Source organism: Kickxella alabastrina, assembly GCF_025024165.1.
Source record: "Kickxella alabastrina strain RSA 675 chromosome Unknown BX661scaffold_30, whole genome shotgun sequence".
Classification (NCBI taxonomy): domain Eukaryota; kingdom Fungi; phylum Kickxellomycota; class Kickxellomycetes; order Kickxellales; family Kickxellaceae; genus Kickxella; species Kickxella alabastrina.
This window is the reverse complement of record NW_026251501.1, coordinates 1,689-129,982: the sequence shown is the minus strand read 5'-3', so window position 1 is coordinate 129,982 and position 128,294 is coordinate 1,689. Positions and strand designations below refer to the sequence as shown.

General features: G+C 49.2%; 48 protein-coding genes across 48 annotated transcripts; 25 read left to right on the top strand and 23 right to left on the bottom strand.

Moving 5' to 3' along the window:
* Positions 1-1,220: 1,220 nt before the first annotated feature.
* Positions 1,221-2,480, top strand: BX661DRAFT_146364 (P-loop containing nucleoside triphosphate hydrolase protein; the record flags this gene model as incomplete). Its single annotated transcript, XM_051533161.1, has 3 exons — positions 1,221-1,520; positions 1,710-1,790; positions 1,896-2,480. Coding segments are annotated over 3 exons (966 nt in total), but the record flags the coding sequence as incomplete, so codon positions are not given.
* A 4,612-nt stretch (positions 2,481-7,092) lies between these two features.
* Positions 7,093-7,852, top strand: BX661DRAFT_67681 (uncharacterized protein; the record flags this gene model as incomplete). The annotated part of the gene is made up of 1 exon (XM_051539405.1): positions 7,093-7,852. A coding segment is annotated over one exon (633 nt), but the record flags the coding sequence as incomplete, so codon positions are not given.
* Positions 7,853-9,943: 2,091 nt separating this feature from the next.
* On the top strand, positions 9,944-10,798 carry BX661DRAFT_146386 (NRDE protein-domain-containing protein; the record flags this gene model as incomplete). Its single annotated transcript, XM_051533163.1, has 1 exon — positions 9,944-10,798. The coding sequence occupies one exon, from the start codon at positions 9,944-9,946 to the stop codon at positions 10,796-10,798; it is 855 nt and encodes a 284-aa protein (XP_051389019.1).
* A 44-nt stretch (positions 10,799-10,842) lies between these two features.
* Positions 10,843-13,041, bottom strand: BX661DRAFT_194627 (carbamoyl-phosphate synthase L chain, ATP binding domain-containing protein; the record flags this gene model as incomplete). The annotated part of the gene is given in 7 exon segments (XM_051537894.1): positions 10,843-12,258; positions 12,274-12,387; positions 12,400-12,529; positions 12,542-12,645; positions 12,657-12,719; positions 12,770-12,919; positions 13,000-13,041. The coding sequence occupies 7 exon segments, from the start codon at positions 13,039-13,041 to the stop codon at positions 10,843-10,845; spliced, it is 2,019 nt and encodes a 672-aa protein (XP_051389018.1).
* A 397-nt stretch (positions 13,042-13,438) lies between these two features.
* Positions 13,439-15,532, bottom strand: BX661DRAFT_173350 (uncharacterized protein; the record flags this gene model as incomplete). The annotated part of the gene is made up of 7 exons (XM_051533861.1): positions 13,439-13,825; positions 13,856-13,978; positions 14,044-14,169; positions 14,236-14,331; positions 14,427-14,552; positions 14,619-14,684; positions 14,714-15,532. 7 exons carry the CDS (start codon positions 15,530-15,532, stop codon positions 13,439-13,441), a joined length of 1,743 nt encoding a protein of 580 aa, XP_051389017.1.
* Positions 15,533-16,751: 1,219 nt separating this feature from the next.
* On the top strand, positions 16,752-17,816 carry BX661DRAFT_194626 (uncharacterized protein; the record flags this gene model as incomplete). Its single annotated transcript, XM_051537893.1, is given in 6 exon segments — positions 16,752-16,859; positions 16,870-17,043; positions 17,061-17,099; positions 17,135-17,313; positions 17,331-17,457; positions 17,469-17,816. The coding sequence occupies 6 exon segments, from the start codon at positions 16,752-16,754 to the stop codon at positions 17,814-17,816; spliced, it is 975 nt and encodes a 324-aa protein (XP_051389016.1).
* Positions 17,817-18,313: 497 nt separating this feature from the next.
* BX661DRAFT_173348 (uncharacterized protein) lies at positions 18,314-18,769 on the top strand (the record flags this gene model as incomplete). Its single annotated transcript, XM_051533860.1, has 1 exon — positions 18,314-18,769. One exon carries the CDS (start codon positions 18,314-18,316, stop codon positions 18,767-18,769), a length of 456 nt encoding a protein of 151 aa, XP_051389015.1.
* Positions 18,770-19,928: 1,159 nt separating this feature from the next.
* BX661DRAFT_67525 (uncharacterized protein) lies at positions 19,929-20,681 on the top strand. The gene has a single exon (XM_051539404.1). It carries the CDS (start codon positions 20,173-20,175, stop codon positions 20,617-20,619), a length of 447 nt encoding a protein of 148 aa, XP_051389014.1. The 5' UTR covers positions 19,929-20,172; the 3' UTR covers positions 20,620-20,681.
* Positions 20,682-21,129: 448 nt separating this feature from the next.
* Positions 21,130-23,245, top strand: BX661DRAFT_188362 (uncharacterized protein). The gene is given in 5 exon segments (XM_051537407.1): positions 21,130-21,437; positions 21,449-21,576; positions 21,614-21,889; positions 21,997-22,474; positions 22,498-23,245. 5 exon segments carry the CDS (start codon positions 21,351-21,353, stop codon positions 23,137-23,139), a joined length of 1,611 nt encoding a protein of 536 aa, XP_051389013.1. The 5' UTR covers positions 21,130-21,350; the 3' UTR covers positions 23,140-23,245.
* A 1,134-nt stretch (positions 23,246-24,379) lies between these two features.
* On the bottom strand, positions 24,380-26,220 carry BX661DRAFT_200700 (uncharacterized protein; the record flags this gene model as incomplete). Its single annotated transcript, XM_051538441.1, has 5 exons — positions 24,380-24,697; positions 24,748-24,806; positions 25,621-25,712; positions 25,990-26,134; positions 26,184-26,220. The coding sequence occupies 5 exons, from the start codon at positions 26,218-26,220 to the stop codon at positions 24,380-24,382; spliced, it is 651 nt and encodes a 216-aa protein (XP_051389012.1).
* Positions 26,221-30,562: 4,342 nt separating this feature from the next.
* Positions 30,563-32,774, top strand: BX661DRAFT_194625 (uncharacterized protein; the record flags this gene model as incomplete). The annotated part of the gene is given in 5 exon segments (XM_051537892.1): positions 30,563-30,631; positions 30,784-30,882; positions 31,494-31,920; positions 31,971-32,570; positions 32,587-32,774. 5 exon segments carry the CDS (start codon positions 30,563-30,565, stop codon positions 32,772-32,774), a joined length of 1,383 nt encoding a protein of 460 aa, XP_051389011.1.
* Positions 32,775-33,190: 416 nt separating this feature from the next.
* On the top strand, positions 33,191-33,886 carry BX661DRAFT_217619 (uncharacterized protein; the record flags this gene model as incomplete). Its single annotated transcript, XM_051538786.1, has 3 exons — positions 33,191-33,344; positions 33,458-33,602; positions 33,623-33,886. The coding sequence occupies exons 1-3, from the start codon at positions 33,295-33,297 to the stop codon at positions 33,884-33,886; spliced, it is 459 nt and encodes a 152-aa protein (XP_051389010.1). The 5' UTR covers positions 33,191-33,294.
* Positions 33,887-35,139: 1,253 nt separating this feature from the next.
* On the bottom strand, positions 35,140-38,445 carry BX661DRAFT_146354 (chitin synthase-domain-containing protein; the record flags this gene model as incomplete). The annotated part of the gene is made up of 2 exons (XM_051533160.1): positions 35,140-37,009; positions 37,076-38,445. Coding segments are annotated over 2 exons (3,240 nt in total), but the record flags the coding sequence as incomplete, so codon positions are not given.
* Positions 38,446-40,864: 2,419 nt separating this feature from the next.
* On the bottom strand, positions 40,865-42,461 carry BX661DRAFT_188349 (beta-lactamase superfamily domain-containing protein). Its single transcript, XM_051537406.1, has 4 exons — positions 41,702-42,461; positions 41,527-41,589; positions 41,464-41,506; positions 40,865-41,368 (listed from the first exon to the last, which is right to left on the bottom strand). Exons 1-4 carry the CDS (start codon positions 42,296-42,298, stop codon positions 40,935-40,937), a joined length of 1,137 nt encoding a protein of 378 aa, XP_051389008.1. The 5' UTR covers positions 42,299-42,461; the 3' UTR covers positions 40,865-40,934.
* Positions 42,462-50,160: 7,699 nt separating this feature from the next.
* BX661DRAFT_188345 (uncharacterized protein) lies at positions 50,161-50,796 on the top strand (the record flags this gene model as incomplete). The annotated part of the gene is made up of 1 exon (XM_051537405.1): positions 50,161-50,796. A coding segment is annotated over one exon (226 nt), but the record flags the coding sequence as incomplete, so codon positions are not given.
* Positions 50,797-51,013: 217 nt separating this feature from the next.
* BX661DRAFT_217597 (uncharacterized protein) lies at positions 51,014-51,563 on the bottom strand (the record flags this gene model as incomplete). Its single annotated transcript, XM_051538785.1, has 1 exon — positions 51,014-51,563. A coding segment is annotated over one exon (375 nt), but the record flags the coding sequence as incomplete, so codon positions are not given.
* Position 51,564: 1 nt separating this feature from the next.
* Positions 51,565-52,466, top strand: BX661DRAFT_67405 (uncharacterized protein). Its single transcript, XM_051539403.1, has one exon. The coding sequence runs from the start codon at positions 51,659-51,661 to the stop codon at positions 52,289-52,291; it is 633 nt and encodes a 210-aa protein (XP_051389005.1). The 5' UTR covers positions 51,565-51,658; the 3' UTR covers positions 52,292-52,466.
* Positions 52,467-53,777, bottom strand: BX661DRAFT_67404 (uncharacterized protein). The gene has a single exon (XM_051539402.1). The coding sequence runs from the start codon at positions 53,306-53,308 to the stop codon at positions 52,643-52,645; it is 666 nt and encodes a 221-aa protein (XP_051389004.1). The 5' UTR covers positions 53,309-53,777; the 3' UTR covers positions 52,467-52,642.
* BX661DRAFT_67403 (uncharacterized protein) lies at positions 53,778-55,030 on the bottom strand. Its single transcript, XM_051539401.1, has one exon. The coding sequence runs from the start codon at positions 54,904-54,906 to the stop codon at positions 54,247-54,249; it is 660 nt and encodes a 219-aa protein (XP_051389003.1). The 5' UTR covers positions 54,907-55,030; the 3' UTR covers positions 53,778-54,246.
* Positions 55,031-56,106: 1,076 nt separating this feature from the next.
* On the top strand, positions 56,107-58,352 carry BX661DRAFT_200692 (uncharacterized protein; the record flags this gene model as incomplete). The annotated part of the gene is made up of 6 exons (XM_051538440.1): positions 56,107-56,220; positions 56,331-56,647; positions 56,682-56,844; positions 57,002-58,071; positions 58,104-58,245; positions 58,272-58,352. 6 exons carry the CDS (start codon positions 56,107-56,109, stop codon positions 58,350-58,352), a joined length of 1,887 nt encoding a protein of 628 aa, XP_051389002.1.
* Positions 58,353-58,398: 46 nt separating this feature from the next.
* On the bottom strand, positions 58,399-59,082 carry BX661DRAFT_67395 (uncharacterized protein). The gene has a single exon (XM_051539400.1). It carries the CDS (start codon positions 58,897-58,899, stop codon positions 58,525-58,527), a length of 375 nt encoding a protein of 124 aa, XP_051389001.1. The 5' UTR covers positions 58,900-59,082; the 3' UTR covers positions 58,399-58,524.
* A 100-nt stretch (positions 59,083-59,182) lies between these two features.
* Positions 59,183-59,951, top strand: BX661DRAFT_188341 (Fcf1-domain-containing protein). The gene is given in 2 exon segments (XM_051537404.1): positions 59,183-59,728; positions 59,746-59,951. The coding sequence occupies 2 exon segments, from the start codon at positions 59,267-59,269 to the stop codon at positions 59,869-59,871; spliced, it is 588 nt and encodes a 195-aa protein (XP_051389000.1). The 5' UTR covers positions 59,183-59,266; the 3' UTR covers positions 59,872-59,951.
* A 1,220-nt stretch (positions 59,952-61,171) lies between these two features.
* Positions 61,172-61,336, bottom strand: BX661DRAFT_127094 (uncharacterized protein; the record flags this gene model as incomplete). The annotated part of the gene is made up of 1 exon (XM_051532483.1): positions 61,172-61,336. A coding segment is annotated over one exon (165 nt), but the record flags the coding sequence as incomplete, so codon positions are not given.
* Positions 61,337-65,274: 3,938 nt separating this feature from the next.
* Positions 65,275-66,400, top strand: BX661DRAFT_194621 (nucleotide-diphospho-sugar transferase; the record flags this gene model as incomplete). Its single annotated transcript, XM_051537891.1, is given in 3 exon segments — positions 65,275-65,566; positions 65,605-65,734; positions 65,752-66,400. 3 exon segments carry the CDS (start codon positions 65,275-65,277, stop codon positions 66,398-66,400), a joined length of 1,071 nt encoding a protein of 356 aa, XP_051388998.1.
* Positions 66,401-66,833: 433 nt separating this feature from the next.
* BX661DRAFT_210764 (ribosomal protein L18e/L15P) lies at positions 66,834-67,829 on the top strand (the record flags this gene model as incomplete). The annotated part of the gene is made up of 2 exons (XM_051538722.1): positions 66,834-67,520; positions 67,554-67,829. 2 exons carry the CDS (start codon positions 66,834-66,836, stop codon positions 67,626-67,628), a joined length of 762 nt encoding a protein of 253 aa, XP_051388997.1. The 3' UTR covers positions 67,629-67,829.
* Positions 67,830-68,135: 306 nt separating this feature from the next.
* On the top strand, positions 68,136-73,483 carry BX661DRAFT_188332 (uncharacterized protein). The gene is given in 11 exon segments (XM_051537403.1): positions 68,136-68,605; positions 69,151-69,225; positions 70,542-70,722; positions 70,746-70,818; positions 70,857-71,550; positions 71,568-71,985; positions 72,039-72,342; positions 72,360-72,566; positions 72,593-72,719; positions 72,800-72,901; positions 72,925-73,483. The coding sequence occupies 11 exon segments, from the start codon at positions 68,234-68,236 to the stop codon at positions 73,396-73,398; spliced, it is 3,027 nt and encodes a 1,008-aa protein (XP_051388996.1). The 5' UTR covers positions 68,136-68,233; the 3' UTR covers positions 73,399-73,483.
* A 1-nt stretch (position 73,484) lies between these two features.
* Positions 73,485-77,334, bottom strand: BX661DRAFT_188330 (uncharacterized protein). Its single transcript, XM_051537402.1, is given in 9 exon segments — positions 73,485-74,597; positions 74,617-74,763; positions 74,784-74,870; positions 74,936-75,115; positions 75,145-75,657; positions 75,678-75,899; positions 75,914-76,606; positions 76,810-77,046; positions 77,059-77,334. 9 exon segments carry the CDS (start codon positions 77,268-77,270, stop codon positions 73,520-73,522), a joined length of 3,369 nt encoding a protein of 1,122 aa, XP_051388995.1. The 5' UTR covers positions 77,271-77,334; the 3' UTR covers positions 73,485-73,519.
* A 956-nt stretch (positions 77,335-78,290) lies between these two features.
* Positions 78,291-80,812, bottom strand: BX661DRAFT_188326 (pre-mRNA-splicing factor CLF1). Its single transcript, XM_051537401.1, has 2 exons — positions 80,655-80,812; positions 78,291-80,550 (listed from the first exon to the last, which is right to left on the bottom strand). Exons 1-2 carry the CDS (start codon positions 80,706-80,708, stop codon positions 78,457-78,459), a joined length of 2,148 nt encoding a protein of 715 aa, XP_051388994.1. The 5' UTR covers positions 80,709-80,812; the 3' UTR covers positions 78,291-78,456.
* Positions 80,813-81,371: 559 nt separating this feature from the next.
* BX661DRAFT_67304 (uncharacterized protein) lies at positions 81,372-82,524 on the bottom strand. Its single transcript, XM_051539399.1, has one exon. The coding sequence runs from the start codon at positions 82,325-82,327 to the stop codon at positions 81,500-81,502; it is 828 nt and encodes a 275-aa protein (XP_051388993.1). The 5' UTR covers positions 82,328-82,524; the 3' UTR covers positions 81,372-81,499.
* A 452-nt stretch (positions 82,525-82,976) lies between these two features.
* BX661DRAFT_188324 (uncharacterized protein) lies at positions 82,977-84,522 on the bottom strand. Its single transcript, XM_051537400.1, has one exon. It carries the CDS (start codon positions 84,422-84,424, stop codon positions 83,300-83,302), a length of 1,125 nt encoding a protein of 374 aa, XP_051388992.1. The 5' UTR covers positions 84,425-84,522; the 3' UTR covers positions 82,977-83,299.
* Positions 84,523-85,220: 698 nt separating this feature from the next.
* BX661DRAFT_67279 (uncharacterized protein) lies at positions 85,221-86,685 on the top strand. Its single transcript, XM_051539398.1, has one exon. It carries the CDS (start codon positions 85,458-85,460, stop codon positions 86,589-86,591), a length of 1,134 nt encoding a protein of 377 aa, XP_051388991.1. The 5' UTR covers positions 85,221-85,457; the 3' UTR covers positions 86,592-86,685.
* Positions 86,686-89,973: 3,288 nt separating this feature from the next.
* On the top strand, positions 89,974-90,627 carry BX661DRAFT_188321 (uncharacterized protein; the record flags this gene model as incomplete). The annotated part of the gene is made up of 1 exon (XM_051537399.1): positions 89,974-90,627. A coding segment is annotated over exon 1 (476 nt), but the record flags the coding sequence as incomplete, so codon positions are not given.
* BX661DRAFT_188320 (uncharacterized protein) lies at positions 90,621-92,291 on the bottom strand. Its single transcript, XM_051537398.1, has 3 exons — positions 91,938-92,291; positions 91,604-91,872; positions 90,621-91,547 (listed from the first exon to the last, which is right to left on the bottom strand). The coding sequence occupies exons 1-3, from the start codon at positions 92,132-92,134 to the stop codon at positions 90,874-90,876; spliced, it is 1,140 nt and encodes a 379-aa protein (XP_051388989.1). The 5' UTR covers positions 92,135-92,291; the 3' UTR covers positions 90,621-90,873.
* A 430-nt stretch (positions 92,292-92,721) lies between these two features.
* BX661DRAFT_200679 (uncharacterized protein) lies at positions 92,722-93,789 on the top strand (the record flags this gene model as incomplete). Its single annotated transcript, XM_051538439.1, has 4 exons — positions 92,722-92,736; positions 93,127-93,342; positions 93,454-93,650; positions 93,681-93,789. 4 exons carry the CDS (start codon positions 92,722-92,724, stop codon positions 93,787-93,789), a joined length of 537 nt encoding a protein of 178 aa, XP_051388988.1.
* BX661DRAFT_67244 (Alpha/Beta hydrolase protein) lies at positions 93,781-95,055 on the bottom strand. The gene has a single exon (XM_051539397.1). The coding sequence runs from the start codon at positions 94,841-94,843 to the stop codon at positions 93,884-93,886; it is 960 nt and encodes a 319-aa protein (XP_051388987.1). The 5' UTR covers positions 94,844-95,055; the 3' UTR covers positions 93,781-93,883.
* A 114-nt stretch (positions 95,056-95,169) lies between these two features.
* Positions 95,170-96,256, bottom strand: BX661DRAFT_173320 (uncharacterized protein; the record flags this gene model as incomplete). The annotated part of the gene is made up of 2 exons (XM_051533859.1): positions 95,170-95,901; positions 96,068-96,256. The coding sequence occupies 2 exons, from the start codon at positions 96,254-96,256 to the stop codon at positions 95,170-95,172; spliced, it is 921 nt and encodes a 306-aa protein (XP_051388986.1).
* Positions 96,257-97,406: 1,150 nt separating this feature from the next.
* On the top strand, positions 97,407-100,035 carry BX661DRAFT_200676 (Alpha/Beta hydrolase protein; the record flags this gene model as incomplete). Its single annotated transcript, XM_051538438.1, has 4 exons — positions 97,407-97,731; positions 97,760-98,066; positions 98,860-99,303; positions 99,330-100,035. 4 exons carry the CDS (start codon positions 97,407-97,409, stop codon positions 100,033-100,035), a joined length of 1,782 nt encoding a protein of 593 aa, XP_051388985.1.
* A 103-nt stretch (positions 100,036-100,138) lies between these two features.
* On the bottom strand, positions 100,139-101,637 carry BX661DRAFT_67218 (NAD-dependent epimerase/dehydratase). Its single transcript, XM_051539396.1, has one exon. It carries the CDS (start codon positions 101,410-101,412, stop codon positions 100,243-100,245), a length of 1,170 nt encoding a protein of 389 aa, XP_051388984.1. The 5' UTR covers positions 101,413-101,637; the 3' UTR covers positions 100,139-100,242.
* Positions 101,638-106,805: 5,168 nt separating this feature from the next.
* Positions 106,806-108,083, top strand: BX661DRAFT_188298 (uncharacterized protein). The gene is made up of 4 exons (XM_051537397.1): positions 106,806-107,530; positions 107,563-107,655; positions 107,703-107,724; positions 107,748-108,083. The coding sequence occupies exons 1-4, from the start codon at positions 107,183-107,185 to the stop codon at positions 107,924-107,926; spliced, it is 642 nt and encodes a 213-aa protein (XP_051388983.1). The 5' UTR covers positions 106,806-107,182; the 3' UTR covers positions 107,927-108,083.
* A 35-nt stretch (positions 108,084-108,118) lies between these two features.
* BX661DRAFT_217551 (NAD binding domain of 6-phosphogluconate dehydrogenase-domain-containing protein) lies at positions 108,119-109,265 on the bottom strand (the record flags this gene model as incomplete). Its single annotated transcript, XM_051538784.1, has 1 exon — positions 108,119-109,265. The coding sequence occupies exon 1, from the start codon at positions 109,103-109,105 to the stop codon at positions 108,119-108,121; it is 987 nt and encodes a 328-aa protein (XP_051388982.1). The 5' UTR covers positions 109,106-109,265.
* BX661DRAFT_156550 (uncharacterized protein) lies at positions 109,133-110,566 on the bottom strand. Its single transcript, XM_051533276.1, has one exon. It carries the CDS (start codon positions 110,471-110,473, stop codon positions 109,427-109,429), a length of 1,047 nt encoding a protein of 348 aa, XP_051388981.1. The 5' UTR covers positions 110,474-110,566; the 3' UTR covers positions 109,133-109,426.
* Positions 110,567-111,118: 552 nt separating this feature from the next.
* Positions 111,119-111,618, top strand: BX661DRAFT_217550 (uncharacterized protein; the record flags this gene model as incomplete). Its single annotated transcript, XM_051538783.1, has 2 exons — positions 111,119-111,550; positions 111,610-111,618. The coding sequence occupies 2 exons, from the start codon at positions 111,119-111,121 to the stop codon at positions 111,616-111,618; spliced, it is 441 nt and encodes a 146-aa protein (XP_051388980.1).
* A 366-nt stretch (positions 111,619-111,984) lies between these two features.
* On the bottom strand, positions 111,985-112,615 carry BX661DRAFT_188295 (uncharacterized protein). Its single transcript, XM_051537396.1, has one exon. The coding sequence runs from the start codon at positions 112,586-112,588 to the stop codon at positions 112,100-112,102; it is 489 nt and encodes a 162-aa protein (XP_051388979.1). The 5' UTR covers positions 112,589-112,615; the 3' UTR covers positions 111,985-112,099.
* A 142-nt stretch (positions 112,616-112,757) lies between these two features.
* Positions 112,758-117,096, top strand: BX661DRAFT_173311 (uncharacterized protein; the record flags this gene model as incomplete). The annotated part of the gene is given in 9 exon segments (XM_051533858.1): positions 112,758-112,979; positions 113,912-114,071; positions 114,083-114,334; positions 114,464-114,631; positions 114,659-114,830; positions 115,014-115,712; positions 115,846-116,219; positions 116,243-116,402; positions 117,081-117,096. 9 exon segments carry the CDS (start codon positions 112,758-112,760, stop codon positions 117,094-117,096), a joined length of 2,223 nt encoding a protein of 740 aa, XP_051388978.1.
* A 430-nt stretch (positions 117,097-117,526) lies between these two features.
* Positions 117,527-118,304, top strand: BX661DRAFT_207544 (uncharacterized protein; the record flags this gene model as incomplete). Its single annotated transcript, XM_051538664.1, has 2 exons — positions 117,527-117,594; positions 117,686-118,304. 2 exons carry the CDS (start codon positions 117,527-117,529, stop codon positions 118,080-118,082), a joined length of 465 nt encoding a protein of 154 aa, XP_051388977.1. The 3' UTR covers positions 118,083-118,304.
* An 898-nt stretch (positions 118,305-119,202) lies between these two features.
* Positions 119,203-119,919, bottom strand: BX661DRAFT_188290 (uncharacterized protein). Its single transcript, XM_051537395.1, has 2 exons — positions 119,620-119,919; positions 119,203-119,538 (listed from the first exon to the last, which is right to left on the bottom strand). The coding sequence occupies exons 1-2, from the start codon at positions 119,697-119,699 to the stop codon at positions 119,337-119,339; spliced, it is 282 nt and encodes a 93-aa protein (XP_051388976.1). The 5' UTR covers positions 119,700-119,919; the 3' UTR covers positions 119,203-119,336.
* BX661DRAFT_188289 (IKI3 family-domain-containing protein) lies at positions 119,920-124,452 on the top strand. Its single transcript, XM_051537394.1, is given in 6 exon segments — positions 119,920-120,509; positions 120,539-120,802; positions 120,838-121,513; positions 121,620-121,879; positions 121,899-122,206; positions 122,230-124,452. 6 exon segments carry the CDS (start codon positions 120,342-120,344, stop codon positions 124,385-124,387), a joined length of 3,834 nt encoding a protein of 1,277 aa, XP_051388975.1. The 5' UTR covers positions 119,920-120,341; the 3' UTR covers positions 124,388-124,452.
* Positions 124,453-127,079: 2,627 nt separating this feature from the next.
* On the bottom strand, positions 127,080-127,480 carry BX661DRAFT_188271 (uncharacterized protein; the record flags this gene model as incomplete). Its single annotated transcript, XM_051537393.1, has 2 exons — positions 127,319-127,480; positions 127,080-127,293 (listed from the first exon to the last, which is right to left on the bottom strand). Coding segments are annotated over exons 1-2 (320 nt in total), but the record flags the coding sequence as incomplete, so codon positions are not given.
* Positions 127,481-128,294: the final 814 nt, after the last annotated feature.

The following is a 128,294-nucleotide window of genomic DNA, read 5'->3' as shown; positions in this document are numbered from 1 at the left end:
TGAGTGGATTTGGGCGAGGATAATATTGTTTTTTGTTTGTTTGTAGTTGTACTTATAGAAAAAAGTGAATTTTTGAAAAGAAAAAGTGCATTCGGACGTATTATTTATATAGGTTAATGCTATAAGGTATGGCAGCTTCGGAGGTTGTTTTTTCTATTTGTAGATGTAGTTGAAACGGTGGCGTGTGAGTTTATTTGTTTAGCTACATGTATTATGTATAATTTTTATTTAGCTGTTATTGCTGGTGTTGGGTGGCGGCGCCAGAAAATTGGTTTTGTATAGGCACGTGTTATTTTAATTATTCTGGCAAATAATAAAACAGATATGTATATTTGGCATACCAGCATAAAACTATACATAAAACATTGACAAGCCGATAGTATATATGGCATTCTGTAGTTGCAATCTATAGTAGCTAGAAAATAAAGCATTTTGGACAATAAGGAAATTGAATAGGGAGGGAAGGGATATGGCAAAATTTCAAAAAGCACAGCACACGTGACAGATGCATTGATTTGATAATTTTGCAAAATGAACAAACAAACAAAAATGGGGGCAATCAAGGATTAGTTTTTTTTTGGTGCGTAACAAAAGGTAAACAAAAGACCACCGCGCATCAAGCATTGTTTTTTATTATATGCGTCTATTTTTTTCTTCATAAAAGTACTTTCAACCTTTCATTGTCTTTATTTGTTTTTCTGTATTATTTTCTCTATACTATCTAAAAAAGTGACCTTGGCATTCCGCAACACATTAATCTTCTTAGCATTTACTCTTCCTCTTTCTTATTTTTAATTTAAATTATGCCGCCTCGCAAAGCACCAGTCGGATGCAGCAAAGCCAAAGTCAAAGCTGCCAGCAGCAAGAGCAAATCAAATGACCATGACACCAGCGACACCAACAGCAACGACGAAAACATGTCTGTGGACGACGGTCCCTCGGGGACAGCAGTTCCAGCAGCAGTCCCGATGACGCCCCGAGCAGCGGCGGGTGGGCGCACAAACACGCGCGCGGTGTTTACGCCGATAGCAGGAGCGCGCAAGTACGCGCGCGGCACAGCAGATCCGGTGGCGGCAACACCTCAGCAGCGCGCAGCCCTGGATGTGATGCGGGTGGCGGTGGCGCGGACGCCGTACACGGCGCGGCGCGGAATCGCTGAGTACGAGGCAGAGCGCGACCCGATCCGCACATTTCTGCGGCTCAAGCCGGCCGGCAAAGACATGTGCACGGATGGAAACAGGCCCCAGTGCCTGGTGCAGCTGGCAAGCGAAAAAGAGGTCGAGGTGGTGCGGCCTGGCAGCAGCAGCGGTGTGCGCGAGCGCTACTTGTTCGCTGGCGTGCTGCCGTCGCTGGCCAGGCAGCCGCGGGTATTCGAAGCATGCGCATTGCCCGTGGTGCGCGACTTGTTCCAGGGCTTCAACACGCTTCTGTTCTCATACGGCGTCAGTAACTCCGGCAAGACACACACGGTGCAGGGCAGCGGCGACAGCCCTGGGATGCTGCCGCGCAGCGTTCTCGCTGTGCTCGGCGTGCTGGACGCGTGCAAGGCGCAGGGCGACTTTGCAGTGAGGCCGCGGTATGCCACGCAGGTCGAGTACTGCTCGGACGCGAGGGTGACACGGCCGGTGTTTCGCGTGGCGCCCGGCGAGGACGCGTGGATGGCGGGGCTGAGCCGCGAGGATCCGGCGCTGGACCCGCGCGTGGCGGAGATTGCGCAGGAGGTGGCAGGCGGCACTGGCGAGTGGGCGTACCAGCTGTACGTGTCGTACTTCGAGGTGTACAACGAGATGGTCTACGACCTGCTGGATCTGACGACGCTGACCACTGTGCGCGTCGGCGACGCCCCTCAGCCACAGCCAAGGGCTCGCGGGAAGCGCATGACGAGGCGCAAGCAGGAGGACGCGCCGGATCTCGTCAATATGTCGGCGGCGCAGATTGCCGCGCTGCCAAGGGCTGCGCTGCTGCTGCGGTCCGAAGGCGGGCGCGGCAACGAGGCGTTCGTCGAGGGTGCGACTGAGGTGCGCGTACGCGGGGCGCGCGACCTCGTGCGCGTGCTGGTGCACGGCCAACTGCGGCGCGCGGTGCACGCGACAGGCCTGAACGCGGGGTCATCGCGGTCGCACGCGGTGTTCCAGGCCAAGCTGGTCAAGATCCGGCGCGCGGCCACGGTTGATCCGCTTGATGGAGTGTCTGCCAGCGCGCGCGCGTCGGTGCGCACGATGACTGTAGTGGATCTGGCCGGCAGCGAGCGCGCCAAGCGCACACACACGCAGGGCGAGCGGCTGGCTGAGGCCGGCAAGATCAACGTCGGCCTGATGACGCTTAAAAAGTGCCTGGACGTCAAGCGTTTCAACGCCGGCCTGCCTGACGGCGACCCCGGCGTGCAGCTGGTGCCGTACAACGAGAGCAAAGTCACGCGTCTGTTCCAGCCGGCGCTGGAGGGCGGCGCCCGCACGTGCATGGTGGTCTGCGTCGATCCCTACGAGCACGTTGGCGCAGAGCCGGGCGCCGCGTATGCAGAGATCAAGGGCGTGCTGGAGTTTGCGCGTGTGGCGAGCGAGCTGGTCACGCAGGTGCGCCGCGTCGAGGATCCGGCGGAGGTCCTGAGCGAGTCGCCGACTGGGGTGCGCGCCGGTGCTGCTGGCGCTGATAGCGACGACGACGAGGAGGTTTTCTTTGATTCCAAGGGCTTGCGCGCGTCTGCGCTGCCGATGCTGCCGCCGCCGCTGGTGCTGAAGAGGTCGAATGCAGTGGCCAACGCCCGAGCGGCGGCTGAGGCCGAGGTCGACCCTGCGAAGCGCCAGCGCAGGGACATGGCCGGGTCCTGGCAGCCGCCGCCATCGCCGTCGCCGGCAATGGCGCGCGCAATGCTGCAGACAGGGGAGAAGCGGGGTCCGGTGGCGACGCCACAGCGCAGCCGCCCGACGCCGGCAGCTCTGGAGCCTGGCTCAGCCAATCCCATGCCTGTGCCGGCCAGTGTCTGGGAGTCGATCACGCGCAACTCGCCGTTCAGCTTCGACCTGCCTCCGTCGCGCGTGCACCGCGAGGCTCCGCTGCTTCTGTCGCAGACCTTTGCGATGCACAGCGAGCAGAAGCGCGAGATCGCGTATTTGCGCGAGGCCCTGGCCCGGGCGCAAACCCAGATTTCGGCCGGGCAGACGCATGCCGAGGTGGATGAGCTCGTGGCCTACGCGGATGCGCTGGAGCGCACGCTCGGCCAGGTGCGCCTGCGTTATGGGGCGCTGCAGGAGCGCGCTGTGTGTGTGGAGGAGGAGACCAGGGCCGAGGTTTCGCGCTTTTTCTTGGCGAAGGTCGCTGAGCTGAAGCAGGCCGCTGGGGAGCGGCTGCGCGATGAGGTGGCACGGTGCGAGGTGAAGGCGGCGCACAAGATTGATATTCTGTCGCGGCTGCGGTCGGCGCGTGGGTCGCAGTCGGACTCTGACTCTGACGACGGCCAGGGCGCAGGGGTCGATGCTGCGCAGGTGCCGACGGTGTCCCCGCGGTCGGCCGTGCGGCGGGCGGTCAGCCGCGCGGCCAGCAAGAAGGCGAACAAGCTGGCGTCGGTGTCTGCGGGCGAAAACGCCGAGCTGCATAACCTGCGCTCCACTGTCGAGTCTCTCGAATCGCGGATGTCCGCTTTGTCGACTGAGCTGGAGTTGGCCGACCAGAAGCGTGATGCCGAGCGGGAGATCCGCGCCACCCTGGAGGCGGCTGTGGCGGAGGCTAATGCGGAGGTCGCGGCACTGGCGGCCCAGAACAAGGCCATTTTAGCGCAGCCGCAGCATTCGGGGAACGCGCAGATGGCGATCACCCTGGTGCATGAGCGGGAGCGTGCGGAGCTTTTGGCCCAGATCACGATGCTGAAGACGCAGCTGAAGGAGGCGGACACCCAGGCCAAGTATGCGAGGCGGTTGTGGGAGGTTCAGGAGATGCTGCCGATGCAGGAGCGGCTGCGGGTGGTCAAGGAGACCAGGGGGCGCGGCGGTACCGGTGCTGATGATAGCGCTGGGATTGCCGATGCGTCTTCTGTGGCGCGCCTGCAAGTGGAGCTCGACCAGGTGTGGGAGTGGTTTACGCAGGAGCAGCAGAAGAACACGGAGCTGAGCGCGCGCTTCGATGTTCTTGTGCGGAAGACCAGGAAGAACCTGGCCGAGAGACAGATCCTTCAGCAACAGCAGAGGGAGGAGGAAGGGGAGGATGGGGAAGGCCAGGCGGGCAGCGACGGCCAGATGGACAGCGACGATGGCTCGTTCCATATGGTGTCGCTGACGTCCGCAGAGGCCATTTCGGCGATCAATGGCGGCAACCCACTGGGTGTTTCGACGCTGCCGGTGGCGGTGCCTGGGGCAGCTGGGACGACATCGCAGGCGAGTTTTGCTACAAATTCGACGCAGGCGTTGTCCCGGGTGATGTCCAAGACCCGCGTGCTGCATCATCGCGGCCAGAGCAAGTCCCAGCAGCAGATCATGACCCGTGATTCGTCGGATTCGTTCACACAGCATACTGCCGCTGGTACCTTGTCAACCGCTGCTTTGGCACAGGCGGGTGGCCGTCAGCATGCGAAACTGGAGGGTGCGAAGCGCGTGGTAAGCCGGGTGTTTAATCATTTCACGCCTGAGGCAAAACGGCGAGGCGGCGGCGGTGATGGCTCAGTGTTGCCATATATGGCTGGCAGGTATGCGCATACCGATACAGCGGTGGGGAGTTATTCTGCCGAGGTTGTTTCGTTTGAGCAGGGCGGTGCTGGGCTAGGGCTGCGCCCGAGGGGCGATACCATGGGTGCAGAGGCGCGGCAGGATAAGGTCCGGTCCATTGTGTATTCTGGTCCCATTGTTGCGCATCCTACAGGTGGTGTCAGCGTTACTTTTACGTCGGAGGAAGTCCATGATCTGCCGTTTGTCGCGGAGGCAGATGATGAGGATTATGAGGACGAGGATGAGGATATGGAGATCATGGATATCACTAGTGCTAATGGCGATGAGGATACGGGGTCGGCACAGGGGACTAAGCGGTCGAGGTCGATGATGCGCAGGCCGCCGACATTATTGCCGTCGGTGGATATTGAGTATGAGGAGCAGCCAGTGGTGGATCATGGTGATGCGGCTGCGAGGAGCTACAACTCGGAGAACGCGCGGCAGAATCACCAGTCAGTGTCGTCCAGCCACCCGCCGTTCACGGAAGTGCCCTTGCGCGGATATCAGTCACCCACAGGCTCTATTGTCACGACGGCCGATGTATCATCCTCGCCTGTGACCCAGGCACCAGCACCAGCAACAACAACAGCAGCGGCAACGGCGGCGGCGGTGAAGAAGAAGAAGCGCAGGTTACATGCGGGCCGCACTGTCATGAATGTGGTATCGCCGGATAGTGACGACAACGTCAGTATGCATATGTCTCTTTCATCAACGTCTTTGATGGGGACGCCGTCGAAGTTGGCTGGAGCGTGGCCACCGCAGCATTCCCCGTTGCTTGGTGGAGGTCATGATTTGAAGAGTGGCTCGACAACGGCGGCCGTGGCAGTGGTTAGTAGGCAGCCGGTGTTGTTTACGCCTGTGAGGAGTGCGAGGTCAAGGGATAGTGTGATGGAGGCCGGTGGATCGTCTTCTGGAATAGATGCAGAGGAGAAAGGCGGGGAGCAGAGGTCGGATAATATATTTATGACGCCGATCAAGATGCTCAGCAGACTGCGCAATCGCAAAAAGTAATATAACTTTTTTTTAATGAATTTATTTATCTTTATAATTGTGTATATACAAATAGAGGACGATAAATACGTTTAACGAGCTAATAAAAATTTACAAAAAAGTAACGATAGCATTTGGCCATGGCAACGATTGACACGCAGCAAGATGCAGACAGAAAAATAGCAAAAAATTAAAGGACTCAGAGTGCACATTTAATCCCATGAGTGGGTACGTCTCACTGACTTTGCGCAGCAATTGAAACTTGTGTCACATATGTTCCTCACCGTCCAATAATCTTTAACAGAGAAAGCAATGAATTATACATTTCTTGCAACAGCCGGCGCGTCGATCTTGAAACTAGTTCGAGACCAAGCAAGCGGCCGTCCTATGTGGCCATCAGAAAGAACCGAATAAACGGACTAACTGCTGCTTCCTAACCTTCTTCAATTAATGTGCTAGTTAATCAGAGACTGCCCCAACAGCAGAACGATTGGCCAATGAGACGCGACTTGTTGAGCTGTTTTTTCTTTATTTGGGGATGCTCCTTTTTTTATTGCTTGCGCTTGTGGCTGTGCTATACCTATCTATATACCCTCATTTTTATTTCATTCGCCTACTTTTTTCCAACTTGGCAACCGATATTTCCTTTGCCGTCATCCTCGAACCGTCTATTTTTTAACTGCAAAATTTTAAAACCAAAGCGTTCTTGTTGACTCTCAATTTCATTCAACCATTTTTAATCATCATCTGTAATATACTCGCACAATGTTTCAGAGTTTGAGCAGGTTACCATGCAAAAATGTACAATTTATCTTTTGCATTAGGAAGTAAAAATATTAAAGTTGGAGATGAGCAAAATTGTAGTTTGGCTAGTTGATCAATACTAGACACGCTGTAAAAGATGGCGGTGGTATATACAACCGACCAAATGCTGATAATACCAGGGCAAAAAAATGCTGATAATACCAGGGCAAAAAAATGCTGATAATACCAGAGCAAAATAATACCACTGAGCTCTTCATTGCATGGCTCAACCTAAAATTTAATTGTGGCTGTTTGCTTGTTTATTTTCACCGGTCCCCATTGGCGCCGGGGCTCTAACATAAAGTTTACTTGCACCAATTCGTGACATACTAAAATATATCTTTACAATAAACACTACCGTTAAATATCAAATTTATATATGTACGTTTATAGAATTGCTATTATAACGTTTGTTTTATACAGCCATTACAATCTTTAAATAATAAAAGATATCGCTGCAAGTGCTCTAGTAAAAAAGACGTCTTTTCACAGTTGGTGGCGCTAGATACATCTTTTATTTCTACCAAAAATGATGCGTAAAATATTCGAATCATCCCAAAAATAGAAATGTGTGCTTGCGTTGTACAATCAAAAGGGTATAAAAGAAGCACAACGCCCTGCCCAAATTAAGCAATGTATTCAGCACGAGCACTCGCCTGCCTTTTTCTACCTAGCAACATTTTACGTATTTCCAACCATGCAGATTAACATTGCCTTTGCCGCTTGCATTGTCGCCGCCGCTGCCACTACTGTTGCCGCCCAAGACACCTTGACCTCGACCACCTCGACCACCACTCCCGCCGGAGTTAACTATACTCCTGGCGGTATTGACACTGGCAGCATGGCTCCCCCGTCTTTCTCGCCGCTGGCCAACGTCAACAGCCACTTGGCGCGCATGGTCTCGTTCCTCGACATGTCCCGCATATCCAATGTCGAGACCACGTCCCCGGTGATGCTCACCACTGTGTTTGACCCGGCAATCAACAAGTTCACGCACCTGACGCTCAACGTCATGCAGACGAGCAACGGCGCTTACTACCTGCCCGTGTGCGCTGTGGACTCGATTACCGCTGCTGGCCCCGACCAGGTTGCGTCGACCGACAGCTGCCAGTTTGGCATCCAGATGTCCTCTGTTCCAGCCAATGTTGTGCGCACAAAGCTCGGCGCGGTGCAAAGCCTGTTCCGCGCAATCAGAAGCGCTGCAAGCCACCCGGTGTTCAATATCGGTGGATTTTAATCACCAGCACGACCAGCCCCCAGTCTGGTGCTAGCGCTGGCATGCAGGCCATGTAACACTGGCATATGTGTAGTATAATTTTTCTGTTTGCTTGCTTTTTTCAATATGAACAAAACAGAAAATGTTGCCAACAATTGTTTTGCAGAAATCCAATTTCAGCTTTTAGTTTTTGAGATTGCCAGCTCACTGCGTGCAATACAATCAACCAGACAAGTAATTATCTGCCAGCTTCAATATTAAAATAAATCAATAAGAAGTAATGTAATTGGCATTGATATTTGCGTGTAAAAATATTTAGACACACACAAAAAGGCAATGCTAGTACTGTTTGTCAATGCTACAATGGAATGTGTGAATGTTAATATCACCCAACCAGCCGACTAAATGGCCTGAATTGTTGCTGTTTGTATGCTGGAGCTGAGTGCAGCCAGAAACAACAAAACTAACGTGTTTACCTTTCTGATAGCAATGTTATGTATTTGACTGGGTGGTCTGCGGAAATGAAAGAACCCAAGGTGTAACAACACGAGTTGGTTTACATGTTATTAATAAACCATTTTAAATTACACTTTTACAAAAAAAGCTACTTTTAAAACATTGAACTAATACTAATGCTAATGCTAATACTAATATTCAATATCGCCGCCAAGCAATCCTTGTACATCAATTACCCTAAACTTGCAAGGCACCTTCTGCTTTCTAATTGGGTGTTTGTTGACTTTGCTGTATTCCTTTGCTCTTGTTATGTGCAACGCTTCTGAACGCTCTGTCATTCGCTGTTTAACCATCCATCCACTCGTACCATCATTGGCATCATTGACCTGCTTTTTGGTCATAAAGCTATAGATTTCAAGTGGGTGATCATGAAGCCTATCTTGATTGTTGCAAATGTGCCATTTGTTCCCATCATTGTAGCACAAAAGATAATCTCTGTTGCCCCTTTTATACGCCAAAAATCTTTTTTTAAGTTGAGGCAGTTGCGGTCCTTGACATAATAAAACCTGCATGCGTAGCGAGTACCTGCCTTAACGCCAACATAACTGAATATTTTATTGTTGATTCTGTTTGAGTAAGTTTTAACAGAACACAGGTGGTAAAGCCCAGGCTTATTCTCAACGTCGCCACACCCATACACGTCCATTATGTAATGCTTTTAAAGCTCCATCGTTTATAATACTATATAATTTAAAGTATTTAAAATAATAGTTATAAAATGTAATTACTATGCGTTGGAAGAAACATATACATTTATATATGCGAAATTAATATTTTATTGTACATTGACCGCAGTATTATTAAAAAAGCAGTTAAGCATTTTTTATTTAAATTCAAATTTGATTATTTCGTTTTATATTTAAAAAGCCAAAAGGAGTACAAGCAGCTGCTACCCACCACCCCCTTTTGCAAAGCTTAAGCAGACAATAATAATATTTATTTTTAGAAAATGTATAATATTTGAGTGCGGTCGACGCAACATTTGCCGTAGGTTGTGTAGCATTAAAATACCAAAATTACACATTTAACTTTTTACTTTTTTTCCGTCTAAACTTAATTAAATTTAATCACAACTGTTGCATTATGATATACGCAAATACAAAACAAGCTAAATTAGTAGAATTTTTATTGTATTTGTATTTCTCTTCATATTTTTTTGATTAAGATGAGGGAGATGTCTATTGAAAGAACCATTTCTCAAATTTTGTGGATCCTCAGTTTTATGTTTGGTATTGTGTAAAGCAACTAATTTTAATCGGCTACCACATGTCTGTCTACACATTTTTATTATTATATCCTTTTTTGTGCATAGCACTCATAGTGTACACTTTAATAAACATTATTACTATCACTGCACATGTTGGTTGAAGGGTTGAAAATAATAATTGTACAAGATGGGATAAACAGTCCATTTACATTAAAGAAATGCCAATGTCAGTGAAATATTTTTTATGGCGAATGAAAATATTTAAATCCTTGTCGCAATCACACTGATATGACATATTGGCTGCAAATGATGTGTACTGTGTATGCCGTGAGAATGTCAGAATTTCAGGTGATCACGCATAAGTGTTCAAACAGTGCAAAATTCGAATTGACACTCAGTTTGCTAAAAGCAAAAAGAAAAAAGCAATGGGTTTTTTATTTCTCTTTTATTTTCTGCCCTTTTATATTCCCAATTTTATTTATCCCTTTACATCCCTTTACCGATTTTTTATCATTCATGTGTATTGCGTTCTGGACGGCAAATACAGCGGGCTACGATCTAGCCCTGAGCTTCAACCGCGATGAATATTACAGCCGGCCGACTGTTGGATTCCATCACTGGCCGAGCAATCCATCCATCTTTGCGCCGCAGGATCTCCAGCCAGACAACCCAGACCAGCGCGGCTCCTGGATAGGCACAAGTAAAGGCCGCCTGGCACTACTCACAAACTTCCGCGAACCGATATTCCACCACGACAATAGGATATCTCGTGGCGCGCTTATCCGCAATTACCTCCTCGATCCACCCATAACTCCCGGCGGCCAGCCGCTCATTAATCCCACCGGTCGGGTTGCACAGGAGTATGCACAGCTTATTTATGAGGAAAGGGCAAAGTATGACGGATTCAACTTGGTCTTGTTTGATTTTGCCGAGCGACCAGTGAGGGCCGTGTATGTCAGCAATCGCAGCGACCAGGCGGTCAAGGACTTGGAGCCCGGTGTTGTTTATGGGCTGTCCAATTCGCTTTTGGATAATCCGTGGCCCAAAGTTACCAGGGGCCAGCAGATGTTTGCCGAGGCCCTTCGGGTGGGCGGAAGCGACGATGACGTCATCGCGAGGCTGATGAGCGTCATGCGCGATGAAGGTGGCCTGCAAGAGGGGAGTCTGCCGCATAAAATCGAAGACTTGAAGGACCGGATTTTTGTTCCCAAGGTTGACGACGGCCTCTGTGGCAGCATGGCGTCTGGCGACTACGGCACTAGGACTACCGACGTTCTCCTCCTCCGCGGAGACGTGCTCACAGTGGCCGAGCGCAACTACGGCGTCGACAGCAGTGGCGGAAAAGTTCAAATAAGCCGTGTTGAAGTGTGATTGTGTAAGATCACATTAATATATTTTTAAGAAAAGCAGCTTGTCTATTCAGTAGTGGTGGCGGCCTCGAACGCCACCAGGCTCTTGCCCTCGTCCACCAGCTCGCCGACCTTGTAGTAAACATCGGTGACGGTTCCGGCCGAGGGTGCCCGAATGACATGCTCCATCTTCATGGCCTCAAGGAGCACAAGCGGCGCGCCCTTTTCAACAACAGCGCCCTTTTCAACAAGCACCTGGACAATCTTGCACGACATCGGCGCGGCTACAGACCCTGCCGGCCCCGCGCCCTCATCCTCGACATACTGCGGCTGCGGCACATGAAAGGTAGTGGCGGTGCCCTGGTCAAACACCGACACTGAATGGTCCTTTTGGCCAAACACAACCGATGCACTGCACAGCCGGCCGCCCAGCAGCACCCGCAGCGTGCCACCGTTTTCCCGCGGCGTCCACTCAGGCAGCACATCTTCAAACGTGCTCACAGCGCCATCGGCCTTGGCCACGCTGACAGTGTTGCCGGAAATAGTGACCTTGTATGTGTGGTCGCTGCTGGTGATTTCCGCCGATTGCGAGCCAGCGGTGTTGATGCAGAAGGAGTCAGTGGCTGCCCATGGCGACAGCGAGTCAACTCGGACCGCCTGCTGCGCAGCTGTGTTGGCCAGTAAGGCCAGTCCAGCCAGCGCTACGGTGTCAGCGGGAACCGCCTGCTTGGTTGGGAACAGCTCCGGGTGCTTTTCAATAAACCCAGTCTCAACGTCCCCAGCAGCAAAGTCGGGGCTGGCGGCCAGACGGCGCAGGAAACCCAAGTTGGTATGGACGCCGACAACCTCATACTCAGCCAGCGCCTTGCGCAGCACTCGCAGGGCCTCGCGGCGGTCAGAGCCGCGCACGACAAGCTTGGCAATCATTGGATCGTAGTGCACCGAGATTGTGTCGCCAGCCCTCACGCCGGTCTCAACGCGCACATCAGGCGACTCTGCCGGTGCCCTCAGGTGCACCAGGCGGCCGGTGTCGGGCAAAAACCCAGTGTCGGTGTTCTCAGCATAGATGCGCGCCTCAAAGGCGTGGCCAGTGCACTGGATCTCGTCTTGCAGCTGCGGCAGGCGGTTGCCGGCGGCGACCTCGAGCTGCCAGCCGACCAGGTCCGTGCCCGTGACCATCTCGGTGACTGGATGCTCAACTTGAAGACGCGTGTTCATCTCCATAAAGAAGAACTCTTGCGTGTTGCAGTCCATGATAAACTCGACAGTGCCGGCGCCGACATATCCAACAGCTTTGGCGGCCTGCACGGCCTTTTCACCAAGCATGCGTCTGATCTCGGGCAGCAGGCCGGGTGCCGGCGCCTCCTCGATAATCTTCTGGTGGCGGCGCTGCACCGAGCAGTCGCGCTCAAACAAGTGCACGGCGTTGCCCAGGCTGTCTGCAAATATCTGCACTTCGACGTGGCGCGGGGTCTCCAGGTACTTTTCAATCAGCACCTTCTGGTCTCCAAATGATTTCATCGCTTCTCGTCTCGACGCCTCGAGCATCATGTCGAACTCGTCGGCGCCCCTGACAATCCGCATGCCCTTGCCACCGCCGCCGAGCACTGCCTTGATCAGCACCGGGTACCCAATCTCTGCCGCCTTTTCTTTGAGAAACCCAGCGTCTTGCTGCTCGCCATGGTACCCAGGAACCACGGGCACGCCGGCTTCTATCATAATCCGCTTGCTCTCGGACTTGCTCCCCATCTTCCTCATTGCCGACCCAGGTGGCCCAATAAAAGTCACGCCGGCATCGGCCAGTTCGTCAGCAAACGTTGCGTTCTCCGACAAAAATCCATATCCGGGGTGAACGGCCTGCGCTCCAGACTCTTCATCACCTCGATAATCTTGCCTGACTGCAGGTAGCTTTCGGACACTGCCGCTTTGCCGATCAGGTAGGCCTCGTCGGCGAGATTCACGTGCAGTGCTCTTGGTCTGCTTCGCTGAAAACGGCCACGGTCTTGATGCCCAGTTTGCGTGCTGTGTGCATGATGCGGCAGGCAATCTCGCCACGGTTGGCTATGAGGATCTTGTCAAACAGAGGCTTGCGCTCTTCTGCAGATGAGATTGCTGTGGCCGCGGCCGCAGAACTGTAGCGCCGCTGAAGAGAAAGGTGCTGCTGCTGCAGCAGCTGGTGGTTGTTGTTGTTGTTGGGAGCAGGCCCCGAGTAGCCATTCTGACCTTGCCTGGTGCCAGTCGCGAGTATCCACGCAGTATAGACATGAGGAAGTGATTTGTATAATGTAGGGTGTGCGGCTTTGTGGTTATGAGAGTTGTAAAATAAAATAAAATAATGAATAATACAAAAAAATGTTAAAAAAAAAACAAAAACAAAAAAGAGAGACGAATGAATTTGATGATGTATCCTCGTCTGCTCGCTTGTTTTTCATATTCACAAACCGCGAGGGACAATGGCTTTCACAATGCTGATATTCAAATACGTGTATTCTCATAAAAATAACAATGAAACCGATAGCAGGTCGTGGGAAAAGTCGAAAGCAGAGATCAACAATAGTCACATGGTGCCTAAAATCCTACTTTCCCACGCACAGCTTTAAATAAAAATGAATAAAAAGTGTAAAAATCGAAAGATGGAATAAAAACGGAAAAGATACCAGTCTCAGAACAACAGCATGAAGCCAGCCACCGCGGCAACAATAGTCATTGCAGCCGGACCATACGACTTGAAAGCGCTCTGTGCGTCGCTGGAGTTTCCAATTGCTCTCCGAGTGGTCGCATAAGTGGTGTAAATCTCGCCACTCACAAGGATAGTGTAGCTGTACACTTCCTCGACATAACCATCACTGTCATTCTCAGCCATCATTGCTTGGAGATCTGGAGGTATAGGTGCACTAATTATAGGCTCTGAAATATCCCCAGATCCAAAAGTTAAGCTAGAGGAGCTTAATTTAGTGGCAACATCATTTTCATCAATGACTGGAGGGGGTGGGATGCTCACGCCATCATACGGGTCAAAGGTGCTCGAGGTCGAAGAGTCAGTGTTTGACTGAGCACCATTATCTGATGAAGTGCTTACCTGCTGGGTTTCATCATTAGAAGTGACACTTTGGTTGTCATCAACAGGAGTATTGCTGCTTGACTGAGCACCATCATCCGATGAAACGCTCACCTGCGGGGTATTTTCGTAAGAAGAGACACCCTGGTTGTTGTCGTCAACAGGAGTATTGCTGCTTGGCTGAGCACCACATCTGATGAAACGCTCACCTGCGGGGTATTTTCGTAAGAAGAGACACCCTGGTTGTTGTCGTCAACAGGAGTATTGCTGCTTGGCTGAGCACCACTATCTGATGAAACGCTCACCTGCGGGGTATTTTCGTAAGAAGAGACACCCTGGTTGTTGTCGTCAACAGGAGTATTGCTGCTTGACTGAGCACCATCATCCGATGAAACACTCACCTGCGGGGTATTTTCGTAAGAAGAGACACCCTGGTTGTTGTCGTCAACAGGAGTATTGCTGCTTGGCTGAGCACCACTATCTGATGAAACACTCACCTGCGGGGTATTTTCGTAAGAAGAGACACCTGGTTGTTGTCGTCAACAGGAGTATTGCTGCTTGACTGAGCACCATTATCCGATGAAACACTCACCTGCGGGGTATTGTAGTAATGCGAGCCATCCTGGGTTTCGTTGCCAACAGGAGTATTGCTGCTTGACTGAGCACCACTATCTGATGAAACACTCACCTGCGGGGTATTTTCGTAAGAAGAGACACTCTGGTTGTTGTCGTCAACAGGAGTATTGCTGCTTGACTGAGCACCATTATCCGATGAAACACTCACCTGCGGGGTATTGTAGTAATGCGAGCCATCCTGGGTTTCGTTGCCAACAGGAGTATTGCTGCTTGACTGAGCACCATATCTGATGAAACGCTCACCTGCGGGGTATTTTCGTAAGAAGAGACACTCTGGTTGTTGTCGTCAACAGGAATAGTGCTGCTTAACTGGGCTTCATCAGATGACAAAGCAGAGCTTGCCTGACCTTCTCCTGTCGGCGCATTGGTGCTTTGAAAGATATCAGAATAAGCCGGATTATCAATTGGCAGAGTAGAGTAAATCTGATTCAACGGAGAGCTGGAAGAAGCAGAATTTACCGCAGTACTCCCAGTTGGAATCTGGGGAGCTTTGTAAACAGACGACAAGTCCAAAGAAATTTCAGAGCTAGAATCACCCTGGATCACAGAGTTCTGAGAGGAGATGGTTGGAGGGGGGGGAATTATCGTACGGCCAGCTGAATGACGAACTATTACTTCCACTGTAATTAGAATCACTTGCCCGATGGTATTGTCAATAAAGCTGGTATCGTCTCCATTTTCTACGTACTTTTCGTCATAGTCGCCGTTTTCATTGTAGCCTTGATCATTGTAACCGTCGGCATTGTAACCTTTGGAGTTGTATCCCTTGGAGTTGTAGCCATCAGAGTTGTAGCCATCAGAGTTGTAGCCATCAGAGTTGTAGCCATCCGAATTATAGCCATCGGCGTTATAACCATCTGTATTATACCCATCCGTATTATAACCATTGGAATTATATCCACCAGTGTTGTAGCCATCGGAGTTGTATCCGTGCATGTTGTAGCCATCCGAATTATAGCCAGAAACATTATAGCCATCCTCGTCATATCCGCTGTCGTTATACTTCTTGGCTGCGGCAAGGGCGGCAAAGGCTGCCAAGTACACAAGGGATGTTACCTTCATTTATAAAATAAAGAAAGAATGGTTAAAACAAATAAAAAAGAAAAAACGCTGCTAGTATTTGCTAATTATTTTATAGGTTAGAGGCAAGTTGGTTTATAATTTTTTTAATTTTAGTAGAGAAGAGTAGAGCAGAAAAAAAGAAGGTGGGATAATATATAAGGAGGGCCTGCTCAGTAATATATATAACAAATATAGCTGACAGAAGTAAAGTGATGCGAAATAAATTTAAAAATAAATTGGTATAAAGAGAAATGTGGCAGTCATCCTTCCCACCTATTTAACGGAGGAAACTGGTCGAATTGGCAAAAAAAGTGTGCGTACAAGCTGAGAAAACTATTTTCTTTTAAATCCATCATTTTACCTTAATAATATCACGCTTCAACAGTGAGAAAGGAGGATGGAGGGAGGGTGTAAGGTGATGTTTGCTTTATTAAAAGACAAAACGAACAGATTGTCTTTCTTTTTATATTTAATTGTAAAAGAAAAATAAAGCGTGGAATTGTAATTGTGGACTTTGTATTTTTTCCGCTCTTTTTAAAAGGACGATTATTTTATTGAAATTGTAAAAAGAGGATGGTGCCAACAAATGACGCCAATAAGGGAGTACTCATAAATTGTTTTGTTGTTTAGCATTGGGTATTTATAAAAAAATTGGCCCGGTGAACTGTAAAGTCTAGTCAAAAATTTAAAAATAGTCGCTCTCCAGTCAACGGAAAATGAGGCGAGCTATTTTATTGTAATAGGCACGGATATACACAGAAAAACAATTAAAAATACGGGCAGACAAAACAGAATCCGTAAAATAAATTAAGTGAGCCTGTATTTGCGGAACCAGCGTTTGCATATGAGCAGCGAATGGTGTTATAGAAAATGTGCAGTTTCAAATATATACTGAACGATATTTTGGATACAAACATGTTTTTATATTAGGGTGCTGCCCTTAATCTTGCGATCAAGAGATGATCAGCCCGAGATAGCGATGTCACCCACTCGCTCACCTGCATCCATATGCACCCCCAATCAACCTGCAGCGTTGCCAACTAAAAAAAGAAAGAGCCCTGTCGCCGCCAGATAAAAAAAGGAGAGCGTTATCGATGTCGACACAACCAAAACACCCTCATCTCTCGTCTTTCATCTATCTCTGTCTCTATTTGCTTTCAATTGTTTATCTCTTCACTCTATTTCTACATTAGTCTTTTTAACACAAAACCACCAGACCATGTCAGGAGAAAATTCAAGCACGCCGACATCGATCACGCTGCCCTGGGCCAGCGACTTCCACTGCCACCTGAGACAGGGTGCCATGATGGAGACTGTCACGCCGATGGTCGAGCAAGGGGCGTCCACACGGTCCTGCCATGCCCAACCTCACGCCGCCATTGACCACCACGCAGATGGCCGTGGACTACGGCAAGAAGCTGCAAAAGCTCGCTCCCAACGTGCACTTTATCCTCACGCTGTACCTCAACCCAGCACTGACCCCTGCGGAGATTCCAAGGCTGCAGCAGCCGGTATCACGGCCGTCAAGGTGTACCCCAGCGGCGTAACGACAAACAGCGACTGGGGCGTGCTGGACTTTAAATTTACTATCCGACGTTCCAGGCCATGCAGGAGGCCAACATGGTTCTGTGCCTGCACGGCGAGTGCCCGTCAGACGCGGCCAAGGGTATTTGCATTTTGAATGCTGAGGAGAGGTTTTTGGCGACACTGCGCGAGCTGCACCAGGCCTTCCCCAAGCTGCGCATTGTCCTAGAGCATGCCACGACGCAGGCCGCTGTGGAGTGCGTCAAGTCGCTAGGCACACCGTCGGGTGCACAATCACCGCCCACCACTTGTTCATCATTATCGATGACTGGGCGGGCCACCCGCACCACTTCTGCAAGCCTGTTGCAAAATTCCCGCATGATCGCGATGCCCTGCGGGAGGTCGTGAAGAGCGGCCATCCGCGCTTTTTCCTTGGCTCGACTCTGCGCCGCACCCGCGCAGCGCCAAGCAAGGAGAGAAGCCGGCAGCCGGTGTCTTTACCACGCCGATTCTCATCCCACTGATGGCTACGTTGTTTGACAAGATGGAGTGCTTGGATAAGCTTGAGGGCTTTATTTCGACTTACGGTCGCCAGTTCTACGGCTTGCCTGAGCCCATTGACGGGACCATCACTTTGGTGCGCTTGCCGCTTGCCGTCCCGGCTGCCTACGCTGTTTCCGGCAGCGCGTCTGATGGCGAGACTGTGGTTCCATTCATGGCCTCGACGGAGATTGGGTGGTCGATTGCCAAGACCGAGTGAGTTGCCCAAGGAGCACGCCTGCTGTACGTGTGCCACGTGTATACTTTACTCGTCATTGCGACAAAAGGCTCATTAATAAAAGGATATGACGGTGCTGTTATTTGTTTTGTAAGTGGATCGCATGCACATAAAAAGAGGGAGTGCGTTGGAAATAATACTTTTTCATATACCTTATAATTTTTTTGTTGGCTACTTACTTTTTGCACATGTTAAGTAGTCGATTTTCCATGCGGCTTTTCCTCTGGTGCGCTACAGTTTCACTGTAAAAGGTTTCTGGGCGTTTATAAAAGAAAGTAAAAGATGCAAGCTAATTAAAACTGGCAAGGATTTAGTTTTAACAATTTTATCCAACATTATAGAGTATCATTCTTCACTCCACTCCATATTTTATTTATTATTTTTTACAAATTATTTACTGCTCGTGCCGGACACTTCAGCAAGAACAAGACAACCACCATTGCAACACCAATACACTACTACACCCAAGTAAGCTCAAGATGAGGTTTTTTATCTCCACTATTGCCGCGGCGGCCGCCCTCCTCGTATCCAGCGCTCTCGGTTCTCCCGTCTCCAGCACTACCAAACCCTCTGCTCAACCTAACAGCACTACCAGCATGGCAGAACTTATGAGCGCCAAGTATAATGGACCCATGAACGCCCTCGACGACAACATCGCCGGGTGCGGCGTCAAAAACAGGTACGGCGCCTACTATGCTGCCATTTCCGAGGAGCTCTACGGAAAGATGGACGCGAACGGAAACTCGCCAATGTGTAACAAGTGCATTTTAATCCATGGTGTGAAGGATGTTATTGTCGAGGTTATTGGTTTGTGCGAGGGCTGTGATGATAATACTCTGGAGATCTCGGATAAGGCCATGGAGGATGTGGTCAATGGCCAGAGCACCATGTCGGATGATCTGGACTGGCAGTTTGTCAATTGTCCTGGATTCTAAATATAATTTACTTTTTTTTGCTCGTTCATTACACAATTTTATATTTATTGAAATTCTATACATCCGAAACAATGCAGCGCTGCGGGATTAAATAAAACATACGTGCCAATTCAAATCATATAGTTGCTTTGTATAAAAAACTATAAAGACTAGAGTGTGCGTCACGCATGAGCTCTCATTTTACTTTTGAAGCACGAGTTTTCATTGTAATAAGACAAATGGTTGAGCCAGTCTTCCCCCTTTATAATTCCTTTCAAATTGGTACAGCGTGGAACGTGCAACTGTTACACGTTGTCTCTAATAGAGAAAACGGCAGCAAAAAAAGACGTCACATTTTAGTGAGTTTATCGCCATTATTGTTTTAAGGATTCGGGTCTATTCATTTTGAATATCAAATCCGCGCGCTTCAATTTGGTTAGCAAGTGAAAATATATTTACAATCTAAACCATACTAGCAGTATTTAAAACAGTATTTATTTACTTGTCTTCAACATGTGGACAAAACATATACAGACTATCATGTCCAAAATTTGCTTACTTGGCGCCTACATGGAATAGAAACAAAACATGTTTGCAGTGGTAGGTTTTGTGTTTTGTAGACTGCTCTGTTTGGTTTCATTGGCAGGGCACATGCTCCGTCTTTTTTATAAATAATCGAAAAAGCAAATGATAAACCCCATTTTCTATAAAACTGCACTATATGGCAGTATAGTCGCATACACGTGTGCTCTTTATATGTATAAGATTCCTTTATATTATATTTTGTCGAAAAAATTGCGACATCACATTTCCATTTTTTCCATGTCTGCTTCTTTCCCCCCGTTTCCCCTTACAAGGTATGTATTGACAATGTATTTTAAAAAGACATTTCAAAAGAGCAATTTTCACGACTATCATGTGTGCACAATTTGTTAGGCGGCCATTTGTTGATACGTACATGTGCACATGCGTTCTTTATCCAAACAAAATAAAGCAGTCACATTGGCAACGCTTTGCTTATTATTATTATTATTATTATTTTCTTTTATAGATGCCCGCATAACAACACGAGCTAAAATGAAAGTAAATAATACCTGGACAAACTAAAAAAAGTAAGTAGCAACGGTAGGTGAGGAATAAACAAATAAGTGAAAAATAAATGCAGATTAAAAAGTATATAAAAGATTTAAATCCTTCTCCCTACATTTTCAAAATTCTTCTCCATTCACCCTCTACATCTTAATATAGTTTTCTCTACACAACAAGCAATCTTCAAGTAGTTTTATTTAAACTACACCTTTATTTACTCCAGCATCTAGTTCATTTCTGTTGCGCCGGACACTTCAGAAATACTTACAAACAAGCGTCTCAAACAGCACTCTTCAGCTTCAAGGCTCTCCAATCAGCTAGTACTACATCTAAAAATGAAAATTTTCATTGCCACTATTGCCACCACTGCCCTTCTTCTCTCTAGTGCTCTTGCCTCACCAGCAGCCAGCACAACCAGCATCAATAAATCCGGCACAGTTAAGGTCGGGCAGCTCAAGGATGGTGCACCAGCGTGCAATGACGGTGAAGTCAACATGTACGGCATGAGATACGCTCAATACGGCCAATCTGCCCTCGGAAAAGGTGATGCCTCGAGCCTGAAATGCAGTAATAATTGCATCAAACTCACTAACCACGTTGGTGATGACGTCAAAACCACTGTTCTCAAGATTATTGGGGCGTGCACGGAATGTACCAGTGATGAGCTGCAGATTTCAAGCATCTCCTTGAAAGATATTACGTTCGGCAAATTGTCTCCTACTATTAACAACATCAAGTACGAAATCATTGACTGCAAGGTGGCCGGGTACAAGGGCAAATAGTATTTTCATGCCAGGGCAAAGCATTGCACATTCCTTATTTTAAATCGACGTCAGCGCTGGCTTGGTATATTTGAATGTAGTATTATTAACTCGGCTATTCACCTTGCTGGTTCATATAATAGTTTCATAGTTTCATTCCCTTTTTGTAATAAAAAAGATATAGACTTGAAATATTAAATAAGGATGGGAGAATACATCTATTTTTTATAATAAAACAAATTTTGTTGCTACGTGCTGGTTTTGAAGCACCATTGCGACAAGACGTGTGGCCTTTGAGATGACCGGCTCGGTCGCTTTTAGCTTTTTTATTTATTTATTTTCTTCTCCCCCTCAAATCAGGGTCCAATGTGCAGCTGAGCCGAGCTGCACCGGTCCACATCAAGCATGGATAAAAAATAACGTAAACAGCTTGCTCAAAGCAACCAAAACCCGAGACAAATTTTTTTACCGTGCCATTTGTCACTCCCTCCCCACACACGGGCGCTTTCACGCCCCATTCCTTTTTCAAAGCCTTGTTCCACCTTTTCACTTTGGCACTCTAATTTTTCATTTACTTTTAATGCTTGTTTGGTTTTATAACTGCTCTATTGTAAATTCAGACATTTTATGAAAGAAAATTCAAGGGCAGAACACACATATACAAAAATGGGTTCATTCAAAAAAAGAGCGCAGCGCAAGTCCCAGTTCAAAAAGCAACTCCTCCAACGTGGTTTAACCTTATATTCCACTACATGACGCAAAAGGAAGTCGAACGGGACCCGCGTATGAGGAGGCAGTCTCTTATCGACCGCCTCTACCAGCTCCAGCCACTGGCCGCCGTGTGTCAAAGCTGGCGCCACGCCGTGTTGCCTATTTCTACCAAGCGATTGTTTGCAATATCAAATCAATACCGGACGGCAAGGGCTTTATCAGGCGGGACAACCTCAGCTTGATCATTGCTGGCACCCGCAGCAGCACGTACATCGGCTGGTCATTGACCTTGTTGGCGACGTAGCCCCGATCTGCCCACAGCGATGCTTGCTGACTTGGGTTTCAACTACGGAACCTGGTACGATATTGAGAGGCTCGATCTGAACCACTGGCATGGTCACATACTTAGTAAACCCGTGTATACCGCGGACTCTCTAGCACGACTCAACGCGTACCTGCTGCACAAACTACCGAAACTAATTTCGATAAACTACAACTCGATGGACGACCGCCGGTACTACACCGAGTTTCCGCTCGACGGCCTGATGGCATCGCGGCTCAGTCAACTCCAGGAGATCGAGTGTCTTCGGGAATGATTCCGTGCATGGCATCGTCGGCGTTTCTTCCGGCACTGACGTCGCTGAAATTGGAGTGCCCGATTTTGTCGCAGGCCGCGCACTTGCCCAGAGTATTCTCCGAGACCCTGGAACGCTTGCACTTGAGGTTTTCCTCAGCAGAGTCGATTTGGAGTCGCTTTTATGCCGGTGGTGACTCGCAGTCGATTGAGTTTAAACGGTTGACGTCGCTGGTGCTTGAATACGCGGAGCCGCGGGACAGCAGCCGCGGGAATAATCAGGCCGTGCGGGCCGGCAGCTTGTTCAGGGACTGCGAGTGCGTATCTGATAAAAGTGGTGACAACAGCGATAGCGATGATAGCGATGATGACGACGATATTGAGAGGAAAATGACTGATAGCTTGCTTGTTAGGAGGCAGTGCGTGTTCCCCAAGCTGCAGCACCTGAGTGTTTCCAAATATCCGCATGCGATCACCCGAGTCCTGCAGAACTTTGACATTGACCAAATCCCACACATCAATATTCGCGATATTGCCTGTGGTTGGTCTGGTTTGCGAGCAGCCTCGGTTGCAAACATTTCAACTTTACGCGTACATTTTCGAGGCTTAATGAGCAACGGTCGGAGCAGCGCTACCAGAAATGGGTGAATCGGCTGTTCTCGGTGTCCTCGCCCATGACGAGCCTTCATCTGGATGCGCCGACCTCTCTTCCGGTTGCACTGCCTGACATCATTGGTTTGACCAACCTGGCGACACTCTCGTTCAGCATGGAAATGGACCTGGGTGCCATCCCCAACTTGCTCAGCCGGCTGCCGCGGCTGCGCCAAATGGTAACGCACATTCACCCGGCAAGCTCGTGGTCTTCGCGTAACTGGGGCGTGCTAGAGATTAATAACGGTGATATGCTTGCTGACCTGCCACCGCTCAGCAATAGCCTGCAGTGCTTGGTTGCGTATATTGGAGCTGAGCCCAATACTGTTCGGCAAAATAAGCGTCGGCTGGCTGAAATGAGTGACACAACGAGCTCGACTGAAAACTGCAAGCAGGGTTTTGTGTGTGGGGAAATGGAGCCGCTGGATATTGAGCGGGAATTGACGTGGGTCATTGCTCGCGTTCCATCGCTTACTACGTTTAAATCGCAGTGGTGGACGACTCGCGCTGTGACCCGTTGCATTGACGATTTGATGACACATAGCAAACTGGCGTCTCGGTTCAAGCACCTGCCCCATGTGCATCTGTCAACATGGAAGTACTAAAAAAACATATTTTAAACAAAATGCGGTTTAATTATCTCGTTATTGGTTGTTAGCGGCAAGAGTGGGTGGAGTTTTAAATTATTTTATTGACCATAAACTTAATGCTAAGAAATGGAAAACCAAAATTGATTGCACTAAAGGCTGGTTATGTTTTAGCGGTTCATTACAAAATTCTAACTAAAAATTTGTGTGTTTTATTTCTTTTTCCATTAAATAACAATGTTTCTCCGTGAATTGTATTGCCGTAAAGTTTAGTAAATACTAGAAGCTTGGATTCTTTAATATCCAATGCTTTTGCTAAAGCCGTCTTGAAATTTTCAACATTTTCAATACCCTCCACCATTACCGAATCTAATTTGTTACTTGTGAAAGTTTCAAAGAGAACTTTAGTCATGCACTTTGAGTTATTGGCTGACATGCTAATTAACAAAATTAAAAAGTATTTATATAGTATGTAAAGGTTATAAGCAATAATATAAATATATTAGTTGTTTGAAGGGTGAAGAGAGGTGAAGAGAGCAATTCAAAAATTGTAAGCGCATTGGCTTTTACTTTTAAGGCTTAGAGTTGGCCTAGTTGAACTCGTAAAAATTAGGTTTGCAAATGCAAGAAAGCACATAGCAACATGCTGCAAAACAATTGGATGCCAACAGATAAAACACAGGACAGCCATTTCATGTGTGCATGACACTTTGTGGAGTAAATGGAAAATCCATATAAATTTATTTCACACTTGGCCAGCCGCCATTTTTGTCTATTAGAGCTTTATATAGAGGCAGTCAACATCAGCATTTGTCAACTAATTCATTGCTCGACGTCAGTAAAATGGCAGTTCAAATAGCTGTACTTTTTTACAATGACTGCAGCAACTTCAAACGTCACTTGTTTGTATTCTATTGTTATGACAAAATAATAACAAGTTTTAACTCTGGATATTATTTGTATTATCCACTGGTATAGCTTTTTTGTCAATTACCAATTAAAACATGTCTTGTTTTTGAGGGTTGTTAAAACTGAGCGTCAAATTGAAAATTTTAATAATAAACTTTAAATTTTAATTTTGTATTGTCAAGCTGCGGGAGCATACTAAATGCGGATTTATGGAAATCCCGCTCCTCCATAAAGTAAGTGGTGTTTTTGTACAAATACGCGCAAATGTGTTTAAAGATGCACGAGCAGGCAACCACAACAAACCTGAGCACTGCACACAGGGGCTGGTGGCACGGAAGCATAAAATTATTTACTGCCTCGCCTGGTATTCTGAAAAAATCAACTTGGCAGTCTGACCATTGTGCACGTGGTTAAAGAACAGCTCGCACTTCGCAGTATAATAACGATCATGCAACCCCAAAGGCCCATATTTGCGGCAGCAGCCCAAGCTGACGTGCAAATATGCCAAAACCCACAAGGGTTCTAAACTGGCCGGTGGCCCATGGCTCATTGGAACGCATGCGCCAGAGTATAGTAGCAGCTTGGGGTACTCTGGGATGTTTTGATTGAAGTTGGCAGCAAGCACATCGCTGGTCTCGGGGTAATCAGACGTACCTTCAACAATCTCCTTGTGGTGAGCAGCGCAATCCTGCTTGTACTAGTCGTTAGCAGCAATACCCAATCGGAGTTGCCAATACAGCCAAATGCACTGAAGGAGGTCTCTGACTGAACAATCACTCGCCAAAGAAGAGCATGGTTCTAGAATTTTTTTGTAGGTCAGTATGTCCATCTTCCAAAACTGGTTCTCTTCTAATTTATCGTGTGGCGATTCAACGACCAGCCTGTATGCGGCATTTCGACCAGCCAGCAGGATCTGCTGTTCAGAAAGCTTGGTGACCATTTATGTGCGTCAACTGGCGTCCTTGAAGCAAACGCCATAATCGTAATTTGCAGTGCAAAGGCTCGACATGGGCAGAGGTCCAATATGGATAATAACATTGATAATGTGCAGAATGTAATGGATGCTGGGCAGCTGAAACACCTTCCAGCCTGTCCTATCTTTCAAAAACAGTGTACTCACAGGTATGTAGTTTGCAAGCTAAACAAATAATGTACATCCCCTGATGCACTTTGCCAACAGCTATTTATTATACATTGGGGTCATCCGTAATGTTTAAATGACCGCCATTTAAGCCAGATCCAGCAGACCAAACTGTGTGCAAAAGCTTTTGAGCGAGTATATGTCAAAATCTTTGACAGCAACAATTAGGATGACATGCACAGGACACCTAATTTTGTCTGTGGCCGTGCACTCCTTACCATCATCAATGAAGAGAAATCTAAACTCGTAAACAAAAGTAGCTTGCAAGTAACCGCAAGCTGTCAGGGTGCCAGTGTTGATTTTGGGCACATGCCTTGTCACCCAAATAAAAGGCATAATCCAAATCCATAATACTGGTTGCCAAAGTGCGTGCCCATCCTCGGATGAGATGCATTACAACCAAGCCAAAAAACGAGCCATCAGTGAAAAAACAAAGTGCGTAAACGGACAGCGGTAGTCGATGCTGTTGTCAGAAACAAAATGGCCGGGTCTAAAGTCGCGCGTCATAGGTGTATCCTTGCCCTCCTTGTGGTATGGAATGCTAGGGTGGCCATCTCGCCAGTTATTCCTGGCTACCTCGCACAAACTGTATGGGCGGATGCTTGAATAACCTCTGTGACCAACTATCTCCGTGACTCCTGGAATGTTGCCAGTAACCAGCAAAAAATGCGCGTAAAGGTGATTATGCTTGCCACTGACACTGGACTTAAGCTTGTGTTTTTTCCAGCCGAGCGGGCTCTGCGGGCATCATAATAGAATAACTGAAGATGACATTGGACTTAGTAAGCCCAGAAATAACCAAGGACTGAAACCTGTACTCGAACTTAAGCTGGATTGAGTTGTCTAGGTTGTGCACGACCAAGTGGACGATAGTGATAGCACGACATCTCGAGTACGTTGCCAGCTGAAACCTGTTGATGTGTAGGCTGGTGTAGATCGAGCTGTGCTCGTTGATGGCAACAACTTTGCCAAGCTGCGCACAAAGTTTCCAGGCTGATATCTCGCGCAATACCGTTGCTGCTAACCATGTTGGCCGCGTTTATGCACATCTTGCTTGCAATATTGTCATTCATAAACAGCGATGCGAGGAATAATGCAATCAACAGGTATGTATATTTGTACGACCACGTATTTACTGACGTTTTGTCGACCAATAGACACTGTCTGGGCAGTTTGCTCATGCCGGCAAAGAAATATAGGGCACTGGCTCCAGATCATGCGTGCATGGTTTGCAGGCCAAGCTACCACCATAAAACCCGCGGCATCCGTCTTTGTACTTTTAATGGTTGATTGCTATGTCTGCAAATACCCGCGGCACAACTTTTCTAGTGTGCTTTCAGAGGGGAATATCTAGCTATCATTGAACTAGCTCATATTTTAGGCTAATTAACTTGTACCGTTACTCTCTTCCCATCCCCACCTCCATATCCCCAAAAAACTTTTTCTGCTGTTTTTTTCAATATCTATCGAATCCAAACCCATCCAATCACTATCACAATGTCACCCGAGTAAAAAAACTACTTTCAAAGCCCGAACATGTTGGGCTTAAGACATTATCATTGCTCAATCTAATAAGTAGGTTCTTGGTCAGCTAGTCGTACAGTCGACACGCTGGCGAAGGACGCGCATAAGGTAAAAACTGAGTGGCGCCAGATTATGGTCAGCATTGAAGCAATTTCCAAAAAGCTTAATATGATAAAAAAAAGTAGATGCACAGACAAGGTTTTTATGACAATATGTGTAAAGTATAATAACTTTATCAGAAACAGCAATATTGTTGATAGTATTGCCATTGGCTCCGTTGTGTTCCGCTGTTGTCTTAATTCAGCTGTGGGTATGTCAAAAGAAATATATTTTCGTGATGTTTTTATAAAAAAAATAAAGTTGAGCTTTATTCAAACGATTAATGTAAACTAATTAATATAAACGGCCTGTCTATTGTTTTATTATTTATAGTGCTGTGAACGTGGCCAAAAGGGAGACCAATAATACTCAACTGAGCAGACACAGAGAAGTCCGCTAAAAAGGGAAACAAAGGTATATTATAAAACTGAATATATTCCGTCTTCATGACGGGAACGCCTCAGTATATATAAGAAAAACAAACTATGACAAGTGCGCGGCATCTCTAGCGCCGCTCACATGTAAACAACTAGCAAAGAAATACTATTTTGAAGCACCTCGGAATTTCATTATTATCTGCTGTTGTTATTTTCTGGCAAAATCAGGTTTAATCGTAAACACCACGCGGCTTCGCGATTGATGTGATATGCTCAGGTCATCGGCTGACGTCCCACATCTATCTGGTGCATATATGCGTGCTAACGGGTCTCAGCTCTGGTCACTGGTCCAAGTCACAAGCTCCCTGTGAGATTTTCAACACTAGCAAATTATAACAATATTATATTTAATAACTTGAAATAGTAAAACGCGGCTACATCGTTATAACTAACATTATATAGAAAGTTATAAAAATCAGTCATTTTTATCCATCTGCTGCTCTCTGCAGCAGAAAATTGTTTTAATATATTTATATTAACAATATTTTCCTAGTAAATTTATGCAAGCAGTTAAATGTCTTTAATTTTTGTTATGCCTGAATGTGGGTGTACGGAATATATTTAGCTAGCTAAGAGTCTAAAAAGTCTGACGTAAACCTAAAAGAAAAACCGTGTGGGCGGCGCTGTAAAGGTCTTGTTGACATATAATGTAAGCCAACAATGTCAGGCATGGCTATTGCGGAAATAGTAACAATATTGGCCGTGATGACCCTTGAAGATGGGAAGAGAAAATCCGGCATGTGGGTTGGGTACCACATTCTGTCTATATCAGCCTATTTACTCATTTTTACTCTATAGAATTTGCATATAAATTGGTATTCACTTTTCAGGTCGTTTATTTCAAAATTTTTAGCAAACCTATGCCCAAATATTTTTTGTTTATCAAGTCAAACTCTTTAGGTTTACTTACTTTTAGTAGTTGCATTAGTATCAACCTTATATCATATTGCCATATAAGTTTTTTATTGCTTACATTTCCAGAATTTTGAAGTACTTACTCATCTTGTAATTTGTTTTAATTGCTACACTATATAAAGGCTTAGTTTCATAAAATATAGTAAATGATATCCTTTATTTTGTTTAAGAAATTTAAGCGCTTCTTTGTCTAAATTGTCCCTTTGTTTATTGTCTTATTGGCTGCTTGTATCCAATAACCCGTCAAACATCGATTGCAATATGTATCGCATGTTTTAATTGTCTCTTCTGCCTCAGTCGCGTTTGCCTTGGCCAATTTTTCCTTAATCGTGTTTACAATAGCCACCTGTGCACTGAATTTATTGACATCCTTTATACACTTATCCTCATTGCATCGCGTCCCACGGTTTTAGTTGTTATGAAGCTGAAAATGTAAAATATGTCAATGGTTAGATAATTGAGTGAGTGTATGATGATAATAATAAAAAATATTATAAACGGAAGAAAATTGGGCTGCTTATATAGTGTTCAACAACTGTTATTTAATGCGTAGGTTTTCAATACATAGGAGATTCTATATAATAGGTAAAATGAAAAAAAACATTTTTGTATTACAAATTGTTAATTGTAGGCATCCCTTTTTATTGGTTATGTAATATAAAAATAAAAATAAAAGGTTAAGCTTTACCTTTTGTATTTATTTACCTACTAGTAATTCCTCAATCATTGGCGCGCGGTAAATTCTGTAGTGCCCAACACACATTTAAGCCACTATCTTCTCTTTTCAAGAATCAAGCTTGCCCTCATGGCCGCTATACACATTTCTGCTATCGCTGGCTAACATCAAGGAACACCATGTTATTTACAGCGCTGCCCACACAGCGCTGCCCCTTTTTCAGTTCCCTAAAGTAATTTTTGAGACTTGAATATATTAATTTAGACCCACATTTTTATAGAGCACGACAGTAATCTTCATTATTTTAAAATAGACAAACTTTTGATACCACAGTTATCGGGTGGGAGAGAGGCATTGTCAATTTTATTAAGCAGAATCTTTTGTATTATTTTTATATTTCACTGAGATGACTAAATGCATATGAAATGTGTTACAAAAAAATCATGTTTTGTATATGGGCACAAATTTTGCAATTTCAACAATACTAAACATGATATATTTTAATTCAGCGTGAATCAAAGATTTAGTTAATTTTTTTAGGTGATGCTCAGTAGGACCAAGCTTTCTTTTGCAATGAAGCATTACAAAGCAGCAACGCAATAAATATAATGCAGACTGGAGACACGAGCATGTATATATTCCTAGTCGAAGACATTTTTGGGCTTATTCGCCAACACTATTAGGAAAGCAAGCAAAATTAGTGAATGCCAACAACATGAATCAATTATTTTTTACTTTTTTATTTTAGAGAGAGAGGGAGGATGTGGTGTACGTTTCAGCAAGTTATTTATTGTATTTCAATGTCGCTGGAGAGTAAATATATATATTCCTAGTGAGATAGCAAACAAGTAAAATGACAAAAGCTAGAGTTAATGATTAAGACTGATCGTCCACTATGTCGCCTTGCCATCATGGGCTCTATTGTAGACCTAGCTATATGCCCCCTATAACGAAAATCATTCTAGGGGCAGCGTGGTTGCGATTTCTCCAGACTTGGGTCCAATTTACCGGCGGTGGAAGTGTCCGCCATAGGGTGTCAATAAAGTTAAACCCGAGCACTCGATTTTCCAGTTAGAGGGTTAATTGTGCCTGATAGGTAGTGTGCATATCTGCTGTCCTCACTGCTGTCGTCTACAGCCATTTCGGCAAGCCATCATCTTTATCTTGCCACGGATTTGGTAGTCGGGGTGTTTGTTGATATTTCAAACGTCACCACGCTGATTTGACAGTAACGGCCCCATAAGCGGGGGGTCATTAGATAGATAAGCAATGTTATCTCCGACAGATTTTTTTCTCCACAAAAAATACACTCAATACTCAATACTCCAATATACTTTAACAATTTTTTTACTTTATAGAAAGATGGCCACACCAGAAGCGCCACTGCGCGAAATACTTAAATCAATTTCATTCACGCAATTTCCACTTTACCATCAGGCATCCTTCTTCACACCTACGGCGATTACGCGGGCCCAACTGCACATCTGCCGACACACTAGCAGCAGCACCAATACCACTAATAGCGGGTCTCCAACCCTGGATATCCAAAGCCTGCGTACACTTGCGCTTCTCCGGTTTGCCAACTACCCTGTAGATCTTCACTGCACGAGCGACCCAGAGTCATCGCCCGACCGGCATCTGCCCTTCCTCCTGCTGCCAGACGGCTCCGCAATCGGGGCAAGTAAAGTGGCGGAGCATTTGGGCGTACAGTGTGTGGGCGAGGATCTAGCATACCTACTGATGGTTGAGCGCAATCTGGTTCCGGCCATTGAGTACTTGCTCTGGGTGGATCCCTCCGGGTACGAGACAGTATCGCGCGAGGGGTTTTTAGGCAGATACCCGGGATTGATTGGGTATCTCTTGGGATGGCAGAGAAGTGCTGCGGTGGCGCGTGAGCTGGGAGTGGCGCAGGGGTTTGGAGCTGGAGTGGATGGAGAGGCGGTTTATGAGGGTGCGTTTAGGGCTTTGGACTCGATTCTTGGAAGACTTGGATCGAAAGAGTATTTGGCCCAGAAGAACGGGGAGGAGGAAGTGGTGCCCGGTGCTTTGGATGCTTTGGTGTTTGCTTGCTTGAATGTATTTTTAGAGGCTCCGTTGGCTTCGCCGGTGCGCTCGGCGATGACCAGACAGGGATCGCAGTATCGCCCATTGGTGGATTACACAATGAGATTTTGGAGAGACACTTTGCATGAGCCGAACCGGGGTGCATTTTTGAGTCGAGCCGGGGTTTGATTATCTTTGTTTTTTATCTGTTTTTTGTTGAGATTGATTGCGAAAAAACAATCGTTGAACGCAGGGACTTTTATTTCAAAGACTTGCTCTGAATTTATATGCTTTTATATTTTATTTTTCCTCTCAATTTCCAAAATCCTGTTGTCTTTTATTTTTCATCGTTAAAGGGTACGAAATCACACACAGCACAATCAGGAGAAAAGCCATTAAAGCCATCGAAATTAGGCTTCAGCTACTCAAAAAACAACAACAAACTGCCCTTATATACACATGCATTTTTGTTCGTAATCTTAGGAGATAAATTAGAATCATGTCGGCTTTTCGCAACCTGCTGAGTGCGGCTCGGCCAGCACAAAAGGTGTTTTCCAATCCGATTCTCCGGCGTTTCGCTAGCAGCAGCAGCAGCACGGCCTCGGCAGCGGTGAACTCTGCACGGGAGACGTTCCACTACGAGGAGAGCACACGCACTGTGCCTCCCGGTTGGGCAACGCCAATGTCAGTGAGCCCCGATAAATGGCCCGGGCCACAGACCGAGTCCTCGCTTGAGGCCAAGACCGAGCTGAAGCCGTATACGATCAACTTTGGCCCCCAGCATCCGGCAGCGCACGGTGTCCTGCGGCTGATTCTGGAGCTCGATGGCGAAGCCATTGTGCATGCGGACCCGCATATTGGGCTTTTGCACCGTGGCACAGAGAAGCTTATGGAGTACCGCACGTACCTGCAGGCGCTGCCGTACATGGACCGCCTGGACTACTGCTCGATGATGACCAACGAGGAGGTGTACTCGATGGCCGTCGAGAAAATGCTCAACATTGAGGTACCCATCAGGGCGCAGTATATCCGCGTGCTGTTTGCTGAAATCACCCGTATTATCAACCACTGCATGGCGTGGGCACTCACGTGATGGATGTCGGAGGCCTGACGCCGTTCCTGTACTTGTTCGAGGAGCGTGAGCGCTGCATGGAGTTCTATGAGCGCGTATGCGGTGCCCGCATGCACTCGGCGTATGTGCGGCCGGGCGGTGTTGCGCAGGACATTCCACGTGGGCTGCTGCAGGACATTTACGAGTGGGCGGACCAGTATCCGGATAGGCTGGATGAGGTCGAGGAGATGGTGACGTCGAACCGGGTTTGGCTTGCGCGCACGGTGGATGTTGGCAAGATCACGGCCAAGGAGGCGCTGGACTGGGGCATCACTGGGCCGATGCTGCGGTCGACGGGGATCCGGTACGACATCCGCAAGTCGGCGCCGTACGAAGTGTACGACCAGCTGGAGTTCGACGTGCCAATTGGCACCAAGGGCGATGTGTTTGATCGCTACTTGATCCGCATGGAGGAGATGCGGCAGAGTATCCGGATCATCAAGCAGTGCCTGGACCAGATGCCCGAGGGCCCGCATAAGGTGGATGACTGGAAGGTTTCGCCGCCGCCGAGAGATGCGATGAAGCAGAATATGGAGGCATTGATCCACCACTTTAAGCTGTTCTCGAGGGCTACAATGTGCCGGCCGGCGAGACGTACACGGCAATCGAGGCGCCCAAGGGCGAGATGGGCATGTATATGGTGTCGATGGGTCGACCCGCCCGTATAAGGCGCATGTGCGTGCACCTGGGTACTACCATTTGGGCGCCATCAACATCTTTATGAAGAACGCGCTGTTGGCTGATGTCGTTGCCGTTATCGGAACGATGGACCTGGTTTTCGGCGAGGTTGATCGTTAGGCGATGTTGAGCTTCTCTAGTTTTCTTTTATTGTTTTCACCAAAAAAATATAGCATTTTAGATAGGACAAGCCGAGCGCCTGTCCATTCGTTCATTCGTTCATTCTCTCGTTTATATATTATATGACGTGGTGATTTGATCGTTTCGATCCTGTGATTTTTAGTGTTTAACTCTTGACTTTTTGACTTTTCTCTGGCGGATGACGTTTTGGATGTGGGAAAAGGCCCAGAACCAATTTGACAAAGGCAAAAAGAAAGAAAGAAAGAAGGAAAAAAATTGGCAAAAGGAGTATATATAAAGCCAGCATAAGGCTACGTTTTACTAATTTTCTTCCTTTTTCCTTTTATTGTTCATTATTTTATTTTACTTTATTATATTTACTTTATTGTTCCTTGCTACCATACCACAACACAACAACCACAACCACAACCACAACACAACCACATTGCGACATTCCATTTGCCGCTTTACACTTTATATTTGACAAATTCCCAACAACAACAGCAACAGAAAAAACATCATGTCGGACAAGGCCACACTTATTGAATTCGGCTTCACTGAGCTGCGCGCGTAAGTAAACTTTTAGAATAGCTAGAAGAATATGTATAAAAAATTGCTTAAAATTTAAAATTTAAAAAAAGCCCATTATTAATTTTTCACCTTTATTATTCTTGTTTTTATAGCGAAAAGGCACTGAGAGCTACCAGTAACAGTGGGCTCCAACAGGCACTCGATTGGCTGGAGGCGCACAGCAACGATGCAGACATCGACGACCCCATCAGCGAATCCTCCGCTCCTCCTCCGCCCCTCTTTCAGCAGCAACAGAGGGTGCAGCGGAGTCTCTTCAGTGCACCGACTGTGGCAAGCAATTTGCCACCCCAGAGCTTGCCCAATACCACGCGACGAAATCGGGACACGCCAATTTCGCCGAAAGCACCGAAGCTGTCAAACCCCTGAGCGAAGCAGAGAAACAGGAGAAACTCCAAGAGGTGCAGCGCAAGATTGCAGCTAAAAGGGCGCAGCGCGAAGAAGAGGCAAGGGCGGAGCAGAAGCAGGGAGAGCTGATTCGGAGAAAGGCCGGCCAGGATATGACTGAGGCGTGGAGCGCATGAAGGAGGAAGAGGTACGGCGGGAGCTGGCTAAGCAGAAGCGCGAGAAAGAGGATGATAAAAGGGCGGAGGCGAGAATCAAACAGATGATCTTGCAGGATAAGAAAGATAGAGCGGCGAGAGTTGCCAAGGAAAAGGCTGAGCGAGATGGCACGTCTGCTCATGAGGAGGCTGGAAAGGGCCCCGCTGGTGCTGGTGCTGGTGCTGGTGCTGGTGCTGGTGCTGGTGCTGGCTGCCGTTAGTCTGCTGGATGCCGGCGTGCCAACGGTGAGTGTCGCTAAGGGAAGCAGCGCTAGATTGCATATCCGCCCGATGCTGCAGTCGGATAAGGACGTGCGTCCGTTGACAAAGACCTTTGCCGCTGAGCAGACCCTCGGTGAGGTCGTCGATGCTGTGCGCAAGGAGATGGAGGGCGTGCCGAAGCACTTTAAGCTGAGCATGGCCTTTCCGCGCAAGGACTTTTCATCACACGACGAGAAGAAAACACTGCGGGAGCTAGGACTTGCGCCAAGCGCGGCACTGATATTGACGGAGTGAGCGAGTGGATTTAGACTTTTTTTATATTTTTTTTGGATAATGCTTATTTTTTTTGTCGAATAAGGGTTAATTAAAAAAATGATAATGAAAAGATCGGAGAAAATGGCTGATATAAAATAAAAAAGGGCTTTCAGCTGCTGCTGTCGTCGCTTGGACTTTCCTGTGCCCGGCGCCTGCTGCGAGCGCGGAGACAGCCCGGTGTACTGCTCCGGGATAGGCGGCACGACAGGCACGGGCCCGGGGTCGATGGATCCAGACGAGAACTGCATATTGAACGACGACGAGTTGGGCGACACCTGCGCGGCGCTCGACGCGTAGTATGACTGCGGATATCCGCCGGGGCTGTTCATGCCCAAGTAGCTTGCGCCGGCCACGGACATTCTGGCCAAGCCCTGCGACGCCAGCACCGGAATAATATTGGGCGTCAAGTAGCCGAGCCTCTCGATCGACCCGGCAGCCGCATGGGCGTCGACATCGTCGGCATCGTCGGCGGCCATCTGCAGCACAGCGGCCGGGCCAACGGTGGACACAAGATGGTCCGATGACGCCCCCGCCGCCGCCGCCGCGTACCCGGCCACAGACGCCTGGTGCGAGGACGCCGAGTGCGCAATGGAGATCGGCCTTGATGCCACCATCCGCGACATCCGCGAGCCCTTCGGCGATACTTCGCGGCTGCTCAGCGCCAGCGCCGCCAGGCTCGGCACCGACCCGAGAATCAGCTGCGTCTTGCGGCGCTTTTCGGCCTCGAAGTCGCACCATCTCTTCATGACGATCTGCGACGAGTCAAACTCGCCATTGCCCTCGCCGTGGCCCTTGTCCTTGCCCTCGCCCTGCACCATGCGGGTCTGGCCCCAGGAGAAGTCGTCGAAATGCCAGTACGCATATGTCGGCAGGACGAAGTTCCACACAGGCAGGGAGCAGAGGTAGATGAGCATCCAGCCGATGTACACGAGCTTGCGCGATGTCAGGCCGATCAGCACCGCGGGCAGCCCGAGGATGACGCCGAGCAGCGCCAGCGGCAGCCACGGCACGGGCCGCGTAAACGTCGAAATGATGATGACGTAGAACGTGAAGATGATCGCCGCGGGAAGCGCCAGCGTGCCAATCAGATCCATGAAAATCATAAACTGCATCGACAGGCAGAACGTCCCGCACAGGTCATTGACCAGCACGAGCTCAGACAGGTTGTGCACCGTCGAGTTGATCCACCGGCGCCTCTGCGACAGCAGCACCTTGAATTCGTCCGGAACTATGGTCTTGCACACCGACGACGGGATGAACATCATCTTGCGCTTCGGGAACGTCCGCAGCATCAGCGTCGACAGGTACCGATCCTCGCCGAGCAGAAGCAGGTTCTTCTTGTGCAGCGTGTCGACGACGTTCTCGGAGTAGTTCTCGACGATGTCCGGGTTCGCCAGGATCGGCACCCAGTAGCCGTGCTGGCCCTTGGGCGCCTTGATGCGGTACATGCAGAAGCAGCCTGGGAGGCACGTGACGCCGCCAAACACCGACTCAAAGGCCTTGGCCTGGTGGTGCGCAATGTAGTACTCGAACACCTGGATCATCGTCACCCACGAGTCGGTCTTGTTGGCGATCTTGGTCTCGCCGCACTGGCCCATGATCGACGGGTCGTCGACCATGGCCTTGACCATGCACGTGACGCTGTCCACATACACCTTTGTGTCGGCGTCGACCATCAGCACAATCTCAAAGTTGTCCGGCGTGACGCCCGTGACGTTCCACATGGCGTTGAACAGCTCGTACTCGAGCTCCGTCATGCGCTCGTCGAACATGACGCGCTGCAGGAAGCTCATCAGGATGATCTGCGAATCCCGCTTGCCGCGATTGCCCGGCTTGGGCTCGTTGGCCTCCTCGGGCGTGCCGCACTTGACGACAAGCACCATCGGCACGCGGTTGGCGCGCGCGTGCTCGGGCGACGCGTCGCTGGGCGCGTAGAAGCCGGCGTAGAGCTTGGCCATGTTGTGGCGCTTGGCGCCCTGTGCGATGGACACGTACGAGTAGGGCTGGACGCGGTCCGGCGGAATGACAAAGTCGGTCATCATTGAGAGGCAGACGTCCGGCGTGTACAGGTCCTCGCCGGCGCCGCGGATCAGGCCGTCGCAGATGATAAACAGGCACTTGTGCGACGCCGGGTAGTCGGTGCCGCACAGCGAGTCCAGCGTTGTGCGGATGCCGTGTGCGCCCTCGGAGTAGCACGTTACAAGCAAAAGCGTGTACGCAAGCTCAAAGTTGAACGGCGACGCCGTGGCCGGCGGCCGGCTGGGCGGCAGCTGCAGTGCGTGTACGTCCACGGGCTTCGCTAAGGGCATCGTGTCGGCCGGCGTGTCGGGCATCGGCGTGTCGGACATTGCCGCGTAGTGGCTGGCGCGGTGGTCCGAGAAAAACGCCGAGTGCCGAGGCATGCCCGAGTGTGCACGCGCGCCGCCGCCGCCGCCGCCGCCGCCGCCGCCGCCGCCGCTGCTGGCCGCGACCCTAGGCTTGTCGCGCGCACCTGGCTCGTCGCCAGGCATGAAGTGCGAGTAGCGCGAGGTGGTCGGGAAGAACCTTGACATGCGGTTGTTGGCGCGGCTCTGGGTGTCAGCGCCATAGCCGGGCGTGGCGTTGCCGCCGCCATTGGGTCCCATAACGGTGTACTTGCGCTCGAGCTTTTCTTTGCCCACATGGTTATTGACGTCCGCCCAGGCCTCGATCTCGGCCTGGCGCGCGCGGCGGTCCTCGGGCGTTGACGTCGTGGCCACTTGCCCGAGCCGCGGGCCCATGAACCAGCCAAAGTAAATGGCCATGACGAACTTTGCAAAGACGCCGCCGAGGATGACTATCAGAGACACGTACAGGACAATGTTGGCTGCGATGCAGCCGAGCGACGACCCGTCGATCGACCCAACGCGGAACAGATCAACCATGCACTGGCCCAGGCGCTTGCGGTCGCCGCTGGGCAGCTGCAGCGAGATGTCCTTGCCGCGCGCCGATCCGCGGATCATCTCCGCCAAGGCATCCGGCACCTGGACGCCAGACAGCAGGAACTGGCCACGAAGCAGGTCCAGCACAGCGCCATTGAAAACCACAAGGTTGGATTGCGCGCGCACGTCTTCCCACGAGTACTGCACCGGCACGCTGCTGAGCTGCTGCAAGGCGCGCCGCCCTGCTGCTGTGTTGTGGCAGCCCTGGTTGTTGGGGATCTGATCGGCGTTGAGCTGCTTGGTGTTGTTGTAGTAGACGCAAGGGAAGGCGCTGATGACGTTGCCGCTGCTGTCCGTTATGCTGTCGGCGTAGTTGAGCACGCGCTTGCAGGCGCCGTTCGGGTTCTGGAACAGAAAGCTCAAGTCCTTGCCGCCCGCGTTGGCCGGCGCGCCCATCAGATTGGCACCGGCTGGGCCCGTCCACGGCGACGACTTTGGGTGTCCAAAGTCGGCAATGTCGTAGGCGCGGCCGTTGACAACAACAGTGCTGCTGCTGACCTCTGACCACTTGACGCGCGTCTGCTTGCCCGACAGCCCGCACAGCACCTGCTGCAAGCCAAACGTAATAAACGCAATGACGCCCATAAGCATCAGGATGAGACTGACAAGGCCGATTTTCTCGCGCCACGCCATTTGCACAGCCGCGTCCGGCATACCGAAGCACTTTAGGACACGTCCTGGCGCCCAAAAGGTCACTGCCCGGCAGTATGTTTGCCATGGGTTTGCGCAGCACCGCCTGCCGCGCACCCCAGTGGAGCCTGGCTGCTTGCGTCGGTGACGAGCTGCTGCTGCTGAGCCCTTGTGTGTGGCTCCGCCGCGCCCCTGCTGCTGTCCGCCGGCCGTTGCGCGCTCGGGCCGTACCAGTGAGCGCGTGCGGCCGGGTGCCTGGTACGTGTCATATACGGCAGCGTCGCTCTCATCCTCGGCGGCTCTTTGCTTGGCGAGCCGCCGCCGCTGGATACGCCGGCCCTCGTCCGCCACGTGCGGCAGCGGCTGCGGCTCAGCAATCTCGCCAACGCCCTGGAGCAGCGGCTGGTTGGACATAAGCTGCTGCTGTGGTTGGTGCTGCCCGAGGACACCGTGCGAGGACACGTCCGAGTGCGTCTGATGGTCGAACCGATCATTCGGGTGTTCACCGCGCGTGTGTGAGCTGTGGTTCGACAAAAGCTCTAGCTCAACGCCTGATGTTGTGTTGTGGCCTGGGTTGAAGTATCCGTTGTTGTTTTGGCTGTGTGCGTGGTGCTGTCGCCGTACGTTTGTGTGCTGTAGACACCGTCGAATCCGTCGTTTTCTGTGGTCCCGTCAAACCCATTCTGCTGCTGCTTCCGTTTGCCGCTTGCCATTTTTGTTTATCGTGTGGAAGAAAGCTATGCGAGATTGGAATTCCTGTGAATTGTTTTTAACGTGTTCTAACAAAAAAAGCTAAAAAATAAGCCAAAGCGTACAGAAACAAAATGGTTAAAAGCTTTTTATTTTTTAGTAGAAGCGTGCTTTTCTGTCAATGCTATTTGTTATTATTATTATTGTTAATGCTGTGGCGTAATTTTTGGGAGAAAAAAGATCATCTCTCTGAATATCTTTCTTCTTTGAAACCGCTTTTTTGTAATTAAAACAAGCCTTTCTATATTCATATTAAAAATGAGAGACCTTTGAAGCGAATAGTGCACAAACAACACAACAATAGAAATGGAAATGGATATGTACCCTTACCGCTCACCCACGTCTTCTCTCCTTTTTTGTGTTAAGCTTTAAATAATAACAACAAATAATAAATGGAGAAAAAATGGTTGACCCACTTGTCAATATCTGTATCTGGTGTTAATGGGTATAGAAATAATAGCTAGAGGATAAAATATAAAAAGGGTTAATTGAGCGGGATAAATTGTGGAGTTTGATGAGGAGAAAGGAAGTGAAGGGAATAATATTGACAAATGCGGGATATGAGCAAAAAGGTAAGAAAAAACAACAGGAGAAAAGAAGAGTATGACAACAACAAAACTGATATCCAGTGAATCTCAAAATAAAGTTGGTGGGGAAAATAGTGGAAAATAAAAAATTTTCTTTAGAGAAAAATCAAGAAGTGGGGAGACCATGAAGGGAGAGGACTGAGTGTGAGCGAGCAAAAAGAAAAAAGGGATTATCGCATTCCTTTTTGGGTTACTTTTTTTATGGTGGACAAAAGCAACAAAAAGTAAATCCCTCTGACAATTACAACATTCTGTTCTGTTTATAGATTTTTTCTTCGATTGATAAAAAAAATCAATAATTTTTATTTTTAATGGACATGCTTTTTCAAGCTGGCAAAAAAACTGGACAAGGAATATCATGTCCATATTATCCTAACCTCTGTTTCAGAATAAAACATTCAAGTTGTATATATGTGGCTCGTATAGGTGTTATATTGTGCGGGGAAGAAATAATAACAAAAAAACATGCTAATCGGCATTTTCTTGTGGCCAACGGTTTAAAGCAACAGTAAATAAAAAACACTAGTATGTAAGCACAGAGGGAATGCATGCAGCTACGGAATAAAAATAATTTGTTACTTTTAAGTTTGGACTGGTAAACCGTCTGCCGATTTCAGTATGACTAAAAAAAGTAACAAAAAAGGGACCCAAATGTGTTTTTTTTGTTTTTTTTTTTTTTGTATACTGCTTTCTTGCATACGCGCTGTTAAAATAACGCACTAGAAAATAAAAAAACACAAACAAACGGGAATTGGATCATTTTCTAAAGTGGATGAAAAAATTACATACTTTACTTTCTTTTATAACGTCAAATAATTTAACAAAAAATAATAATAAAATAAAAATAATAATAAAAAGCACTGTTTTTTATTTGGTGGCACAAATGTGGGCCTGTCCTTTTCCTTTATACTCTGCCAAAAAAATTAATATTTTATTTTTCGATCTTGGCTGTCAGTATATGTATATGAAAATGTTGGACAATCTGTCTGAGATTAAATAAAAAAGATACATAGGCGAGCAGGCAAGTAAAAATTCACACAATACTTTAAAAACAGATTAGAATAGATACATGTTGTCACATGCGTATCAAACAAATAGTCACAGGCAGATCAGGAAAAAAAAGAGAACAATTGAATACAAATAGGTTCCAGCGATTATGACCTCTTTGCTGTCCCTATTTTAGTAAAATCCAATGCCTTGGTCTAAACACGTATATTTAATCCAATTGGGAGTCACATATAAAAAACAAAGAGTATAATAGTGTGCGAAAAATATTAAATAGTCGTGGCTGGGAAAAAAAATGGCGCTATGAAAGGCTTTAAGCGTCAAATGTCTAACATTTTAATAAATAAAGGGCTTTCTATTGCTATTAAGCATCTCTGTGAGAACAACCTTGTTTATAAATTGACAATAAGAGCGCGTGCCTCCTTGTTTATGTTACTCTCATTTGCTCGCACACTTTGCCACTTACATCATAGCCAATCCAAGAAATACAATACCTTTATGCACATATACCATATATTGATCCATATTGAAAATATAATATAATATATTAAATTAGTCAATTCACTTGTGCTGGATGGTTTCGCCGATGCTCAGCACCGTAAACTCGTCGGCGGGATATCCGCAGGCCTCCATCTCCAGCGCCAGCCTCTTCGGCGGCTCGTCCACTTCCTCAGCCGTCAGCACAAAGGTGCCCCAATGTATGCCGATAGACTTCTTTGACCCAATGTCCTCGTGGATACGCACGGCCTGCTCGGGAGTAACATGCATGGTGGAAAACAGGATTTCTGGGCTGTAGGCGCCAATCGCAATGGCTGCCAGGCTAAACGGCCCGTAAACCTGTCCGATTTGCTTGAATGCCGGGCACTCGGCCTTGGACTCGTTCTCGTATGTTGACGAGTAAGCCGTGTCGCCCGAAAAGAAAAACCTGTGGCCTGAGGGACCTTGCACCACCCAGCTGCTCCACAGCGTGGCCATGCGGTCGAATACCCCGCGCGCTACACAAATTTATTTAAACAATACCTCGTTAGCTTTTATTTCAATTTGGGGTGTTTTCCCGCTTTAGCTACATTCAGCTGTTCCATCGGCTTACCTGTCATATGCTGCGCCGGCGTGCACGCAAACTTGAACTCGCCCTCGACTCCACCACGCTAACCTTGAACTCGTCCCACCAGTCGCCAATACTCACGTCCTTGAACCCCAAGGACTCGAGAATCCCCTATTTCCCAAAGTGGAGAACACGCGAATCTCCGGATACTTCATCGCCACGAGCCTCAGTGTATTCGGTCCAAATGGTCATAATGATTATGCGAGATGATCAAAAAATCCACCGGCGGCAATTCATCAACCTGGCATGGTGCCCGAGTGTACCTCTTCGGACCCATCCATTGCACAGGCGAGCATCGCTCGGAGAAAACCGGATCGCAAAGAACGGTGGCTCCGTTGATTTGCAGCAGAAGCGATGCGTGGCCGAGCCAGGTTAATTGGAGATCGCTTGGCTCGGATATCTTTGCGTCATTAAGCGCGAGCACTTTGGGCGCGCGGCCTTCGGCTATTGATCGGCTAGAGGGGTTTCTGTCGGTGGTAAGGAGGCTGGTGAAAAACTTGGTGTTTGGCTGCAGAGAGAAAGACGGCCAAGGGTTGGTGAACCGACCGTTACTCTGGTGATGTGACTTGTCCGCGAGGAACTGCTGCCGGAGCTGCTCCCTGACGTTGGAAGAGCCGGCTTGGTCGGATGGTGGGGCGCTCATAATGGGGGTGTTGCTTGGTTGGTAATTAGTGTTGTCTACTGATGATACAGGTGTTGCTTGTACGGCTACTGATGAAAATAAACAAAGCTTTTGGAATCTCTTGCCCGGATCCCCTGGTAATATATGGCGGAATGCGGCGGCGTTTAGATGGCTGGCAAAAAGTCTTGGCAAAATCATAAACAAATAAAAAATAAAGTTGTAAATAAAACAAGATGCTAACGAAATATACTAATACTTTTGAAATCCAAAGAAAAAAAAAAACGGAAAGGCCAGGGGGCCAAGCGCAACCTCACTTCATGTGGGTTTTTTTTGCCAAGACTTGGAAATCAGTGCAATTTTCTTTTTTAGTTTTTATTACAATTAATTGACTATAGAAACTTTGTAATGTTTGGTTTGAAAAAAATGTCACCCTTTGCGGAATTTTTTTTGACAACCAAGTAAATAAATACATGTTTACTTGCATATGTCAAAGGTGCAGACGAAAAATGACAAGTGCCAATATTTTGCACTCCGTTAATTGTTACACATTATTGTGTGACATTAACAAGATCATTGCACTCATGCAGGGTCACGCTTTTCAGCCATACGTTGCATTGTTTGTACATTGCTGTTAAACACTCTGTAAAAATTTTTGGGCAAAAAAAGTATTTTGAGACGAGTTGGTAGACTTAATAAACTGCATTAAACACCGCATAATATAGACAACCTAAAAAGCAATAAAAAATTTACAGATCAATGGACATTCGCACACTTTTATCTGCGGTCACGCAGTGCCTGCAAGCCGGCTCTACCACACGCAAATCGCTCGGTCACTGGCTCGAGCAACTGCTGAATGCCACAAAACACCTAAAGGCCATTAACGTCGAAGCCGCATCCCTGCTCAGCCATATGACTCTCGCAGCGACCAGGCTGCTGACCCCAGACGCACACCTGTCGGACCGCGAGCGCGAGCTAACCCTGGAATGCCTACTGGAGGCGCTAACCCTCGACAGCCGCAAGCCATTCAAACATATGACACAGGTACACGCTATTATCATCGACCACCTTGGCCGCATCTTAGTACAGCTTATTACGCTTGATGGATCGGTTGGCACGAACAGATCGCCATTTCCGGAACCGACACGCCTGTTGGCGGTAAAGTGCTGGCGCCAGTTAGTCGTCGGGATTTCAACCGTGCATGTGCCGCAGACTCACCCGCATCTCAGGAACTCTCAGAACGCAGGCAGTGGGGCAATGGACTCTGTGCCGCGCACGATGGTTTTTCGTGACTACGTGCAGGGGTACCTGCCTGTGGATTATCTCCCGCTGGCTGTGTGCGGCCTTCTGGATAACGCTGAGATCGCCGATGACCAGCAGCTGCGGGCTTTAGCGCTGGACACGCTGGCCGACTCTATGGACAAATCCGGCGTGTTGGGCGATGCCAAACTGCTGGCGCCCGTATTTCCCGGAGTCGCCTCGGCGTTGGCGCGAGTGGCTCTGGCACAAGCGCCCAAAGAACTGCTGGCTGCGAGAAAAAATGATTTTCAGGGCGAATTGGATAAAGAAATGGCAAATATGAGGGTGGCAGGTTCCAAGTCGACAGCGAGCAGCCACAGAAAGCCCGCAGCGCCGGTGAGAGCCAGTGCGCTCAACGCAATGAGAAGGGCGGTTCTTGTCATGTACGCCAACCAACAAGACACCAAAGCCACTGCCGACACAGTCCCTGAACTAGTGGAGAACTGGGCACATCGCGCAAAAGCCGAATTGAGAGCATCATACACCAGGGCGCGCAGGACAGCAGCGATAAGGAAGAGGAAGAGGAAGGCCACATTAAGCCCAAAGCTGGCCCGGTTGAGCCAGAAAAGCGAATGCTGCAGATTCTCTGGCGTATTGCAGGGCTGCGTCACACAGAGTACTCGCAGATATCCAACGCTCTGCTTGCACTGTTTTCCGACATCTCGCTCGGCTGCGCTGCATTGCAGGACACGCTGTGTTTGGCAGTGAGCATTGAGACCAGTCTGATCCTTTCCATGCGGCACGCCTCGGAGTTGGCAGCGCAGACTACCTCCGTCGCTTGACGGACAGGTGCGCGGAGGGTGCGGTTGGGATAATTCGCGGCCGGCTTGTGGATATGCTCGAGTCAGCGCTGCCGCTGTTTGAAAAGTACATTGGCGATGGCACCGAGCAGCAGCGGCTAGACATACTGTGCCTGGTATCGGGTTACTTGCGGGTTCTCGGCCGCACCGAGGCACGGTCACTTCTTGCACCCTGGTGGGATGCACGTGGACTGAGGGCCCTTTTGAGTGCGCTCACGGTTTCGCTTCCTGGCACGTCACTGCTGATTACTGAGGTGGCAGAGGGGTCTTTGGAAAAGGAGACCTCGGGCGTGTCCTACATCCTCGATAATTTCCGCAGTACCGAGCTATCCGCTGCGCTAAACGGGTTTATCGAAAGGATTGCAGCAGTGTTTACGCCAGTCAGCCTCTGCTCGCAGCTTTTGGAGCTGCTTATTAGTGGTACAAACAGTGCAACGGCACATGCCTCAGCTGCCCTATGGGTGCTGGCTCGCGTGGCACCCACGGCTGACAATAGCAGTGGCAAAAACTCGGAGCTGGCCAGCATCAGCCAGCCGATATTCCAATACACCATGGAGCACTTTAGCGCATCGCGAGTCGATGCAACGATGATGGACTGGATTCTAATTTTAAGACCGGAGGCGCAGTTGCCGTTGTAGACGCAACTGAGCGCACTTTGCATTCTTGCATGGTGCTTCATGCCATTTCAGTAATAGTGTCATCGGTCGGGCCTGCTATAGCCTACTACATGGACATGCTGCTCTTCCCCATGCTGCAGATATCGATGGCTGGCTCGCCGCTACTGCAACAACAGGCAAAGCGCTCCCTGAACATTATCGCACAGACGTCAGGCTCATCCACAGTCTCCCAGATGCTCAGCGACAACATCGACTATATTGTTGAAGGGTGTTCGCAGCAGATCCGCTCGGTTGACCTGCACCCGCATGTCTTTAGCATTCTGACTAGCGCCGTGCAGCTGGTCGGCGCGGGCATATTGGTGTACATGGACGACGTGGTCGAGGACACGCTGGATGTGTGCGAGAATTTGGCTATGGCAGCGGAGGACGACAAGGATGATGTTTCGGTGAGCGCGCTGCGGTTTTTGGAAACTGTCACTCGAACTATTGCCGACGCTAATGCCTCTGGCATGCTGGAGCACCAGTGCGCTGAGGCAAGCGAGAGAATGGTGGGCGCTGCTAATGCCGACCCGTTGGCACCGTGATTGCCGAACTGGACGAACTGGCGGCTCAGGAGCAGATGTCTGAGCTGTTTGATCTTGACGACGCTGGTGATGATATTGGCGTTGGCAGCGACCAGCCGCCTGCGACTCGCTCCGCACAGGACCCCGCCGACTCTTCCTTGGAGCGGGCTGGAAGCCCACTGGCCATTAAAATCGCGCTGGTGGTCCAAAACCTGCTGTCCTCAGATTCCAGCGCTCAGCAGCTGCTGGCGCTGAAGATTGTGCAGAACACAGCGCGCGCATTGGCCAACACCAAGGATCTCCTCCCGCTGGTGAACCACGTGTGGCCGCCTCTGGTGCACCGCCTGGCCAAAGACCACGACCAGTTCTATGTCACATTGGCGGCCTGCGACGTTATCGAGGCAGCGTGCGCATTGGGCGAGAGCTGGATGCGGCGCAGGGTCAAGGACGACCTGTGGCTGCACTTTAGGCGCATTTTGGGCGAATTGGGCGGCGCCCAGCGGTCTTCTGAGCGCACCCTGGTGTCTAGGGTTTTGCGCACCATGGGGACGGTGTCGATAAGGTGCCGTTGGAAGAGCCGGTAGCTTGGGAGCTGTGCTGTTTGACTATGCGCTTTTTGGGGCACAGCGCACTACACGATGATGCGCTGCTGCTGCTGAAACGAATGGTGCCGCTGTATGGTGACAAAATATGGCTGGTTTTGGCGAAGCTTGGCAAGGCTGGCATCAATCCTGCTGACATTCCTGCGCTTCCCGGAATCCCCAAGGAACTTGCCGTGCCTGCGGACATTTGCCACGTGCTCGGTCTTTGACAAGTTAAACTGGCTGTGCTCAAGCTTTTTAGGGATGGGTCTCTTTGTATTCACGTGCGCCTGTTGATTTAAATTAAGTGGGTTTTTTGTAATTAATTACTGCCAAAAGCACGTAGAAACGCGCGTCAGGGTTTGAGGGTGGGGGATGGCAAAAATAAGAAAAAAACGCGAAACGAAAAAGATGCCAAAGAAATCATATTAAATCAGAGCAAAACAATGGAGTTTCCCGCAGCAAGCAATGATTGAATATTGTTTTTTGGTTCACACGGCGAAAAGAATGGAATAAAAGCCAGGGTTGAAAGTGGTGAAGGGTGCTCGTAATTTTTTTGTAATTTTATCTGTCGCATAAAAAGAAAAAAATTATATTCTTATTGTTTTTTGTTTTTCTCTCGCAATCTATCTTTTTTTAAGAAATTAGGAACTCACGTTTTCCAATCATGTCCTACCAATTGTCAACTGGCGAAATCGCCAGACTCAACAGCGACGAGGCAAACACGCCCATCACCGAGCCAATTGTGCTCCAAGTAGTCAGCAACATCCAGCCATTCGGGAACCAGTCGCCCAAGCGGTACCGGTGCATGCTATCCGACGGAGAGATGTCGGCCATCGGTGTTCTGTCAAACAACCTAACGGCACTAGTCGACGAAAACATCATTACAAGATTCTCCGTGCTCAGGGTCAAAAAGGGCAATGTGAGCAGGAAGGACCGTCCTAATGAGCCGCCAATGGTGTTCCTCATTATTATGGATGCCGAGTTGATCGAGACGCGCGAGGAGAAGATTGTTGTGCAGCAGGGCGCCTCTGCGCCAGCGCAATGTCTGCGCAATTGCAGCAGACCTCGTTCCAGGGTCAGCAGCAGCAGCAGCCCCAGGCCCAGAATTCATTCCAGTACCAGCAGCAGCAGCAGAAACAGCCTGTTCACCAGCAGCAGCAGGGCTCATCCTTTATGAGCCACGTCGACGACAACAAGTCTTCGTTTGGCAGCGGCTCCGTTGCGCCCATGCACAAGGGCCCGGCCCCGGTTCTGCACCCGATTGGCGACCTGAACCCGTACCACAGCAAGTGGACGATCCGCGCGCGCGTCACACAAAAGTCACCGATTAAAACCTGGAACAAGCCGACCAGTCAAGGCCGGCTATTCAGCGTCAACCTTTTGGACGAATCCGGTGAGATCCGCGCGACGACCTTTACGCAGCAAGTCGACAAGCTCTTCCCCTAATCGAAGTAGGCAAGGTGTACTACATCAGCAACGCGCAGGTGAAGATGGCCAGGCAGCAGTTCTCCAACGTCAACAACCAGTACGAGCTGACATTTGACGACAACACCGTAGTGGAGCTGTGTCCGGAGCAGAGCAGCGTGCCGCAGGAGCACTTTGACTTTGTCTCCCTGGCAAACTGGACAAGTTCCAGAAAGACCACGTTATGGATGTTATCGGTGTTGTGCGCAGTGTTGGCGAGATTGCGCAGATCACTATGCGCAACTCTGACCGCAAGGTGTCGAAGCGCGACCTGACTCTTGTCGATAGGTCCGGGTACCAGGTCAAGGCAACTCTGTGGGGCAGCGAGGCGAGTCATTCAACGCCCAGGGCGAGCCCGTTATTGCCTTCAAGGGCATTCGCTTGGGCGATTTTGGCGGCCGCTCGCTGTCGCTGCCCTCAGTTGGCTCATTTGTCGTCAACCCGGACATCCCCGAGGCGCACGCGCTGCGTGGGTGGTACGACGCCGAGGGCCGCAACAGCAGCTTCCAGGCATACGGCAATATGGGCGGCGCCGGCGGCGCTTCTAGCGACAGCAACGAGCGTTTCGAGGCGCAGCTCAAGACCGTGGCGCAGGTGGGCAACGAGAACCTGGGCGGCGGTGAGGCCACCGACTACTTCTACGTCAAGGGACCATTGTCTATATCCGCTCAATGAACATGGCGTACCCGGCATGCCCCGGCGAAGGGTGCAATAAGAAGATCACCGAGGACCAGTCGTCCGGCCAGTGGCGCTGCGAGAAGTGCCAGCGCTCGTACCCGGCGCCCGAGTACCGGTACATTTTCTCGGTCAATGTCAGTGATGAGACCGGGCAGACCTGGCTGCAGTGCTTCAGCGATATTGGCGAGCAGATCCTTGGGTGCACGGCCAACGCCTTATCGAGCTGCAGAACAGCAATGAGGCTGAGTTCAAGAAGAAGATTGCTGAGGCGACGTTCAAGGAGTACAAGTTCAGGTGCCGCGCAAAGACGGAGGTGTTCAACGATACGTCCAGGGTGAGACTCAGCGCAATTTCGCTGTACCCAATTAACTTTGCTGTGGAGACCGTGCGCCTTAACAGGCTGGTCGAGTCGTATGGGCAGTAGTTTTATTTTTATTCTTTCTATTTCTCTCTTTTTATCACACATATCAACTACTTCTATACCATGCGAGATGAGCAAAATATGCGGTAGCCTCATTTTTCTGCCTTTGTTTTTGTCGCTGCTCACGTAAACCCGGATAAACAACCACAATAATATTTATGCGCAGCCACGGCAAAAAAGCTGAAAAATAATAAGGGCAGCGCAGAATGATACGAAAGGGGTTGATGCTGCTCTTTTTGAGCGACCCCAGAAAAAATCCAGAACAAGCATATCACAGCTCTTCATTGCGGGGGTTTTTTTACAGTTGCAACTTTGCTGGTGACATGTCGCTTGACCCAATTTCCCTTTCTGTTCTCCTCATCCCCGAAAACGCAATTGTATATGCGGTTGTCCTGTGACTTGGTATATATACTTGAACACGCGATAAAGCTTGCTCAAGAATTTGTCACTTGCAAATGATTTATATTGTACAATTCTAACGAAAACAAAATGAATCATTCAACCTTTTAGGCTTTTTTTCTTGAGCATTTGCGACCGCATATTTGAGTACGGGCATGTGGCACTTTTATCTTCCTTTTGCAATCAACTGTAACTGCATCTGCATCTGCATCTGCTATCGGATCGATGAACAATGAGAATATATAGCACCGGACCTCGTCTATTTTTATCCAGGCAGTGCACTGAAGAAAAAATGACTACACTTGTAATTGCAGCAAATATGCAATTCGGGTACAATACAAACCAGGCACAATAAAGAGGTGGGAGGCAGATGATGTGGATGAATCCAAGACAAAGGGGCACATGAGAGCTGACAGGATTCATAAAACGCCGACTAAACCAATTTATTGTTATTCAATTGCATTGCAAAGAGGATGATGGGGTGAACAATGTGCAGTGTGCAATGACAGAAAGCCACATTGCCTCAAAAACCTATTTTAATACATAGTAAAAAACAACGACTCGCTGTTTTTTTGTCAAACATTATTAGCAACTAGAAAGGAAGAATGGGGGTATGGTGGCTTTGCTGGAATTATGTTTGCTTTGAAAACAGCAATAAAATAAAAATTAAATAAAAATTAAAGCAGTACGTTTTTCATGCATTTCCTGATAGCCTGCGGTGGCCGCAACACTTCATCTGCATCGAGCTGGATGCCGATGATGAAAGCGTGCTTGACCGCATCATTCTGGCCTTCGTCCCCCCCCCCACTGATTTTCTTCTCGCTTCCTTTTCGAAGCTGCTTGATGGAATGCACGATTTACAGCTTGTCAATTAAACCGGTGGTGGTTTGAGCGGTGTTTTTGGACGCTGAGAAAATGGAAAAAATGGAACAATGCACCGTGACATGGTGATCATTAATTGTTCCAAAAATAATTTTTGAAAGAGTATGTTTATAAATATATCTAAAATTTTTATTACTACCGCAGTCATTTCCACATTACCCTCATCTTGGCAAAGGAAAAAAAAGTGATGCAAATTGCTCACATAGATAATTCTATACTCAGTCACCTCATATTTTAATTTTTCTCCCCTGATAATAAAATATTGACTGCGGAAGAAAACCAACACCATTTCATTTTTTTCCATAAAAGGCGACACATCTCCACAGTTTCAAACCACCTTTTCTTGTTTCTTATCAATTTACACATTCAATTATTACACAACTTTTCTTTTTAATCCTTTTATATACATATTGCATATATACTACTTTTTTAGTTATATCTCCGACAATGTGCGACAACAATTGCAACACCAGGCACAAATTCGCCGCTGTCCTGTCGAGCACCTTCAGGCTGTTTACCTCCTACTCCTGTAACATGTGCGGCAGAGTCTTTTCCGACATATACGAGGCTAATGATCACCTTAAGGAGAACCACTTTTTCCCGCCGCTAGAGTGAAGAAGAATGTAGCATTTCGTATCTGTTGGACCTTCAACCACAGTGACAAATCTGCCCACTAGAATTCGTGATATCTGCACTATCGCATCTGCGCCAAGCACGGCCTACCATACACCATTACACTTTTATATCATCTCACTTTCAACTTTGCTGGCTGTCCACCAGCCTACCCTATATCCATTATATCCCGTCGCCTCTCTCTCTCTCTCTTATCTGTCTATCTGTCTGTCTGTATTTACTTATTTATCAATCTCTTCTTTTTCTATAATTCTCCAGCAAGCTGTACATTTATATAGTATTGTCACAATTTTTCTTTAAACTTACACGTTGTTTATTTTTCCTTCGTTACCATGTATCAATACAAATGAACTTTAACACTATAAACTTGCCAGCAAAAAAATGAAAAATGAAAAATGAAAAACATGCATAGCCATTGTGCCTTGTCGGTCACTCATAAAGTCCATGGCTCTGCTTCTCATGCTGAAGTTCCAGCTGCTTACGCTGCTCCTGAATCTCATTTCTGAGCTGTACAAACCGCTCCTTTGTCTTTGCCTTCTTAATCTCGATCTTGTACCGCTTAGGGGCCAGCTCCTTCTCCCACAAATCCTTGACCTTGCGGTACAGCAGCATCGTGGTCTTGGCATCAGTACCGACGAGTGCTCGCCCTCCTGAATGTTGATGTTAAGCACAGAGGCTGCCAGCTTACGCAGGCCTGGCGCAGACCCATTGTTGAGCTTGCGGAACCCTGCATACCTCGATGTGTCGCGGATCAACAGCGACGGGTGAGTGAGCAGCAGTGCACCAAGATCATTGCCAATGGCATGGCCGACGAGAACGCGGTCCTTGACGAGTTCAGCGACCTGCTCCTGGACCTCCTTGAATGGCGGCCCTTGGCCAAGTCCGATTTGCGCACGCCAGACACCCACGTGCGGTAATCAGTCACGGCCTCGGTCGGCTTAACAAATGTGTCGAGAACCACATGGCCGTAGTAGTTGACAATGGACACGCGCGCGAGCATCGACCTCGAGCCTTTAAATCCAGCGCCAACCATTTCGCAGTCAATAGCCAGGAACTTGCCCACGCTTCGCGCTTTTCTTTCGGAATGCTGGCAGCTGTGCGCACGGCTCTCTGGGCGGTAGTCGTGGTTTCGGACCCGCTTGCACGTACCAGGTCTGTGGGCATATCGTCGTCGCTGTCATCTTCAGCCTTGCGCTTGGTGCTGGGTACCGAGGTCCGCAAATGCTGCTCCTCATCGAGCTTGGCGAACCACTCGCTTTCGTTGCGCGGCATGTCGCTGTTGCCCCGCTTCTCGCTCTCGTCAGCCACGGCCATGGCCAGCCGCAGCACTCTTTGGCGCTCCGCCAGTCTCGCGGCTGCGTCCTCTGCGTCCTCTTCAACGCTGTTATCGCCGCTTTTGGGGATAGCCGCCGATTTGGGTGCTGCGGCCAGTGCTGCGGCCAGGGGCTTTGCTGCTGTGGCCGCACGCTTCTTACTGATAACCTGACCCTCGTTTTCGGAATCCCAGGCGTACAGATCAGCAACGTCGTCGTCGTTAAATTCAATTTCTTCGTCGTTTTCTTCTTGCCCTTGGCCAAGGCCAGGGCCTTCTCTTTGCGTGCCTTTTTCGCTGCCTTGATGCTCTTCTTTAAACTCTTTTTGTCATCGTCGCCGCCGAGGAGTGCGTCGACAATGTTTTCAACGTCATTGTCCGGTCCCGCTTTGATCGCTTCTTGGTCTTTTTTGCCAGGCTGGTCACTGAAACCACTGTGTCCTGCGGACCGTCGTCTTCAGCAACCTTCTTCGCCTTTGTTCTTTTATGGTCATTTCAACGCCTGTGTGTGGGGGGTGTTTGAATTTCGTGTGGTTTTATAGCAAAATGAAATATGGAAAGATGAAAGTTAATGTAGAAGCAAAGAGGGCGCGTGCTTTCTATGTGTCGCGAGCGAGTGCAGTTGCTAAATGCAACTAAATAAAAAACTTTATAAAAAAATACAAAGCAATGAAAATTTTCCCGCGCCAACGATGACTTTTATTCTTACACACTGATCAAGCTTGATTTTGATTAATACAGAAAAGAGAGCATAAGAAATAAAGCTGACCATGCCGCAAATTCCATCATCGGGATTGTAACTGCTCTCGGCAGTCTCAACTGCATCTTCAATGTCCATTTTGCGGAGCAAGTCTATGAGTGCATCGATGTTCCAGGTTACCTCGAGGTCTTTATTAGAGCCATTGCATTACAAGATCCTGATTGCACCTGTCCAGCTCCCCATCGCGCGGTACCTCCTTGCCGTCTTCAATCCGGTGAATCTGGCGCAGCATAACGGAAAGACTGAAGAACATGCTGATCGACAAGATCACGTCGACGAATTCCATCGGAATATCGGCGTTGTTGCGCAGGCAAGTCGGTATTTCATGGGCGCACTCAAGGCAGAGTTGCCACGAGGACGGCACAATGTCTTCGACAAGCAAACCCAAGCACCAGTTCGGCCCAAATGCCCGGAGAAGAGACTCTTGCAAGTCAGGTTTGCCCTCCTTGGAATCATTAGTGCTTGAAAATTTTACTTTGTGCTCGGTCTCGGCCTCGAAGAAGAATGACGGGCGGTTTGAGAGTGCAGAAGTATTACCATGGCTGAGCCATACATATCCAGGCAAAAGTACCGCACGCGAAGATGTACTGGCGGTGCTGCAGGTTCCAAAAAATGTAACGCTCCGGGGATCCAGCTGCGGATCCTTGAGGGTCTCCGCCGACACGATGCTGCTATTCCATGACTCCAGATCGCTGGCGCATCTCTTGAACTCGTCCATGTCTCCCAGAAGCGTTACAAATTGCTGTTGGTGCTCTGTGCTAAGGATTGCCCACCACCGCTGGCGCGCTGCCGGAGCCATTTTGCTTTTGCATTGCGGTGCAGCATGCCGATTTGTGCTAGGTAGCTGGTAAAGTTTGCGACAAGTGTAAATGTATGAGAGATCGCCCTCTGCATGTAGGCGATAGCCTCCAAAGTCTGATTATCTGAAACGGGGTCGCCAAGATTTTTTGTGTGGTTAACCCTGAGCACTTCCATGCTGAGCTCGTCCCACTCGCAGTCATTGCATGAGGCGCGCACATACACGGTGCTCTTATCTATAACCGGCGGACAACTGGCGATACAAGCATGGTGGCTGTCAAGGGCGTAATTTAACCAAAAAACACGCCGCTTGATTTCCCTCTCAACCCAAGAGTCCCAAGTCAAAGCAGAATCCGGCTCTAGCTCCGCGTACTTGTCTATCTCGTGCCAGCCTAGCTGCAAGATCATGTTGGACACTGTGCCCTTCAAGTTGTCAAAGCTCACAAAGCCGCGCTTGGACGAGAGGCCAATAGAGGCCATTTGAAGCGCGCAAATCCTGTCTACCGTCGGCCTATTGTGGTGCATGATCGTGGCTTGAACAATGCGGTTGAGGATAGTATCGAGTCAATGACACATGAGAGGCGCCGCTCTACGTGGGCGGCTGTGGCTGCGCACAGGGAGTCGCGAAGAATCGGATCAATCGTGCCGTCGAGGACCTTGCGCAGCAGCGTTGACGGGTGGAGAATGGGGCAGTACGAGTAAAAAAATGTGTAATACACAATGATTGCCTCACGCAGCTCCGCGTCTACTTTATCCGAAAAGAAGTCATGGATCAGATTGCCCACTGGGGGCGGAACCAGTGATCTGGGTCGCATTAAAGTTGCATTTGGCACTGGCCCTGCAAACAGTGAAGATGAAATGGTCAATGAACTGTCGCCAAATTCCTGTTGGCCGATTGCCGGGTCGTTTACAGGCGCCTCGGGGTTATCATTGAGGAGATTATGAATGGACAATACAGATGCTGCTGGTGACTCTGGGATAACGGCTGCTGTTGCGGCTGTGGTGACGACAGTGTCTGAGACATTGGGCTGGACGAGTTTGCAATCGCAATGTTTTTGCGCTTGGGCCCGCGGCGCTTGGACTCGCGCCAAGTGCAACTGATTTTGTTTTGGATGCAGCTTTCGCACTGCGAGGAGCCGTCTGGCATAGTGCTCGGAGTGCAACGGGCCTTACGCCGGTGGCAGTTGGTGCACGCCCTTGTGCCACGGATCCTGCGCGGCAGATGATGCTGTTGGATTTGCTGGTTCTGCTGCTGGTGTAGAAGGCCGTACTGCTGGTATTGGTTCTGCCTGGAGATGTCCATGTTTGTGGCATGACTGGCACCGATATCCGGATTGTAGTATTGCGGAAACAAAGGCACAGGTGCAGGCACAGGAGGGGGTGACGGCGGGTGGTGCATTGGCTGCTGGAAAGGGATAGATTGCGACGGCGGCGGTTGCCGAGCCGGTATGGGCTGCGTATAAATATATTGTTGGCGGGCAATGGCTGAGCCTGGGGTAGCTGCAGAGTGGGCAATGCTGTTCGGACTTGCGGTCGGAAATGGTGCTCTGATGGAAAAGGGTGGTTGTCAGAGGACGGTGGCATCTCATTCCGTCTCATTTTTGATTGATACTTGCCCTTATGCTGTCAGTATTGTAATATCTAATGTAATCTTTTAACTATAAAACCTAATAGAGTAGAAAATCAATAAAGAGAAAAATTATAAAAACACAGGCCAGAATGCAAGGAACAGAGGGGAGGAAAAATGTTGAAACAATGGGCGGGGTTGGCAAATATATGAAGAAAAACAACAAAAAACTTGTCTTTGGCTACCCTGATATCCTCCATGCATTATTTTCATTATTTTTTCGTGGGCGCCAGACGCACGGTGAACATCTCGGAATAGATTTTTGTGACTAAATATTTGGCAACATGCATACTCTTCTTTCCAGCAGATAAAGAAAATAATTGAAAATGCCATGCAATTAATTACAGCGCGTTCTCATATCTTCCTTTTAGCCTTCTCCATTGGTAATTTGTAAATTTTGCCTTTTGTATTTGATAAAAAGACACCCGTTCACTACACCCAATTCTTCCGCCAACAACAAGATTAGTAGGGGGGGGCAGGAGAGATAGATAATAGGGAGTAGTCTCATTGCTCCTCCCAATGAGTGTTGTTTTCTTATTTGCCGTAGGATATTTTAGCCAAATTGGCCGGTTCATCCCATGCAATCTCCTGTGATAAATCCATTTTATTTTTTGTTATGTATTCGCCGGCATCTAATTGCAAACATCTCAGCACTTGCAGCGGCCTAATTATTTTTCTGTTTGTGGGGGGGGGGATGGCAGGACGATCGCCTAAATTACAGAAAAAATAATGCATTTCTCGCTATTCCGTATCTGTTGGCAAAGTGGCGAGGGGCGGACTACAAATTAATAACTGTCATATTCTGTGTCGAGGAAGAAAAATGCCACAGAATTTGAATTGGGGATTTGGCAGGTTTTACATCGAGTCCCCAAAAAGGAAAATTAAGATGGACCAAGCGGTCTGAATTTACCTAAGCCTCTTTGAATAGGGTAGCAAAATAAAATTAATGGGCAGAGATTTGATTTGAAATAGCCGAGTCGAATCGAGCCAAGTGAATAAATAGTCTGTTTACGCTTTCAAAAAATTCTGTAATTTCCTTGCGCAGCAAAACCTGGTCTTTGTGTTGTTTGGAGAGGAGATAGGCATGCTCATGTATTTTTTTCCTACTCCCTGCTGCAAATTCAAAATATTGTTATACTTGTTCTTCTACCAAAACTAACACAAACGCAACGATGAGCGACAACGTCAAAACCGATATCATATCACTCTCCAGCGACGACGACGACGGGATACATGTACACCCCGAGCCCATCAGTGACGACAGAGACTGCATTCACATCACACCAGTCCATCGTTTTATAGGGTTTGGTGCAAGCCAAACATCAGGCTCTCTGATCCTGTCACCAGGCACACCTGACTTACCCTCGCCATCAACACTTTTGGGGGCGCCGCGTAGATTGAGCTCTCGCAGGCCGAGTTCTCAACACGTGTTGAGTCCTCAATATTATCGCAAACACCCACTCGCAGGGAATCTCTGAATATAGGCAACATAATTTTCACGCGTGAGGAAGCGCTGGAGCTGCCTTCGTCGCCGCCTCTGGCCGCAGCCGACGACGAAATAGACGGCATGAACAAATGGCGACTACCCAATGCATTCAACTCGTCTCCCCCGCTGCCGCGATTTTCAGACGACTTTGCGGATAATTTCGACGACAATGATTGTCAGATTCTAGACGACTTTATTGATGCACAGGCGCATGTCGATGGTGCAGCGTTGAGTGAAGCAAGTAGGATGCGCATGTACCAGGCTGAACATGGCCACTTCGATTTTGGGGCTTCCGTTAATTACATCGAATTATAGCGACTCTTCGGTGGCCACCGACATTCTTAGCTCGTCAGAGAACGAGGAAAATCAAGTACTATATGGCCAGCGGCGGTTCTCGCGGCGCGCAATGTCAATGGACGACGAGGTACATTCAATATCCACAGATCCGTCTCTTCCGCCCAACAATGTGCGCGCGCATAGGCTTATACATTCGGACGGACCTGATTATATTAATTCCCGGATAACAACTACAACAATAGCAGTAGTTTGAATATTCCTTGGTTGTGGGCGAGCCGCCCCAGGCTCGAATTACACAGTCAATGTCGTTGGCCACGGACATTGGCCGCCAATCGAGCAGGGTTGAAAAAGAGGCTGGGCGATGTGCACTGGCTGAAAAGCGGATTGCAGAGAGGGCCGAGAAACGCCAGCGCAAGGAGAGAGAAAGGGAGTTTCAGCGCGGGTTGTCGAGCGTCAACAAGAAAAAGGTTGACTTTAAGGATTTAGCCCGTGACATGACGCTGGTTGCTGACCCCGGGCTGCTGCAGCTTCTGGGCGAGCCAAAGAGAACGGCATCTGCCACCACTGCCATCGATGGCGAGGACACTAGCGAGCATGCTGCTGCTGCTGCTAGTTTAGAAGTGAGCACGGGGGCGAGCCACCCGGTATTTGGGCATCTGCTCGAGGAGGGCATTGCGTGGCGGGTTGAGCCGGCTGCCACGGCATCGGCTGTTCATTGGGAGATGCGGGTTCGGCGCAAATGGGAGAGCAGCCTCAATCTCTATGTGCCCTTGGCACATCCGCGAGTGGTCAAGGTGCGCAGCGCAGCGATGGTGGTTATTGGCAGCAAGCGGTTTGTCGAGATGGTGGCTGCAGACCGTATTGCGCACAGGCTCGGGATTTGGCGGGCGGTGCTGGCTGTCAAGCGCCTTTTTGTCGTGGTTGTTGGTCTGCAAAAGTACCTACACAAAACCGCTAATGCAGAGACAAGGGAGTTTGCGCGCCAGATGCGGCAGCACCTCAAGGATGGCGGCGGCGGCAGCTCGCAGCCACTGCCTCGCCAGCAGCAGCAACAGGCAGATTCAGCGTCTGCCGCCATGGGTTCTTTGACCCAGAGCGATATTGAGGAGGCCGTGCTGCGGCTCCATATGACGTGTCCGTGGACATCGTGGTTCACGCAGTGCTCTGATACCAAGGGGCTGTCCAAACTGCTGTGGCAGGCCACGTCGGACATCGCGCGAAGCGAGTTTTACGGCGACAAGGGCGGTGAAAACAATAGCGAATTTAGTTCGGGATCTGAGACCAATAATGGACCCTCACCGCTGAGCTTTGTGACTTCGGAGGTGGTCAGCGGGCTGCGCGCGGCGGTGGTCCGGTCTGGGCGGATCTGACAGACTCTTGGGTAAGGGCGCTGACACAGATCCCCAAGGTCACGCAACCTGTTGCACAGAGCATTATAGCCAAATACCCGACGCCCCGGCGGCTGTTTGATGCCTGGCGGGACCTGGGTTCGGAGCCAAAGCGGGAGCTCATGCTGGCTCAGCTCACCGTCGCCAGCGCCTCGTCTGCCGGCAGACGCCTGGGCACGTTATGTCTGGGCGCATCTACCGCTTCTTCAACGAACCCGACCCCACCCGGCCGTTTGCCGAGCTTTAGACCATCCCAAAGGGTTTTTTTCTATTTTTTTGTTGCAAATACAGAAAATAGTGTATTTATTCGGTTCAATGTGCTACTTTAATGCCATGTATCAATTAATAAACAAAGGTCCAAAAACACAATTATATTCATTCCTATTACTTCTTTGTCGACGCGGCTCTCTTCTTCATCATCATGGCGTTGGTACCCATCTGCTCCTTGGCCTTCTCAGCATCGTCAGCAAAGGTAAAGTTGGAGGATCCCTCGAACCCTGGAACTTCTTCTGGAACGATGACAAGTATCCGCCCTCGTCCTCGATCTGCTGGCCCGACTGCGGGTTCCACAGGGGGTGTGAGCGCGTATCCTTGTTGATCTTCACTTGTTCGCGCGGTGCTGTTGAGCGTACCCGGAAGGAGGATCCATCGGAGAGGATTATCTGCGAAGTGAACAGCTCAGGGTGCCGTTTGCTGAAGGTCAGCACTACCTTGTCGCTGTCGACGGCGCGCGGCTTCCATGCCCGGGCAAGCACTGATTTGGTTGACTTGAGCGCGAATTGTGTTGGCCGCATTATTTGTGGAATTAACTAAAGTGAATTTGAACAGGTGGATTGAGACAATTCTCGACGGTTAAAGATAAAAAAGATGAACAAGGCCCGCTTAAAGTAAAAAAATGAACAGTAGCGATAATTCAGATGTGTTTGAGCTCGATGGATCAGTATTGGCTTGATCTACGATCAATCATTCGATTACCATGTTTTTTTTTCTTTGTTTAGTTTGAGCCAGCAGCTTTTTTTTTACATTGGTCGCGCCTCATGCTCAAAATATTTGGCGCTCTATTTCGCTTTTCTCTCTTTTTTCTCTCTCTTTTCACTAAAGCCAATTCACAAACCCCCCTTTTTCATTTTTATATACCAACTTACTCAATTTTTTTCCACAATGGGTAAGGCAAAGAAGACGCGGAAGTTTGGCGAGGTCAAGCGCATGATCAACCCCAAGGACATGCGGCTAAAGCAGAACCAAGTAAAGGCACAGGAGAAGAAAGAAACCGAGGAGAAAGCCGTAGTCAAACACGTCGACCGCGAATCCTCAAACATGTTCTTCAAGTACAACACAGCCCTGGGTCCCCCGTACCATGTCATTATAGATACGAATTTCATAAACTTTGCGTTGCAAAACAAGCTGGAGTTGGTCAGAGCCATGATGGACTGCCTTTACGCCAAGTGCATTCCGTGCATTACTGATTGCGTTTTGGCGGAGCTGGAGAAGTTGGGGCCTAAGTACAGGATCGCCCTGAGGGTTGCTAGGGATCCGAGGTTTGAGCGGCTGCCGTGCTCGCATAAGGGCACCTATGCTGATGACTGTATTGTTCAGCGGGTTATGCAGCACAGGTGCTATATTGTGGCTACTTGCGATAGGACTTGAAGAGGAGGATTAGGAAGGTGCCTGGTGTGCCCATCATGTTTATTGTCGGACACAAGTTCTCCGTTGAGCGGCTGCCCGACGCTTATGGCGCGCCAAAGCAGACCCACAGTGGAAAGTAGAATCAATAGGATGGGAGAAGCAACCTTTGTGGCGAGTTTATTTTTGAATATATATATAAAATTAGTTATAATCAAATCAATATGGTGTAAATAATGTTATATATATTGTGTGTCACAGTTTAGGTACATGGCGTTGCGTGTTGCCTTATTGGATTAATTGATTACGCACGTGGAAATTAAGAAATGATAAGCTTTTATTATAGTTTATTTATATGCAGGGGGACATATAAAAGGTGTGGCTGTCGGCAGTCAGGATTGTTCTTGGAATAATTAAATACCTTTTTTGATTTATATACGCCTTTGTAACATATATATTGCGATAAATGAGAAAAAGGTTAATATTAAACGGATTGAAGAGGAGGTAAACATTAAGTGAAAAAGGGGGAAGACAGGCAGGAAAAAAGCAGGAATTATCAAAATAATAGCATAAGGTATTTTAGGTTGGCGTTCAGCCGGCATTAGCACAGCTAGCCGTAAAAGCCGAATGTTGAAAGTTGTTGTTGCTGTTGCACCTGAAGCTGTTGTTGTTGTTGTGTGCTGTGTTGTTGTTGCTGCTGCATATGCATTTGGAACTGCTGGATTCCAGTCAGTGGCTGTCCAAGGAACGTAGCGGGTGCAGTCATGGGAAGTGTCGGAGTGCATGGCGCCAAAAGCAGCGGCAGCTGGTGTTGCTGGGTGCATAGATTGGTGTCCCATCGGGCATGCCAAATGGAGGCATTGGGTTCACCTGCTGGGTCTCAGTGCCAATAGGGTACGAGTCGCTAACAATAGACGGGAAGGTCGATGGGTACGCTGGCATTGCGCTCTTGTCCCAGACGCAAAAGTCAGAGACCAGCGTCGTCGGTGCGGCTACGAGCCCCGCGAGGCCCGACCGCGGTGAGGTCAGCCTCGGGTGCGACCGCTGCATGCCCTGGAAGACGTGCTGCTGCGATATAATGGGCGCAGTCATGGGCGGGAAGATAGACGAGATTCCAGTTGCGGTGACAGCAGACATGGGCAACAGAGATGCAGAGTGGGAGTGTTGCCACATGATGTCGTTGAACGAAATCGGGGCAATTTCAAGTGCCGGCAGGTTGGGCATTGTGACTGAGCTCATGGGCTGCAGGCAATCCTTCGATGGCCTGCAAGGCGCCATGCTTTGCTGCACATGTGGCGGTGTCTCGTACCTTTGCCAGTCATCCGCAGCTTGCTCGTCTGTATTGTGCATTGCAGCTATTGCCACATCGCCCTCAGCCGCAATAGCAGTGGCAGTCATGGAGTTGCAGTGGTCAGCCGGTGATGGCGATGCCTGTGCTTTTTCATGGATTCGCATGTGTCGCCGGAGATTGCTCTGCACAGAGAACTGCTTGCCACAGCCCGGCTCCTTGCACATATGGGGCTTTTCGCCGGTATGCGTGCGCTTGTGACAGGCCAGCGAGCTAGGCCGGGTGAATCGCTTGTCACACATTGTGCACGGGTATTTGCGCTCCTTGGTTGTGTCCCGCTGGTTTGAGTGCTGGGGGCTGTCGTAGAAGACACTAGGTGTGAGCTGAACTGCTGAACTGCTTGTGCTATTTTTGCTGATGCCGCGACTCCGAGGCTTGGATTTTGCTTTGCCTGTGGTTGCCGCCTGTGGCTCGCTGCTGTCAGCAGAAAGGGCTGCGAATTTGAATATCAGCGGTGTGTTGGATGTCAGCTCCATTGTGCATATGTGAAAGGGAGATGGGAAAGGGAAGGTGCAAGATGGAAGAGGTAGAGGAATAGGGGGAATGGAGAAAGACGAAGGGAGGGGATTAAGAAAAGTAAACAAATATTGAATATCGGGAAGGGTTTATATAAAATCAGAGAATTGCCAAGGCTATATATATGAATAGAAAAGTAAATGACAAAGAAAGAAAGACAGGTAATGGTGATGGTAGCGGCGTATTATATGTACGAATAATTGTCGGGCGCAGGGTTGTAGAATACGAAAGAAAGACGTGCAGAGAATAGCAAAGGAGGAAAAAGTCAGTGCCAATAGGTAATAAAAATACTAATATTATTATGTGCAATATAGACTGTGGACTGTACAGAATAAGACAAAGGAACACGATAAGGGAATGCGAGTAGAAATAATTGGGAATTCAACCAAGGCAAGAAGGAAAATGGAGACCCAAGGCGCGTGAGTACATATAAAAATGGTATATTAACAACACTCAAGAATATTTTTTCCTCTTTCTATTTCCCCCCTATTTTTATGCGATGTTTTATCCAACCAATTGAATTTATTTTTTCTTCCTTTTACAGGTTTTCGGTTAAAGCAAAATACCTGTGCCTAATGTTGAGAAAAAATTCAAAAAAATTATTTCTTGTGAACATTGAAAGGTAAATCATAATTTTATCCCTTTTTTCCTTTCAAAGAGTGGACTTTTTTTCCACCTCCGCTTTCTTTTTCCTTCTTTTTTGGTCTTTTTCTTTTGTCAATTATCGAAAGACACTGAGCACAAAAAAGAAAGCAAAAAGGGGAATACAAGAGCAGGTTTTCTTATTTCAAGTTTTTAATCCTGTCAATTGCAAATACACTTACTGGCACTCCCTTTTTTATTTTTATTTTATGTATTTTTGGCCCTACAATTGCTTTAAATGGAAATAATAAGTTTTTTATAATCATCTGTTATGTCCATGGGAATTTTTTTAAAATAATTATGTTGTTTTTGTATGTTTCTTGTTCAAATTGCTTAAGGTTGGGGGAAAGAGAGGGGAGTACCTGTGTGGGCAAATATCCGAACAAAAAGTACGCAAATAAAATAAAATAAAAACAATAAAAAACAAGCATTCTTTTTGGGTTTTTTTAGGATTTTGACGCAAATAAACTAAACAATTACATTTTGTGCCCAATACAAAAATGCACATACACGTATATTTACCCTAAAGAGCACACAGTAAAGACCAACAGCATGGTTGATATATGTGGTCATTTTGAGGTCAACCACCTTGTGTACTTGCAGATACGTGAAAGGTGTAAGGTTGAAAAGCCAAGGCATACACAACATTGCATTGACGCCTTCGCCCCCCCAAGTATTTTTTATTTTTATTCTTATCCATGTGAGGCTGGTGTGCCAATCGCATGGATGATACATATGAGGACATTCGGGCATATGCAAGATGTTAAATCGTAAAAAATAAACAGTTTTTCATTGATATTGTTTTGGCAATTAATGTTTCTTTGTGCGGAAGAATGGTTTAAGCCAGAGGATAAAAAACCACCACTACCCCCATCATGCATCAACAGATGGAAAATGAAAATGCCGGTATTGCGGTTGAAATAGAGCCTGAGTTCTTTTTATTTTTTATTTAGGAAAAGCCTGTAAAATCAGAAATATTTACAAATAAAATGTAGATACTTATTTTGGTTATTTTTTGTATTTAAATACAAGTGGCAACTGCATAATAATATATAACTTGATAAATTAATAGATTATGTTAGAGTATTTTAGCGCAAATAACAAAAACAAACAAAGAAGCGTTGTAAATCAATTTGTTGGAATTTCCTTCTTTGTAATGGCCAGACAGACATAAAGAAGGTCATGATAGAAAAAGAGGAAAACACTGGGGAAAAAAGTCCCTACTCCTTAGAAAAGAAATCATCCAGTTTGTCATTTGCATTAAGAATGAACAAAATATTTGGCACGGTATACTCTTTCTCATGATTTTCGACCTGTGCTCTTGTACAAGTTATAAATACAAAAAATACAAAAAATGCATGTAAAGACTGGTTTGGTAGTAATAATATGCAGACCACCCAACCTTGTTTTATTTTATTTTTTCAACTAGAGGCAACAGGTATCGAAAAAATGTGATGTTTCGATACTAGCAGTACTTTAATAGCGACTGAGTGTGTGTATTTTTCTCATCAATGGTGTTTTGCTTTGGTGGAGTTCCGATTGCCCTTCAACACCTCATATATTGACAACAAGTTGATCCTATTCCGTGTAGAACACAAACAGCGGAGATATCCTCCAATTGCTTAAAGTCCCGGCGCCGAGCATTGTACTGTTTTGAGAAAGCCCAGTTGGCAATGCGCATCATTGTTTTTGTGTTGGAATTCTGGACATGGTATTCGAATCTGGCGTGATCAGATCTGAATCATACTCTTTCCTTCTCAGAAACAGGTCTAAAAACGTATCAGGTTATTGTGTGGACTGCTAAAATTTTTTTAAAAAAAAAAAAAGATCCATGAAAGTGAATTGTGCGGAACCGCTAAAATAAATGTAAACCGGTTTCACGCTTATCTCCAAGTCAATCAAAAAGTTTTTTTTCGCTATTGGCCACTCAATTGTTGAAATCGGATCTGATGTGTTGCCCGATGAGTTGTTCTGAATCAAATCAAATCAACTAATCTTTTTGTTTCACAGAAAGACAGCTACGAATATTTACTGACGAATAGAGACGCAATGCGGAAGCAGAAGAAAAAGCAGATATTTGGCCGCACACGTGTGCGAGACTGGTTTTTGTGCCGATTTGTCAGGGACAGCAGCGCCACTCCACAACATTCCATGGAAAAGGGGGCGATGTGGTTTGATAGTGGGGGTGGGGGTGTTATTGAGTGAGCGTGAGTGTGAGTGAGCGCGTGGAACCTGCACATTGTTGGGAGCAAGCCGCCTTCGTCAAATTGCAGCATTCGCCATTTCCCAGCGCAGAGCCAACGGACAAGGAAATGCACTAAAATTCTAATGGAAAGACGATGGGATGGATGGTTCGGAGTGGCTGGCTGACATGTAGCTGATCGCCCTGCCCCCAACAAGCATGACATCAGTCTACCGGAATACCAAAAAGAAAAAGCAATAGCGAGGTTGTCTGCATTAGGCTACATTAATTTCTGCTTCTCATGTGGAGACTTTGTGACAATGCGCTCTTTGGCATGATGCGTGGGCACAGCAGTAAAAATAGCAAGCGGCGCTTTTCTTTGGTTTCTTTGGCTTGACATATTTTTGTAAATATTTTTTGTTAAAAATACTTTTTCTTTATACTTTTTCTTTATACAATCGCGTTCATTGGGTATAAAGCCACACCAACCTTTTTTTTTATTTTTGGGGGACTGTCGTCTTGTTTTTATGAAAAAAATATATATTCCACACCTTTTCTGCTCTTCCTTCTCTTTTCTCTTCATTAAATATTTTTACTTTATTTTGCCATTTTTAAACTTATTTACTTATTCACGTACTATTTACTTTATTGTCGCTATCATTGTCATCGGCGGACAATAGCAGCAAACAAGCAACCACTTTGCTTTGTGCGACTGATCACCCCTTTCATTCCATTTCCCCCCTCAATATTCTCATCTTTTTTACTCACTCCCTTCTTTTTCTTACGAATTTACACTTCCTCTTTAAAAAGGAAATGGCCAATACACGGTTCAAGCGGGTGCTGTATATGGTCGTGGCGATGTTCGGCATATTCAGCATCCATCAGCTCATCATATCCAACTCAACCATCCGCCAGAAACTATCAGCGGCTTCGTCACAAAATGGCTCTTTGTCAGACAACACAAACTGGGCGCAATCGGGTAATGGCACAGCATCGGACGACGGCAAGCTTTTGAATGCGGCTCTAGTGGCTCTTGTGCGCAACTCGGAACTGAACGACATGCGGTCGACCATCCGGCAGATCGAGGACCGGTTTAACCGCAACCACGGGTACCCTTACATATTCCTCAACGACGAGGACTTTACGAGGAGTTCAAGGAGCAGGTACGCGCGGTGGCCAATTCTCCAGTGTACTTTGGTAAGTTGCCGCAGGAGCATTGGGGACTGTCGCCGTACGTGACGGAGGAGAAGGTCAAGGAGGCGCTGGAGCGCAATAAGGATCGGTATCTCTACGGCGGCAGCTTCTCTTACCGCGAGATGTGCCGTTTCCAGTCAGGTTCATCCATAAGCACCCGCTGCTGCAAAATCTGGACTACTACTGGCGCATCGAGCCAGGGGTTGAGTACTTCTGCGACATCCTATATGATCCATTCAAGTACATGAGGGACAACAATCTTATCTACGGCTTCACCATTACGCCCACAGAGTCAGCTCCTACTGTCGAGACGCTGTGGAAGACTACGCGCGAGTGGATGCTCGAGAACCCGCATCTGCTGCCCGACAAGAGCTTTATACACTGGGTTGTCAACGAGAGGGCCAAGTACACGCTGTGCCATTTCTGGTCCAACTTTGAAATCGTTGACCTGTCGTTCTACCGCAGCGAAGCATACGAGTCGTATTTCCAGCACCTTGATCGCGCCGGCGGCTTCTTCTATGAGCGCTGGGGCGATGCTCCGGTGCACTCGATGGCGGCTTCTATACTGTTGAAGAAGGAGCAGATCCACTGGTTCGAGGATATCGGATACCATCACCCTGGGTATGCGCATTGCCCGAACAAGCCTGAGATGAATAGCAGGTGTGTTTGCAAGAAAGATTTGGATTACATGTATAAATCGATGTGCAATCGTCGTTTCGGCGAGGTCGGAAACATCTACAAGGACCAGGCCCTGGCCCTGGCCCAAATGGGCAACGATCGTAACATGTAAATAAACAGCTCTTCCGTTTTTCTCTTTTCTACTTTATTTCAGATTTGTTTTGCTTTTTATGTTTTTTCTTTTGTTGCTGGCAGAAAACCAAAATGGAGAGGGGGATGGGGATGCGAGAGCTTGCAAAGGTGATCCGCCCTTTTGGATCAAGTCCAAGCGTGATCAAATTAACCGTTGACCGATAACAAGAGAAAGAAAAAATAAGCAAACTAGAGAGCAAATGCTCAAATTGCCAATCGGCACCCTTTTTTTCTTTCTTTTTCGTTCGCATTTCACCTTATTTTTTATATATAAACGCTCCCCCTTTTTCATATTTCATCGTTTGCAAGTCAATCATGTTGAAGGCGGATTCCAGCGGTCACTTGCCCAGCTGCAGCGGCAATTCAGCAGCCGGCTCACAATCAGCAATATGCAAACGACACGCGCCCTGCACATGAGTGCGCCGGCGGCAGCAACGCACCAGGTGGAAGGCTTCCGTGTGACACGGCCAACAAAAGTGCTGGGACTCAATGATCTGCGGGACAACAAAGGAGCGCGCAAGATCAAGAAGCGCCTGGGACGCGGTCACGGCTCAGGCCACGGAAAAACTAGTGGACGCGGACAAAAGGGTCAGAACTCACGTGCGGGTAATGGTAAGCCGGGCCCCGGCTTTGAGGGAGGCCAAACGCCCCTTATGCGGGTGTTCCCGAAGCGCGGGTTCAAGAACGCATTCAGGCGCGAGCTGCAGCCGCTGAATCTCGATCGGATCCAGCATTGGATCAACACGGGCCGGTTGGACGCATCAAAGCCTATCACTTTGAAGCAGATTTATGACTCTAATTTGATCAGGTTCACCGATGGTGTCTCGTTGCTTGCGCGTGGGTCGGAGGTTTTGACGACACCGATCACCCTGGAGGTGTCGAGGGCTAGCCAGATGGCGATCAAGAGGGTCGAGGAGATTGGGGGCAAGGTCGTCTGTGTTTACCATAATAAGCTGGCCATGCGCGCGCTGCTGCATCCCGAGAAGTTTGCCGTACTGCCAAAGTCTGCCATGCCTGCGACCACCAAGATGAAGCGCTTGTATGCGGATCCCGAGCGCAGAGGCTTTTTGGCCCCAGGTATCAGAGACAAGTACAAGCCTGTGAGCTTTAACCTTAACCGCGTGGCACCCAAGGCTGAGGGAGCCGTCAAGGCCAAGCCCAAGCCCAAGCCAAAGTCCACTGCTGCTGCTACTGAAATTGTGGCCTGAGGTGCCGCTGTTCTTAGAGCTATTTTAGTAATTTTTCACACACACATAAAAAACAAAAAGAACAGGCTTGTTGTCCAGTTGAACAATGCCTTGTCGCTCATGTCTTCTAACATGATTTTCTAATCTCGCGCACTGTTTCCGCTACCATTATCAATCGAGATGAGAATAAAAATTTTTATTTTTATTTTTTGAATACCAAACGCAATATCTGTTGCAATTGCAGCTGCAGATGGATTGTGCATCGACAGAAAACCTGAATGCAGGCAGTGCCCATCTTTTATTTTCTTTATTTTTGTGTGAGAGGCTCCACTCTCCCCTCATTCCCCCCAAATCCACTGTGGCGATCACAAGAGCTTTCGCCACTATTTTAATTGTTCAAGGGGTAGACAAAGAAGAGGAAGAAAAAAGTTTACAGAGGTGTATTCTCTCGACTCAGCAGACCCAAAAAAGAAAACCAAAAAAATTGGTACAAGAAAAACAAACAATTTTTCTTGTCCTTGCTCTTTATTCTCAATTCAATTCAATTTTCAAATTCATTTTTAATTATATATTCCTCTGTATTCTTTGCATTTGTTATCCTAATACCTACTCTATAATACTCTAATATGCCCGCGATATTCTTGGGCCAACATTACCTGTTGCAGGAGGTGGCGCTCGGACATCTAGCAGCCAGCAGTAGCAGCAGCAGCGGCGGCATCAGCAGTATGCCCTTTACCAGAGCGAGCTTTCTTAGACCCACAGTGTACATCTCTTTACTCTGTGTGTGGTCTATATTTCTAGTGCTCAAGGGTGCAGCGCGCAGACAGAGTTCTGTGGCCCCTGGGAATTGCAATGAAATGGTTACTGATGTTGTAGAAACTATCTATACCCCGTTGATACAGCACCGTCGACAGAATCTGCAGCGGGAATGCCAGTATCAGCAGCAACTGGAGCAGCATGACGATGAACCAATGACACAGCCAATGGAACAGGTACAGGTACGCCCTACAATAAATAAGGCATTGTGAATTATACAATCTAGAAATGAAATGGCATTTTAATCGCGCTTTTTGACATTGGCAACATATGCTCATAAAATATGAAAGAAGGTATGTGATTATATAAAGGCTGATTTACGCACATTACTGCTATATAGCAAGATTCGTGTGTTTCTTGCATTTCTTGCCATGGGCCGTCACACTCTTAATATTCCATGTATGGCGTTCCCGAAAAATTCCTTTTGGAGACATGAATTTGCTCAATGTTTTTATGGCATTCTAATTTTTGTAAAAAAAAATAGATGAGATTCTTTTATTCTTATTTTTATTCTTCGTCGATACTAATATATTATTTTTGCTTTCTTTTTTTGCAACGGTACTTATTTAGATTTTCACTTGGCGTTAGCAACGGCTTATATGTTGGTCATATTGAAAAGACATTTGCAACAATTTTAAGCAATTAACTTGGGACCTTTGGAACGTATTTTACACGGTAATATTTACACTAAACATGCAGTTTCTCAATTATATTTTCATTCATGTAGGAATTTGTTTCCATCGAGTTGACAGCCGATATTACAGAAATGGGCCTTGAAAGGTATTTTTTTTTGCAAATCTATGTCAAAATTTTTTCATAGCAATAGTTGTTTTGTCAAATATCCTACCGCCGCAAAAAGTACTCGTCAATGAAAAGACGCAGTAATACATGGCGTAAAATTTTTCTCTGTGGCAACTACTTGAGCTGTGTACTACACACGAATTTATTTTAGCAATTTAATGCGCGTCCCAGCCACACTGTTTAAAATAAAATGACATGTTTGGAGAATGAGCTGATCAGCTTTGATTTAAAACATACATAACTATGAATTAAAATTTTTACCTTTCTTTTTCTCAATTTTTTGTCATCCATTTTATTCCCCCCTTCCCCGCAAAAAAAATAATTCCTCTTTTAAAAAATCAAAAAGGTGTTCCGATTTTTAAAGTTTCAAAATATCTGCGCTCGGATACTCTGTCCCTGAAACTAGACCCTATACTTCTTTTTATGTGTTAATATTTTGTGTCTTATCGAGGCAGAAACATTGGTTTCGGCCATATTTATTATTTATTTTTTGTGCATTTAATGTTTATTGGAATATTTCCCGTTGTGTTTATTCAATTCTTGCTGCATCCCAAGCAACACAAATAACCGATTGGAAGAAAAAATACCCCGACATGATATATTTTGGCTGGAATATCCTGTGCTGACTGTTTGTTAATTACATCTCCCGCATTTGCTGTTTTTCTATGATTTATACTTAGTCCCAATATCTTGTTTCAAATCATATACCCGCTCAATAATTGACAGTTACAGCCAATAGTCATTCAACCCTTATATTACTCGCAATAAAAATGGGCTTGGACAAATTATACAATATATTTCCCCCCTCACCACGTTATTCCAATTACTCCTTTTTTTGTTATTTTCCTTGGTCAGAGGCTCTTGTCGTAATATATTAGTACCGCATGCTATTGTGCATTTTTTGTCCCTGCATTCTTCCTTTTTCTCCTCCCCCCACACGCATACTCATTTACGCACACATACATATTTATGCACAATAACAACCAATTTTGTCATGTTCATCTGCCACTTTTATTATAATTGTTCGAGACCACTATAAGTACACGCTGCCAATTTTCCTACACTTTCAGTTATTGATATCATTTCAAGTATTTACTCTACGGCCCTATTCTTCATAATATCGCGTCACTATAACATCATAATCACTTGGCTTTATTATTTCTTTATTTCAATCCGCGCCATTCTATTCACCACATTTTTTGCTTCTCGAATTTTTTTTTTTATTTTATCACACTATTGACAAGCACTGCAGCACTTAATCCGCCACTCTTGTTTTATATTACACTTGCCACTAATTCCACAATCATTTTGATTTAGTTTGACTACGTTGCGCTGGATCTGCCTTGGCAACCAATACCAGCGGCATCCGACGAAACCAACGAGGCTAATAACATACTACAAGACCAAGAATCCTTCGTCACCACTACCGCCATCAGCTATACCAACAGCAGCAATAGAGACTGTATTGATCCAGCAAGTAGCTCCTCGTATCAGGACAGTAGCAGCCGCATATCAGGCTAGAGTCAGTTTTAGTTTCAGCAAGCATGGGTGCAGTAGAATCACTCCCTTCCGTCTCGCACCACGACCGGGACCTGTATGTTAGCCAGGCGGCTCCTGCCAATGAGACGCAAGGGCGACTATAGAGTCGATTGGCGACATTAAGAGATCGAAGAGCGCATCGGTGTGTCTGTCGGAATGCGAAAAGCAAGAGACCGGTGGCGGTGAGATTAGATCAGAGAAATTGCATGTTATGCGTAGGGCCGGGGCGCGCAGTCTTTTGCGCGCGTCTCTTAGACGGTATGGGCAGATGGCACCTGGCTGGGCGCGCGGCAGGGGAAACAAGAGCGCGAGCAACGCGGAGCAGATACTTATCGTCGGGATGGCAGTAGCAGTGTCGCCCAAGCGCATGCCCTCGGCTGAGGATATTGGTGCTATCACCAGGACTATTGAGCGCCGCTTTATGGCAGCCGGTGGTCTGACTGTGGGCTCTGGGGAGAGCGACATGGTGCATGGATCAGCCGCTCAGCTGTCTGCGTCTATGCCGCACTTGCCCTCGCGCTTTGGCATTCTCAAAGAAACACCAGTACCCTCTTATGCCGCCGAGGAGGCCAATGCTGCTGACAACGGCGCTATTAAGGACGATGCCGGTGTCAAGGAGGCCATGCCAGTAACTCCAGAGATGAGCTTGGCCGAGCAGATGTCTCCCAGTACCAATGTATCTTCGTTGCTGCTTATGTTTCCCATCGACTTCACGTCTTCAAATGGTATTGGGCCCGACCAGAGGACTCTATTTGTCGGACAAACAGCTGCTGACGCCGCCAACAGAGTGCCCAAGGCGCGTAGTACGGGATTACTGAAATTCGTCAGCGCCTGGCCCGGCGGCTGTCACGCAACGGCCGCCATAACCGTCGTCGCAGCAGCATCGGTGGAGGTGTCAGCTCTGCTGCCAGCCCTGCCACCACGCCAACCTCTGTCATTGCCTCTGAGGGCGCCAGGAGTAGTGGCAGCGTGCAGCAGCGCAAGCGCATTTTTATGGGCGACCGACCGGCTTCGCTGATCACCGAGGACTCGCAAATTCCCGCAGATGAGGCGCGCGCCGACTCGTATTTGATGGCGGCCCAGTCGATCGAGACCGTCACGACAGGCATCGACAGCTGTAGCAGCTACACTGTCGACAGCGACGAGCTTTCGCGAGGGCTCGAAATGCTGACCATCGATAATTGCGTGGGTGGCGACGACAGCAATAGCAGCATTGGCAGAAGTTTCTATGGCGACAGCGGCATGGCCGATTCTGCAGCCAGGGGAAATTGACAGGCAACCGGCTGCTTTCAGAGTCGATTGACTTTTTGCTCGAGCAGAGGCTTTATCCAACTAGCTCTGCCGCAAATACAGCCAACGTGGCGCTAGCCGATGAGGTTGAAATTCCAAATGTCATTGTTGATGTGGTTGTAGACGACGGCTCGGCCGATGTGTTGGCCTCATCGCCCCCCAGCGCGCTGTCATCTGCAGCGTCTTCAATCTCGTCAGGCGCGTCCTCGTCGACTTTGTCGGAAGGCGAGCGCATTCCAAGCGATACTATCGACACGAAGGACAGCCAGAGGGGCAGCACGAATTGCACGTACAGGGACTGAACAGCGCGCTCAACGATGTAGATAGCGGCGATGAGATGGCCGACCATGCTGACGTGTTTGACTACGAAGACTACATGTACCTGAGCGCGTGCGGCGGCAGCGACGACCAGGACCAGCAGATAGCAGTCAGCGGGTGTGTAATGGGAGACGAGAATGCCGAACCTGCGGCCACTGTGTCCGATGCCAGCGTTTGTCGCGGCGAAGTTCGCAGGTGGTGGCCGCGGCGAGTGATCCCAGTGCAAACATGCAATACATGCCAAAGCTGAGCAAAGTGTTTTTGGAGGCCAGCCGGAACATGGCCAGGGATGCCACAGTGCCAAACAGAGGGTACATGTGTGGCCAGTGCACCGCAGCCGGAAGCCTGGTTGATGAGGCAATGGGTCTGGGTCAGCGGCGGCACCCACTGCCTGCCGCGACAGCGAGTGTCAAAGCTATCTGCTGCAGTCGCACAGCATGGGCTCGTTGGTGACTCTTGGAGATTGGTTCTCTTCAAAGTCAGAGTCTGGATATACGAGCTTGGCGAGCCAGGGCAACGGTTACAGCATTGTCCTGACTCGGGGAACCGCAAGTTGGACTACTGGGACATTCTCAGTCGGTGTCCCATGCGGCCGACCTCGTCGCTCGCGTTGTCCTCTCTCAGAGCAATGGCCAAGGCGTCGATGGCGTTCTCAGAATCTGGCGTGCACAGCCAGCGCTTCAGCAATAGTGTAGGGAAGCCGATCAGCCGCCATAACAGCCGGCGGGGTGGAGGAGTCAGCGACTCGAGCGAAAGCGAAAGCGACTCGAGTAACGAAGACCTTGAGTACAGCGATGACGATGATGACAGGGAGCAGGCAATACTGCATGGGTTTATGACATCGTCTTCGTCAGCGGCGCAGCTGCGCCAGCGGGGCCATATGCAAGGTGGCAGCCATAATCAGCAGCGCGGCAACAGCAATGGCAGCAATGGCAAGCAGAGGCAGAAACGTGTGCTGAGCGAGCCAATGCAGTACATTCTGTACAATTCGTACCTCCGCTACTACGGCCGTCCCGGCGAATCCTAATTGAAGATATACTGCGAGGTTTTCAGTTTTCGTATATCATTATCATTTAGAGTATGTTTTATTTTTCGTCTTGTACTAAAGCTTTTGTTTCGTTATGTTTTGTTTATTGCAATGTAAATGTCTATTTACATATCCGCCGGCCAATATTGGAGTCGCTCTGGTTTCCTGCGCGTGGAGGGTAATCTCCCGAGTGAGCGATGTCCTCCAGCTCGATCTCTTCCCAGTCATTGAGTGTCGGACGGTGGTGCTGGTTATGTGCCGGTGCAGTAGCGGACAATATAGAGATGCTGCTTTTAGCATCGCGCATGGAAAGCCCGTCGATATGAGACCAAGCCATGGAGTCGCTGCCGTGCAATGTATCCGACTGCATGGCATTGGACGTACGGTCCACGCGGCGGATATTGAGGCTGTCAATGTTGAATGTGAACTTGCGGTCGGCAGCATTGGTTGTCGCATTGATTGCTGCCTGCACGGTCTTGCCGCCAACGTTGTCACCACTTATATCCCCGCTGGCTCCACTACTAGCTAGAGAGGTGATTGAGTTTGAGCGGCGGTAAAAGTTGTGCACATGCCGAGGGTCCCAGTGACGCGGAGAAAGAGGTTGCTGGCAAACCTTGTCGGCCGACGAACACTGCATCTGGCGATTCTGTTGCTGTTGTTGCTGTTGCTGGCAATAGTAGAGGTGATGCTTGAGGTGAGCGTCGTGCGAGTCGCGAGACATGGATGAGCCGTAATACACGTCGCCAGGGAGGTTCTGCAATGAAGGACGGTGTGCCCGCGTACAGTTTGCGTCGGGCGACCTGCCATTTTTGCTGTTGGACATTGTGTGAGCTGGATGGCTGGGCGAAAACACTGGGTAATTGTAGCTGGGTAGACTGACCTCAGACGTGTGCGAGTGCGTATCAAAAATAAAGTAAAGTGCCATGTCCAAGAGCCCTTGCAGCGAGAGCAGCAGGATGGCCACAGCGTAGAGCACGCTGTCCTTGTTGCTGCTGACGGGGATCAAGGAGTGCATGGTGGACCAGATTACCATGCACAACTGGGTGAGCAAGGGAACCATTGCTCGCATAGCCACTCGCAGGGCTCCAGTGGCGACCAATGTGTGGACGCGGCGCTCGATGCGCTGCATTTGGCCGTGCGGTTTGTGCTGGCGGCAGAAGAGCGGGAATGAGGTGCTCAGAAGGCGACGGCAAGCCACGCTGAAAGTGAAAACCCAACCGCTGGCTGTCGGCTTCAGGGGCTGCCTGGGCTGCGGCGATCTGTGCCCGGGGTGAAGCCGTGCGAGCCGCCAATGTTGCTGGCGCCGTGATGGCATCTGTATGGGCGGCAGGGTCGGGAGCTCCTGGCATGGGATACTCTGCTGATCTATCCAAGGCAAGGCAAACGACAACGGCGACGATGTGCGCCAGCGGTACTCGCCGGGATACTGGGCATAAATGGACGGGCTGGCCATAGAGTCGTTGTCATCGGCTCTGACAAAGTCCTCGTGTATCGACGGCATGCATATGGAGCGACCGGACGCAGCGGCAGCCAGAACCCGGGATCCATAGAGCAATAGTGCCTTCTGGGCGCCTTGCGTCGCGGGGTTGGTTGTGGTTGCGTGTTATTAGGCTGCTGACGGATACTTTGCTCAGAATTGTAGTTTCGGGGCACCGAGTTCTGGCGCGCATGTTGCCGGCGTATGGCAGCGGCAGCGGCAGCGGCAATGCTCGGCCGCCTTTGCCCATTGTCAATCCAGGGAAACACAGCGCCACTGCGCCCTCGCTGCTCAGACGGCTGGTGCTGCTGATGGCCATGGGCATGGACATGTGTTTTGGCGCGCAATGAAGCCTGGCCTCCTTGCTTAAGTTGCTGTGACCCGCCACCGGGCGCTGGGCATAAAAGCCATACAGTGGCCGGCGGTCAGCCGAGGCCCCAACGGATTCCGTTGGCGCAGCAATAGATGAGTTGAATGAGTGCTTGTGGATTAGGCGCTGGCTGCTGTCCCACGGCTGTAGCGAGTACACGCGGGATGACTTTGAGTCGTTGGCTGCCAGTAGGCCTGAGCCCATGTACAAATGGCTTGATGCACGCGCCTGCTTTTCGGCCAGAAACATGCTGCTTGGTCTTGACGCGCTCAGTGTTGGCCCTCTGTGTATTCCGATGCTGCTGCCATTGCTGAGCCGGCTACTGCTACCGCTGCTGCCATGAGCCCACTGGCGCGTCCGGCCCATTGCGTACTGGGACATGGAGCACTGCAGCGCCTCGCTATTGCGTGTGCTGCCATGGGGCACGGATACCAGAGAGCGCGCCTGCACACATCGCACGCCCCTGTGGTCTGCGCGTTGCTGTGGCAGCTGCACGGCGCGGCAAAGCTCTGCGTGCTTGGAGATGCTGCGGGTCGTCGTCCGTGCAGGGCCTCGTGCGCAAGTGCAACTGGGTGGGTGGGCGGATATGCCAGCGGACTCGAGTACCGCTTGCCCGCGTCAGCTCCCCTTGCAGCCATACCGCCGCCCGCTGCTCTCTGGCCGCAAACAAATCTATGCTGGCTAGTGGCGTGGCCTTGATGCCAAAGCCAGCTGCCAAATTGCTCGGTGGTTTGTCGCTGGAAGCCGCATGCTCATGTTTGGACCGCATGCCCGAGGCGACTACCATGTGGTGGTTTCCTGCGTAGTAGTACTGCATCGGTGTGCCGGCGCCGAACATCTGCTGAGAGCGCCCCATGGTGCTGGCTCCCGATGCGTGCGAGATAAATAGCGATTGCAGGGCGAGCTCTTTGGCTCTAATGCGATGGTCGCCTGAAGCCATTGGCAGCATTGGGTGGGTGATGAAGCTCAGTAGGTCTTTGCGCTCATTTGTTAGTATAACACCGACGTGTATGGAGTTTGCAATCAGGAACATGAGTGACAGAACCACCCACGTGTTGAACGTCATCCACAGCCAGCGGACAGCAATTGGGTCGCTGCGGACGAGCCAGCATAACATGACCTCGTCATCATACTGCGATCGGGACATTATTGCTGGCAGAAGGCTGAGCACGAGTGAGGCGGCCAGCGTGGACACGCAATAAATCATATCTGTGCGGCGCTGCCCTTGCGGCTGTATGGGCTGCAGGTTGCGGAGCCGCATGGTTGAGCGCGAAACAAAGGAGCCGAGGAAGAACAGGTAGAATAGTCGGATCCAGTGGTAGAAGAACAGGAGGCGGTGCACCCGGCATCCGTTTTGGTCGCTGTTGTGTTGATGATCCAGAGTGAGTGCATCAGGAGATCAATTCCAGAGAGCACGGCTATCTTGCTCGATGGGATTCGCGGTAGCTTACGTTGTTTGCGGGCGCGCCCGAATATGTCATATCGCACTGAGCTGACTATTGTGCTGCGTTCTCCTTTGCCCCTGAGGTTGTTGGTGCCGCTGTCGCCATTGACTATCCGCCACCAGGTTGGTTTTGGCTGAATTTCGGCCTGCCTCTGCTGCTGAGTTTTGCCAATATTGCCGGCATCAATATTAGCATTGCTGTAGTTTGTGACCTGCAATATGGCTGGCATTAAACCTGATCCAAAGTCCTCGCTGCGAGCACCTCCCAAGCCTACTTGGGCCTCCGATGCAAGTACTTCTGCCGAGTGAACCTCTGATGCAGGCGCCGACACTATAGAATTTATGGCCGCCGATCTGCTGGAAACTGACTGCGCGTAAAGCTGCTGGCTGATAGCGTAGCTAGTACGCTTGTAGGCCATATGTGCTCTGTCCAAACTTGTTGCCCGCGAGTTACTAACCCTGGGCAAGGTGCCGACGCTTAATGGCTGCTGTGATAGCGGCGGCATACTGCTTCTGTATAGATTTGCGGGTAATTCATTAGTGTGCGGCGGTAACGGCAGAGGCAGGGGTGGTGGCGGCATGTTGTTGGTGTTGTTGGTGTTGGTGTTGTTGATGTTGGTGTTGTTGGTGTTGTTGGTGTTGTTGGTGTTGTTGGGTTGCTGGTGTTGCTGGTGTTGTTACTGTTGTTGCTGTTGTTGCTGTTTGCGAAAAACGATTTGGTGACGCGTGGGGTGGCCAGCGAGGATTCGCAAGAGAAGCATGTGGGTATGCCGTTGGTTGCCGCCGACACATAGTTTCCTCCGGCCAGATTTATGGCAGCAGTGGGAGGGCACATGCTGGCGTCGATGATTTTGCGTTGGTGGGCGCGGAACTGTCGCAGTAAGCGAATATACGAGATTATAACAACTAGCGATGCTATTGTGGATATACAGCTGAGCACTATGCTCGCGAACCGAGCGCCGGATATCAATGCTGGTGGCGGCTCCTGCGGGTGTATCGGCAGATGGAGTGTGTTCATATCCATGATAGGTTTGTAGGAGATAAGAAATGGAAGAAATTGTAAGAAAATTACGTATTGGAAAAATCAAAATCGAAAAAGTTTAATGAAAGGAAAAAATGCTTTGATATAAACATATAAAGTATTTTCATATTGATGCGTGTATGTTCAATACCAAGCTGAATTACCATTACTAGTTTAAATTTATTTTTGCAAGTGTGCGAGGTATTTTGCTAATGTTTTTGTTTATACCCTTTTTTGATTAGGCGTCATGTCATTTTTATTAATTATCTTTGCCTTACATTGGGCGGGTTCCAAAACGAAATAAAATATAAAAACAATGATCATTGTTGCAAGTTTTTTATTCAAGACAAAGTTATCAAACCTGTCAACATCCTATATCTACGCCTCATTACAATTTTCTTTCTTTTTTATTGTCCATTTGCTAAGAGCATATGGGTCTTCGAGGGTTCTTGTGTTAAATGCAGACGATATTGTTGTTGAATTTGCCTGCGCACGCAAAATAAAATAAAATAAATAGAAAACCTTGTGGAAAAAAGGCTCAGCATGTGTAATAACCAATGTATTTTCAGATTCTCATTATTTCCCTCTTTTTCCAAAGTAACAATGGAGAAACGTGACTAAAAAATAAAAATGAATGAATGAATGAATTTCAATTATACTTTACATGAGCCACCACATGCATCATTGACCAAATGAGTAAAAATTTAAATAAAAAACTGATACATACATAAAAGCTACCATCCGTATCATTCCGACTCGCTTTCCGAATGATCCTTTGAGCCATTTTTCGACTCAGTTTCCAAAGCATCAGCAGGCACGTCAGGCACATCAGGCGCAGCAGATTCCGATGTGCTCTTGGCCTTTTGCTTCCACATATGTGCCTTGGCCAGCAGCTTGAACCTGGCACCCTGCTCTTCGTCATCAGGGAACACATAGTCAAAGTACTCTTCCAACGACCCATCAGCGACCTCCCTGCGGCGCCTCACTCTCTTTGGCATCTTGCGCTCGACCATCGCCGGGTCTCCTCCACCACCACTGGTACTGCGCTCTGTCTCAGTTTCTAACCAAGCATCCAGCAGTACTAGGCGCTCCTCTTTGAGACCTTCTTTCTTCAGTTTGGCGTAGGCGCGCTCGTAAACTGCCCTGGCCCGGGCCAAGGGTTGCTCTTTGTCTTGGGTGGTATGTGGTACGGCGAGCTCAAAGTGCGCCATGCTGATCCACACCTTGACGTGGTGAGTGAGGTCGAGGAGGCGCTCGTAGAGCGAGCGGGTTTTATCGTAGTCCGCCTGGTCAAACTCGAAATCAATATAGGCCTTCCACAGTACCTCGGGCATATCCAAGGTCGGCTGCTCCACGGCCATGTCAAAAATCGCCTGGCAGCGCTCGTTCTCGCCCAAGGCTGATTCAAGCTTGGAAAACTCAATCCATGTCGCGCAGTTGGTCGGGTTGAACTCGAGGTATTTAGTGTAGAGTGTGCGGACGCGGTCGAATTCGCGCAGCTCTAGTTCAATCTCGATGTATCCGCGGAACAGCTTGTCCTTGGGGCAGGTTCCGAGGGCGCGGCCCAGGGCTTTGCGCGCTTGGGTGAGGTTCAGGCAGCGGATCTCGAACCACGCGTATTGCAGCCAGAGCTTCGCGAAGGTGAAGGTCTTATGCGGGAGGAGGTCAATGCAGGCCTGGTAGACTTGGCGTGCGCGCAGCAGGTCTTTGGCCTGAATCTCCTCGAAGAGCGCGTAGTTGAGCCACAGGTAAATGTACCGCCGCCATAGCCGCTTCTCGGCCACCCCAGGGTACTCCGCAATGGCGCGCTCATAGACATCGCGCGTGCGGTCAACGGACTCTGGCAGCAGCGGATCTGTCTGAGCGGCGTCCTCCTCGAGCTTTGCGTAGTCAATCCAGCTATCGTAGTCCTTAGAGTCCTGCTTCAGCAGCGCCTCGTAGTGCATGCGGCGCTTTGTTACAATGACATTCTCGATCTCCTCACGATCGCCGAACTGCTTCTCAAACAGCGTGTACTGGTTGTAGAGCGCCTGTGATTTTGATTTGGGCAGTCGCTCGAGCGCATATTTGTAGATAGCGCGCGCGCGCTCGTGCTCTTTCATGCGCACTTCGAATTTAGCAAATGAGATGAAAACGTGCTGGTCCATAAAGGCTTCACCGAGTCGGTCGATGGCCAAGCCAAAGACTTGGCGCACGCGGTCGTACTCATGCAGCTCTTCCTCAAAGGCCGTCCATTTGAGCCACGACTTGGGCTGCGGGTGCACGTAGACGAAGCGCTCGAGGATGGCGCGTGCGCGGTCGACCTCAGCATAGCGGCGCTCAAACTTGACGTAGGCGTTCCACGCGTCCTCCTCGGGCTCCCACTGCATCCACCGGTCAAAGATCTCGCGCGCGCCCGAGACATTGCCCAGCAGCTCCTCCATGTACGTGTACCGGTACCAGAACTGCGCGACGCGCGGCAGCACGGTGATCGCACGGTCGTAGAGATTGCGTGCCAGGTTTGTGTTCTTGTTCTTCATCTCCATCTCGGCGTACTTGATGTAGATGGTTTGGTTGCGGCTGTCGACTTCGAGTGCGCGCTCGTAGATTGACCGCGCTCGCCCTACCTGCTGCTGGCTCTCCTCCCACGTGGCGTACCGCAGCCATTCGCCGATGTTGCTGCGGTTCTTGCGCACGCCCTCTTCGAACTCGCGCCGTCGCCGCATCTGATAGTCGCTGAGCTCTTCGCCATCAAGCACCTTTTGCCGCGGTGCCTTCTGCACTGTGCCTTGGCGCTCGTACGCCTCGCGGATCAACTGCTCGGCTGTGATCTGGATAACCGCAGCGTTCTTGTTTTTGATCTATGGAATAAGAAATTCGAAATATAGAGTTAGTAGAAGTGTTGCTTTGCACAGAAATGGGGCTTCCGATAAGGGTTAAATTGGTGTGGCTGGCTTTGGCATACCTTTGGCGGGCGCCCGCTTTGGCCGTAGCCTCCGGGCTTGCTGGCTTCGGCCATATTGTTCAAATAGTAATAATTTTAATGGGAGTGCTAGTGCCTTCAGATAGATATGAAGTGTGGATAATAATTGAAATTGAAATAGGGGGTGGCGAAAAAAATAGTTTGTCCTTATTAAAAAATTAAATCTATTTTTTTAACGAGTTAACAAAATAAAGGAGCAGTGCAACCGACTTGTAGTTTGGGCAAGCCTCACGTGTAAATTTGCACTGCCCCTTCAACAAAAAAATTGGAATTCAAAATGTACATGGTTGATATTTATTAAGTCTAAAATAGGTTATGTCTATCTAACCAGAATATGTGCTTTTTATTTGCCAATGCTACGCCGTGTCGCGCTGTTGAGGCAATCAGGGTGCTGAGGGTACGCCGATAAGCGATCAGGATTCCACAGCAAGCATGTACTTTCAGCCTCTGCGCGCACATCCACGCCACGATCGCCAGCATGAGGACACTGCAGACACAAGGTAGTTTCCTGCTCACACGGCTGTCCGCTCAGCGATCGAGGAGTGCAGGGCGTCGGGTTACACGTTGACATCAGGCCTCAGTGCTCGCAGAGCGGCGAGAAGACACCACAGAGAGGAGGCCTGATTTCGGACGACATGTGGAGCGCATCAACGCCATACGGGAAGAGGTCCTGCTGGAGAGCTTGGATGAGTGATCAGCGGCAGAGCCGGAGGAGAACGAGTCGGAGGAAGACAGACGGTCTAGGCGTAAGCGTGGTGTGCGGTCAATGAGGACTGAGGCGCAGAAGATGGTGGAAAGTAGGGAGCTGCTGGCGGCGGAGGCGGAGATCATGAAGAGAATGATCTGCTGTACCTGGCGGCCTGCAGCACGTCGGCACCGCCGAGGATCCACCCAGTCATGACTCCGGGAATAGAGATTAATCCGGTGATGCCCATGTTGGTTATGGTCGGCAGCAGGGAGGAGCGCATGGCTTTGACCACAATCGGCCGCATCACCTCCCAGCGCGACGCGCCGTAGCAGAGCATCAGCTCGGTAATGTCGCGGTGGGCGTCCAGCGAGTCCATGACAGAGTTCATCCCGATGGTGACGCCGATCATGCAGTTGCCGAAAAGCATGCCGATGGTCGGTATGAACTTGACCGCGGTGTATGCTGGATCCATGCCCAGTGCATATGCGTTGCCGAAGAGCCCGACGCTGAGCGCGCTACCGAGGATCGAGAGCAGTGTGCCAAGGAACATGCCTGGGAACCGCCGCTTGGCCCGCCAAAAGGTCACTTCGACGGCGGAGAGTGTGCCCAGCACAAGCGCCATGCCCAGTATATACACTGGGTTCTCAGTCAGGAAAATCTGCTTGAGCACCATGCCCAGAAGCGTCAGTTGCACAACGCAGCGTGTGGCGGATACGACGAGATTGCGGCTCAGGCCCAGCCCAAGCCATGTGGACAGAGCCACGTTGATGCCCAAGAGTAACGCTGCTACGCCTACGTTGGCCCAGGACAACTGGTCCTTGTCGTCCGGATCAGAGGCAAAGCTGCTGCTGGCGTAGCTGCTGCTCCTGTGTGAGAGGGGTGTGTCCAAGGGCACGTACCAGGTCAGCGAGGACAGCCAGCTGTAGGACAGCCTGACAATGTGAATGGCGTTGAGCGCCCCATCCATGGTTTTTTTTACTCTCTGAGACCGGTTGTGAGCAAGAGAGTAAAGAAAAAGATGTAAAAGTAGAAAATAGAGAAAGAAACAACGATGGCTGATGGCTGATGAGAGATGGGAGATAATGGTGATATTGGACTTGTTACTATATTCTAAAACTATCTGTGCGTCCACAAAAACTAATATTTAGTGAATGGTGGTATAGTGCAGTGCAGTGCAGTGCAGTGTAGAAAGGCAGCGTGGACAAACAAGAGCAATAACAAGCCCAAGTTTTAGAAAATTGGTGCGGAGAAACAATAAATATAATAAAAAGCAGTCGGTCAGATTGAGTATGCTGTGTGCGGGGGGGGGGGATAAAAAGAGAGATGTGAGATGATTTGACAGATGAGATAGGATGGGAATGTTTAACTTGGCACTTTTTTATTATACAGTTTGTTCTCTATGCAGGTAATGGTACAAGATAAGTGTGTGATAGAGAACCAAAGGGAAATATATATATTAATATAGTACAAAAAGACAAATGGAAATGAGAAAAAGAAAAAAGAATCGAGTGCTGTTTTTTTTCTCTCTCCAGTTCAAAAAACCATTTTCAACACTTTCTGGGCTCAACGAAAATCTCGATATATTTTATAAAAAATCTACTTCTCATTCCGAAAATGGATACAAATATTTCCTTTTATCGCATTTGGAAAAATAATAATAACAAAAAAAGAGGGAAAAGAGGGAGTAAAGTTGAATTTAAACAGTTTGATTTTTTTGTTATCAAGAGGGCCAACCATCCCTATTGTTTTTATGGATAACATTACTCAACAAACATATACGCAATAAATGCATATAAATACATGTAAAGATGCAGCTTGCATGTTACCCGCATTGCATCCAGCGCTACATGCATGTCCACTCCAAAAAAGAAAACATGTTCTGTTTCACACAACCAACACTATCTCTTTGATCTGAATTTTTCCCTTGGAAAAATTACATTTACAGTGTCTGGATTCCAGCAAATCCCAACTCAGTCAGCCACCGGGCAACGTCTTGGTTGAACACGCCAGGCCCACATACCACGGCCTGCGCCTCGGCTCCGACATTACCTCCAACCGCCCATCGGATGCCGTCCAGCGACATCCTTGCGCCAACCATCCGCAGCTCCAAGGCTTCTGGCTGTTCCGGCTGTTCCGGCTGTTCCGGCTGTTCTGACAGAAATGCCACGTACTCGAGCGCCGGCATATCCACCATCATCTCGGCGACCTGTGCGCGCAGCCACAGAGACTCGCTGTCCTGGGCACAATGCACCAAAACAATACGGGTCTGTCGGTAGGCGCAGTTGGCGTGGGCGAATTGCAGCAGCTGGAAGATCGGCGCAATGCCAGAGCCGCCGGCAGCCAGGAGACAGAGCGGCGCGGAGAGTGCGCGTGTCATGTTTTCGGGCGTCGACACAGGCCCTCGCACCGCAAGCTGGTCGCCAGAGGACAGGTTAGCGAGGTACGCGGACATTGCATGGTCGGCGTAGAGCCGCACGAACAGGTGGGGGCGCACGATGCCGTCGGCGGCCACAATCATCACAGGCGTGAATGGCTTGGTTATGGGTTTGGCGACTGCACCTGGCTGTGCGCGCACGTGGATGTGCTCACCTGGCGCCAGCGCAAAGTCGGCAGCCGTGGCCTCCAGCACCAGCAGGCGGCCACGGGCGCCAATACTGTGCGCATGGATGATGCGCACGGCTGCAAACCTCAATGGGTTGAGCAGCGAGTGCGACAGCACATGGTGTCTTGGCTCTGGCAGCGGCCCGGTGTCGTCGAGCAGCGCGCACTGGTATTGCGCTTGGAGCGCGGCGACTTCGGCGTTGTGTGCGTGCAGATGGTCGCGGTATGTGTCGAGAATGCAGGGCGTGCAGCCGGAGTGGCAGCAGTCTGAGGGCGCCGGCGCTGGCGGTGGTGGCGGCAGCCGAAGGACCAAGGCGCCGTTGGTCTCTTTGATGACGCCGTATGGCTGCTGGTCGGCTTTGGCTTTGGCTTGTCGCCGCTGCTCAGCTCGCAGCTTGGCTACTGCGATCTCGGCCAGAAGCGCTTGGACTGCTGGGTTGACTGATCCGCCGCTGGCACTCATATTTGCTGTTATATTTGCGTGGTTCCCTGAGCACCAATTCTTTTTTAAAAAAGGCTACAAATAATTGGAAACAGAACCTGTATGTCAAGAATGTAAGCGGTTGCGATCAAGGTTGGTTTTTCTTGTGCTTTCCCAACCCTCTCACTTTGAGTAATTGCATTTCACTAAATTTTTTCCACCACTCAATTTGCATTACAAAATAACCCAAATTCACATTCTTTTCTTTCCCCCTTTTCAACTTATTTCTCACATTATATTCATACCCATGGGTAGAGGGAAACGCAACAGACACAGCATGAATTCCCCTACAAAACTCGCCCAAGGCCTAGGCGTCGCTGGCGTCAAACGCTTCCCCTACATTGGCGAGCTCTTCAATGCGATAAGGCTCAAAAAGACCAAAATCACACGGCTACAGGAGCAATACCAGACTCTACTCCCAGTCGCTCAGATCGTTGCTGCACACGGCAAGCCATTGTCCGCAAAACCTGCAAATCAGCCACTGCGGCTCGATCTACACACCGTTGCCAAGCACCTAGCAGCAGCAGCAGCAGCAATATAAAAGCAACAGCGAGGACCTCTAGGGGTAAAGTACCAGGACCGACTGCTTTGGCTGTCAGAGAGGCTGCGACAAGGGTGCTTGAGGTGTTGAGTGCTGAGGATAATATGTTCGCCAAGACTATCGATGTGCGCACAGAGAAGGGCGAGGGCAAATATGCCCAACAAATAATCCAGCAACAGGCAGATGCGCCCAGCCAGATCGAGCGCGTGTTTACGATGCGGCTGGCTGAGTCGCAGCCGCGGTACCTGGATCCATTGGAGCAGGCCGGCTCCGCTGCCACGATGCTCGGCGGCAATGATGAGCTGGCAGCCATGGACGCGGAGATCAGTGAGCTGTCGGAGCAGTGGCGGCCGAGCGACAGCAACGTGCAGGAGGTCGAGAAGCTGATCAAGCTGATCCAGTCGACGGCCATCCGCTGGAACCCGCGTGCAAGACGTTCACAGGCCTGATTGGGTCGCGCAGCTACGGGTGTGCATGAACTCGAGCGATCTTGATGTGCTGCTCACTGTCAAGGTGCCCGGGGAGGACGCGGAGGTCAAGCACGTCGAGTTCTTCCATAACTTAGCCAAGGGGCTGTATAGCGACCGAGGCTTCACCAAGGTTATCAAGATCATGCACGCGCGCGTGCCCATCATCAAGTTCGAGTACCTGACCAGGGGCAATGTGCGGCTGGAGGGCGACATTTCGATCAATGGCAGCATGAGCGTGGCCAAGACCAACTTGATCTCCAGCTACATGCAGATTGACAGCAGGGTGCGCGAGGTGCTCCTGGTGCTTAAGGTCTGGGGCATTCGCCGCGGGATCATCAACCAGAACGTTCTCAACTCGTTCGGCCTAATGATGATGGGCATTGCCTTTCTTGTCAGCCGCCGCGTAGTCCCACCGCTGCAGCTCATTTCAACCGCGAAGGTTGGCAACCGGATGTGGACAAACCTCGATGCTCTACACGCGGACCCCGAGGCCATCGCCAGGATGTACCAGACAGAGCCCTTGGACGAACAGTCCAGCAACACTGATGGCATCTGCTGTCTGCACTCGGGCAAGGTTTTGCCGGACTGGTCGGTCGAGGGCATTCGGGGTTACTTTATGAACAACAGCTCTAGCAACTCATGGAAGAGCCCCAACGACAGCTCTGCGGCGGAGTTAATCCACGAGCTGTTCCATTTCTACGGCAACGAGTTTGATCCTATCAACCATGCAATTTCGCCGCGTCTCGGTACTGCGTCGATTCCGCGCACCAGTTTGTCGGAGCTGCAGGTGCCCTCGTGTACTATGCATTTGACTAGCCCAGAGAACTGGCACCGCAGCCTGCGGCTCCTGGCCATCGAGGATCCATTCGAGTTGGAGATCAACTGCGGCCGCAATGCGCCGCCCGAGTGGGTCGAGGGATTTTTGTGGGAGATGCGCAGGGCTGCCTGGGCCTTGGAGCCCAGGCGCACGGGCTCCAGACATAGTGCCATTAAGCGGCTGCTGGTGGAGCCGTCGGCGAATATCTTCAAGTCTGCGGATGTCTGGGCCCCTGCCTATCGCATTCTGCTCCCGGTGCTACAGTCAGTGCTTGAGGAGGAGGTGTTTGTGAGGGCCGTTGATCTGACGAGAACTCGCTGATTGACATTGAGGCCTTCGAGGAGGCCTTGCTGGACATGACGCATACAAATGTACTGGCAGCTATACCGGCGAAGAAGGTACCAAGAATTGCACCAGCGAAGGCACCGGCGAAGGCATCAGCGAAGGCACCGGCGAAGGCACCAGCGAAGGCACCAGCGAAGGCACCTACTACGACAATATCGGTGGATTCATTGCCTGTGTCGACAAATGCTCAGACGTCTGCGCAGAAAAGTATGCAAAGAAGTGACCATACGGTTCGTTTGACTGGTGAATCGAAAACTGCGCTGGCCATTTCCAAGGAGAACAAGAGTACTAAGAATCGCGCCCAGAGGAGAAAAGCCAGTGCCGCTGTCAAAAAAAGGATTGCCGATGCCGATTCCGATGCCGTTGCTACTGCTCCCAAAGAATAGCGTGTTGTGCGTGGCGTAAATTACTTTATATTTATTTAATTTATGTTCTTTTTCTACCCTTCCACAATGCAGTATTATTTTATGACCCTCTTTTTCTCCGCTTATAAGGATTGGTACACATACAGGGAGAGAGTAAAATAAAACAACATTGTGTTTTGGGGGTCACTTTTGCTCTACAAGCCAATTCAGTGCCAATGATATAGACAAAAGTGTATTGTATTTTATTTCATTGTTTGGATACAATTAAAAGAATCCATGTGCGCTACTCCCAATTTCATTAACCTACTGTCTTTTTAATGCGTGCCGTTGCTGCAAACAAAAAAAACAGCCAAATTAAAACTACCAACATGCATGATATGTACTTCTCCACACGCCAGCTCATGTATCTCTGTGAATATGTGTGTAATTAAATTGAAATTGTAATTGTTCACAATTTCCCAACTATCATTTTGTTATCAGACAAATATCTGTCTGTCTTCTCTCCTTTGGTGTATCACCGATATCAAAATCTACGCTTTAAATACAATAATTTCATTTTCACTTATTTCTTCCGAGCATCTTTCTCGCTACAACCCAATATTTTCTTTATATATTACCCACCCCCTAAAAACTAATTACTTATAATTATCCATGCAAGTCAAGTGCTCAGTGGTCAGCCTGCTTTTAGGCACCTTCAGTATCTCCATCCAGGCAATCAAGCCAGCCTGCGACTCACCCATATACTGCCACGGCGACCTCCTGCACGCAGTACAAATGGCCAAGCTATACCCAGACGACAAGACCTTCGTCGACAAGCCCACAAAAAAGCCCGAACAAGAAGTCTTGGCGGCATTCAGCAATATTGGCGGAATCCAAGCATCGCGCGAGCAGCTCCAAGCATTTGTCGACGAAAATTTTGGCGAAGAAGGGTCGGAGCTCAAGCAAATCGATTACCTGCCTGAGCTCGACCTGCACCCGGCGTTTTTGACCGCGGTGCAGGACCCGTTGCTGCGCAGTTTTGGGTTGACTGTCAATGGGTACTGGGGCACACTGATTCGCAAACAGGACTTTTCTGGGCTGTGCGAGGGCTGTGTTTCGTCAATGCTGCCTTTGAAGTACCAGTTTGTGGTTCCGGGTGGTAGATTCCGCGAAATATACAATTGGGATACATATTTCACCTTGGAGGGCATTTTGCGGTCGGGGCTTAAGGAAGTGGCGAAAAGCAATATAAGGTGCTTGTTGGACTTTGTTGATATCTACGGCTTTGTACCTAATGGCGCGCGCTCATATTACCTGGATAGGTCGCAACCGCCCCTCTTGACGCTAATGGTAAAGCTGTACTACGAGCACACAAATGACTCGGAGTTTGTGCGCCAGTCCATGCCATTGCTCATAAAGGAGCATCAGTACTGGCAGGAAAACCACGCTGTCGTAGTGAACACGCCCGGTGGCAATGTGACTCTCAATAGGTACATTGTGGATACCGATCAGCCGAGACCCGAATCATACAGTGTCGATACGAGTTGGCCCACAATGTGTCGTCAGACCCACTGCGCCAGGCTGTTATTTACGCTGAAATGGCAGCAGGCGCCGAGAGCGGATGGGATTACTCGAGCCGCTGGGTGAGAAACACGGCAGCACCGGCAGATACATTCTTAAACGAGATTCGCACCAGCTTGGTAGTTCCAGTCGAGCTCAACGCCATCCTGTACCAGGTTGAAGAGACCTGGCCGAATTTGCCTCGCTGTTCAAGGTGCCGAGGACGCGAGCAAATTCAAGAAGTTGGCTGAGACGAGGCACCGGGACATGCAGACTGTGTTTTATGATGCGGATACGGGGCTGTACTACGACTACTTTTTGGAGGAGTCCAAGCGGTCGACCGTATTTTCGCCGGCCTCTGTGTGGCCGTACTGGGCGTTTGGAAAGAACTCAGCAGGAAACTCGCAGCGTGCGTTTACGTACGTTAGTCAGACTCTCAAGCACAATCCCGGTGGCATCCCCGTGACGCTCATTAACAGCGGGCAGCAGTGGGATTGGCCAATGGCCTGGCCGCCATTGCAGTACGTGACGATCCAGGGCGCGCTGGCCACAAACAATACTGCACTGGCGAATGCATGGCGCAGTCCTATGTCAACAGCGTGTTCTGCGCCTGGTACAGCACTGGTGGATCAATTCCCAATGTGCTAAATCAGTTGCCTGGGCAGACGGACTCGGGGCATATGTTTGAAAAGTTCAACTCGGCAGATGTTGGCAAGCAGGGCGGCGGCGGCGAGTATGTAGTGCAGGCCGGGTTTGGGTGGACCAATGGGTACTGCTGTGGGCGCTGGACAAGTTTGCAAATGTTTTAAAGACACCTGTGTGTCCGGGACGCAGCTGAATATTGTAAGCAAGTAGCTCAATGGAAAAAACAAGTCGCTGCGGCACGGCTTATAAATAGCACCAGTCTTGGATATCGACAAAGATAACTTTAATAATAAAACAATGACAAATGATTATTCGAGTAACCGCATGAGTGAAACAAAACAAAAAAACCAAATATGGAATCAAACATTCTTGTTACCAAACAGAGACAAGCCATTTTAAAACGTCAGTAACAAATAAAGGTGGTTATTTATCGGCCTTGGTCTATAAAAAATATAGAACCAGCGGAATATGCTTGGCATAACATCCAAGACAAATTACTGTAAAAAATCATTTTGCATTTGGACACTCAACCCGCTTATTCAATGTCCCTTTTTTATCTCGCCATAAAACTATTTTTAATATTTACTGCCAATGTTTGAAAGGTAAAAGAGTAAAAAAGGAACAATGTAATTATGCGGGGGTGAATATGTCTCTATTTTTCTCTCCGTATGTGTATGTAAATTATTCAGCATTCTTGCGAAGAAAAAAATGTGTTAAAAATAAGCCATCAAGTTCAAGATTATACGCATCGTCGATATTTTTTTATACATAAAGACTCGGCTGCCAAGACGACATATTAAAGTTTTTTTAACCAAAAATATTCCCGTGTATTCACTAATTAATTCATTTGTCCGTTCATTTACTTTATTTTTTCCATCTCTACTGTATTAATAACATACAATATCAAGTAAACAATAACCTACTTTAGCATTACAATGTTTAAGACCACCATCACTCTGTTCGCCATCTTTGCCGCTGTTGCGATCGCTGCCGACCATGACATCGTCCCCGCGCCCGCTGCCGCCGTCCCTGCCGCTGGCATGCCTAACGCACCCGCTGGTCTTCCGGCCGGCGTCATCATCCCCAACGCGCAAGCACCCCCTGCCGTTCCCGGAGCCGGCGGTGCTCCCCCCGCAAGCAACCCCGCGGCTAATGCCCCCAAGCCCGCCACCAACGGTGCCGCTGGTGAAAGAAGTCTGCTGCTACTAACAGCCCAGCTGGCCCTAACAAGGGTGTCAAGTCTGGTCCCGCTGCTTCGTCATCTGCTGGCCCTGCTGCATCTGCTTCTCCCAAGAGCAACGGTTCTGAGCAGAAGAGCAACGTTGAGGCTGCTTCGGGTGCCATGTCGGTTGGCTCGTCATCGTTTGCTGCTATTGTCATGGCTGTCGCTGCCGTTGCTGCTTTCCACTAAAAAATATTAGGTGTAGTATTAAATCACAAATAAATTTGCATTCCAGGCTATGGCACATTAAAGAAAAATATTTTTAAATACCAAATAATAATATACATGTATACCATGAAAATAACAAACAGAATAATCTAAAAAACAATAGAATGTTATATATTTTTGTAAAGGTCATTATTATTATATACAGTTCTCAGCAACTTCGCCAACAATAATAGGGAAGAAAAATGGTGGAACAGTATATATATGAAAGTTGGGTGAACACAGTGGATCATATTGACCTGAATCCAATTGGGATTGCTGCTCATACACGAGTGTTAGCACCAGGCACATTGGCAACCGGAGCAGCATCAACAGCAGTGCCAGTGGTCATAGTCGACGACTCTGTCTCAACAACCACTTTCGTAGTGCTCTTGACCGAGTCATAGTCAGACATCACCCGCGGCACCCATTGATCAGCACCCACGACCTCACTTTGTTCGGCATCCGCGTCCTCAAGCGAGCGCAACGGGCCACTGCCCACGTTTCTTCGAATGCCCTCCGAGCCCGTAATCTCCAGATCCCCAGGCAACTGTGTGCGGAACCCAATGACCTGCGGCAGATGCTCGGGCTCAGCATGAGGGAACAAGTAATACACTAGCAGGCCACCAACGATCATTACAAAGGCGCCGGCATAGATGGCGGTGATCTTGTCGTGGAACATGTACCTTGCAAAGATCAGGCCGTAAAAGTCGCTGGTCAGGATGGACAGGTTGTAAAAGGTGGCCGAGCTCAGACGGAAGAGGAAGGGCGCTGTAGTGTACAGGACAAACATGACGAGATCAAAGCCGATAGTGTACCTGACAACTTCTTTGGTCCACACCAGGGTTTTCAGCTCCTTGTGCTCGATAATACCCATTTGCACGCCATTGATGATGGTTCCAAAAAACCCCAACCAGGCGACGGTCTCGTACTGTGGGCGCTTGCGCACAATGAACTCTTCAGTCGTTTTGACAGCGCATAGCAGGTGGCGCCAAGGAGCATAAAGAGGTCACCCTTTAGGGCATTCAGCGCCTTGTAGTTCTTTCCCGCGTCCATGTCGCCCTTGACCAAAAGACCCATGCCACCCAGACAGAGCAGCACGCCAACAACCTGCATCCAGCGGTACCGTGCCCTGAGCATAAAGAACGACAGAATAGTGACGCACGGCAGTGCCCACGTGTCGAGCAGCATGCAGGAGAGCAGCGACGTGTAGCTGTAGGCCTTGATGACAAAGTAGTTGCCCTCGACGTCGACGGCGGCCAGGAAGATGTACCAGAGGAATCTGTGCTTAATGTTCGTCCATACCTTGCGCGGACCCAGGCGCACCAGGGTTATCGGCATGTACACATAAACAGAAGCGCGTAGACCATGAAACTCTGAAAGTTGGGAATGGAAACGTTCTGGTACTTGGCCAGTTGGTTCGACAGGACTGATGTTGACGTGATGCAGAGGGAGAGAAGCTGTCCGAGCGCGAGGATGAGCAGAAAGTGTCGCCAGTTGGTTGTTCCGCCAAATTTCCGGCAAAGTGCTGATAAAAGCTCCATTTTTTACTTCCTCAGTGCCTTTTTTAAATAACTTTGTGATATTTAAAAAAGACGCTCTGAGGTTACTGCCTAAAAACGGTTAAAAGTTGCAGTAGTTTAAAAAATGACGATAGCCAAAAAAATCAAAAAGGGAAATCAAAGAGAAAGAGAAGAAAAGAAAGGGGGTTTTTAGGCAGCAGAGCCGAGATGCCTCCCTTTTATTCGCTCTTTTTTGGCGGCAAAAAAAGCAAAGAAAAAAGACGGAGCGTTGCTGTTACTGTTTTTGAAAAAGAAATAACCACACTTCCGTTACTCCGGAACTTGGTGGCGACACTCCCCTATACAAACTAGGCTGTGATCTCAGATCAACCGCGTCCATAGAAAAATTAAAAAAAAACAAGCTGAGGCGTTCAAGATGTGTCCAACTGGCTCGTGTCTTATTTACATTTGTATTCGATAATAGTGTAAATAAGATACAAGCCATGTTTGTCATGAAACGAGTTATAAACGCGGCCCTCCTTGACAGCAAATATTCTCCCACCCACTTCTATTTATTCACAATGTTACGCAGCCCGAGGATATGGAGGTAGACGCTGAGGGCGAAAATCATGAGACAGCTTCTCGTCAGCTAACAGATGGATCTGATATGGGCCAAATTACAGGGTACCAAATAAGGCGCCACAATTGACATCCACATACTGCCTGTCCTGAAATGGATGTGCTGGGCGCAAGAATACAGACATGCCAATTATTCCATATCAGAGGCCTGGGTTACTTCATAAGGTCCAGTTCTTGCAAACGGAGCACACAACTGCCAGTGACTGCCACAAAGACAAGGAATATATATAAGGCGAGGCTGACGACAATAGCACTTTAGAAACACTAGTAATAAAAACCTTTATAATTTCGCACCCATTCTTTAACACTATCACAGTAGTGCTCCCCACCCCCCTCTTACATAACAAGAACAAATATAAAAATTATTCGTAAAGGTGGTCTGCTCAATATGCCAGGACTCTCTATTCAAGGCCGCCCACAACTACCGCAACACAAGCAGACGCAAGGGCAACCCAGATGGCCAACGGCCAGCGTCTCTCACCTGCGGTATGTCTTCCACTGTTCCTGCATCAACAGATGGCCAAATCCAGCAGCCAACCCTCCTGCCCCTGTGTCAGACATGGGCCGAGGGACCCGTGGTGACGCTGTTTTTAGACTTGGACGAGGAAGATGTGGCACACGTTCATCGTAACAGAGGAAATGTCGACAATTTAACAGCAAGAATGGGAGGGCTGAGTGTTGGCACGAGTAACAATAACAGTAACAACAGGCACAATGCGGAGGTGGCGATGCTGAGGGGTCAGATTGGTGAGCTGAATGAGCATCTGTGCATGTCAGATAAGAAGACCAAGGTGATGGAGGCTAGGAACCAGTGGCTGGATGAGGAGGTTGGGAGGCTTAATTTGCTTTCTGACCGGCATAGGGACCATATCAGATCACTGCAGAGGGCGCTCGATGACAAGAAGGGAATTATTAATGCGTTGGTGGATGAGCTAGCCCAGTATTAAAGCGATGACGATGACAACGAAGATGATGAGGATGATGATGATGATGACTGTACCTGCGGTTATGACTGCGGGTATTCCTGCCACGGTGTCTTTAGCGGCTACAGATACTGACAGCCGGCCGGCGTCGCTTACATCACGTGGGTGTCATTAATTTTATTTAATTTAATAGTTGCCTTTTCATTTTTTTTGCATAAATGGCATTCGTTCAGTATTGAGGAATGCCTAGATGCATGCCTGGGTACACCATATGGTCCTGTATATTCCAGCGAAGCGGGCTGACACCAGCAGAGCAATTGCGATCGGGTGCTGGGTCATCGTCCTTGTCGGCCGGCGGTGGTGGCTCGCAAAACACCAGCGTCATCGAGTCCTCATCATAGTCATCTTCATCGCTGTCCAGCGCCCATACCTCCTGGCCGCCGTGTGCGTACAGTACTGGGTAGATTGAGTTTGGCAGATGCACCACAATATCTGACTCGTGCACGACGCGCAGTGCGTTGCCCGAATTGAGCAGCCTGGCAAACTGCGCATTGCCCACCCTGGGCGACCCAAATGTCACCAGCGCCGCAGCATCCGAACCAGAACCAGAACCAAAATCAGAACCAGTCAATGCATTCGGCCGCATCATCCCGTAGTCAACGTATGCCAGCGCAGCCTGCGCAGCACCCAGCGAGTGGCCGACAAACCTCACGGCGTAACCCAAGTGTGCTGAGCGCTCGAGCGCCTTAATTATATGCGGTCGCGCCGACAAATACGACAGAAGAAAGCCCATGTGTACACGCGAGACACCACGCAAAGTGCTGGCTGATGCTGCCGCTGCCGGTGGTGGCCAGGCGGTCTGCAGTATCTGGGCGTCGGAGAGGGCGTCCATTATGTGAGTGGTACCGCGGAAGGCAATGATGATTTGGGTGCGCGTGTGGTCGATGGCCACGAAACCGCGGCTGAAGGCCGGGAGCGCAGTTGACCAGGTTGCTGCTAGTGTGATGTTGCTGATGTCTGTATGCTGGCAGGCTGTGCAGTTGGCCCAGTCTTCGAAGCGCTGGTATGTGGATGCCGCAAGCCGGCCCCAATGTGCGAGCTCGTCGAGCGTAGCTTTGGGGCCGGATAGCGTTGATATTGTTGACAGAGTCGCAGCAAAGACGTGGATAGTCGCCCGAGGTATCCGCATCGAGATGAGTTATGCTGTGCTAGTCTTAGTCAAGTTGAAGAAAGAGCGCACAAAAATAATATAAAGACGAAGAGATAAATAAAAGAGGTGACAAGTCATAGCCAAGGCTTTATTAATTGAAGATGTCTCGAGACATAAAATGTCTCAAAGATATGGCACGTGCTGTGCAACCACGCATCAACTGACAAACCGCGTATTCAGGCACTGCGAATCAACTATGAAAAATGGCGATAAAATTAATATTCAACGACGCCCTCAAGAAAGAAAGAAATAAGCGATTATTTAGAAAGAAAATTAGGAGCAAGCCGCTTTGCTAAGCGCAGGGCTTAAAGGTCAGGGCTGCTGAGCAAGAACTCGACGGCAGCCTGTACGTTTCCGTCGGTGACACTCAGAGCGCGAATGTTCTGCACGGGGTTGACGAATCCCATGTCTCGCAGCTGCTGCAGCTGCTCGCGGAACCGCTCCTCGGGCGGCGACTGGTTGGCCTGCCCAGACTGGGCGCCCGGCAGCGCCCCCAGCTGCTGGCCGGGGTTCATAAACGCAGCAAACGGATTGAAGGCCGGCGGCTGGCTGCCGCTGTTGGCACCAGCGCCGGCACCGGCACCGGCATCAGAGCTGGGGGTCGACGCCCATGGGTTGTACAGCCCAGAACCGGCTCCAGCCCCGGTTCCGGCTCCAGCTCCTGCCCCGGCTCCTTGCGGGCGGCGCATGGCCGACTGCATCTGGGCAGCGGCGCGCATGAACTCGGGGTTGGAGGCCATGCGCAGGAAGTCGGGGTTGTTGAGCATCTCGCGCATCTGGGGCGTCAGCTGCTGCTGGAGCATCGGGTTGCTGTCGATCATCGACCGCAGAACCTCAGGGTTGGAGAAGATCTGTTCCATCATCTGCTGCACCATTGGGTTCGAGTACATCTGCTCCATCTGCTCAGGCGACATGCCACCGAGACCGTCCATGCCAGGCATTCCGGCCATTCCGGGCATGCCCCCCATGCCCCCCCATGCCTCCCATTCCTCCCATGCCGCCGAACATCGAGGCCAGATCGGGCATACCTGCTGGGGCTGTTGACGCAGCCGGTTGTGCTGCCGCTGCCGCTGCCGGCTGTGCTGCCGCTGCTGTTCCCGATGTTGGTGCTGCGCTGTCATCGGATATGGCCGCCGCCGCCCGCGGAGCCGCCGGCTTCTTGGACCCGCTCTTGACCATATGAATTGTGTTTCCGTCCTTCACCTGGTACGCCGATAAGAAGTCACCATCCTTGAGAATGCGCCCGGCGTAAATGAGTCTCTGGCTCCCCGCCGGCGTGTCTTCCAACTCGCCTGCAATCTGGTCCTTCAATTGCAAAACTGTCGTCGTATCCACATCTACCTCCAAATTGACCCTTTTGTCGTTCGAGCACTTGATGAGCACCTTTGTCATTGTAATCTTAAAATAAAAACTGTTGGTACAAAAGGATATTAAAATAAAAAAGGATAAACTGAAAAGGGCGAGGGTGTAGTGGTTGCTGTTTGCTGTGTATGAAAAAGAAAGAAAAAAGAAAGTGAATTGTGGCAGAGATGACAGGCAAATGCTTCGCGTGTACAAAAGTGTAGAAGCACGCTTTTAGTATATGGCGGCAGCAGGAGCAACGGTGGCTTGCTATTTTTTACTCTCCTAATCGCATAGGTGCTTGAGCGCCTCGCCTCTTTTGTCGTTGAAGGGGCGTGATCTAATGTTATGCTTGATTTATTTGTTGCCCAAAGTTAAAAATCCTGATCAAGGCTTTTTCGATACATCTTTGAAGAAACACGTCACCACCTCTTGAACGCATCAAGGCTGCAGCCATCAACTTGGTTTCTATTCACCTTTTTATTTGGCAGCTTGTGTGACTGCTGTATGCACAGCTGTGTGCCAGTTTCAAAGAAAGTGGATATTAATTCGAAAATACAAAAGGATTGGGATTAAGGAAGTCAAAAGTTACATCTTCGCTTTAATTTTCTCATTTCTTCGAAATACACACAATTAACCAGACCATTGGCCAATGCGGCGTTATTCCACACAAGAGCAAAATCGCGAAAGATCACCTGCAATGTCGCAATCGCCAGTCAGAAAATACAATTTGCCCCTGTTGCTCTCGTCCCACCCTATCCTGCCCCTTCCCAATAAAAATATACATTCGGATGATACATAGGCTAACTCAGAAAAAACATGACTAAGAAGCCCAAAACATTGCACCATAGATGCCACAAATTTTACCATATCTGATAATTGAAAACTTGTCATTGGATCAGACACATCGCCGATAGAGATAGCCCATGAACTAAATTAAAATAAACATTTACAACCATCTGTCAACGGTGCTGTCGTCAATTTGCTTATATATTTCAAGTCACTAACACCATCTGCCCGAGACTATATAAATATAAACCGCGCCGCCAGCTATTGACGCTCAACCCATCAAACATTTATCCAAATACTGTACTTTTTTTACAAATAACCGTCCCAAGCTCATTTATCATTTATCATTTCACACTTTAAACTATTAACTATTTACTCTTGTATTAATATCATCATTTATTAATTCTTTTCCATGTCGTATGTTCTCATCTCCGACACGTACCCGACCAGAGACCAGTTGGCCAGCGGCGCAAACCACTTGGTCGTAGACGGTCTCGCCTCCTCCGCCAGCACACTTGTCTGCCCATTTCAGCACCACGCCAGCAAACCAGGCAAAAAGATACTTAAGTACTCCCCGACCAAAGAGGACGAGCGCATACGCCAATCGCTCAAGCTACTCAAAACCGTCCGCGACGATTTCCGCACTGCCGATTATGCCCAGAGCTTCAACTGGTCTGAGATTTCTCAGGAATATAATCGACTACAAAACAGCCACGCGCATCTGCCATCGCGCGATCGTCAGAGAGCTCTCCTGGTACGCTGTAGTGTTCCGGTCAAGGAGGCGTGCGGACTGCAATAATGTTGATTTATTTATGGCCGACAAAAACGCTTATGAGGAGGCGTACCAAATGACAAACGGGTCTCTGCTGGTTTATTGGTATACTGATTTGGACGCTGATAATAATTGCCTGGCTACTTGCGTGTGGTCAAGCAGGGACATTGCTCGATCGGTCAACTCGTTGCCGGCGCACAAAGAGGCCGCTAGTTTGGCTGCCGGCTCGTATGTGCATTACCATATTGATCGCTACCGTATACAATGGCGGACCGAAGACAAATCATTCGATCTTACGCCGTGGTAACGTATTGCATAATGTTTTGTTTCATTTAAAGTGCAAGTGTGCTTGAATATATATATTATAGTATTGTAACGTATTGATTGAAATATTTATTATTATTGATTGCCAGTCACTACACTTTTTTCATGTTGAATGGCGCCACGCGCTCTTTATAATCAATGTTGCATTGTCATGAAACAACTTTAAGTCACAGGCACTAACTTTCTCTGTTCCTTTTTTGTTAAACTGCACGTTAAAGTTATAAAGAGTGGCATTTATCCTGCTTTGAATATAATGTCTGGTAGATATTAATAACCAAGCATGTGTATATTAATAGTCCACTTTTTTTATTTAATAAAGTAGTAGTACACAGGGAGTTGGCTTTTCAGCCACATAGCCTTGCACCAAAAAGTACTGCATATGTTTTGACTGCCGTGATTTTCCTAAATGCGGCCATGCATCACCCGACAAGTCACACTTGTCGTATATCGCAACAAGGACTCTTATTTAGTATTTACAGTATTTACTAGCAAGCACTACAGATGCTAAAGCAATTCCTTTATCATGTTTTTTTTACAGTTTGTAGGGTTTATTTCAATAAATGTTAAACTGAAAAAATAAATACACACGCGCTTGCCTTTCTTGCCTATAATTACCAGAAGTTTACTTTAATACACCTACATGCACCAATTGTCCGTATCTTTATTTGATTAGTTTTTTAGTACCTTCTTTATTAATATTGCTTTAGATGGCCCTTAACGCGTTGCCAATACTAGGCACAATAATAGCAGGAGCGGTTCTACTTCTCAGAATATTCAAGTACGTCAAACTGTGCCGGCTCAAGCTCATCGCAGACGACCACAGCGACGAGAAGTTCGCTCAGCGAGCAGTCATTGATTCTCGCGGAAACACGTGCAAAAACATCAAGACAGTGCTAGAAACGCACTGTCCGCTTCTCACGGACCCCACAGCAGCATCCATGGTGCCCACGCCATACTTATGCGGTGGCATGCTGCAGACAGCATACTGCGTAAATATTGCTCTCAAGAGCACGCCGCAGTCAGAGATCACATACGACCGCGAATCAATGATTATGAGCGACAAGGGAACAATGTCACTGGACTGGTACCCCGAGCGCCGCCCAGGCGCGCAGTGCACTCGGCCCATTGTCATTTTGATACCCGGTGTCGGCGGATCTTCCTACGAGCACCATGTGCGCAGTATGGCCAAGTTGCTGGCCACTGGGAACAAAAAGTATCGGTGGCCGCAATGAACTACAGGGGATCCGGGCGCACGCCCCTGACATCAAGCAAAATCAACGGCGCTCATGACACGGACGATTTTGGCGACATCGTGCAGCACATCATCAAAAGCTACCCAAACACTTTGCTTGTTGCCCTGGGGTTCTCATTGGGCGCTAACATTTTGACCAGGTACTTGGGCGAGCTCAAGGACAAGTCGCCATTGGCTGCCGCGTCGCCCTGTGCTGCCCTTTTGACATGGAGATGCCGGGCGCTCGCTGGATGCCAAGAGCTTTCTGAACGACAACGTTTTCAGCCCAACTTAGTTGCCTCAATCAAGCGCTCCGTCGAGCGCAATGCGGATCTCATTAGATCCAGTGATGTCGGATATGACGTGGACGCTGTTATGCAGACCAAGCGCATGTCTGAGATCGACAGCTTGCTGATTGCAAAAAAGTGCGGCTTCAAGAACTGCTGGGACTACTACAGGGCGGCGTCCAGCACCCAGTACATACAGTATATACGGACGCCTTACCTGGCGATCAACGCGCTGGACGACCCAGTCACGCCATACAGGGGAATACCACTCGACATGTTTTCCCAGAACCCATTCACAGCGCTGGTGCTGGCCAGGCACGGCGGCCATTTGGGCTTCTTCAGCGGCATCACGCCCAAGATCTGGTACTTGGAGCCCATCAAGGAGTACTTTGACGTGTTTGCATTTAAAAGGAATAGGTTGAATTGAGAGAATATCAGTGTAAAAGGGAAAAAGAAAAGGAAATTGAATGTTTGTGTATCCCAGAAATATGGACGGTGGTGAGCAGAAGAGGGAAAATAGATATCTGGGAGCTGGTGAGCGGAACAAAATGAAAAATAAATGTTCCATATTTTGTATAACAGTGCTGGCATGAAGGCAAGAGTGGCAAAGAGCGTAGGCGAATTAGCCTGGATATTAGGCAGCGATCTGCGGCCACAGGCCCAGCTGCTGAAACTCTTCGACAATCACCTGCAAAGCGGCTGTGGTCGGCGTGCTGTAGGCGTATTCAAAGCCGAGGCCAGGCGTGCTGGTGATGCGCGAGCCGTCAACCCCAAGGGGCCGGCTGTCAAGGCGACAGTACGGGTGCTCCTGGTCGATGTAAGGCGAAAGCGACGAATTTGAAATGCCGTGAGCAGAGAGCAAGTCCATCCAGGGGCCCAGCAGCGACTCGTTGACCTCCTCAGTGAGCTCTGCTGTCTTGAGCCGCTTGACAAAAAAGTTGACCGCCGAGTTGTTAAACGTGGGCTCGGTGCCGAACACTTTGGCCACAGTCTGCGCTAGCACAATGTTGGTGGTGTCTCCAGGATCGGCGAGATTGAACAACGCGGCGCCAGGCGTCTTATAGTGCCACCGGGCGGTCTTAATCGCCGCGCTGGCCACGTCGTCGACGTGCACCGTGTTGACCCGTAGGTCCTTTTCCCACAGCACAGGCATCTTCTCTCCGCCAACCTTGCTCAGCAGCGCGGCGATCAGCATCGGCACGACATTCTGGCGGTCGCCGGGGCCATAGCACAGCGCCGGACGCAGTATGACCAGTGGCAGCGCAGTGATAGCGCGCATGTCGTTTTCAGCGCGAATGTGGGCCTCGGCCAGCTCGTGCGGCGGATCCAGATTGTCGTCCTCGGAATGGCGCGCGTTTCCCTTTGCCTTGAACACGTGTGCTGTTGACAGCTGTACCAGCACGCCAGCCTCAAACTGCGCTGCCAGGCGCGCAATGCTCACCGATATCTGGTGGACATCTTGCTCGTAGACCTGGTCTGTCTGCCCAAACTTGTGCTCAGCGGCAAAATTAAACACGTAGTCCCAGCTGTGCTGCTGAGAGCCATCGGCGCTGTCACGCACAAAGGCGCGCTCAAGGAATTCCTGGCTCCGCAGGTTGCCCATGCGGTAGTCGAATGTCTGGTAGAGGTGCAGCGTGTCCACAGGGAACGACGCCAGCTGGGGCAGGATCTTGTCGACTCCGCGGATCACCCAGTCGGCTTTGCTCTCGCCGGCGGCGATCGCTTGCTCGCGCTCTTTGCACAGCTGCTGTATCAGCGCTCTCCCGTAAAAGTTTGCGCCTCCAAACACCAAAAAAGACGGCATTTGCTGCTATAGTGTGATCTGTCAAAAATTGTGCGGGTGGCGTTTGCAGGATATCTGGGTATTGGATACCAAATTCGAGTTCTGCGCTATGTGCTGCTGCTGTTTCGCCCTGTTGAATAATGTGGAGTAAAATCGAAAGCCTGTACCACGATTAAACTACATAATTGAGAAGGTATAAGTATGAACGTCAGCGAGTGCGTGAGTGAGTGCGTGAGTGAGTGCGTGGTGAGTAAGTGTGTTAGTGTGTTATCAGAAAAATGCAGTTTGAAGAATGCCAGCATTAGAAGAAAAGGACGCTACATTGTGCAAATCACACAGGGTGGGGGACGATACGCGTGCCTGTTCGCACGCCAGTCTGCAAGTGAGCAGAAGTTGGGCAGGGGGACTGGCAACGTTGCAGGGCAATTAGAGCCTGCGCACACAACTCTCTCACCGAGTAGTAAAAAAATGCCAGCATATTAGGGCCAGCCGCCATCGGTGTTCTCCCTCCCCCTTTTTTCGATATTGTCAGCAAAGGTCCAAGCGCTATGCCAAATACTATCGAAATCGTACCCTTTGAGTCTTGTAGAAATAAATAAACAAAAACAGTAATAAAATATATTTAAAAAACAAAGGAAACTAAGCGAAGCGAGATAAAACAAAACAAAGCCGTAGTAATTACCTAAACTGGAAAGGAAAAGAAGCAACGAAAAGAGGGGCGGAGAATGAAGTGAGTTGAAGTGAAATAAAGTGAAGCGAGGTGAGCCATGGTGAACAATCGAAAAAAATAACATTGCCACTTCTTGTGCGCTCGTGCACGATAGCAGCAGGCTTTCTTTTGAAAACAAGGTCAATTTAACGAATCTCTCTGGGTTTGGGATTCCCTTTGTTTCCCGTCCCCTTTTCTTTGCTTTCTGGATCTTTACGGAAGCCCGATCTGACCCGTTCTTTTATGCGATTTTTTATTTGTCTGCATGGACGGCCAACATGTTCAAGACGGTTTTTGTGTGCGATCGACCGCCTTATAATAAAGCGAGAGACGAGGGTGAGAACCAAAGTCCTTAAATTGCTAGCCGAAAACCTATCAATCAAAAAGCCTTCATTTAGTTGTGGCAAAAAAAGTAGAGCGGGGCTGTGATTTGTTGATCTGCGCTTCACATTTCCGCACTTTATATTTCCTGCTTTTTGCGGTCCGCATGACAATGATTGCCGGACCATCAGAATCGTCTAGCAGAACAAGCATGGAAAGAAAGCCATATCAGCTCGGATTAAGTCAACATGCCATTTTTCCATTTATCACAAAGGTCGTCGGCCATGCAAAATAAAAAACACCGCATGCGTATTCGGTTTTCCGCATTTGGCCTCTATCTTCAAAGCCGACAATTTAAGCCACAGCTGATATAGTCATTTGCAGAAATGTTCTATTTTATTTATTATCGGTTTGAAGAAAATAAGCCAAAAACGCGCTGGCCAACAAGTATTCTGTTCCAAGCAAAGTCCCTTGCATTCAGCTTTGCGTTATATATTGTTCGTTTATTGTTTTTATTAATTTAGATTTTGTTGATGTTTTTGTTTTTGTTTTTTGTTTTTCATGTTAACTGAAATATTAGTGAGAGACGGTGTCACCTTTGTGGGCAAACCTCGATGTACCACCCTCAAACTATTGTCAGTTGATTTTGGCGCACTGCAGCACACATAAAAAAGGCACTACCTGAATCAAGGGGCACTGGCAGTAATGACAGCACTAGTGAGTGGCGCATTACACTGGTGTAAATGTATTTTGGAATTTCCAGACATTTCTAGCGAAAGTCCAGATTTTTAGGCAGGGGATTTTCAATACCCGTTTTTCCAGTTTTTAGCCTAAAATATCAGAAAGTCCAGATTTTTGAATGAAAATTGAATATTGTTTTGGAACGAATTAAATGAAAATTAGAAAACACCGAACGCGTGCCAAATAACACCCCCTTGTGGGGACCAATTATGGACCTATGAGCCTGGGCTAATTATTTAGAAAATTATCTCGCCCCAGCGATGCAAATGGGGGGGGGGGTCCAGGGCTGCCTTGTGGCTGCTCCTTTCCTGTCCGCTCGCCCTGCCCCTAAAAACAAAGTTAAACCACCAGAGGTGGACGAGATTGAAGGCAGCCACTGGAAATGCCCCTTAACTCCAGAGCCACAGTGGCAAGCACCACCGGTCTGAAGTCTAGGTCATCTCCCCACTGCTATGCTAGGGTAATTTGCAAAGTCGTGTTTACGCGCTTACCTTTACATTTCGTTAAAAGGCAATTACGTTAACAATGAGTTAAAACCTTTTGCCATTGGTAGAAAAAAGGTGGCCCATACATGTGAACCATTCATAAGCATTTAGTAGCAGACTAAGGATGACGAAAAGGTGCTATCAGGCAGACGGAAGCGGAATAGCCGTAACATAGCTGCAGTGCTGAACTTTCGCATCATCCTTAATGCCCTGCCTATGGGCAAACGATTTCCCCATTTTTTGCCCAAAAAGGCACAGTTCGAGTTGGCTAAACCCAAGTCTACAATGATACCCGAGATTTTGCCCGAGACCTTGCCCAACCCAAAGTCAAAGTCCAAGCTTCTCTTTGCAAGAAACAGCGCAATGATTAATATTGTCAAGCATAGTGGAATATTTATTGCCTCTAGTTTCTAAGCACGTTCCAGATTGCTATGCAATCTGGATGTGGATGTCGATTTGTAGGATACTTGTAGCCTCATTATTTTTTTTAGTGTATTCACAAACACGACTGAAGAATAAAACAAAAAATAATTTGAGCAGTGATCGCTCACTTGTTCGATAAGTCGTAAAAATAGCCGGCCAAACAAAAGGGACAATAGCCAGTAGTCACATACAAGCCACAAAAAACTATTGCTGCGTTTCTTGATACATGGATATCAAGCGGCCAAGTGTTTGTCATTTGACTTGTCGCGCATAATAAAATTTTTATTTAGCAACTGTTTATATTGGTGTTCAATTCTAATGATTGCAACATAGGGCGTTAGGTCTAGATGCGTGCCAACTTTTGGAATATAGAGTCGAAAATTAATAATTAATAATTTCTACTATTACCCCCCGCTTCGCTTCCCATTCCGCCCCTTTGTACCTAGTCATCATTATATTGCGCTGTTGTCGGACACGTAGTCTATTTCGTTAAACATATGACAAGTCTTTGAATACACCAATCGTATGTTTTCACTTTCGGGCAAATGTTGTCACCATCTGGAATATCTCACACTTGCTTTCTTCCCTTCCCCCCAACCGCAGCCTTAATAGAATGCAGTCAATGGAACAATAGAGCAATGCAATAGCTGCTAAATGGACATTGTGTTGTCGAGCAGCCTAATATCATTATTCACATTATTCTCAGTCTTTGTAGCTCATAAACTCGCAACCAATCAGCCAATCCGGCCTTTGAAAGTGAAAGATGGAGGGGATGAGAGGGATACTCGGCGCACGCCTGCAATATATTTCATATATTTTTAATGTTTGTTCATCAATAAAGAGCGAGACCAGGGTGCCGCACAATAATCTGCAACAAAAAATCAGTTTACTGCCAATTTCCGCAAAGTTTTGTTGTTTTATCATTCAACTTTTGTTGTTGGATCTGCGTGTTATGTCGAAAAATAAGATAGACAATATATACCAATTAAAATTAACGGTGTCCAGAACGGGTGCCACTGTGACAGTCACCTATTCACATGCTTTTGGAAGCTCTTCATTCCTCAAGTAATTTATATTGTTAATATTGCGTTTGTCATCATTTCATAAACCTGACTCGGGATTCTGGTCTTTTTGAATTGCTCATATTCTATGAAAAGCCAAACATTTTCTTTAAAAACTTTGAAATAGGGAATGTATACAGGTTCTCGGGCCTGTCTCGTCACGCCGCGCCGCGCCTCGAATTCATATTCATATGGACAGCCAATATTCAGAAATATTACTTTTTAATATTGAGCGCGCAATTTAGTAAATGCAAAAATAATATAGCAAGACTTCTGGACAGCTCGAATGAGAACAATAAACTTGCGTTTCCACCATATTGTGTATTCTTTATTTGCGCCCAAACTGACCCTCTGTATTTGGAAAAGTGAAAAATTATAGTTGACAAAATATGCAAAGTACAAGCCTTTGGTCATTGTCAAATAACTATGAATTCGATTGTGTTTTTGGTATAAATAGAATTGGCTCTGCTGGCTGAAAGGAAGTTGAATTACTTATCCAACGACAATACAACAATACAGTTGACTATCCCTTCCCTACTTCACTACTGCCAACCTTTTTTCAAACACTTTAGTACCTAAACTAAAAACCATCAAAAATATACCACACTCCCTCAAAAAAACAACCACAAAAATATTTCTAAACAAACAAAAAATATATAACAACGCTCTGCGTATATAATACAGCCCAATATCCAACTCAATATAACTTTTGATAACTTTATCTTACACTTTACTTAGAAAACTATTTTTATCGCTAGATTAATCTTTTGTCTCGCCATATCTCAATAGCTTTAATTGTCAATTATTTTGTTGTTGTTTATCACTTGTGCATCATCAACTAATATCCAACTCGGTTCACTTTTATTGCTCTTTGTATCAGAAGCGCAATTCTTTTATCGTTTCTAAATCGCTTAAATATCGCTGGTCGGTAGCTTTTTTTTTTTTAAGGACATCTCATTGCTTAGCAACAAGTTTCTCCTTCCTCTTTCCCCTTTGTTTTTTCCTTTGACAACCCCTTCCGTCTAACGAACCAATCTTTCAACCTTTATCCAAAATGAATACCAAAATTCAGATTGCCACCCTCGCCCTTGCCGCCATCGCTTCTGCTTCGTACAGGAGATCGCCCCCAACTACGAGAATGTTCCTGCCGCCCCCATCTACGAGAACGGCCCCGCCAACTACGCACAGCAGGGCTACTTCCAGTATCCCGAGGAGATGAGCACTATGGTCGTGCTACTGAGGAGGTCAACACTGACATCATTGTTGATGAGCCACACTTATTCAGTCGACGGTGATTGATACCACCGCTGTCTCACCCACCCCCATCTCTTCAATCCCCATCTCTTCAGCCCCTATCTCTTCAATCCCGGCCTCCGCCACGCCCATCACTTCTGCCCCCATCTCGTCAGGATACACTTCTACCCCTAGCGGCACCACCAATGGCGGTGGCTCTACTACCGGTGGCGGCTCTACTACCGGCGGCGGCGCTTCCAATGGCGGTGGCTCTACTACCGGCGGCGGTGCTTCCAATGGCGGTGGCTCTACTACCGGCGGCGGCGCTTCCAATGGCGGTGGCTCTACTACCGGCGGCGGTGCTTCCAATGGCGGTGGCTCTACTACTGGCGGCGGCTATGACACTGCCGACTGCGAGACCGATATCCCTGTCTACTCTTCCAACGGCGGCGGCTCCAGCAACGGCGGCGGCTCCAGCAACGGCGGCGGCTCCAGCAACGGCGGCGGCTCCAGCAACGGCGGCGGCTCCAGCAACGGCGGTGGCTCTAACACTGATTGCGAGGAGTCTATTGTCCCCTCGACTGAGATTGTGCCTGTTCCCACCATACTGAATTGTTCCTTCGACTGAGATTGTGCCGGTTCCCACCCCCACGACTGCTATCCCTGCTGTCACCCCCATCGTTCCTCAGTATGTGACCGTTGAGGTTCCGACCACTGTCACCCAGAACTCGGTTGTTTACCAGACCGTGCCTAGCATCATCTACGAGACTGTGCCCACCGTCGAGGTCCTGTACTCGACTGTCTTTGTCACCCAGACCATGCCCATCAACATTATCCAGACTGAGTACCAGTACCAGACGATTACCAACCCCGTCTACGTCCCTTACGTCCAGACCAGCGTTGTCACCTCAACTGTCACTGCGCCTATTCCTGCTCCCGTGACCGAGTACCAGACTGTCACCGCCCCCGCCCCGGCTCCCGTGACTGAATACCAGACTGTCACCGCTCCGGCTCCTGCCCCGGTTACCGAGTATCAGACTGTCACCGCCCCCGCTCCGGCTCCCGTGACCGAATACCAGACTGTCACCGCTCCAGCTCCTGCCCCGGTTACCGAGTATCAGACTGTCACTGCCCCCGCTCCGGCTCCCGTGACCGAATACCAGACTGTTACCGCTCCGGCTCCTGCCCAGCTACTGAGTACCAGACCGTCACAGTCACTGGTCCCGCTCCCGCCCCCAGCTACCAGACTGTTACGGTCACTCGCACTGAGGGCGTTGTCCCCTCGACCGAGGTCCCGTTCCCAGCAGCACCACTGGCGGCGTCGTTCCCTCAACTGAGGTGCCCGTCCCCAGCACCACTGGTAGCGTCATCCCTTCGACCGAGGTCCCGTCCCCACCCACGTTTACACGGCCATGCCTCCTGCTCCTATTTCATCCAGCTCCGTCCCGGTGGCTTCCTACACCAGCGTGTCCACCCCCACCGAGAATAGTGTTTCCGAGACGACCTGCGAGGATAGCAGTGAGGGTGCCTATGCCACCACCATTCCCGCTGCCTACTACTAAGCGGTTCTCCCCTCCCTGATCAGTTGAAAGACGCAATCATCTCTTCCTCAATCTCTCTACCCTACTTTACCCTTTCTTCTGTTTAACCCAGTCATCTGCTTTAAAGTGCAGCGCACCTTTTAGCAAATATACAAATCAATATATACTCTAAATTTTATTACATTACATTGCAACCACTTGACCTGTTCTCCCTCACATCTCGCTTTCTTTTTTGCTTTCTTCCTTGCTTCCTTGCTTGCGCAGCGCAAAAGCCAAGCTAGACCAGTCCCAATTAGAGTCGCCATTGTCAACGACCCATTGCAAGTGCTCATAAGCAAGCTCAGCGACATGCAGACGCATGCCAACATCCTTGGCCATGTCAATTGCATAACCCACATCCTTCATGCCACCGGGCACGGTAAAGTTAACCTGCGTCTTTGACGCTTCGCCGCCCTGGTCAACCATCTTTGCCGCGTATCCGACGACCGGCGCTATGGGCATGACATGTTTGATAAACTCTAGGTATAGCTCGCGGCCAATTTCGTTCTGCTCGGCGACAGCCATGGCCTCTCCGAGGGACTCGATAATGGCTGCAATCATAAAGTTGCCCAGGACCTTGAACTTTGCCGCACGCACCCCGTCGGGGCCGCAGTTGATGGCTGTGTGGGCAATGGCGGGCACAGCAACAGCCTCGACGAGCTCTGCGGCAGTGCCGCTGACCACGATGACTAGATTCGCGGCGACGGCGGCAGGGGGCGTGCCCCAGATAGGTGTCTGACTGAACTCAACACGGCGCCTCAGCGATGCCTGGCGGCCGGCTACAAGCTCTATAATGTGCTTTGTCACACTCGGATGCACTGTGGTCGTATCAGCGATGACCAGCGGATGTTCAGCAACGCCGTCAGTCGTGTCGGTCAGCGAATTGAGGATTTCAGCGATCACTTTTTGGACTGCATCGCCGTCGAAGAGTGAGAGAAAAACAACATCGCTGCGTGCCGCGACTTCAGCCGGCGACGCGCACACAGTGGCACCCTGATCTTCTACAGCCTTTGCCTTGGAGGCAGTGCGGTTGTAGACGCTGATTGACAGGTTCCCGCTGGCCGTGCGGTGCGCTTGCATGTTGAGCGCCATTGCTTGGCCCATGGTGCCGAGCCCAACAAAGCCAATGCGAAGGCCCACTGTCGAGGTATTGGAAGCCATTGTTTAAGGTTTTGATAAGTGGGAATTGTGTTTTCTAAGATGATACAATTCGATTTAATAGAAATAAAAAAGAAAAAGATGAACATGAATATGAATATGAATATGATCAAGAAAAATGGACCAAAGTCGAATACTAAAACATATGTTTTCCCCTTTGAAACCCCGCCGCACCCGCACATATGTGCGCCCTTTTAAAGGGCAAGGGAAACAAAGGGAAACCAAAAAAAGCTCAGAGGAAGAGTGCGTATTTCGCCGTGTATGACATCTGTTTGTCATCGTGTCAATCTGAGTTTGCCATCATGCCTGAAATTGAGCGTCAGATCACAGCTTTGTCAGCTGTGTGCCCACCGGCATCTGGAGCCAGTTGCGCTCGTCGTAGTCGTATGTGCCATCAACAATGTGGAACGTGTAGATCCACCGGGATTTGTTCGAATGGTTGTGCGATGACCGGTGCAGCACCTGGCCATGTATTAGAACCAGCGTCCCGGCTTTGACCTCAATCGGGATACATTCTGGCAAAGCATCAGAGTTTGGGGCCGGTGGCTCAGTTTTGCCGCTGTCGCGGACAGGCGGAAACAGCGAGAACACGGACTCAATGTCGACCATCTTGTTGCCACCGGGTGTGTCTGCCTTTTCTGCGTCTGTCGCTGAGGACGGGCGCCGTGTGCGCACGAAGCGCCGCGTAATGGGTGTGCTGAGATGAGAGCCTGGAATGACCTCGAGGCACCCGTTGGTCAGTGTGCAGTCTTCAAGTGCGATCCAGAACCCACAGGCAGACAGCGGCCGCGTAAACAGGAACGTTGAATCCTGGTGCAATGGAACAGCGCCGCCAATCTTCGGCTGCTTGCAGATTACCATCGACTGCAGCACGCGCGGGTCCTCGTATCCCAGCTCGCGCGCGATGTGGCGCACTCGCTCGCTATGGGTCAGTGCGTTGAATGCCGGGTCGTCGATGTGCAGGCCGTGCCCGATTTTGTTGATGGCCCGGCGGGCGTCTACGACCAGCTGGCCATTGGCCACGGCATCCTCCTCGAGAAAGTAGTGCGTCTTGTCGCTCGAGTCAAAAAAATACTGGTCACCGATGTGCTGGTCGTCCCGCGTGCCCGTGGCAAACGTCGTCATTGGGTGGTCTGTCGGGTCGAACGCGTCAAGAAGCGTGCTGATGCGTGTGCGCAAGGATGCAATCTCGTCGGCGCCGAGAAAGTTGCTGATGACAGCGCAGCCGTCGCGCTTGAACGCTTGGAAGTGCGAGTCTGAGAATTCATGGTGGACAGCATTTTTGTTGCCATCTTTGGAGCCAGCCCTGGCAGTAATAGAAGTATTAGTAGGGGTAGCAGCAGCAGCAGCAGCGAGTGTGTCAGCGGCCATTGGCAGGGAAGGACAGTACCGATGGATCAACCAACAATGGAAAATATATGAGTGTAAAAGTATAAAGTAAATATCAAAAATACAAATGCGCAGAGCAAAGCAAAAACAACGTCAATATTTGTTGATTGTGAGCTCGATATGGCTCGTGTTTTTCTTTGCTGAAATTTTGAAGCGTGAGAAATAAACGACTGATCAGTTGACTCGATTGCTGCGAGAGGGGAAGAGCTACCTGCATAAATATAATCATACTCAAGGATTCAATCAAATCTTGGCAGGTGAGATTTATTGATCCAGCGAACCAGCAAACCAACGCTACGGCTCCAGATCAATATCATGCCAGATTCAATCAACATTAATAGAAACAAGGAACCGGCATAAACAAAAACAAATAAAGCTGCAAAATTGGTCTACATGTTTAAAAAAATGTTGACATAAAAGCAGGCCAAATGCAGAGCTACTAAATATATTTTGCACACATACCGACAACAAACCTCACTATATTCAGTCGCTGCTTTTCGCTCTCCACGCACAACCAAAATTTGTATTGTTTACAGCGAGAGCCATTCAGCACAGATCATTACATTTGTGGGGCCAAGTTTTTTCTTCAAATTTTTACTTTAAATTTCTTTCGCCTACGAATCAACCATGGTCACAATTGCCAAACACGCGGCATCCGTGCTTGTTTACCTGCTCGTCACCCTCCAGCTGGCACTGCTGTGTAGCCAAAAGGCAGCATCTGCCGTTACCCACGCCATAGCGGCAACTTCCGATGCCCCAATGGCGCTCGAAAAGGCCGATTTTGACAAGCGCGCTGTGGTTGATGTCAACATTGTAACCCCGGCATTCCTCATACAAATGCCGTTCTCGGTCGGCACTGGGCCTAGCTCGGTATCAGGCACAATCTTCATCTACTATCAGGCTACTCGCTCGGTCAAGGCTGTCGGCGGGCCTGGCCAGTTTTATACGGCACGTATTTCAATTACCACATTCCTGTTTGTATTTGAGTATCAGAGTAGCGTTGTACTCCCCGGACACTCCAATTTACATTATTCCAAGGACACACTGTATTTGCAGCAGGTCGAAGCCGAGATCCAGGCTGTTGACGTGTCATTTGGACTGCACTGGCTGTTGTCTAGGCACCATAAACTAGCTCTATTTTCTTCATTTTCTTTCTCTTGTTTCAGTACTATCTTATTGTTGCCCATGCGACCAAATTATTAAAAAAATCATTTCGAAATACCAAAATAAAAAATCCCCGCAATTTCGCCAAAATGAAAAATATATATATGATATAAAAAGGCATTTTAAATTATCCGACTAGCCGAGCGTAGAGGCCGCAGTTCCAGGTACAATCTTTTACATTGATGTAATACTTTTTTAAGGTCTATCGACCATTTATATTTAAAATATGAGCGAGATATATGTCAAGATAAATGCAAAAAGTGACAGTCTGTATAAATTGGCTAGCAATGCCTGGAAAAGGCAGAAATGAAAATGAAAACATTTTGTCACTTTTTTGTATAATAATTTTAAATATAAAACAAACACATACAACATTTTCTATATAAAATAATGAAATTAACTTGCTCACTCGCCCTGCTCACCCTGTGCGCCACTGCACTCGGATCACCAGCCAACGATGGCGCCATGTCCGGAGTCTGGCTGTCGCGTGCCGACGATAACATCCACATGCCAGAGCTGATTGACATTGGCTCGCTGATTGCAGCTGCGTTCGAGGCAAACCAAAACAAGAACGGTGCTCGCGAGGAAGTACACCCTGCTGTCCCACCACAACCGACGGTGACCGTCAAGACTACAAGCCAAACCGCGCAGCCCGAAAAGGTACACATTGCAAATCCGGTTTTGGATAAGCCGCAGCCAAAGAGTGTCGAGCAGAAGGTCGTCGCCAAACCTGCCGCACAACAGCCGCAACAAAACCCCGTTGAGAAAAAACCAGCGGATAAAAAGCCCGCCATAAAGGCGGCCAGTGTTGATCCAGTCTCTCAGCAGCCCGCCATGAAGGCGACCAGTATCAACCCAGTATCCCAGAAGACCACCGAAAAAAAACAGCAGATAAACCACATTGAGCAAAAGCCCGCCGAGCAGAAGACTCATAATCCAGGGCAAAGCCTGCCACGCCCTCTGATGGCCACAAGCAGCCAGCAACTCACTCGGCGATGAACCGTGATACTCTCGCGAGTTCGGGCAAAAAAGCTGCGCCTGCCAAACACACGAATGAGTGCACGTCATGCCGGTCGCTGTAAGCAGCGAGCACGACAATGATATGGCGCGCGAAGAGGTCGACGAGGACCAGGACAACGACGACAGTAATGGCAGCGAGAAGAGCATTGCCAAGTCCAATGTTGTCGTGCGCAAAACGCGCACTGTGATTGCGCACAAGCTGCGCACCACAACGGTCGCTGATCTCGAAATTCAGGAGGAGCGCTCGAACGCACTTCGCGACGACATCCTGGATGAAGACGATGCGGATGCTGATGCCACGCTGGTAAGAGCAACGCGCGCCGCTCATCAAAGAGCGCCAAGGGCCTGCCGTCGTCGAGTGCTAAGGTGGGGCAGATGGATGATATTGTGGAGAACGAGTCGGCCGGGTATCGATGCATGCATTGGGCGGCGCAATGGGTGGCTACTGCAGCAGCGCCCTGGTTGCTTTTTTTGTGGCCGCAAGCTATTTGTGAGCTCATAACGCTTGCAACATTTTTATTTTTTAACATTCTCAGCGATCACCCCGCACACAAACACCAATTTTCCTATTCTTTGAAAAATAGCCACTGCTATTTGGTAAATATTAAACATTGTGCTATACTTTTTAAAGGTTCTCCACAATACAACTGTTATAACGAAAATAATAATGCGCCCAATTTTAGCACGCTTTGTCCATGCGGAGTGCGAGGTTACTCGACGCGTTAAAATCAATGGTGCACAATCACAGGCCTTATGTTTCCACCGAGTTTCCCCGTACGCCTAAAATAATTAGCCCACTTTTTACTGCACTCTGGCTACATGGCCGGCTGTAAATATAAGCTGCGCGTAGCCAAAGTAACTTGTTCTTAAAAAAGCTGAGCGTTATTTTTCACCCAAATCGAGCATCACGTCCCAGTAAATAACACGTCAACACCATCATGTTCTATTTTCAAGATCATCATTTCAAACAACACCGCAGGTGCCCTGTTAGGCTGTGAAAGGCGGGGAACATGGTCTAAAAGTGTCAATTAGTTTCCTACGTGCAACGAATATGGCTTTGGGCTGGAACGCGAAAAAATATTATAAGCAGCAGGCCGTGCGCACATTGCGAATCCAAATCATATGAATAAGAACAACTAAAAACCCCATCAATTTACTTTTATTAGTATACATTTAATTATTATATATTTACTATTTGTATAACACTTTGGACATCAATACATAACAAACATGCAGACTGTCAAAATCTCCACACTACTGCTGATAGCAGGTGCAACAGTCTCAGCCGAGGTCTTCTTCAACGTGCCCATTGGGCTGGATCGGAATGCAGTCAAGGCGGCGTTTCTCGAGCATGGAATCAAGGGCTTCAACCCTGCAGCACAGCCCAACTCTAGGGGTTAATCACAGCCAACAGCAGCCCCAGGCCTGTGCACGAGGATTATGACAAGGAGGACGAAAAGCCTGAAGGCCAGAAGCTCTCCAATGAAGGTTTTTCTGCCAGATCGCAGGGGTCTTCACAAGGCAAGCCTGTCGCTGTGCCTCTCACACCTACACACAGGTCAAAAGACAATGTCCAGCCTGCAGCCAGGGATGCTGTCAAGTCCAACCCTGCACCCCAAGCATTGGTGATTGCCAATAATGCACCTGTGCATGGCCATGGTGTTTTGACAAGCACTTTGGTTGTCTTTTCAACTGCTGCCCACAGCCAGCAATCCATCGCTACTCCTGCTAGCATTGCCTCTACCAAGGGAGCATTATAGAGAGGTCACTATTTGCTGAAAAGGCCAGAGAATGGCTGTCCCAGACAGAATGTCCCCAGATGCCTCTGTTCTCCCACTGTTGGTGTGGCCAGTGTGGCAACTCCCAACTCAATGGTTGCTGATTCCAACATACAGGCACCTGATTCTGGTGCTGGTGCTGGTGTTGTTGGTGGCCCCGCCTCCACAAACAATGCAAGTCACCTGAAACCAACCCCAACATAAGCGATTCTGAGGATGAGCTCATTGAGAGGTGTTGAGGAGTTCTCTAATGCTGCTGATGTGGCTCCTGCTGCCACAAACACTGTTGCTCCTCCTGCTGCACCCCCTGCTGCTCCAGTTGTTACTCCGCCATTGCTCCAGCAACTAGTCCTATTGGTGCTCCTGAAGCTCATCTGGTCACTGTTGCCAACACAGCTGCTCCAGTTGCTCCAGCTGCCCCGCTGCTCTGACTGCTCTGGTTTCTGTTTCTAACACAGTTGCTCCAGCTGCAGTTGCTCCAGTTGCTCCAGTTGCTCTGGCTGCTCCAGTTTCTGTTGCTAACACAGTTGTTCCAGCTGCAGTTGTCCCTGTTGCACCAGTTGCTCCAGTTGGGGCTGTTTCCAGCAGTTTTGTATCCCAATTGCCCCCATCATGGCAGCACCCATCATTCTCACTGACCCGGCTGCTCCTGTTATGGCCGGGCCCATTATCCACGTCGACCAAGTGGCCCCCATTGCAACCACTCCCATCCCACACCTTGCACCAGTTGTTCCAATTGTGCCTGCGGTGGCCACTACCATTATGCATGCTGCTCCAGTCATCCCTATCATGGCTGGTGCTACTAAGGCTGCAGCAATTACTGCTGTGCCCACTGCATCTGGTGATTCCAAGGCTGCTCATGCAACTGGTGTTGCCACTAGTGTGCCCAAGGCTGCTCTCACCACAGTTGTTGCCAGCCCATTGGCAATCAGTGTCACTCTGCCTGCTACAAAGATTGCATCTATCACTACTGCCAACACAGCCGTCGCTACTGCTGCTGCTGCTGTTCCTTTGGTGGTTAATGTTGAATCAGCGCCAATGTGGTTGCTGATGCGGGCTCGCTTATGCAGATTACGGCGTCGACTGCACACACTACAGCCACAGGAGCAGCAGCAGCAGCAGCAGCAGGAGCTGCGGCTGCTCCTGGCACTATTAATGCACTGTCATGGCATTGATTCCTTCACACTCAGCAACTGTTGGTCCACATCTGTGTCACATGCTGCCACTGCCATTGATGCTCCTTTAATTGGTTCTGCAAAGTCAGTCAAATTGGCTGACACTGTTGAGGCGACAGAGGCGTCGGATTTACAGGAACCCCAGTGTCTGTAGAGTCATTCCTGGCTTTCATCACTGTTATGGCTAAGCCGACTGCGACAATCGCCTGTCTAACAGCTTGACCAGCAGCAGTAGCAGCATCATTCCCACCACTTTGGCCATGGATGAGCAGGGTGAGGCGGAGTTGGTTGAGCCCAAGTCTGAGATCACAAAATTGTCTGGCGGTGGTGTCAAGCTGAAGCCCCTTATGTTTGCCAACCTCGCCAGTGCGACGGCCTTCAAACCTGATGATCTGGACAAGTTCACTTTCCCAACAGCCAGCCCCCTGGTAAACATGAACGGGATGACAGCCAATATAAATGAGAAGCACCCAGTGTCTGTCTCAGGAGGCGCTCGTGTTGATAGCGGCAGCAGCAACATTGCTGGCAGCATCAGCAACGCCAATGCTCCTCATTCTGGTTTCCAGGGATCCATGCCCGGTGGAAAGTCCAGTGAGCCACACAGCACGGAAAAGGCTGCTGTGAAGAGCATCAGCTCAAAGGCACAGGCTGCACCGACAGAGGTGCAGAAGCCGGCTCGGCCAGGGATCGTAGTGATGTGCCAAAGTCAAAGTCTCTTTCGATTGTGGAGGATGACAAGGATTCTTCGGCTGCAGGTGCTTTGGTGCAGCCCAGGTTTGTTGTCGGTTTGGCGGCTGTTGCTGTTGTTGCGGTTGCCGGGGGGTCTTTGTTCTAAAGAAATAAAAAGAAAGCAGGCAGATATTGCTGTGCATTCTTTTGTTTTTAGTATTATCCCGATTCTGGTTGTCGTTCACCTTCCTCATATTTTAGTGTCAACAGCAATATCAACATCATCAATGTCAATGTCAATATCGAAATATCAAATCAAAATCAAATCAAATCAATGTCAATATCAATATCAATATTTACATTTTAAAATTACATTTTATGGAGTTGGTTTTATCTGTTTGAATATCAAGTAGAGACCATGTTTGTTACCTTACTTTGCGTGCACACACACATGCAATGGACAAACACCTTTTTACTGTGTCTTTGGGTAAGGTCATTTGTATAATTTCGCTACTTTTATTATTTTTTAGAGGTGGATAAAAATAGAAAACCTGTTACTTTTCAGGGCGTAATCTTTTATTTTTTTATTTGCTGGCACATCGGAAGAATGTTCGTGGGAAATTGCGCAGTGTGCAGCGTACTCACTGTGTATAGCGAATGTTTAAATATAGAAAAAGGTCATTGTGAAAACAAAAAAATATGCACAATGACAAGTGGATCGCTTGCCTATTCGCTCGTGCAGCACATACACTATATTTCATTTCTATTTATGGCTCACAATAGGAAATTCTCGGAATGATGTATTGTTTTGTGCCTAGACTGCGATGACTTTTTTATTTTTTTTATTTTTCTTATGCTCAACGACAATTGGCCATGTGGAATAATAACGATGTCATTTCGTGTCCACTCACTGAGACAAAATAAAAATAAAATGTGTACTAAAAAACTCTTCCCTCATGGCCGGTGTAGATTGAAGCTGCAAGGAACAGCTTCCAATTTGTCGAATGCCTTGCAAAAAAGATTTATAACGAGTTCAAGCGGTATTTAAGAAGAGGCAAACAGCATCTGCTTTTATTTTTCTCTACTTTTTTTCGTAGTTCCTTTTTCATGCAAAACTATATTACTTTTCATTCCTTTGTTGCCTAAAAATCATTATTCTCTCGTTTAAACCTTGAAAATATTAAACTTGACACTCATATTTGTCTGCCCTATACTTTTATTTCACAAAAATGAGGTTTCTTGCATCACTCGTCAGGTGGCAAATTTTGTGTGCGTACTTGTTCTGGCTGACAGCACAGTGAGGCTGCGCGTTAGCCGCGATGCCAGCGTATCTTTCAACGGGATTCTCTGCCAAAACGACACTGTTCCCTGCTCATCGGTCCCGCTAGGGTTGCAGACCAAGCTGGTCGCGTTCAAGGGCAACCGCGACTACTCGCGCATCTGCTCGGGTTCGACCTGCCGCTGGACAGCGTGAAAAAGTGCGTACTGCAAGTGCCCGCGCCTATTGATATTGCCGGCCCCGGGTACAGCTTGACGGCTTCAGTGACGGACGACTTTTGGGATGAGGCGACGGTCAGCGGCTTTACGAAGAAAATTGACGGCACGCCGGTTGGGTCGACTAACGTCACGGGCAGGGTGGCCAGCGAGATTGATGTCACTAGCGCGTGTGTGGGTGCAAAGAACCACAAGCTGAGCTTGTTTGTGGATACAAGCTTCCCATTGGTCGCCTTCAACTCGATCCAGTCGGGCAACAGCGACGTGTTCAAGCTGGACTATTCGTTTTAAGCAGCAGCACCGCCCTGAGTGGAGGGCTGCTGTGTTGTTTTTGTGGGCTTGATTTCGACAAATTTAATCGTGCATTGATTTTTCGTTATTGGCTCGTGAGGTGTGACGATGCCATAGTATACCTGTTTCGAAAGTGAATGGGGTCATCGGATGGCTTGTGCTTCTATCCCGCCTTGGCCACACTTTTTCCTATTCTTTTTGAATTATCTTTTCATTTATTAGCACTTTTGTTGTTGAAATTAACACTGTTCTTGCAAAATTCCACGCAGTGGTGGGTGGGTGGGCGTACAAAGACTTTAAATATATTAAAGACCCCAAAGAATAAATGGCGTCTGGCAAACGACGGCGCAAAGGAGACACATTGGACAACGACGCCAGAATCGGCACCAGCACAACCAACAGCAACAACAGCAATGGCGGCAGCGGCGGTATCCAGGCCTACAGCCAATGCTCGGACTCGGTGAAAAGTCGCCGCAGAGCGCTGCTCTTCCAGACGCTGCTCGACCTGGCAGGTGTCTCCGAAAGTAGCAACAGCAGCAGCGCATCAGCAGCGACCAAAGAGTGCTCACACCTGCTGCGCGACACACTGCTGCTGTTACGGAGCGAGGATGCGGCAGCAGCGCGGCGCGTCTACGACGCGATCACAGAGGAGCACAGCAGCAGGACGCTGGGCCAGGTGATGGCGAACATCAGCGCAATGCACGAGCAACTGCCCAGTGACCGGCGCTCAGGCGTCCTGGCGCTAGTGGCACGTGTATTCACAGGGCCAGAGCTGAAGGCACAGTGGGGCATGCGGTTCGGCAACCACCAGCTGCAGACGGCCAGGCGGCTGGCGACCGAGGGCAGCTTTCCAGTGGACCCGCATGCTCGCAGCATGCCACCGTCGAAGAAGCCCAAGGGGGCTGAGCCCAGGGAGGCTGTTGAGCAATTTTTAATGTCCAGCGCGGAGGCTGATGTGGATGGGCGGCTGGTTTTGTTGCGGCCGCTGCGTGAGCTGCACAGAGAGTTTTTGTGCGTCGCGCCTGTGTGCGCCAAGAACATGTGCTACTCGACCTTTCGCGTGCTGAGTTGGCCAAGTTTAGCCTCGCCAGCCACCCGAGCCGATCGGTAGCCGGCTCAGCGCCAGGCAACCTGGAGCGGACTGCCTCCATGCCGCTGCCAGGTTCAGCGCAGACACAGGAGCAGCGGCGGCGGCAGCAGCAGCAGCCAGCTTTCCGACCCATCAGGCCGATGCCACCAATGCCGCCGGGCGAGTCAGTAACCGAGCCGTTCCCGCAGGCGCTCGGGGTGATGGCAGCATCCGACATATCCACGCTGTTCAGCCAGGATGGCGCAACCTCGGGTCTGCTGCTGAGCACCGGGTCTGCTGGCGCGCAGCAGCAGATGGGGTCGGGGCTCGACTTTTCCGCTCTGGGGGCGGGCCCATGCCGCGCGATCGTTGCCGCTGCCTTTGCCGCTGCCGCCGCTGACACTGACGCTGCCCTCGCTGGGGCTGCTCGCGCAGAACGGGGGCATAATGCAGCCACATCATCATAACCACAACACAACCACAGCCAGCACCAGCAGCATCACGCGAGTAGTAGTAGTCGCGGCAGTGGTCGTGCTGACAGCGTTCATGTTGGATATGGCGGCGCACTATCAATGGGTTCATATAGTATGTTCGGCACGGCTGATGATGCGGTCGCCGCTGCGGTTGCCATGGTCAGTGGTGGAGCGCAACTCGCAAATGCACAGCCAGTCGATGATGATGACGGATGTCAACGCTGCTGCAGCCAACTGCGCGATTCCCAACATCCACACTCTGTTAACATGCACCACCCAGTCTCTGTGTCCGCTGCTGTTGCTGTTGCTGTTGCGACTGCTGCTGCTGCTGCTACTACTGGGTTACTGCCTGTGGCAGCAGCGACGCGTCCAGGGCTCTGGTTGTTGCGAGCCGCCAGCAGGAACGCGGATTTCCGACTGATGATGTTCCAGTGATGACGAGCGCCGAGCAGCAGCAGCAGCAACAGGACGATGAAGCCAACGCGCTGTCGTCACAGTTCTTTTATTTTTGATTTTGGAGTCCCGATTAACAGCCTGATCTAATTCTACCAGGTTTGGCGATCGTCTCTAATACAGATCATCTTTTTTTCGTCCCAAATGGCGCGTTTACTCTCTTTTGCGCTAATTGGTTTTCATTTTTCGCTTTGTATTTACTCGAATTGACTTTCAATTAATTGCACTTTATATATATCTACATTTTTATTTTCCATATATAACATGCGGAATCTGTCCATTCAGTCAGAAATTGTGGTCAGCCTACCAGGATACCGCGTGCTGGGCGGCTGGGACCACAGCAGCAGCAGCAGCAACAGCGACAGCTTCGAGCAGCGGGACTCACCTGCGGCAGCGCTGTGCGTGGACGTGACAGAGCAAAAGGCATACGTCGTTGCCGGCGACGACACGGCACAGCACAGCTACTGTCGATTCCACTCGGATCACTAACAACAGCAGCAGCCGCAGCAGCAGCTGAGCCCGTGTGCGTGCTGCCGTTCTCGGCATCTGACGCACAGATCGCTGGCATGCAGTACTTGATGGAGCGCGAGAGCGTCGTTGTGGTGCTGCGCTCGGGTGACATCTACACGATTGGCGTGGCGACAGGCGATATTGAAGCGGTTGGCACTGTGGACCCAGGCATCGTCAGCAGCGCGTGGAGCCCCGACGAGGAGGTGCTGGCGCTGGTGACGGGTGAGGCAAAGTACTGCTGATGACGCAGGACTTTGATGTGCTGGCCGAGTTTTTGCTGGCGCAGGGCGAGCAGGGTGAGGAGCAGCACGTGGCATTGGGCTGGGGCCGCAAGGAAACGCAGTACCATGGCAAGGCCGGTAAGCAGGCGGCGCTGGCCGACTCGGCAGTGGCGGCCGAGCTGAGCCGTGACGACGACTACTGCGTGCGCGTGGCGTGGCGCGGTGACGGTGCGTTCTTCGGCGTCACGTTTGTGCGCGGCGGGCGGCGCGAGATCCGCGTCTTTTCGCGCGAGGGCGCGCTGCACAGCACGGCCGAAAGGATACAGGCGCTGGAGCACCCGCTGGCCTGGAAGCCGGCCGGCCGGCTGCTGGCGGCCACAGAGCGGCTGGCGCACCGCCACGACGTCGTCTTCTACGAGCGCAACGGGCTGCGCCACGGCGAATTCACGCTGCGCGAATGCACGCGGCGCGTGGTTGATCTGGCGTGGAACTCCGACTCGTCGGTGCTGGCCGTCACGGCGCTGGTCGACTGCGGCAGCGGAGGCGCGCTGGAGCCGTGCGTGGAGCTGTGGGCCGACCGCAACTACCACTGGTACCTCAAGCAGGAGCTGCGCGCGTCGGCGGTCGGCGGCGACATCAGCCACGTCGTGTGGGACGCCGAGGACGCGCTGTGCCTGCACGTTGTCGGCCGCGCAGCCTACGCGCGTGTGCGGCTGCATACGGCGCCCGACGTCACGCACGTCGCAGCCGAGCGGTCGGACGCTGCCGCCTGCGTGGTCGACGGCCGCCGGCTGCTGCACACGCCGTTCAGCGTGGTCCAATGTGCCGCCGCCGATGGCGCTCAACTCGCTCGACGCCGGCACTGCCGTGGCACACGTCGCCTTTGCGGCCTTTGGCTGCGGCAACAGCTTCGCGGCGCTGCTGGCCGACCGCCGCACGGCCGTTCTCTTCAGCGCCGAGGAGGCTGCCGACAGCGTGCGCAGCGTGCGTGCCCCGGCCGAGCAGGCGCGCGTGCTGATGGTGCCGGGCGTCGTTGTGCGGCAGATCGCCTGGCCCAGCGCGCACACGGTCGTCGGCCTAGGCAGCCAAGCGGCGGAGGGGCGGCGGCAGCTACCGCCAGGTGGTGAGTGTGGCCGACGTCGACACGGGCAGTACGCGGGTGTACTACGTCGACGAACTGCTTGGCTGCGATGCTGAGCCGGTGTGTCTCAAGGCTGCGCCGCACGCGCAGGCGCTGCTTCTTGAGACCGCCGACAGCCAAGTGCACGCGCTGGTGCTCAGCGGCAGCGCAGTCCGCGCCAAGCGCCTCGCGCAGCTGCCGGCCACTTGCATCGACATTGATGCTGTGCTTGTCGACGGCGCTGTTGTTGTCATTGGCCGGACGCAGCGCAACCAGCTGTTCGCCAATGCCATTTGATCAGCTCGGTGTGCTCGTCGTTCTACCTGCGCCGCGACATGCTCCTGTTTACCACGACAACCCATTTTGTACGCTTCGTGCCTGTCGACAGCGGCATCCTCACAGCCGCGCCGTCCGAGGAGGAGGCGCTGGTTGCGGCAAAGTACGACGAGAGCTGCCGTCGGGTGGAGCGCGGGTCGACGATCGTCGTTGCATCGCCGGTCGGCGAGAGTGTCGTTTTTCAGATGCCGCGCGGCAACCTCGAGACTGTGCGTCCGCGGGCCCTTGTGCTGACTTCGGTGCGCCGTGCACTGGACGATCGCCGCTACAGAGACGCGCTGCTCGCGTGCCGCGTCAGCCGCATCGATATGAACATCCTGTACGACCACAACGCCGACCAGCTGAGCGCTGACTTTGCTGAGTTTGTTGCCCAGATCAACGACCCCGATCTCCTCAACCTGTTTGTTTCTGGCCTGAGGGACGAAAACGTGACGCGCACCATGTACAAGGGAATTAACGGCGTATCCTTGGACCACCAGCAGCAGCAGCAGCGCTCCGCATCTGTTGAGGGCAAGGCGACACGCGTATGTCAAACACTGCGCCCAGTGCTGCAGGCTACCGGCGATGCCCGCTTTATGCCGACAGTGCTGACAACATTTGTGTGCCAATCTCCGGCAGACATCCCCGCCGCACTGCAGCTGCTGGCCCCGCTGTCTGCTGAGGAGCGCGACTCGGCGCTGACGTACCTCCTATTTCTGTCGGACGTCAACACTGTCTACGACGCAGCCCTTGGACTCTATGATTTGCCGCTGGCGCTGCTTGTTGCCCAGCGCAGCCAGCGTGACCCGCGCGAGTATCTGAACGCCCTGGGTGCGCTCAATGCGCTGCCCAACGAGGAGTACCGCCGATTCAAGATCGATGCGCAGCTCGAGCGTGGCATCAAGGCGCTGGGCCATCTGTGCACCGCGTACGAGCAGATCGGCACCACTGCCGATAAGGAGGCGGAAATGTGGGCCGAGATTGTCGCCTACGTGAAACAGACAGTGCTGTACCAGCGTGCGATCAGCATCCTGTCGGCAAGCAAGAACCAGCGGCGCTTCCGTGACATGTGCGAGCTCTATGGCGACCACCAGGCCGAGGCCAACACCAGCGAGCAGTGGCGCCAGGCGGCAATGTCGTACGAGCTGGCTGGCGTGCACGCGAAGGCTGCCAATGCCTTTGTGCAAGCCAAGCAGTGGCAATTGGCGATGGCCACAGCCAGCGCTCCCGGATCTGGCCTTACCCTTCAAATGGTCCACGACACGGCTGTGCGCGCCAGCGAGGTGCTCGCCGAGCATCACTTGTTCCGGGATGCCGCTGCTGTGCTTCTTGAGTACACCGAGAAGGATGAGGATGCATTGGCGCTTCTTGTGCGCGGTGGGCACTGGGCCGAGGCTATGCGCAATGCGCTGTCGCGCGAGCGCTCCGATCTGGTCGAGACCACCGTGCGTCCGGGGCTGACTCGCGCGTGTGAGACTCTGGGCGATGACTTGGACGAGATTCGCGAGGCGCTGGCCTCCAAGTGCGCGCGGCTGCGTGAGGTGCGCTCTACGCCGCTCGAGATGATTGTTGACCAGATTCTGGCCATGGCTAATAATGACGGCAGCTGCAGCGGCCCCCTGCCAGACAACATTGATGTCATGTCTGACACCACGTCGATGGCCAGCCGCTTCAGCTCGTTCACGGCAACTGAGACCAACGCGTCGTCGCGGATGACCGGCTCGACAGCGCGCCGGATATCGAAGAACCGCAAAAAGGAGGAGAAGCGCAAGGTGCGTGGAAAGAAGGGCAGCATCTATGAGGAGTCATACTTGGTCGACTCCATCTCCAAGCTTGTTGACCGCGTGCGCGTGCACCAGACAGCAGTGCGCGAGATAATCTGGGCGCTTGTGCACTTTGGCCAGCTCACAGTGGCATCCCAAATGCAGAGCTCATTTGCTGAATTGGTGGACCATGTATTGGCAGAGGCTGCCTATGTTTTCGACGAGCAGAGAGTGCAGATGCGCTTGGGCGAGAATGGCTTACCTGAGCCTGTGCCAATGGAGGTTAACGAGTTTGGTATGACATCGCAACCGAAGCATCCAAAGCCCATACTGCCAAGTTACAGCTGGAAGATTGATTCGCTGAATCTAGCTAGCAAATAGTTAGTGTGTGTACATCAATATACTTTAAATTGTTGTAATATATAATCATACAGACTTGATTATCCACCCACTTTATTAATGAGTATATTTCATTAGACTAAATTATATTCCATAAAAACTAAGAAAAGAGAAGAGAGAGAACTAACAAATGTTGTTGTTTTGCCCTTTTTATGGCTGTGAGTCTTTGTACTCACAAAGAAATGGGCAAAACAACAACATTTGTTAGTTCTCTCTTCTCTTTTCCTAACTTTTACTGAGTACAAATTTAGATACTTATGAAATACACCTGCTAACAAGGACAGTGCAGTCTTTGGCATCACTATGCCTCCCAAAGGTCTCATTAACATGAGTAAAGTGATTATTATTCACATATAAATTAATCGTGTTAAACTGATTCCCTAAAAATCTTTCTGGGAAGTTTCCTATTGTCTTCCCTAATTGGCCTTTTATAGGCAATGTAAAAACCCCTCAAATGGTACTGTATAAGTGCCTATTCCGAATTAATGCATTAGCTCATTGCCTCTCAGCTAAGACTAGCTTATATGATGTTCTGTCGGTATCACAGTTGCCCATGCCAGTCACAGAATCTGAAGCTGGGTCTTAAAGATGCCAGTGAAAGTTCTCTTGCATTCAGAATTGTATGCTTCCGTAGTGGACACATGAAACATGTGGCTCTGTGTCTCAATTGGTCCGACAGCCAGGCGATAAAGCATAAACGCATCTCCGGTTCAGTGTACGTGTCAGGGAAGCATATTTTTTACAGCAGTGAATGGCAGGGCCACCATGCTCCCAAAAGAAATAATATAAGCTCAGAACCAATGCGCAAGAAAAAAGAACAATGCCGGTTGGAAATTAATCCATAAATATAATTATTTCTTGTTTCCATATTTCAGCCAACCAAATGCAAGCATGAGAAGCTCAAGGTTTTTTGTTTATATTAAAAATTGTTTTTTGTTTTTGGCGCAATCAATCGCAACAAATTTTCACCTTTGCAACTTTCCACCTTTACTTTTACTTTTAATATTTGCCTTTTTCTCAATTCGCACCATTTCGTTCAATTTGGCTTTTCTTCGCTTTTTATTACTTTTACCATACCTTAGTGCTTCACACACACACACACACACACACTCTCTCTCTCTCTCTCTCTCTCTCTCTCCCTCTCTCCCTTCCCCTCTCTTTCTATTTCTCTTTCCCTTTCTCTCAATGATGTCTGAGCTAGCTCCTCCGAATAAGACCCCGCCGAATCAAATAGGCGTAAGTACTTCAATATAAACGAGTTATTATGATATCGATGAATTATTTGTTGTTTATTTTGCGTGCATACAAAACCAATTCGGTCACTAATTTAACTTTTATTTTTTATTAGAACAGCAAGACAGGTGGCACTTTCCAAACGCCCCAGAAAATTCAAAAAAGGGAGGAACTGCCACCTGGGGAATCGGAGCCCCCCGAAGTACGCGATAAGCGCCGTCAGCGGCTGCTGAAATGCCTCGGCGATAACATATGGCACGACTATCCGTTCGATAAGTTTGTCGAATCGCTGGGTGTGGAGGAGCGATATGAACAGTTCATCATGGATTGGCCTGATCTTTTCCTCGACATAGCCAATGGGTCGCCAGTGACCGATAGCAAGGACATTGTAGCCAATACACGTTACAGGATTGAAAATTTCGGCGATTTTTCCATTGCTGACGTTTTCGAAAACCACTCGGGGAAATTGATGAAGTTGGTTAAGGAAGCTCGTTTGGTCGAATATTTTATCTTCCTCTTCGACGCAATGGTCAATGCAGTTCGTGTCGCAAATGGAGTTATTCCAACAGGCAGAACTCCAATCCCAGCGTGCAGGCTTAATCTAGATGAACATCAGACTGATGCTATACCAGGCACACCGCACAAGCCAGATATCACGTTTTATCACGACTACATGACATATGACATTCAATCCGTCCATGCTATACTCGAGGCCAAGATGGATTCGAACCCCAAGAGAACCCCAGAGGATACTCGTGGCCAGCTCGCAGATTATGGCCATTTGCTCAATGATCAGCAGGCAACCCGCACGTTTGCGCCTATCTTCTACCTCCATGGGCACCTCCTGACGCTTCACGCATATTATCGTGACAAACTGTACATCGTCGAGCTTGGCCAGCTATGCTTTAATACGGGTCGTTGGACGCCTGAACTAGCTGGAAGAATTCAGTCATGCCTCATGCGGCTCTGGTTCCTGCTGACTCTTGAGTCTGACATTTTCGGGCATTTCTGCGATGTCTCAGAGGAATCTGACTCTTTCATTTTTTCGCAGAAAGTCAATGTGGAGAGCAAGGGCGATTCGAAGCTCGAAGTCTTGTACTCGGTTTCCAGGGATGTCAAAGATATCAAGGATGTCAAGGATGTCAAGGATGGCGCTGCTCTGTTCTGTATCAAGGAGACAATAGCGCATTATTCATACATGGTTGGGCGCCATGTCCATTTATTCAGGGGTGAATTCAATGGACTGCATGATGCTGTGCTGAAGCTTTCCTGGACCCCAGTCAATCGTTTGCCCGAGGGCGCCGCATACGCCATCCTCAACAAGAGACCAGTCGAAGGTATCCCCAAGATCTTTTCGAAGGGCCTGCTCATCAGCAACCTCAATGGATACCGGCTGGAGTTCGTGCTCATGGAGTACTGCGGCCAGTCAATGGCTGAGTACCTGAAAGTCAAGACCAAAAAGGAGATATGCAAGCTAGTTCCTAGCTTTGTCAAGCAGCTGACCCTGTGCCTTGCCCAGGCAAATGACACTGGTGTCCTGCACAGGGACATCTCAGCAGGGAATGTGTGCGTCAAAAACGACAAGGTGTATGTCATTGACTGGGGCTGTGCCAAGGTCATTGGCTGGGGGGCTACTAAGGATGCTGCCAGGGATGCTGCCAGGGATGCTGCTGAGGACACTGCTGAGGACACTGATGAGGACACTGATGCGGAGACTGATGAGGATGCCGCTGAGGATGCTGCTGAGGATCCCACTGACGACACTGGCCCAACTCAACTTAAACATATTGAGGTTGCCGAGCAGTGGGGGTTCAATGCGACAACAGTGGGACAGGTGGAGGTGGCCAAGGACCCATTTACAGGGACGCCCGCTTTTCATGGGAATTCCCATGCTCAGCAGCAGCCCCATCCGGGGAATCCTTGACGACATGGAGAGTGTTCTCTATGTCGTTATGGACGCAGTGTGCCCAGCCGGCACTAAGAGGGATGACGTTCAGGGGTTCAAATTCCTAGGCAGTCAAAGCCTGGCTTTGAGTCGGTACAGCATCATGATGGTTGAGGAAAAGTATCTGGAGTTGTTTGGGATAGGAAATCCAAGCAAGATATTCAGGGATCTATTCCACTCAATGCGCCGGTTCTTATTTGAACCGGGAAACCAGTACATTAGCCACCAGCTCTGGTGGGACAGTACATTTAAACGACAGGCTAACTGGGATGCTGCTCCCAGGTTTATGCATCCCAAGGCAATTGAGCTCCTCAAAGAGGATAGTGGCCAGCTTAAGCGACCAGCTGAGGACGAGATCAATGCTGGGTCATTCAAGAAGCTAGCACTTTAGGTTTTTTGTTTTTAATAAATCTTTTTACGACCCAAAAAATCAACTGCAAAAAATTAAAATTTTATTAAACTTGAAGAAAATATGAGTAAAATATAAATATTTTAACTCTTGTCTGTACCTCTTGTTTACCAATCTACTGATCACCTTTCACCGATCACTTTAACTGTAAACAACAAATACTTTTAAACTCGCACATTGACCAATTTTACTGAAGGTTGATTGCATCCATAATTTTCGATTTCTCCTATTTTGCCAAATGATTTCAATTTAACGTTATTCTTTCTTATTTCTTAATTTACTTTATCATTTTTTCTTTCCTT

Excerpts from the sequence above, each read along its gene's own strand:
- BX661DRAFT_67525 (XM_051539404.1), top strand. The coding sequence starts at position 20,173 with ATGAAAATTTTCATTGCCACTATTGCCACCACTGCCCTTCTTCTCTCT.
- BX661DRAFT_188362 (XM_051537407.1), top strand. The coding sequence starts at position 21,351 with ATGACGCAAAAGGAAGTCGAACGGGACCCGCGTATGAGGAGGCAGTCT. Across the intron at positions 21,577-21,613 it reads GCTGGCACCCGCAGCAGCAC|CCCCGATCTGCCCACAGCGA; the intron begins GTACATCGGCTG and ends TTGGCGACGTAG. Across the intron at positions 21,890-21,996 it reads AGTCAACTCCAGGAGATCGA|AGTATTCTCCGAGACCCTGG; the intron begins GTGTCTTCGGGA and ends GCACTTGCCCAG.
- BX661DRAFT_188349 (XM_051537406.1), bottom strand. The coding sequence starts at position 42,298 with ATGATTTTGCCAAGACTTTTTGCCAGCCATCTAAACGCCGCCGCATTC. Across the intron at positions 41,590-41,701 it reads AGGTTGATGAATTGCCGCCG|GGGATTCTCGAGTCCTTGGG; the intron begins GTGGATTTTTTG and ends TTTGGGAAATAG. Across the intron at positions 41,369-41,463 it reads GCCGGCGCAGCATATGACAG|CGCGCGGGGTATTCGACCGC; the intron begins GTAAGCCGATGG and ends AAATTTGTGTAG.
- BX661DRAFT_67405 (XM_051539403.1), top strand. The coding sequence starts at position 51,659 with ATGCTGCTCCTCATCGAGCTTGGCGAACCACTCGCTTTCGTTGCGCGG.
- BX661DRAFT_67404 (XM_051539402.1), bottom strand. The coding sequence starts at position 53,308 with ATGGCTCCGGCAGCGCGCCAGCGGTGGTGGGCAATCCTTAGCACAGAG.
- BX661DRAFT_67403 (XM_051539401.1), bottom strand. The coding sequence starts at position 54,906 with ATGAGACGGAATGAGATGCCACCGTCCTCTGACAACCACCCTTTTCCA.
- BX661DRAFT_67395 (XM_051539400.1), bottom strand. The coding sequence starts at position 58,899 with ATGCGGCCAACACAATTCGCGCTCAAGTCAACCAAATCAGTGCTTGCC.
- BX661DRAFT_188341 (XM_051537404.1), top strand. The coding sequence starts at position 59,267 with ATGGGTAAGGCAAAGAAGACGCGGAAGTTTGGCGAGGTCAAGCGCATG.
- BX661DRAFT_188332 (XM_051537403.1), top strand. The coding sequence starts at position 68,234 with ATGCCCGCGATATTCTTGGGCCAACATTACCTGTTGCAGGAGGTGGCG. Across the intron at positions 68,606-69,150 it reads AGCCAATGGAACAGGTACAG|GAATTTGTTTCCATCGAGTT; the intron begins GTACGCCCTACA and ends TCATTCATGTAG. Across the intron at positions 69,226-70,541 it reads ATTTTTTTTTGCAAATCTAT|TTTGACTACGTTGCGCTGGA; the intron begins GTCAAAATTTTT and ends ATTTTGATTTAG.
- BX661DRAFT_188330 (XM_051537402.1), bottom strand. The coding sequence starts at position 77,270 with ATGCCGCCACCACCCCTGCCTCTGCCGTTACCGCCGCACACTAATGAA. Across the intron at positions 75,116-75,144 it reads AGCGAGGGCGCAGTGGCGCT|GCGGCCGAGCATTGCCGCTG; the intron begins GTGTTTCCCTGG and ends CAATGGGCAAAG. Across the intron at positions 74,871-74,935 it reads TATTGCTCTATGGATCCCGG|AGCCGATGACAACGACTCTA; the intron begins GTTCTGGCTGCC and ends GGACTTTGTCAG.
- BX661DRAFT_188326 (XM_051537401.1), bottom strand. The coding sequence starts at position 80,708 with ATGGCCGAAGCCAGCAAGCCCGGAGGCTACGGCCAAAGCGGGCGCCCG. Across the intron at positions 80,551-80,654 it reads AAAGCGGGCGCCCGCCAAAG|ATCAAAAACAAGAACGCTGC; the intron begins GTATGCCAAAGC and ends CTTATTCCATAG.
- BX661DRAFT_67304 (XM_051539399.1), bottom strand. The coding sequence starts at position 82,327 with ATGGATGGGGCGCTCAACGCCATTCACATTGTCAGGCTGTCCTACAGC.
- BX661DRAFT_188324 (XM_051537400.1), bottom strand. The coding sequence starts at position 84,424 with ATGAGTGCCAGCGGCGGATCAGTCAACCCAGCAGTCCAAGCGCTTCTG.
- BX661DRAFT_67279 (XM_051539398.1), top strand. The coding sequence starts at position 85,458 with ATGAACTCGAGCGATCTTGATGTGCTGCTCACTGTCAAGGTGCCCGGG.
- BX661DRAFT_188320 (XM_051537398.1), bottom strand. The coding sequence starts at position 92,134 with ATGGAGCTTTTATCAGCACTTTGCCGGAAATTTGGCGGAACAACCAAC. Across the intron at positions 91,873-91,937 it reads GTCTACGCGCTTCTGTTTAT|ATTCCTCTGGTACATCTTCC; the intron begins GTGTACATGCCG and ends CATTAAGCACAG. Across the intron at positions 91,548-91,603 it reads GGCGCTGAATGCCCTAAAGG|AGTTCATTGTGCGCAAGCGC; the intron begins GTGACCTCTTTA and ends AAACGACTGAAG.
- BX661DRAFT_67244 (XM_051539397.1), bottom strand. The coding sequence starts at position 94,843 with ATGCGGATACCTCGGGCGACTATCCACGTCTTTGCTGCGACTCTGTCA.
- BX661DRAFT_67218 (XM_051539396.1), bottom strand. The coding sequence starts at position 101,412 with ATGCCGTCTTTTTTGGTGTTTGGAGGCGCAAACTTTTACGGGAGAGCG.
- BX661DRAFT_188298 (XM_051537397.1), top strand. The coding sequence starts at position 107,183 with ATGCCCATCAACATTATCCAGACTGAGTACCAGTACCAGACGATTACC. Across the intron at positions 107,531-107,562 it reads CCGTGACCGAATACCAGACT|TACCAGACCGTCACAGTCAC; the intron begins GTTACCGCTCCG and ends CCAGCTACTGAG. Across the intron at positions 107,656-107,702 it reads GCGTTGTCCCCTCGACCGAG|GTGCCCGTCCCCAGCACCAC; the intron begins GTCCCGTTCCCA and ends CCCTCAACTGAG.
- BX661DRAFT_156550 (XM_051533276.1), bottom strand. The coding sequence starts at position 110,473 with ATGGCCGCTGACACACTCGCTGCTGCTGCTGCTGCTACCCCTACTAAT.
- BX661DRAFT_188295 (XM_051537396.1), bottom strand. The coding sequence starts at position 112,588 with ATGAGTCTTCTGCTCGGCGGGCTTTTGCTCAATGTGGTTTATCTGCTG.
- BX661DRAFT_188290 (XM_051537395.1), bottom strand. The coding sequence starts at position 119,699 with ATGAACGCTGTCAGCACGACCACTGCCGCGACTACTACTACTCGCGTG. Across the intron at positions 119,539-119,619 it reads CTGGCTGTGGTTGTGTTGTG|CGGCAAAGGCAGCGGCAACG; the intron begins GTTATGATGATG and ends CAGCGGCGGCAG.
- BX661DRAFT_188289 (XM_051537394.1), top strand. The coding sequence starts at position 120,342 with ATGCGGAATCTGTCCATTCAGTCAGAAATTGTGGTCAGCCTACCAGGA. Across the intron at positions 120,510-120,538 it reads CAGAGCAAAAGGCATACGTC|CTACTGTCGATTCCACTCGG; the intron begins GTTGCCGGCGAC and ends GGCACAGCACAG. Across the intron at positions 120,803-120,837 it reads ACGAGGAGGTGCTGGCGCTG|GACTTTGATGTGCTGGCCGA; the intron begins GTGACGGGTGAG and ends CTGATGACGCAG.